General features: G+C 42.8%; 1 protein-coding gene across 1 annotated transcript; it reads right to left on the reverse strand.

Moving 5' to 3' along the window:
* Positions 1–56,983: 56,983 nt before the first annotated feature.
* fes (FES proto-oncogene, tyrosine kinase) lies at positions 56,984–119,649 on the reverse strand. Its single transcript, XM_062067731.1, has 18 exons — positions 119,422–119,649; positions 105,347–105,520; positions 101,913–102,009; positions 101,607–101,790; positions 98,944–99,081; positions 98,710–98,835; positions 98,476–98,598; positions 88,885–89,065; positions 78,546–78,617; positions 75,017–75,205; positions 74,808–74,930; positions 74,641–74,694; positions 74,259–74,377; positions 74,089–74,183; positions 71,706–71,829; positions 68,559–68,716; positions 57,463–57,585; positions 56,984–57,322 (listed from the first exon to the last, which is right to left on the reverse strand). The coding sequence occupies exons 1-18, from the start codon at positions 119,647–119,649 to the stop codon at positions 57,180–57,182; spliced, it is 2,451 nt and encodes an 816-aa protein (XP_061923715.1). The 3' UTR covers positions 56,984–57,179.
* Positions 119,650–121,896: the final 2,247 nt, after the last annotated feature.

Raw genomic sequence — 121,896 nt, forward strand, 5'->3', positions numbered from 1 at the left:
GTAACGGATATTCACTTTTCAAAAGACCCCAATATTTGGACACAATGCAATTTTATTTTGAATCAAATGATTAACTGGAATGCATTACCTTTATTTGTTCAAAACATGTTAACAGTTTTATTTAAAGTAGCATTGGGGTTTATTTTCAAGTCAAATGAGTGTCCTTCCACATATTTGCTGGGTGCGTTTTGGACATGTTGGGCACCCCTGGACTCGGGTTTCACGCGGCGGGACTTGTGGGACTCGAACCTGGGTGTCATTTTTGATAATTTTGTGGACTTTTGCCTGCTTTTCCAACTTTTCTCCCCCACTTCCCTTGTGACTTTGCTGGGGGCGTTTTGGACATGTTGGGCATCCCAGGACTCGGGTGGCCAGCTGCGGGACTTGTGGGACTCGAATCGGGGTGTGATTTACTCTGACATATACATTGACCTGATCACTGACCGTATAGCAACTGGCTCTGCCTTTCAGGTAACAATCTGCACGATTGAGTGCACGGTTATTTGTACATATCTACATACATTCATGCAATTTATTTTTTAACAAATTAACTTTGACATCCCTAGTTTCTATACACTATCATTTTATTGTACATGGTGCATTTAGTTTGGTCATTTGGGCAGTTGGTTTAGTTAGTCCACCCCTCCCTGGTGAGAATGTTGACAGGATGCGGGATAAGGAAGTGAGGGAGTTGTCTGTTGCTCTTTAAACAAAAAGTCACGGGAGTCCACTCACATGTCCATTGCCAGTTTGTAACTACACGTGCGTTTGTGTTGCATTTTGTAATCAAAATATTTATCTCTAGCCGGAAATGCAAGTCAAAGTATTCATCCCATGCAGTCACATTAAGAACATTCCAGATGGTATCTGTTTTACGCTCACCTTCTTCAACTTCTTTCATAAGACGTCAGGTGCCACTGACGAGATCAGATCTCCCAGAAGGGTGTGTACTCATTTTGTGCTGTTATTCATTGCTGCTCTTGAGTTCAACAGGCGGTGAAGATGGCGAGTGCCCGTCTTTTGTGTTCCACCTTGAAAGCCTCTAAGAGTGTCCTGTGGTATTTGGAACCAGGATGCTGCAAGATGCGCTTCAACGATTTCAGTTTGTTCAGCAAATCCCTCAGGACCAATTCAGAGCGAGTGACTTCGGAGGACAAGAAAAGTTCTAAAGGCAGAGGTGTCAAACTCGTTTCCATTGAAGGCCATATCGCACTTATGGCTCCCCTTGGAGGGCCAATTGTAACAGCGAATAATACTTGAATTTGCCTATGCATTTGACTATTATGTATTTATTTTTATGTGCACTGTAAAAAAACCCAACACATATTACAGTAAAAAAAAACTGGCAACTCAGTCTCCAGAATGTTACTGTAAAATTTACAGTGATTTTTTTACAACATAATACTGTAAATCAGGGGTGTCAAACTAATTTTAATTGGGGGCCATATCGTAGTTATGACTGGCTTCAGAGTGCCACATACAACAGTGAATCATATTTGACTTTGCCTATGCATTTGACTATTACATATATTTTTTACATCCACTGCAAAAAAGAAAGAAAGACATATGTAAATTTAGAAAATGGCAAAAGAGTCACCAGAATTTTACTGTAAAATTTACAGTGTTTTTTTAACAAAATCCATACATCCATGTTCTACCGCTTGTCCCTTTCGGGGTCACGGGGGGTGCTGGAGCCCATCCCAGCTGCAGATAGACAACATTCACTTTAACATTCACACATTAAGGCCAATTTAGTGTTGCCAATCAACCTATCCCCAGGTGCATGTCTTTGGAGGTGGGAGGAAGCCGGGGTACCTTTTTTCCATTTAGAGTAATGCACCGTAAAAAAAAAAGCAACACAGCAATATACTGTAAATGTTAGCATACAATCTATTCTCATTTTTAAAGTCTAAAATTCAATAGATAACCTGCTTTGAAATCATAAGTGAAGCAGATATATAAGTATTTATTTTTATTTGGACAAAAAATGTTTGGCAAGTGTGATGATATAACATTTGTTGCAATATTGGATACTATTGAAATTTAAAAGATATGCAATTTCATACAGTACGCATTTTTTTCCGTCAAAATGGAAAAAAATAATTTATTTAGTAAGAAAAAATGAAGTACCGTTATTTACGCATATTGTTTCCAAGCGTTCGCAGACGCAAAGGGCTAGACCTGGCCCCCTGCCTTGAGTTTGACACTTCTGCTCTAAGGTCTTTACTTTTATCTACTCTCACGCCATTCCTGGCATGACTGCAGCAGCGTGACATTAACTTCACCTGTTCAAAGAGGTATCTGCCACGAGGGAATACCACGGCTGCAGCATACTTGCTCTTAGAAGTGTCTGTGTGATGAGCCTGGGTCGCTTTGAGAATAATCTTAATGTGCATCTCAACACATCGCCTCTCTGGCAGTCAACAAGATTTAATGTCATTTAACATTGGACAAAAGTACACCTTGACAATTCACCCTTTAGGACGTGTAATAGAATTAGTCACCTTTTGCAGTTTCAACATCCTACACTGTTTTAGGAAGGCTTTTTACTAGGCCAGTCAAAAATAACAAGTTAACTCATGTGATTATTAAAACATAAAAATACAAATTGCATTAAAGGCCTACTGAAATGATTTTTTTTTTTATTTAAACGGGGATAGCAGATCCATTCTATGTGTCATACTTGATCATTTTGCGATATTGCCATATTTTTGCTGAAAGGATTTAGTATAGAACAACGACGATAAAGTTTGCAACTTTTGGTCTCTGATAAAAAAAAAAAAGCCTTGCCCCTACCGGAAGTAGCGTGGCGTAGTCAGTTGTTCGCCTCCTCATATTTTCCTAATGTTTTCATAGCAGCTAGAGCGATTCAGACCGAGAAAGCAACGATTACCCCATTAATTTGAGCGAGGATGAAAGATTTGTGGATGAGGAACGTTAGAGTGACAGACTAGAATGCAGTGCAAGACATATCTTTTTTCGCTCTGACCGTAACTTAGGTACAAGCTGGCTCATTTGATTCCACACTCTCTCCTTTTTCTATTGTGGATCACGGATTTGTATTTTAAACCACCTCGGACACTATATCCTCTTGAAAATGAGAGTCGAGAACGCGAAATGGACATTCACAGTGACTTTTATCTCCATGACAATACATCAGCGAAGCTCTTTAGCTACTGAGCTAACGTGATAGCATCTGGCTCAAATGCAGATAGAAACAAAATAAATAAATCCCTGACTGGAAGGATAGACAGAAGATCAACAATACTATTAAACCATGTACATGTAACTACACGGTTAATAATTCTCAGCCTGGCAAAGCTTAACAATGCTGTTGCTAACGACGCTGAAGCTAACTTAGCAACTTAGCAACCAGACCTCACAGAGCTATGATAAAAACATTAGCGCTCCACCTACGCCAGCCAGCTCTCATCTGCTCATCAACACCCGTGCTCACCTGCGTTCCAGCGATCGACGGCGCGACGAAGGACTTCACCCGATTACAGATGCGGTTGGCGGCTAGCGTCGGCTAGCGCGTGTGCTATCCAAGTAAGTCCTCCTTTTGTGTTGCTACAGCCAGCCGCAAATACACCGATCCCACCTACAACTTTCTTCTTTGCAGTCTCCATTGTTCATTAAACAAATTGCAAAAGATTCACCAACACAGATGTCCAGAATACTGTGGAATTATGAAATTAAAACAGAGCTATTTTGTATTGGCTTCAATGGGCTACCGATACTCCTGTTTCACTGGCTACGTCACGCGCTTACGTCATCATCCAAAGGCGTTTTCAACCGGAAGTTTAGCGGGAAATTTAAAATTGCACTTTATAAGTTAACCCGGCCGTATTGGCATGTGTTGCAATGTTAAGATTTCATCATTGATATATAAACTATCAGACTGCGTGAAGATGAATACATTTCACTTTAGAATAAAAGCAGACAGTACTTTAGATAAAACTTTTTTGAGCATATAAATATAGTGCATTCAAGTAAAACATTTAAAAATTGTTCCTGTGTGACATTTTGACACTAAAATTGCATTTGTGTCACAATATCGGGGTCTTTTTTTAAGTTAATTTAAATTATGCAAGCGAGTTATAACATGTAATTAACAATGCTTAATCCAAATACAAGAGTGTGATTAATCGGATAAACAATTTAATCATTTGACGAAACTACTTTTTACTACCATGAATTGAATACGTGGACACCGACTTAAACAAGTTGAAAAACGTATTCGGGTGTTACCATTTAGTGGTCAATTGTACGGAATATGTACTGAACTGTGCAATCTACTAATACAAGTTTCAGTCAATCAATCAATCAAAAACTCAATGTTGGATTGTATCTCTGAGAAATATATTCCAATCATCCAGAGGGCCGAGGTCACTAACATGTTAGGTCAACGCTTTTGTCAATCGTATGCCTACTGACTAATATACCAGAAAAAGATGCACATGGAAAAAAAAAAGATGTAAATGAACAACATTATTTTATGTTCGGGGTTGAAAAAAGTGAAATGAATATTAGCAGTTTTGTGCCAAAAGTAGGACAAGTTGAAAAAACGGTACTTTCGTTTTCTGATTTTTTGGTATGGAAGCTTTGGTTTGGTACACTAGCATATGAAATTCCCTAAATACATATTAAAAGTGAGGAAGGAGAAGTGTGCATTCGGCGTTGTGATGCACCGCCACATGCCAGGAAAGTCCAGGGTTTTTGTGGCCCTAAACAAGATTTTGATTGTGGCCCCCTTTCGGTCTTAAATATTGTTGTGTAATATGCTAGGGGTTATAGAGAGGACTGCAGTCTATTGAGTATTGTAAAACCGTAGGCATATCCCAATCAACTTTTTTAACCTCTGATCCTTTGTCAACTTTTTGGCATCAGATCTGATCTGATTTCGAGTCTCGATCCAATACTTTGACAATAGATCGTAGACCTGAAAATATTTTATAACAAGTGTTGTGTCTAAAGTACCTTAAAACGTGTGTTGTATTACAGACAGTGCATCCGAAAAGTATCCACAGCTGAACCGTAAGACACCAGAGGAAGGAGAGAAATACGAGCATGTTTACTGGACTGCTCATAACGTACACAGACACAAAACCATCCACAGTCCTTACAGCGCCTAGAGCAGTGTTACTTAACCATAGGGCCAGGGTCTATTTTGGGGGAAAAGGTTTGGCTACAATATAAAAAATATTAAACAGTACGGACGTTTTGGAAATACCACCTTAAATCTGTCATGATGACGGCATTGGAAGCGATGCTAAATGAGCAATTATGGGCTTTTGAATGGAGGCAGTTGCGATGCTGATTTCCAATTTCGAAAAAAGTGCAGTTCCCCTTTAAGCGGCAACGAAAGTGACAGACACAACAGAAGTCACTGTGGGCCAAGTTTTGCCAAAGGACCAGTGGCTGAGGTGGAATGTTGAAAAAGTTTTGATGACCAATGTTGGAAAATTAGGTGAAAATAAAGTGTTGCAACTTATGACTTTCTAGTCTGCTGTCACTTCTGTCGTTGCTTAATGTTGTGTTGTGGCGTTTGTAATTGTTGTGACTATTCTTAGCCACCAGTACTCTCAGCACACAGTAAAATATGTTGTTCATTAAATATATCATAAGAATCAAGTTTATCAATTAAAGTTAGCTAAATTTTTGGATGTAAACAATTACAGACAAAATAAATATTTTAAAATAATATCTATAACTCATGTAAGGTAATTTAAAAACATTTAATAATCATATTTAAGTGTGCCTCACCTAAAGATAATGTTTTTCTGACGAAACTTCTGCTCCAACTACACAATCTTTTCTTTTTTTTTTTTCAATATTGGTCACCATTTAAGATTGTTAGGACATGTCCTTTGTAGGTCCACCACAGATTTTCAACTGGAGTCAAGTGTGGGCTCTGGCTTGGGGTGTGTGCACTGAACAAATAGGTTTTTTTCACATGAGAAAAAAGCTGCTGTTTTTATAGAGGTGTGTTCACTTTCTATATTCACTGTGCATACTATTCACTAACAGAAACAAAGTTTGTACAAGCAGTGCACACAACTCCTACCAGTATGTTAACGCTTACACAACATGACAGCTGCCCTGGCAAAGACCAACAAATGCGCCATTAAAAGGACAGTTATGGTATAGTAAAATGGTTTCATATTGTTGCATTATATTAAACAACAAAAAGGAGAACGTGAGGCATGAAAACAAGTCAGGCTAAAAGCTGAAGAAATGATAGAAAATCCCCGTCAAATAGCTCAGCTGGCCTGGAGTCTTTGCACATGTGACAGTAGGACTGCATGGAGGTTTTAGATGCTATCTTGTATCCACATTCCAAAAACCACATGGTTTGGTGTGGTCTGCACTGACTGAGCAATGGTGCCTTAAGAGATATTAGTCGCCCTTGTCAGTCAGCGCCACTGAAAGACATGCCAGTGAAATTGTGCTATTTTCAAAAACAAAAGCTTTTTGCTTGGTTTCCGCCTTCACTTGCATGTTCAGCGACTACACAAAGCATCACGTGACGTCGTGTCATGTTTGCAAGGAGGTAGCATTCGGAACCTCTGAAGTTGCACATTTGCCAAAAATTTGGGACAATAGGATGATGACTACAGAAGTGAACCAAAATCATCAAAAACCTGACAGAGCATGTAGCTTGCTAACTTGGCGAAGCAATTTAATCGTAATCACTGCTAGTCTGCACCATAGTGAAGCAGAATGAGTGAATGACACCAGCTAAGAATGTTGAAATACGATTTAAATGTGGGCCTCCTTGTAGAGAGCACCATCAGTGGGCTAAAAATAGTTTTTGTCGTGCAGATTCTGATTCTGTTTTGCAGAATAGGTGGTACAGATTATGGATGTGTGCTGTTTGTTCAACAACATTGCAAAACCCCACATGTTGGAGAGCTTGAAAGCATGAATGTGAATGGAAATGAGTGTTTCTATGGTTAAGGCGCTTAGTACAAGCAACATCCTCATTTAAATTGGGCAGTCTGCACCACTTTTGAACTTGTTATTATTGTACAAAAAAGTCTCAGTAGCAATGTTATACTTTACACACACTATCTAGCAGGTGTTACTTGGACCTTAGTAGATCAGGCACCTACTGTCGACAGTAGCTCCATCATGTCACACAAATATTATTTAACTGAGCCTCAGAATATGATTTCAATAATGTGGCATTGTTTTCCAGTTTATGACACATCTCAAGTGTGACAATCAGCCTTTTCATACCAAGCCATTAAAGAATGGAATGGTCTCCCAGACAATCTAAAGAACGACTCTAGTTTTCACAGCTTCTCACAAGCAGTCAAAGACTGGCTTTTTGACCACCAGTCCTGCTCACATTAGCAATACCAGGTAGGTAGTTAACCATCAGATGATACCCTGGCGAGAGCAGTCTGATTACCATTCCAATAGTGTAACATCGCAAACTTTTTTACGAATGCAATACCAATGGGGTATATGGCTATTGAATGATACCCTTATGGGTATCATCTGATGGCTACTGCACTGTATGTGGACTTTGATAAAAACTGCTGCACTTTATATACTTCTGCACTTTAAATGAAGCTGCTAAAATACTGTAACTTGACCGCCCACTGATTTGTAATTCACATACCCTTTATGTATTGTACTTGTATTTTAAATTGTTTATCATTATGTATATTTAATATTGTTGTGTATTTTCAATCCTGTGTAATTTAATTTAGGATGTTAGATGCACCATAAAAGGACTGCAGATGGAAATGAGCATGGTGCTAAATCTGGTGCAGCCATTTTCTTGATTTAACTGCAGATTGTCCTTCAAATAAAAAAATACAAACAAACAAATGTGGCACCTTGCTAGTTGTTCGAATCCCTACCCAATATGAAAATGATCAGAAAAGTGCCGCTCAATAAATGACAGAGGAGTCTTTTAACTTGTTCTGGGCAATCCAACAAGAGTGACTAAGCACCTATAATGAGAATGTCATAAGACGTTGGAGTGAGCATTGCAGCCAGATGCCAGAGAGATAGGAGCACGTTAGTCGTCTGCTGCCTGCTGACAGCACACGGCTGCACTCGCCCAGGACGATGTGACACGCTGATAACCTCAGTCAGCATCAGGAGAGCTTTATTGTGTCACGTGGTCCGTCAAGTGACTGGAAGAGAGTGAAGAGACATCACACACACACACACACACACACACACACACACACACACACACACACACACACACACACACACACACACACACACACACACACACACACACACACACACACACACACACACACACACACACACACACACACACACACACACACACACACCATTGTCAGGACCAAACCCAGGTGACACTTCTCTGCTCTTTTTTTCCTCGCTGCTAAACTATCAAGAAAATACCTTTGTGACACATGGTGTTGTTCATTTTTGTACAGGTCTTGCTAGTCTTGTGTTGTGTGCCTGAATTGTTAAAAAACATTTTCAGTGTAAATAAAGTGTTATTTATCACCAATTTGATACTTGTGTAAATTATTACTAGCCCTAGTGTGTGAATGTGAGTGTGAATGTTGTCTGTCTATCTATGTTGGCCCTGTGATGAGGTGGCCAACACAGATATGCAGCTGAGATAGGCTCCAGCACCCCCCGCGACCCCAAAAGGGACAAGCGGTAGAAAATGGATGGATGGACATGGCAAACATAGACAAACCACCATTCACCATTCACACTGAAATTCCCACCTATGGATAATTTAGAGAAGGGATGTCAAACATGCGGCCCGCGGGCCGGATCAGGCCCGTGAGCAGGTTCAAAATTGAGCTGCATTTTTAAATGAAAGAAACTGCTGTTCTAAATGTGTCCACTGCATGTCGCAATAGCAATTCTGTTGAGCAAGCAAATAGTTTATACGGAGGCGAACAAGTATACCAAAACGGGGCTGCGACTCCTCCCCCTGGACCCAACGTAAGACAAACAGGAGTAAAATAAACAATTGGTAAGCCCACTTAAAGGCCTACTGAAATGAATTGTTTTTATTTAAACGGGGATAGCAAAACCATTCTATGTGTCATACTTGATCATTTTGCGATATTGCCATATTTTTGCTGAAAGGATTTAGTAGAGAACATCGACGATAAAGTTCGCAACTTTTGGTCGCTGATAAAAAAGCCTTTCCTGTACCGGAAATAGCGTGACGTCGCAGGTTGAAAGGCTCCTCACATTTCCCCATAGTTTACACCAGTAGCGAGAGCGATTCGGACCGAGAAAGCGACGATTACCCCATTAATTTGAGCCAGGATGAAAGGTTTGTGAATGAAGAACGTGAGAGTGATGGACTAGAGTGCAGTGCAGGACGTATCTTTTTTCGCTCTGACCGTAACTTAGGGGGAGCCCGAGAGGGGGGGAGGATGAGCACCCCAGTCGGACGGACTTAACGTTAACAGACCTAGGCAACGGACAAACGACTATGAGCGCGCAGTGTACATGCGGTAAAGTCTGCAAGAACATCCATGGCTTAAAGATCCACCAAGCGAGGAAGAAGTGCCTGATGGGAGCAGAAGCAACACAACGCACAGGTGTTACACCTGGTGAGACGCAGGAGGTGCCAGGCCCGGAGTCACCCCATAGTGCCCAGAACCTCCATGTGTTGCAAACTGCTCCCTCGAGCATCAAGTCTGAACGGAGGCGGATCAAGTGGCCTGCAGCTAGCATGACCTCACTCTGGAAGCAACTCGATGACGATGTCGACCAAATTCTGGAGGCAACGGCGAAGGGAGAAGCCGGTGGGAAGCTGCAAGCTATGACAACAATCATTGTCAGCATTGCAGCTGAACGGTTCGGCGAGGAGGAGAAGAGAAGCTCCGGAACCACGTATTCAAAGAACCACAGAGCTATAAGGATCCATAACATTAGGCAGGAGATGAAAGCGCTGAAGTTCCAGTACAAGGCGGCAGGACATGAGGAACGCACTGGCCTGGCCCAGCTGATGTGCATCCTTCGTAAAAAGATCAGAATTCTCCGTCGGGCAGAGTGGCATCGGAGGCGGCGACGCGAGAGGTCACGTAAACGTGCTGCTTTCATCGCTAACCCCTTCAAGTTCACGAAGGATTTGCTGGGACAGAAGCGCAGTGGCAAACTGGCCTCCTCGCAGGAAGACATAGATCAACATCTGAAGCAGACGTACAGTGACCCCGCAAGAGAGCAGGAGTTGGGAGAGTGTAACAACCTCATAGACCCCCCTGAACCAGAATTGCAGTTTGATATGTCGGAGCTGCAGCTAAAGGAAGGCAGGGAGGTTGTCCGCAGAGCGAGGGCAAGCTCTGCACCGGGACCGAGCGGCACTTCATACAAAGTGTATAAGAACTGTCCCAAACTCCTGCAGCGACTGTGGAAAATCCTGCGAGTCTTCTGGAGAAGGGGGAGGATCCCTGAGCAATGGCGAGTGGCGGAAGGGGTATGGATCCCAAAGGAGGAAAACTCCACTCAGCTGGACCAGTTCCGCATCATCTCCCTGCTGTGCGTTGAGGCAAAGGTTTTCTTCAGCGCTGTTTCCAAACGACTGTGTACCTACCTGGCAAAGAACACCTACATCGATACATCTGTCCAGAAAGGCGGCATTTCAGGAATGTCAGGATGTATGGAGCATACCGGTGTGGTGACGCAGCTCATTCGGGAGGCTCGAGAGAACAAGGGCAACCTATCAGTACTGTGGCTTGACCTGGCAAACGCATTCGGCTCCATTCCGCACAAGCTCGTTCAACTCACTCTGATGAAACATCATGTACCCAGCAGGTGTAGAGACCTCATTGCTGATTACTACAGCAATTTCAGGATGAGGGTCTCTTCCGGACCAACAACATCCAGTTGGCACAAAGTGGAGATTGGTATTATCACAGGGTGTACTATCTCTGTGACACTGTTCTCACTAGCCATGAACATGCTCACCAAGTCTGCTGAGCCAGAGTGCAGAGGGCCCCGCACAAATTCCGGACAAAGGCAACCACCCATCAGGGAATTCATGGATGACCTCACAGTCATGACAGAATCAGTTCCAGGCTGCCGTTGGATTCTGAAGGGACTTGAAAAGTTGGTGGAGTGGGCCCGGATGCGTTTCAAACCCGCCAAATCCAGATCAATGGTGCTGAAGAAGGGGAAGGTGGAGGACAAGTTCCGGTTCAACATCACAGGCACGGCCATTCCAACAATCTCAGAGAAGCCAGTCAAGAGCTTGGGCAAGGTTTTTGACTGCTCTTTGAGAGACACAACCTCCATCCAGTCGACATGCGCTGAGTTGGATGGCTGGCTGAAATCCGTGGACAAGTCAGGCTTACCTGGGAAGTTTAAAGCCTGGATTTACCAGCATGGCATTCTTCCCAGGATCCTGTGGCCCCTCCTCATCTACTCGTTCCCCATCTCGACAGTTGAGATCCTAGAACGGAGGGTCAGCAACCACCTCCGGAGATGGCTGGGACTACCTAAGAGCCTGAGTAGCATTGCACTCTACGGGAACAGCAACAAACTGCAGTTGCCTTTCAAATCCTTGGAGGAGGAATTTAAGGTAACTAGAGCCAGAGAAGTGGTACAGTACAGGGACTCAAGTGATCCGAAGGTGGCCAAAGCAGGGATCCAAGTGAGGACTGGCAGGAAATGGAGGGCAGAGGAAGCAGTTCAAGAGGCAGATGCAAGGCTGCGACACAGGAGCCTGGTTGGAGCAGTCACACGGGGTCGAGCTGGGCTAGGATTCTTTCCAACTCCCCAACTGAACACTAGGGGGAAAGAAGGCCGACGTCTTGTTCAGGATGAGGTGAGAGCGGCAGTGGAGGAGACAAGAACCTGCAAGGCTGTTGGAATGAAGCAACAGGGAGCTTGGACAAGATGGGACAATGCGGTTGAGAGGAGAGTGACCTGGGCTGAGATTTGGAAAGCCGAGCCGCAACGCATCAAATTTCTCATCCAGGCAGTGTATGATGTGCTCCCAAGCCCTTCAAACCTGCACACATGGGGCATAGCAGAGACACCAGCATGCCCACTGTGCTCCAAGCGAGGAACCCTGGAACATATCCTCAGTTGCTGCACAAGGGCACTTGGAGATGGAAGGTACAGGTGGAGGCATGACCAAGTCCTTAAGACCATCGCTGAAGCCATTAGCACAGGACTGGCATTGGCAAAACAGTTCCACCCCTCCAAGAAAACCATCGCCTTTGTCAGAGCTGGGGACACGCCAACTCCTGCTAGTAGAACATCAGCAGGCATCCTGACGTCTGCAAAAGACTGGCCGTTGTTGGTGGACCTTGAAAACCAGCTGAAGTTCCCCAGCCACATCGCAGTCACCACCCTGCGACCAGACATTGTCCTTGTGTCTGAGTCCACCAAACAAGCTGTGCTGCTGGAGCTGACAGTCCCGTGGGAAGATCGCCTGGAAGAAGCCTTCGAGAGGAAGCTCTCCAAGTATGCGGGACTGGTCAGCGACTGTCAACAGGCTGGTTGGAGAGCAAGGTGTTTCCCTGTGGAGGTTGGATGCAGAGGATTTGCAGCCCGTTCCTTGGTCAGAGCCTTCAGCAGTTTGGGTATCGATGGAGAGAGAAAGAGGAGAGCCATCCGCAGTACCACCGAAGCGGCGGAAAGGGCCTCGAGATGGTTGTGGCTCAAAAGAGGAGATCCTTGGAGTCATGGTAGCTAGCGAGCCATCTGGACACAAGCCGGGGGATTTGATCACCCCCGGTTGGGTCGCTTGGAGGAGGGCGTATGACCAGTTGAGAGACCCGAAACGCCCGGTGAATCCAAGAGGTCACTGAGGATGTGTCCAGACTAAGCATCAGTAGATGTATGTACACAGGTACAAGGGCTCATTGGATTCCACACTCTCTCCTTTTTCTATTGTGGATCACGGATTTGTATTTTAAACCACCTCGGATACTATATCCTCTTGAAAATGAGAGTCGAGAACGCGAAATGGACATTCACAGTGACTTTTATCTCCACGACAATACATCGGTGAAGCACTTTAGCTACGGAGCTAACGTGATAGCATCGTGCTTAAATGCAGATAGAAACAAAAGAAATAAGCCCCTGACTGGAAGGTTAGACAGCAGATCAACACTACTACTATCAGGAGACACCGAACCAAACACTGGACCTGTAACTGCATGGTTAATGCTGTGCCGCCTGTCGAAGCCTAGCAATGCTGTTGCTAACGACGCCATTGAAGCAAACTTAGCTACGGGACCTCGTCAGAGCTATGATAAAAACATTAGCTCTCCACCTACGCCAGCCCTCATCTGCTCATCAACACCCGTGCTCACCTGCGTTCGAGCGATCGACAGCGCGACGAAGGACTTCACCCGATCATCGATGCGGTCGGCGGCTACCGTCGGATAGCGCGTCTGCTATCCTCAAAGTCCTCCTGGTTGTGTTGCTGCAGCCAGCCGCTAATACACCGATCCCACCTACAGCTTTCGTCTTTGCGGTCTCCATTGTTCATTAAACAAATTGCAAAAGATTCACCAACACAGATGTCCAGAATATTGTGGAATTTTGCGATGAAAACAGAGCTGTTTGTATTGAGAAACAATGTGTCCGAATACTTCCGTTTCAACCATCGACGTCCCGCGCAAACGTCATCATACGTAGACGTTTTCAACCGGATGTTTTGCGGGAAATTTACAATTGCACTTTATAAGTTAACCCGGCCGTATTGGCATGTGTTGCAATGTTAAGATTTCATCATTGATGTATAAACTATCAGACTGCGTGGTCGGTAGTAGTGATTGTGATTATAGTGGTTTCAGTAGGCCTTTAAAATGCTGCATGACACTCAGCATATTGATGTAGTTCTGTGAAAATGATTGTCTTCTCTGCAAATTTAAAGAAAATGAACCGTGGAAATGACAAATAGAAGCATTTTTATTTATGTTTAATTTAACGTTTTGTTCAATCCAAGATGGGCTTTGGCTGAAAGTTTAACTGCTTTGTAGATACACTGAGATGAAGTCTAAGTTCATTGTGTTCTTCATGGTGTTTTTGAAACTGCACCAATTTTTTCCTTGGAATTTTTAACTAACTTGAAGTGTTTTGTCAATATGGGGTGAGTTTTTCCTTGCCCGTATGTGGGCTCTGTACCGAGGATGTCGTTGTGGCTTTTGCAGCCCTTTGAGACACTTGTGATTTAGGGCTATATAAATAAACATTGATTGATTGATTGATTGAATAAGATTATTTGTGATATGTACATTTTCACAATGTAATTGTTCTATTTTGGGCCGAAATAAACCAAAGAAAACAATCTGAAGTTGTCGTAGTTGTATTTTGAAGTTAGTATGCCATTATTTTACTTGGCCACGTGGGAATAGATTTTCCTCCATGTGGACCTTGAGCAAAAATTAGTTTGACACCCTTTATTTAGAGTCTATTAATTGTACCATGATTTTGGGTTGTTTCAGAAAAATGTAGTACCTGGTGAAAACCATGCTAAAGCATGTTGAGAACTTCATTATTTGGCATTACCTTGTTTGCTGCAGCTGGTCAGGTCTATTTTTAGCAACTTTATGTAGCCAGATTATACCAAAGTATATAAACTAAATTTCAGAACCCCTCATTGTACAAACCAATTGACCACAGACCGTAGACTTCATGAGAGCCAACAAACATAATAAAACGTCACTGTACAATAAAATTATGCTTTGATGTTTGACCTTGTTTTACTGTACAAACATGTGGGATTGATGGCAAATTTTTTCTCACCAGTCACCACCAAACAAAAACCGCGCATGCTCAGTAAAGTAGCGTTAGATTTAGCACCCACTTGCAGAAATGTAGATCGGCGACTATAAATGCAGAAGCCCATTCAGTGTAGAGCAATGGTGGCTTGGAATTAACTTTGTCAATTTTTAATCATGGGAATGAATTTAGCAACTGTTTGTAAAGATTAAAGGGGAATTGCACTTTATGTACAATCCTTATGTAAGACAAGAAACATATGTTTTTTTTTTTTTAATGCATTCTAACTAGTAACTAAACACGATTAAAAGTCCGCTTACAATGGAGCCTATAAAGAAAAAAAAACGTCCAAACACTTCCATTAAGGTTTTAGAGTACAGTTTCTAATGTGGGAAGAGGCACATTCATAATACAATGTAATATTTACGTATTTTGATCAAATAAAACATTTGGCGTCTCATTAATTTCAAAAACGCATCACATTGTTTCCTTTTTCTTTAACATCATCACTGATTATTACTCTCGGCAGACTTCATTAAGGCCAACAAACATAATAAAATATCACTTACTGTACAAGTTCTGCTCTCACTTGGATGCTGACTGATAGAATGTTCATATAATCCCATATAGATGAGGAGTGACTCATTATCCTTGCGAAGAAAAAATGGGGGGGAACCAAGAGCAGACCCAACAACTTTTCGTGTCTTACTCGCCATATACTGTATGGGTTTAAACTGGATGCCAAAGTTGATGAACTCATCGGATTATGTCTTAATCCTTCTACTATCAATGTGAGAAGCACTATTAATGACCTAGAATTCACTTTCACAAGCTCCGAGGCGAGAAAGCAGCTCACCAGCCGATGATGTCAACATAGCAGCACAATCTGTTAGCTCTCTCTAATCACGGCGCTGCTAAAACAAGTGTGTCTGCATTAGCGGTTATAATAACAATATCACTACTACTTGATTCATATTCAAGTCACAAAATGTAATGGGAGTATTGTTGGCACTTTTTGGATGTTTTTTAGAGGGATTTATGGGCGGAAAAGAGGAACTCTCATTGAGTCCATTATAAGCAGACTTTTATTTACGAGTTAGAATGCATAAAAAAATCGTCTGTCGTCTTGTCTCTCATAATGACTGTGAACGATGGGTATATTTTTTTTAAAGTGCAGTTCCTCTTTAAGACTATATATTCACACAAGGATAATAATATTTTTTTTCTATTTGGTCTATTTTTGTTTCTGAAAGGATTGGTGCAAACAATTGGTAATTTATATACAGTTACCGTATATTTTAATGGCCATTTCATGATCCTATACTAGCAACGGTTGTAATGTATGTTATTTATGTGGAGCTGTTGTCTACTCTTTATCGTTTACAGTCATTCAAGTGTGAAAAGAAATGTCTGTATGGTAAAATAATTTAATAATCCATAAGACTTGTTTGGCTACTCATCTGTCGCATCAACAGGAGATTCCATATATGTATATATATATACAGTATATATAAATATTTAATATTTTTCTTATATTATATATAAATTAATGATATATACTCCTCTTTGAGCTGCCACCTTATCGTGGTAGAGGATTTTGCGTGTCTCAATGATCCTGGGAGCTATGTAGTCTTGGGCTTCTATATCTCTGGTATGGTCTCCCAAGACAAACAGGTCCGAGTTGAGGGACCAGACGAAGTGCAGCTCGAAGATTTCTATGTAAAAATACAAACAGAGACCCGGATCTACCTCGCCCAGACGCAGGTCATCGGGGCCCCACTCTGGAGCCAGGCCTAAAGGTGGGGCTCGATGGCGAGCGCCTGGTGGGCCTGTCGCCACTTTGCCGAAGAGGCAATGGGCTCACTACTTATAGGAAGGGGCTTAGAAGTTGAGTGCAACATGAACTGGGTGGCAACTAAAGGCAGGGCCCTTTGTGGTCCGATCCTCGGCTACAGAAGATAGCTCTGGGGACAAGGACCGTCATCTTGCTGGGGGGAAGAAGCCTGAGCTGGTCCACAAGGTGGAGAAATTTGGGTTGGATCTAGTTAAACTCACTTTGTCGCATAGCAAGGGCTCTGGAACCAGGCCTTTAGAGAGGGGCTGGGCTCTCTTTCACTCTGGCGTTGCAAGCAGTGAGAGGCGACAAGCGCGGGCGTCAATACTTGTGGCCCCACGGCCAAGAGCCTGTACTTTGGCGTTTAACCCAGTATATGAGAGGGTATCTTCGGGTGAGGGCACGGGTCCTGACTGTTGTTTGCACTCACACATCAATCAGTAGTTCAGAGTACCCACCTTTTTTGGATAGGGAGTGATGGAGAGTGCTCTCCCAGATGATTCCCTTGTTCTGCCGGGGGATTTCAAAGCTCGTATTGGCAATGACAATAAAACCTGGAGAGGCTTGATTGGGAGGAAAGGCTGCCTGGATCTGAGCCAGAGAAATGTTTTGTCATTGGACTTTTATGCTCGTCACAGACTGTTCATAATCAACGTTGTGTTTAAACATAAGGGTGTCCATATGTGCACTGGCACCAGGACATTTAGGCCGGAGTTGGATGATCGGCTTTGTGGTTGTGTCATCGGATTTGCGGCTTCAAGTTTTGGACACTCAGGTGAAGAGAGGGGCGGAGCTTTCTACCGATCACCACTTGGTGGTGAGTTAGCTCCGATGGTGGGGTAGGATGCCGTCAGAGAGTTTTAGTTCTGGAAGAATTTGTTACTAGTAACGACAGAGCCGCTGGACATTGAATCTGAGTGGACCATATTCCTTTCCTCTAGCTGATCGAAGCTGTGGCTGCAAGGTGGTTGATGCCTGTTGTGGTGGTAATCCCAGAATCCGCTGGTGGGGGATGCTGTCAAGCTGAAGAAGAAGTCCTATAGGGTTTAGCTCGTGGGACTCTGAAGGTAGCGGACAGACCAAGCGTCGCACGGCTTTGGCGCTTGCAGAGGCAAAAACACGGATGTGGGAGGAGTTCGGGGAAGCCATGGAAAACGATTTCCGGACGACTTCGAAGCATTCTTGACCACCATCTTCCGCCTGGGGAAGGAGAAGCACTGTATTGTCAACACTGTGTCTGGTGGGGATGGTTGGGATGTTGTGGATTGGTGGAGGGAACATTTCGAAGACCTCCTCAATCCCACCAACACGTCTTCCTATGAAGAAGCAGTGCCTGAGGAATCTGTGGTGGGCTCTCCTATTTATGGGGCTGAGGTTGCAGAGGCAATTAAAAAGCTCCTCAGTGGCAGGAACCCAGGGCTGGATGAGATCTGCCCGTAGTACCAGTAGAGTGGAAAAATAAGTTAACTTTATATGCTTAATTGTGTTTCATTGTATCCGTTAAACCAGTGGTCCCCAACCTTTTTGTAGCTGTGGACCGGTCAATGCTTGAAAATGTGTCCCACGGACCAGGTGGGGGGGGGGGGGGGGGGGGGGGGTTATATATATATTTTTTTGTTTGGTTTTTTTGTCATAAAGAAATACAATCATGTGTGCTTACGGACTGTATCCCTGCAGAGTTTATTTATCTATATTGATATATAATGTATATATTGTGTTTTTTATGTTGATTTAATAATTTTTATTTTCTTTTTTCTTTTTTTTCTTTTGCGGCCCGGTACCAATCAGTCCACGGACCGGTACCGGGCCACGGCCCGGTGGTTGGGGACCAGTGCGTTAAACCATATCCAACTGTACTTATGATGCACAAAGTACTGTATGTGAAAATACTGTCTAAACATTACAAAATGCCACAAATTAATTCAGCCATTTTGAATATTCCACTCCGAATATCTTTGGTAATTTCCGTGAATTCTACTTTACTGTAGTAACGCTTCTGCACTCTGAACAATTTGCACTCATGTTTCAACGACAGCTAACACTAACTATCCAAGTTGCAATTATTAGCTAACAAGACCCAAAGCTAATGCGCGTACGTACATGTGTTACCTACATACGTAATTACGTCAATATGTCCTATAACCGGAAGAGGGAAGGAAAAACTGTGTAAAATACATTGGAAAGTGTCACGACTTGGTCTCTGGCGTGGTTTGTTCTCCCGTGGTGCAAATGAATTGGACCGGACATGGCGTGCAGGTGAGGACATGTTTAATATTTAAACTAAAAAAAGCTCAAAAAAGGTATAAACAAAAAGCGCTCACAGCGGAGGTAATAACTTGACTATGAAAACAAAAGGCGCGCACAAAGGCGGAAGTACAAAACTTGGCTATAAACACAGAACTTGCACAAAGGCAGAAACTATGAACAATGAAACAAAAACACTAACTGGGGCATTAATAAACAAAAACTTACTTGGCATGGAAAGATCAGCATGGACTATGGAAGCATGGGTAAAAGTTATCAAGTGAAGAGAAGGTGATGTTGCCAGGAAGACAGCCTGGCAACTGGGAGCTTAAATAGTGACATGATTAGTGACAGCAGGTGCGTGACTCAAAATGTGAAAACGTGAGACAGGTGCGTGACATGAGGATGTGAACCAGGTGAAACTAATGGTTACTATGGTGACAAAGCAAGGGAGTGAAAACAAGAACTAAAAAGTGTCCAAAAACCAAGCAAAACATGGCCAAACAAACACATGATCAACACAGACATGACAGAAAGTTAGCGCCTCTAGTCATTTGTGTAAATGTTGCCAACAGCCGCTTTAAAGGCCTACTGAAACCCTATACTACCGACCACGCAGTATGATAGCTTATATATCAATGATGAAATCTTAACATTGCAACACATGCCAATACGGCCGGGTTAACTTATAAAGTGCAATTTTAAATTTCCCGGGAAATATCCGTCTGAAAACGTCTCGGTATGATGACGTTTGCGCGAAACGTCACGAATTGTAGCAGACATTTTGGAACAGCACGGTGGCCAGCTTAAGTCGTCTGTGGAGAGCTAATGTTTTTAGCATAGCTCTGTTGAGGTCCCGTAGCTAAGTTAGCTTCAATGACGTCGTTAGCAACAGCATTGCTAGGCTTCGCCAGGCGGGACAGCATTAACCGTGTGGTTACAGGTCCAGGGTTTGGTTCAGTGTCTCCTGATAGTAGAAGTAATAGTAGTATTGTTGATCTTCTGTCTATCCTTCCAGTGTTTCTATCTGCAGTTAAGCACGATGCTATCACGTTAGCTCCGTAGCTAAAGTGTTTCGCCGATGTATTGTCGTGGAGATAAAAGTCACTGTGAATGTCCATTTCGCGTTCTCGACTCTCATTTTCAAGAGGATATAGTATCCGAGGTGGTTTAAAATACAAATCCGTGATCCACAATAGAAAAAGGAGAAAGTGTGGAATCCAATGAGCCCTTGTACCTAAGTTACGGTCAGAGCGAAAAAAGATACATCCTGGCGTCCTGCACTGCACTCTAATCCTTCACTCTCACTTTCCTCATCCACAAATCTTTCATCCTCGCTCAAATTAATGGGGTAATCGTCGCTTTCTCGGTCCGAATGGCTCTCGCTGCTGGTGGGAATGATTGTAAACAATGTGCAGATGTGAGGCGCTCCACAACCTGTGACGTCACGCTACTTCCGGTACAGGCAAGGCTTTTTTATCAGCGACCAAAAGTTGCGAACTTTATCGTCGATGTTCTCCACTAAATCCTTTCAGGAAAAATATGGCAATATTGCGAAATGATCAAGTATGACACATAGAATGGACCTGCTATCCCCGTTTAAATAAGAACATTTCATTTCAGTAGGCCTTTAAGTGTTGCTTACGGACATCCACTAAAACATATTAATTAGATTCAAATTATTTGTTTTAAATTAAGTTAATCAATCTCTCTAATTACAAATGTGAGTAGAAAGAAGGAAATAATTTGTTGCAGTGCAATATTGCAGGTGTACAGGAATGTGCAGTCATGGGTCCATCAGGTGACAGTCACAGAACACCGCCCACATGCAGGAGAGGGTGTCAATTATATAAAGAAGTTTGAGCAACCTTGAGACGGGAGCTTGAAAAAAAGAAGAAACTTAACAGTCAAGTGTGATGAATGATGAATGACAAAATCGTCACACCCTCCACGCTGCAAGCAATTCTTTACTTGGAAAATAAGTTGAATTTACTTGAAGAATTCCCAGGTGGAAAGTGGAGAGGACTTTCATAAAGTCAAGAGTTAAACATGAATTAAAAAAATATTACACAAAAACTACAGATTTACATGACAATTGGTTGAGTGGTGGGGAATGTACTGAATCTTGGCTGACAGGGGCAGACACACCCACATTATCATTTCAGATGATTCTAATTGTATTTAAAAAACAAAATTCATGAACATTTTATTCTTACTTTTTAAATATTGTTTGTGTAATGTTAAAGTACAATAAACGTGTTTAAACCAGAAGATATTAGATTTGTAGATAGTGACTTTGCTGTCAAAGCATGATGATATGACATTACCTTATGAAATAGCTAAATAAAATCACATTATCTACTTACAGTATTTCTAAATAATTGTTAAAATTTTAAATATTCGGATTCGATCTAACTGCTGCCAGTGATTGTTCCAGTGATAGAAACAAGTCACTGCCAGATGACTTTTAAAAATTCAATGGCTCTTTATGAGTATCGGCACAGAAACACCTGTTTTTTCACAAGGTGTGCATCATGCGTGAGTGTGACTGGGGGCAGACGAGTAGGCTGACGTGGGCTGACGCGATAACCAGGAAACGCAGGTGGAGAATAACTGATTCACATCCACATCGTGATGTTGATCTAAACCGATTAGAAATCGATTTATAATTTTCGAGTATCGATTTAAGAAAATAAAATATCTTTTTTCTTTGTAAGAATACATTTTTAAATGTAAAAAATAAACAACTATTATTAATATTATTGTTTATTTATTTATTTATTTTTGATACTCTTGCTTTTTAATTAACTTTGGGTTTTAATTTTTTTAGTATTGTATTTAATGAAAGAAATGTATTTGTATGACTGCTCAATTGCTTAGTAAATGTCTATCCCAAGTATTATAAAGCTGGGATTGGGTTGGAGTTGGGGTTGCTCTATTTTCTTTTATTAAATTGACAAACATTTTGTAATTTTTATATATATAGTACAATTAAAAAAAAAATTTTTTAGGCCAATGCTGCTGCATTAGTCGTACGTCAGCAACCAAGAGGAGCTTTTCAATTTCCTTTATTTAACCAGGTAAAGACTCATTAAGATTACAATCTCTTTTTCAAGAGCGACCTGACAAAGAGGGCAGCACAAACAAAGTTACAATAACAATTACCACAAGACAATACAACAGAACAACAGCAGTCATACCACAAAAGGTCAAAAACAATTTAAAACAATGAAGTATTAATTCAATTTAAAATAAGTATATTGCCCAAGAGAACTGGTTCCTCAATCTTTTAAAAGGGACTTAAGCTCCTCCAAAGTGATCAATTCTGGTAGCCTCAGATCTTTCTGGATGTCATTCCATGACCAGGGAGCAGCATAACTGGAGGTTGTTGTTTTTTTTACCAAGTTCTGTGTTGGCTCTAGGAACCAACATGTGGAGGACATCCTGTGAGTGTAGACTGTAATGACTGGAGTCTCTACACACAAAGGAACACAGATAGGATATAAAAACTATCCATCAAGCTTTTGTAACCTGTAACCTGGTTTGAAAAGGTTTTTATTAGAATTTGTAAGCCAAATAATATATTATGAGAATCGTGTTAAAGCGAAAATCAATTCTGAATCGAATCTAAAGGTGCTCAAAGATTTCCACCTAAAATGGAGACAATGTAAATAATAGAAAGAGCGCACACTCAGCTCATCAGCATTAAAGCCACACACAAGTGTCTAAATCCTACAATCAAGGCTGCATTTTGGGCAGCACACTTTCAATACACGGGTGAAGGACCTCAGTGACTTATTTTAAATTGTTGAAAAATACTTTAATTAGGTCTAGGCCAATAAGATATCAATATACTGTATATTGCGATAGACCAGACCTGGGCATTCTGCGGCCCACGGGCCGCGTCCGGCCCTTTGTGCGTCCCTGTCCGGCCCGCGTGAGGCCAATTATAAATTACAAAATAAATTCTAAAAAGTATCTATGTCGAGTGTGCAATACAACGGTGCTGCTTTTGTTTTGAAAATCGTTATTTGTATTACTTCCGTGTGGACGTATGCGTGTGCGTGATTGTGAGTGAATGTGAACAGCTGCAATCATTAATTACAAAATAAAGTTGAAAAAACATCTATGTCGTGCGCGCAATACAACTGTGCTGCTTTTATTTTGAAAAATATTATTTATGGGCGTGTGTCCGTGTGTAACCTGCAAGTGAAGGTGCACATGCAGCGACAAGTGATGCACGGTTTACACCCGAGATGCTAAAAAGAGAAAAGTTGATGAAGAATGGCGTGTTTCCAACAAGACATGGACTGCCATGCAACGTTCCCTCTAAGGTGCGTGCCTGCGCAATTGCGCACTGCTCAAGCGTCTGCTGCGCGCAGCAAATATATGCCGCGCACCAAATCAAATCCCATCTGAATTCTAAACAAAATAAACATATTTATTCTATGTAATTTTGCAATGCAACTTTGAGTGACAGTGACAACAAGCGGCCCTAATGGTGTTCGTCAACACCGTTCAATTGAACGCCGTTCAATTATTGTAACGTCTATCGAGATGTTTCGAGGCCAGGAATTATATCGATCACTTTATTGAGCAAAACTGTTTATATTCGGCCATAACCACACCAAAAACATAAGTAAAACACTTCAATCTCGAAAAACTAGTCATTTTCTGCCGTACAAACCAGGCCAAAACCAACTTGTCATCTGTCACCAACACGCATAGCACTAAACCACTGGTGCGTTTATGGCCACACAAAAAGTCGGACAACTCAAACACCACACAAAGTTACACTATGACTCCTCAGTCATACGTGTGCTTATTTTACTGTCATTTATTATTAATGTTAATTTATTTATATTAGTCATGGAATGCTGTTACACACACTATGTTGAAGTATTACTATTATTATTAATTATTATTATTATTATTATTATTATTATTTATCTTACGGTATATATCAAAAATAATATTAAGCAAAATTTAATTGAAATATTGTCGATGTGGCCCTCAAGCAGTGCTCGGGTTGCTCATGCGGCCCCCGGTAAAAATTAATTGCCCACCCCTGCGATAGACACAACATCGATATCAATAAAAAAATGTGTTTAATCAAATATTCAATATATATTTACATTTTTTGGTTGGAAAAAAACAGAAATAACGAAGGAAGATTTCTTTCATGAAGTCACTCGCGCTTTGGGAACTCAGAAAACAGGAAGTGTCACTGAGCAATGGGAGGGACACGCTAACAGCCAATCACGTAACAGTATCAACTACCAAGTGTTACACCTTTCCTGCTGTTCGGCTCCCAGTCGCAGACTGTAGTCGAGGAGCGCAGGGGAGATGTTCCCTCCAGGGCCGATGTTTTCGTCGGGGTAACACCCTTCACTCTACCCAACAATGGGTCTGCTAAGCTCCGCTTACGGGTCGGAATGACATCCAATGTCACCCAACACACTGCCATTCTTAAAGGAACACACACAGACAAACACACACATACGCTGCTCTCATAACACTTGTGTGGTTGCGCCGTCTTTCTGTCTCGCTGTAGAATATCTGCATGGAGTGAGAAGAGAAACTGTGATATCTTGATACATCAACTTAAATAACAGAAAGCTGTTTTTAGTTTTGTTGTTTTTAAGGCAGACGGTGCGGCAACATCCTGACACTTCCAATGTGTTGGTTTACCTAGTAGCTTCCCAAATTACTCTGTGTAGTGTTCAATATTTTATTACCTGAGCCACGCTTATCCTACCTGGCTACCAGATAGTATCACATTCGTTGTCCATTTGATGGCGCACGCTCAGCTGCGACAGCACTGACCATACCCTGTGTCTCGTGTCTTATGTACCCTGTGTCTAGTGTTTTATGTACGTTTTATCTGCGTGCTTTGCGTGTAACTGTCACACTGTTTGTAGGCAAAAGTCAGACAGATCAGCTATGACAAGCTACAAGGTGATCGCCACCTTTCTCACAATCTTATCGCTGATTTGTGATAGCCTCACACTACAGCCCGACACCGACAACAGTTGGCCTCACCTACAGCCGAGATGAACTCCTGCTACATCGAAACTCGCTGTGGAGTAACACCAAGCCTTCTGTGGTCCTACCTTCGGAGCTTCGGCTGAGGAAAAGGGGAAGGCGGGGAGGCATCCGGAGCCGGGTAAGGAGACGTCCCTTTAAACCTCCTCTCCCCACCATCATCATGTCCAACGTACGATCACTCCGTAACAAGATGGATCTACTACATGCAAGGTGCCGTTTTGAAAGGGCCTTCAGAGACATCTATATCATCGCTCTCTGTGAGACCTGGCTAGACGAGTCGGTTCCCGACTCTGAGGTGAGCCTGGACAATTTCGCCATCGTCAGGTCCGACAGGACAAAGCACTCGGGGAAGACGCAAGGCGGTGGGGTCTGCCTCTACATCAACAACAGGTGGTGTAACAACATCAAAGTGCACCATTGCACCATAAAGTGTGCACACCCAACCTGGAGTTGTTGACCCTGTCTCTTCGTCCCTTTTATTTCCCCGGGGAATTCCCCACTGTTGTGGTCAGCTGTATCTATGTAGCCCTCAGTGCTACTAACATCAACACAGCAGCGGAACTTTATTTGGGGGATTTTAACGGATGCAGACTGGACAATGTATTACCATCATTCCAACAGTATGTGGACATTCCAACAAGAAGGGGAAACATCTTGGACTTATGCTACGGGAACATCACTGATGCCTTCCGTGCCCGTTCACACCCTCTGCTCGGAGCTGCTGACCACAACGTCATCTGTTTACTTCGTCATACAAACAGGAACTAAAGCGCCACAAACCACACTGCAGCAGTGCCCCCCGGTGGACGGAGGACACCATCACTCAACTCCAAGGCTCCCTAGTTTGTAACGACTGGGCCATTTTTGATGGTAGTATGAATGACAGGGACTCTGGCATTACAGACTACATCAAATTCTGCATCAGCTCCACAATACCAACCAAAACAATAAAGATTTATCCCAACTCCAAACCATGGATTACCCCACAATTAAAACACAATCTGAGGGAAAAACATGAATCCTTCAGGCACCAGGACTGGGACAGTCTCAAGGAAACAAATAGGAACTTAAAAAACGAGGTACTTAAGGCAAAACTGAAGTACAAAAACAAACTGGAAACCAAATTCAGCAGCATGAACACCAAGCAGGCCTTTCAGAAGGTGAAAACCCCGACAGGATGCGAATCAAAAACATCATGCACCTCTCTAAAGACCTAAACTCATTTTTCACCCGTTTTGATAAATTGGACTTCTCACCAGAGTGTCAGGACCTGCTGAGAGCCCTCCCACCACCAGACCCAGAGGAACCGGCCCCCTTCACAGAGGAGGAGGTACGGCGCCAGCTGAGCTGCTGCAAGCCAGGCAAGGCACCAGGGCGTGATGGCATTACAGCCAGGGTGATCAGGGACTGTGCTATGGAGCTCTCCCCTATCCTACACTCACTCTTCTGTCAATGCTACCGGACTGCAACAATATCCACACTGTGGAAAACTGCAACGATCATCCCAGTACCGAAGAAACCCAGACCCACAGAACTCAACCATTACCGCCCCATAGACCTCACATCCATAAGTATGAAGTACCTGGAGAAAATGCTGCTCTACATCATCCTTACAGTTGTCACACCACACACGGACCCCCTCCAATTAGCCTACAAGTCTAGGAGGGGCACAGAGGATGCTGTGGCCTGCCTGCTGCATCTCCTCCTCCAGCATCTGGACTCCCCAGGCAATTTCGCACGGATCCTCTTTGTGGACTTCAGCTTTGCCTTCAACTACCTACAGAAGCATCTACTGATCCGGGAAACTACACCATCTCAACATCCCCCCTCAGCTGATCCACCTCACCCACAACTTCCTTACCGACCGACTGCAGGTAGAAAGGGTGGCCTCAACCACATCCCCGGTGCTTACCATCAACACCGGGGTCCCACAGGGTTGTGTGTTGAGCCCTTTCCTGTACACACGCTACACTAATGACTGCCGCAACATCTCACCCACCACAACATACTTAAAATACTCAGATGACGTAGCCATTGTTGCCCTCCTCTCCAACAGTCAATCCATCCTGGACTATCATAACACAGTCAAATATTTCACAGAGTCATGCACAGCCAGTTATCTTGAAATCAATGTCAACAAAACAAAATAAATATGGTTCAACCCCCCATGACCCCAGCACCCCATCATCATAAACAGACAAACAGTTGAAACAGTTGACACTTTCAAATAATGGGAGTAACCTTGGACAATAAACTCACCTTTAAACAGCACACCACGGACATTCAAAAAGAAGTGAACAAAGACTATCAGCCATCCCTAAACTTAAAGGACTATACGTGTTGCACCTCACCTCCTGTTATTACTGTACCAAAGCACTGTTCAACCCATCCTTCTGTACTGTTCCACATGTTTCTTCACTATGCTTTCTGTAACCAACCGGACCAAACTCAAACGCATTACAAAAACAGCAGCTAAAATCATCGGCCTACCTACACCCAACATCTTAGATCCAAACCACAGGTCCACAGGCAAACACAATAGTACAGGATATCACTCACCCACTACACCAATTAATTATCCCACTACCATCAGGACGCAGGTACAGAACCATCAAATTCCGGAGGGCTTGCCTCAGGAAAAGCCTAATCCCTGCAGTTATAGCCGCCCTAAACAGCAGGCCCGGCCGACCTGTCTGACAAGCCTGTAAATGTGTTGGTGCTATCACTGTCATGTATGGTGTCTTTTTGCTATATTTTTCCCGTGATGTGTAATGTTTATTGTTTAAATGTATGATCAGTGAAAATTAATTTCCCCACAGGGACCAATAAATCAAAATCTAAAATCTGAGATGCTCTCTCCATTGATAAATAGCACCATTGGTAACTTTGAATTTGTTTACTGTGTTCATTGGCAGGCTTAAATAAGTCATAAAAAGTATAAATATTTATCGATATCGATGAATATAAAAAAACGTATATCGTAACATAGTTTTCGACTATATCGCCCAGCCCTAAGTCTAATATCTGAGCTTTAACTGCCGCCCGCTAACTCACATAGTGCCCCCAGTGTGTTTCAGTCTTTTCAGAGGAATTGATCTTTTTGCCATTTGATTCTCAAAGTTCCCCCACCAACAATTGTCCCATCCCGCCATTATCCTTGGTGTATCACACTTTTTAAATGTATGCTGACTTTTACAGCAGTTAGTGCATGACTGCACTTCTTCACAAGGTAATTAATTCATTGTCAGCGAGTAATAACAGATTCAGCACTTCTCTGCTGAGTGTCATTGTCGCGAATGGCAAAAACAGAGTCATCTTTAATAGGAAAACGTTATTTTCACACAATAACTCGTATGGAGAATGCCATGTTGTCATTCCTTGTGGGATTAAAGCCTAATTTGGCATGACGATTTAAAATCTCTTATCAGTGAAATACGAAAGGGATTATCCTTGTCTATGGCGCTGGTGCATGCAGACAAAGGCTGGAACATGCGTGTTATTTCAGAAACAAACTCGATGCTCCTTCAGAACATGTCAGACAGCAGAGTCTGCAGGTGTGTATTCTCAGTAAGGTGGGTTAATAAGTCTGTGTGCAACCTGCTGACAAAAGCACACACACCCATGTCGAGACAGCTCAAGCTGTCGCTAAATTTGCTGGAAAAACAGGTCACTTTTCTACATTCTTGCCATAAAAGGCAAAAAAATGTTGTTGTCGCCGTCAAGCCATTGGAATTTTCTTATGTACTATTTACCTCCCACAGCACTTTCTTTTTTGTTGAGCAGTATGTGATTCCTTAGGGCAGGATTGTCTAAAGTGCATCCCGGGTGCCATTTGGGGCTTTAATGTAGTGTTTCTTAACCAAAGGGACAATTACTGGGCTGCCAGTGTCCCTTACAGGGCCGCCAAAAAATATCTGTTTCTCAGTCAGGGCCCCAGCAGTAATCAGTTGTAATATACTTTTCCACCACTTGTGGCAATAATGACAATCTCAAACAAACAGAAGAAGTCTGGAGCTAAAGTCATAGAGAAGTTTCTTAAGCGAAAACATTATATAATTTTGTTATGTATATTTGTTCCTCCTCGCAAAATGTTTGCAGAACCAGCATGCAAAATGTCTTGTTCTGAAACAGTGCAGAGATGCCAAACTTTTGGCACCATGTTTGTTTACAATAAGCTCTATTTGATAATCCTTCATATGTTCAGAAGTTACTGACGCTATATTTTGGGGCTAAATATTAAAAACTTCTATCAGTTTGGTGCAGTTCAGTTTTATTCCACTGCAGCCTACAATAATAAAAACAGTTTCTATAATAAAGGTTTATATCAAAATAACATTATTATTATAAAATATAAAATTACAATATCAATTGACTCATCTGTTTAATATTTTGAATGTTATTATGGTCCATTAAGAATGAAGTTTGTAAATAAGTAGTTGTAGTTGATAAATAAATGGAAAGCCATTTTTGTTTATTTGTATCATTATTCTTTATTTCAGTGTTAATTTTGTTGACTAAAAATGTTCGTCTTCGTTATCGTCAACGACCTAGTTTCCCACATCATGACAACATGACTGAAAAATACTGAAAATTGCCAACAATTCATGTTTACAACTTTGTGTATGTAAATAATGTAACTCTGAATTATAGCTGTTCTCATTATATTCTTAAAGGCAAACTGCACTTTTTTTTAAAAAATTTGCCTATATTTTACAATAATCATGAGAGACAAGAAAACACATGTCTTTTCTTAATTTTTACAATTTTAAAGATAATTAAAAAAACGTCTTACTCCTACTCCTTAAAAGTGAGCTTAGATGACGTTATGATGTCTGTTTTCAGTGAAGTAAGTTTGCCACTATGCAAATGAAACAAACCATTTTGTATATTTGATAGGGTGTGTAGCTAGTCTTAGACATTTTCAGTTTGATTCAAACAAGCTTATTATTGAACTTTCATGGGTATATTACTGTCATATGAACATTTTTGACATCATTGTTCATAACTTAATAACAAATGACAAAAAAAAAAAAAAAAATCTTAGAGCTTTACAAAAGCTCCCCCACCCTGTGCTTGGGACCCTTGTACAACATTCCAACTTATACCTTCACTTCCACGCCCGTGACTGGAAGCTACTACTATGCAGGCTTCTTTTAATGTTGGTTATAAATAGAACATACAATTCAATTTTAGATATTTGAGGACTCCGTTTGAACTATTGCAATGGCGGTACCAGCTACAGTATGGGCCACATGAGCGGCATTCTCCTATAGGGGGCCCCTCATGGATGAGGAGTAAAAAAGATGGGGCATCAAGCACAGGGTGCCATTGAAGCTATAAAACCTCCACTAGATGGGTGGGGTTAAAAAAAGTTAATAAATAAAACTTTAAAATAAAATGTACTGAACTGACCATCGATTTTGTAATCGTATCAGCTGATCTGAGGCCGTATGTTTTGGACACTCGGGTGAAGAGAGGGGCTGAACTGTCAACTGATCACCATCTGGTGGTGAGTTGGGTCAGATGGCGGGGGAAACCTCTGGACAGACCTGGCAAACCCAAGCGTGTAGTGCGGGTGAACTGGGAACGTTTGGAGGAGTCCTCTGTCCGGAAGGACTTCAACTCCCACCTCCGGTGGGACTTCTCTGTTATCCCTGTGGAGGTTGGGGACATTGAACAGGAATGGGCAATGCTCAAAGCCTCTATTGCTAAAGCTGCAGCTGCGAGCTGTGGCCAGAAGGTCTTAGGTGCCTCAAGGGGCGGTAACCCTCGAACACCCTGGTGGACAGAGGTGGTCAGGGAAGCCGTCCGACTGAAGAAGGAGTCCTATCGGGGTATGTTATCCCGGGGGACTCCGGAGGCAGTTGCAAGGTACCGACAGGCCCGAAGGGCAGCGGCCGTGGCTGTGGACGAGGCTAAGCAGAGGGTGTGGGAGCATTTCGGGGAATCCATGGAAAAGGACTATCGGGCGGCACCAAAGCTGTTCTGGAAGACCATACGGCACCTCAGGAGGGGGAAGCAGGGAACCATCCAAGCTGTGTATGGCAAGGATGGGACTTTGCTGACTTCAAGTGAGGAAGTCGTAGGGCGTTGGAAAGAGCACTTTGAGGAACTCCTGAACCCAATTACATCAGACACACCCTCCCTGATAGGAGCAGGGCCTGAGGATGATGGGGGCTCGGCGTCGATCTCTCGGAGTGAAGTCACTGAGGTAGTTAGACAACTCCACAGTGGCAAAGCTCCGGTGGTTGACGAGATCCGTCCAGAAATGCTGAAGGCTCTGGGTGTTGAGGGGATGTCTTGGTTGATACGCCTTTTCAACATTGCGTGGAAGTCTGGGACAGTGCCGAGGGACTGGCAGACTGGGGTGGTGGTTCCCCTTTTCAAAAAGGGGGACCAGAGGGTGTGTGCTAATTACAGGGGTATCACACTACTCAGCCTCCCTGGGAAAGTTTACGCCAAGGTACTGGAAAGGAGGGTCCGGCCGATAGTTGAACCTCAGATTCAAGAGGAGCAATGTGGATTATGTCCTGGTTGTGGAACAACTGACCAGCTCTTTACTCTTGCGGGAATCCCGGAGAAGGCCTGGGAGTATGCCTATCCAGTCTACATGTGCTTTGTGGATTTGGAGAAGGCGTATGACCGCGTCCCCCGGGAGATCTTGTGGGAGGTGCTGAGGGAGTACGGAGTGAGGGGAACCCTGCTGAGGGCCATCCAATCTCTGTACAACCAAAGCGAGAGATGTGTCCGGGTGCTTGGATGTAAGTCGGAGCCGTTTCCAGTGGGGGTTGGTCTCCGCCAGGGCTGCGCTCTGTCACCTATCCTGTTTGTGATTTTCATGGACAGGATTTCTAGGCGGAATCGTGGCCATGGCGGAGAGGGTATACGTCTTGGGGGGCTAAAGGTTGCGTCACTGCTCTTTGTAGATGATGTGGTCCTGATGGCACCTTCGGTTCGTGACCTTCAGCTCTCACTGGATCGGTTCGCAGCCGAGTGTTCAGCGGCTGGAATTAGGATCAGCATCTCCAAATCTGAGGCCATGGTTCTCAGCAGGAAACCGATGGATTGTACAGTCCAGGTAGGGGACGAGACTCTGTCCCAGGTGGAGGAGTTTAAGTATCTTGGGGTCTTGTTCACGAGTGAGGGAAAGATGGAGAAGGAAATCAGCCGGAGAATCGGAGCAGCTGGGGCAGTATTGCAGTCTCTCTGCCGCACTGTTGTGACGAAACGAGAGCTGAGCCAGAAGGCAAAGCTCTCGGTCTACCGAGCTATCTACATTCCTACTCTCACCTATGGTCATGAAGTGTGGGTCATGACCGAAAGAATAAGATCGCGGATACAAGCGGCCGAAATTAGTTTCCTCAGAAGGGTGGCTGGCATCTCCCTTAGAGATAGGGTGACAAGCTCAGTCACCCGAGAGAGACTCGGAGTAGAGCCGCTGCTCCTTCGCTTGGAAAGGAGCCAGCTTAGGTGGTTCGGGCATCTGGTGCGGATGCCTCACGAGCGTCTCCCTAGGGAGGTCCTCGTTGCACGTCCCACTGGGAGGAGGCCCCGCGGCAGGCCAAGGACCAGATGGGGGGATTACATCTCCTCTCTGGCCTGGGAACGCTTCGGGATTCCCCAGGAGGAAGTCGCTAATGTTGCTCTGGAGAGGGAAGTTTGGGGGTCTTTGCTGGAGCTGTTGTCCCCGCGACCCGATTCCGGATAAGCGGTTGAAGATGGATGGATGGATGGATGAACTGACCATATATGGTACTGTAGCCATATTTAATTCACACACGTCTAAATAAGTTTCAAGTTAAAATGCTTCCACAGTCGTACTCAATAACCTCAGAAAAACTTGGCTCTCCAAGTACCACCATAATGACCAATATTAAAATACAGTAGTTTAGTAGGCCAAAGTATTCATAAAAACAAGGTAGAGGTTTTATTTAACAAGTATATTTAATATTTTGGCCACTGTAACATTACACACAGTTTGAACAGTACCACTGTGTTTCAATATTTAGTTAAGTGATTTTTTGACGTACCACTAGATGGATACCGTATACCTCTAGTGTCAGAGCGAGTGTGGCCCGAGGATCTCCTAAAGCAGGGGTGTCCAAACTTTTTCCACTGAGGGCCGCACACTGAAAAATCAAAGCAAGCGGGGGCCATTTTGATATTTTTTATTTTAAAAACCAATACAATATATGTATTAAAAATATTAATTTAGGCCTCCACTCAATCTTGATACCGGGGACTCCAAAGGGTTTAGGTTAAAATTTTTTTTTTAAATGTCATTATTTATTATTAGTATTATTATTATTATTATTATTATTATTCAAAGTTTAAATATATAGGATCCGGTATGACTGGAAGGCACTCTCGACCGACCCTGGCCTAAAAACCAGGTATACGGAGGAGGGTACGAGCCGCTTTCAGCAGTTGGACGAAAGTGCAGAGCCAAGCAATGAATACAGGCGATTCATTGCTGCCAACGAGGAGGCAACAATAGTGCGTGTGCCTGTGCTAGAGAAAACCAGAAGCTCCCTGTGGTCTAAACACCCAGAGGTCGTAGCGGCACGGGGCAGGGTGGAAGAAGCACGACTTGGATCTGCTCGTGAGCCAACTGCGGAGAGACGTGGGATACTGAATGAGGCCAAACAGCTTGTCTTCAGTACCTACGGTAAGATCAAGGGAGAAGAACCGATGGAGAGGGTACAGAGAGTCCAGGATGCACATGGAGAGAGGCAATATGGAGAAGCATGGATGGTCATCAATGAGATGACAGGAAGGAAGAGGACCAAGGAGGGACAGGTTGAGGGACACAGCCCTGAGAAGAGGGTGGCGACGTAGTACAACCATTTCCAAAAACTGCTGGGAACACCATCAGATGGCGGGGAGGAAGAGATACCATCATTCCTCCATGACCTCAACATCCAGGACGGTCCCTTCCCGATTACTGAGTTTGCTAAGGCGAAAAGCACGCTGAGAGAGGGTAAGAGTGCTGGGCCGGATGGCACGCACCCGGAGGTCGTAAAGAAGTGTGGTCTCAATAACATCATCCTTCAGTTCTGCAATCTTGTCCTGCTAGGCAACAAGCTACCTGACATGTGGTCTCTTTCCAACATCATCCCAATGACCTAATCTGGAGACCTTTCGAAGCCAGACAACTACTGGGGCATCAGTCTGACCTGTATCACTGCAAAGGTCTACAATCGAATGATACTGAACCGCATCTGGCATGCCATCGACCCTCATCTGAGGGAAAACCAAAATGGCTTACGAGAGGAGAGGACCACACTAGCCCAGATCCTGGCCCTGAGGAGACTAATCGAGGAGGTGAAGAAGAACAACCTGACGGCTGTATTGTGCTTTATGGACTTCAAAAAGGCACTTGACTCAATACACAGAGGCACAATGATGAAGATCCTGAAGCCCTACGGTGTCCCTCCCAACTTGCTCTGGGCAATAGAGGAAATGTACGTAGGAACACGGGCCAAGGTGGTGTCCCCAGATGGCGACAGTGAGGAGTTTGACATTGTGGCCGGGGTAATGCAAGGAGACACCCTAGCCCCCTTCCTTTTTGTCATAGTCATGGACAGTGTTGGGACTAACGCGTTACAAAGTAACGCGTTACTGTAACGCCGTTAGTTTCGCCGGTAACTAGTAATCTAACGCGTTATTTTTTTATATTCAGTAACTCAGTTACCGTTACTACATGATGCGTTACTGCGTTACTTTACGTTATTTTTTATCTAGTATCGGCTAGAAACAGAAGCGCTGCGGTGTCTTTCTTCTGAATCTTCCTCTGTCACACGCCGGAGAGAAAAAAAGAGTCGTGTGTGTGTGTGTCTGGGTGTGGCTGTGGGTGTGGGAAGGAGGGGGGGGGGGGGGGGGGGGGCGTGTCTTCGGTTCGGCACACACGTGATCCGCGGTTTGATATATGAAACAAAAAAAAAAGGTGTCCGCACGTTCAGTCCACACACAGCGTGGTCATGGCGAGTGGAGTAACGGAGGAGCTTGAACGCCCCGCGCCATTTAATCGGTGTGTTTGTAGGTGCAGACTCAGTTGTGCAAAACAAGGCTTTCAAACACATGCTGAACGTGCTTGAGCCACGTTACGACATCCCGTCGCGCAACCACTTCAGCGATAAGATTTTGCCAGATCTTTATGAGCAGGAGAAGAAAAAAGTTGTGGATGATGAACTATCCCAAGCATCATCTGTTGCGCTCATGACAGAAGGGTGGACGTCCTGGGAAACTATGTGACGATAAGCGCTCACTTCATCACAGCAGACTGGCAGATGAGAATACACGCCCCCTCTACGAGAGTCACCTCGTGCAGGTACTGACACAAGCAGTGGAGGAATGGAGGATAAAAATATCCAAGTCACGTGATAATGCCAAAAATCAAATAATTGCAGTGAATGAGTCAGGACTGGGACCACAGGTAGTGCAAGTAGTGAATTTGGCATCACATCTCAGTCAATAGGATGGAGCGCCTCCTTGGGAGGATCAGGAAGGAGGTTACCTACTTCCACCAAAGCACAACAGCTGCTCATGTGCTTAAGACAAAGCAAGAAAGGCTAAAGCTGCCTACTCATAAAGCTCATACATGATGTCCCAACGAGGTGGAACTCCCCTTATGATATGTTGGAGCAGCAGGCAGCTATATACTCTACATTGACCCACAACACCCTGCAGACAAATGTCAAAGACATCATCAACCTGTCTGATGATGTGAGAGTGGCAGAGGAGGTCCTCCAGGTGCTTCAACCCCTCAAAAGTGTTACATCTCTACTGAGCACTGAAACTTCACAATCTGTGTCAATGATCCTGCCACTGAAAACAAGGATTCTACATTCCATGACTCCAAGTGTGGAAGACAGCAGCATCACTCCAGATGTCAGGCTTTATTTCACTATCTATGTTTCAAGGAAGATGATGTGCCTTCTTATGTTGCACTTTCAGTTGTTTTTTATTAATGGTCATTGGTCCAAGTTTAAAGAAAGGAGAAATGCCTTTTTATGTTGCACTGTTTTTCATTAATTATGTTAAAAGGAAAATAAAAATGCATGTCAAGTTGATCAACAGATTGTATTATTCTCCAGTGCAATAACAGTACTGAAATGAAGGCTAAAAGGGCATTAATGGGAGCTTTAAAAAAAAAAAGAAGTAACTAAATAGTTACTTTTCACAGTAACGCATTACTTTTTGGTGTAAGTAACTGAGTTAGTAACTGAGTTACTTTTGAAATTAAGTAACTAGTAATTCTAACTAGTTACTGGTTTTCAGTAACTAACCCAACACTGGTCGTGGACTACGCGCTCAGGAAGGCCATCAATGGACGTGAGCAGGATTTTGGCCTTACCATTACACCAAGGAGGTCAAGAAGACACCCTGCAGTAGTCTTGACAGACCTTGACTACGCGGATGACATCAGCCTGCTCTCCAACCACATGGAGCAAGCACAGGAGCTCTTGAGCAGAGTGGAGTCAGAGTGCACCAAGGTTGGCCTTCGGCTGAATGCCAAGAAAACTGAGGTGATCACCTATAACATCCAAGCGGAACACTCACCACTCACAACAACAGGAGCCACTGTTCTGAAGGAAGTCAATGACTTCAAGTACGTGGGCTCACGGGTCAACTCAACAGAGCAGGATCTAAAAGTGAGGAAGGCACTTGCATGGAGGGCCCTGAACGGCATGGCCACTGTGTGGAACAACAATCTCCCCCGACAAATAAAACTCAGCTTCTTCTACGTGACTGTGGAATCTGTTCTCTAATATGGCAGTGAATGCTGAACCCTGAAGCCAGCCCTGCAGAAGTCTCTCGACGGGTGCTACACCAGAATGCTACGTGTAGTGCTCAACATCAGCAAGAATACACATGTTACCAACGAGAATCTGTATGCCGGAATACACAGGGTGAGTGACAAAATAGCAGCCAGGAGAATGAGACTAGCAGGACACTGCCAAAGACACCGGGATCTGCCAGTCAGCAAACTGGTACTGTGGGAGCCAACACATGGGCACCAGTCACGAGGACGTCCCACTGTAACATACGTGGACGTACTCATGATGCGGGAGCACAAAGCACCAACGAGCTGGCCAGATGTATGGAGAACCGGGATGACTGGAGACAACGATGGAAGGCTCGTCTGAGGACGACCTATAGAGAGAGAGACAGAGAGAGAGAGAGAGAGAGAGAGAGAGAGAGAGAGAGAGAGAGAGAGAGAGAGAGAGAGAGAGAGAGAGAGAGAGAGAGAGAAGAGTAGCCCTATTTTATCTAAATATAGACACACGTTTAAATAAGTTTCAAGTTAAAATGCTTCCACAGTCGTTCTCAAAAACCTCAGAAAAACTTGGTACAAGTACCATCATAATGACCAATATTAAAATACAGTTGCTAAGTAGGCCAAAGTATTCATTAAAAACAAGGTAGAGGTTTTATTTAACAAGTATATTTAATATTTTGGCCACTGTAACATTACACACAGTTTGAACAGTAACACTGTGTTTGAATATTTAATTAAGTGATTTTTTGACGTAGCACGAGATGGATTCCGCTTACCACTAGTGTCAGAGCGAGTGTGGCCCGAGGATCTCCTAAAGGATTGGTCAAAAGCCCCTCACGTGACTACAGGGCGCCATTTTGCTGCCAACTTTGAAATTGAGTTAGCCATACTCACTCTATATGACTAGTGGTAAGGTGGTGGTCTTGTATCACAGTCTAAGAATCACTGCTGTAGAAAGTATTACACAGAAACTGCATAATGTGAACAAGCAATGTCCTTTAATCCAGTGGTCCCCAACCTTTTTGTAGCTGGGGACAGATCAACCCAGGGGGGGGGGGGGTATTTTTTATATTTTTATTTTTTTTCATAAAGAAATACAATCATGTGTGCTTACGGACTGTATCCCTAAAGACTGTATTGATCTATATTGACATACACATACACAATATGTATATATTTTGTTTTTTATGTTGATTTAATTTAAAAAATATATATATATATAGATATATATATATATATTATTATTTTTTTAAATTTCTTGCGCGGCCCGGTGGTTGGGGACCACTGCTTTAATCCACACAGCATCAGATTTTAGGTGAAATCATGACCTCAACAAGAAGTTATAACCATAAATCTTCTAAAATAAACTTGCAAAGTTGAAAGCAACATGTTATGACATGTAGCAACAACAACTTTACATCTCAGCCAAATAACAATCGGTCCTCAGATGCCTGTCTTTCTTTTTTTTCCCACAGAGTGGAAAGATAAAAGATAAAAATAACTCAAATGATCAGACAAGGAGCTATATTTAGTAACTAAAGAGTGAGTTAAAAATAGACCTCACATAAGTGATGCATTGTACATTAGTATAGGGTGAAACTACATTGTATTAGTTGTTTATGCCAGAGATTCATGATATATTAAAAAGTGTAATTATCTTTTAGGTCAGTATGGTAAAATATCACTAAGCAATTGCTGCTGTACATTTCTCAGGCAAAGATGAATTTTGGTTCAAATGAATTCCCTGCAGAGGGAAAACCTTCTACTGGTTAAAGAATCACTTTGAAAAAGATGTCTGTTTAATGAATAAACACGACACAGACACGATCAGAAGCCAAACATTAAAAAAGTAATTTGTTGTTTTTTTATTCATCATTTTAGTGTGTGAAAAACTCTGTAAAAATATTTTTTGAATCAACACAGGTGCTAACGTAATTAAAGGTGTCCTAGCTAAAATATAGGATGCACGGTTCAACAACAGAGAAGCTAATTTATTTACAAACTAGTGCCAACCGAGAGAAGATCTTATTCTAAAGCCCACATTGTCTTTAATGCTTCATGATAATATAAGTGATTCTGACATCGGACTTGTTTGTCAAAACATGTCCGAGTTCATAGAAAGGCAGTGGTTGCTGTGTAATTGCTCAATTTCTATAAGAACAAAGTAATGTTGCCTATGTAACGCTATAGTAGCATCACTGACAAATAATTAAGAGCCAGTCATTAATCATCAAGGTAGGTCACAGTTGTGACAAGCGAAGCAAACACACGTGTGGAGCTCGCAGCTCAGCTCATCACTCACTCAAACAAATAACAACCTTGGGAAATAGAAAGACAACATGAGAAACCAAACGTAAGCTAAAATACAATAAAGCATCTTTGAAAAAGTTGCCATTCTAATAGTTGTTAGTTGCCATTTTTGCCTAACATAAATGAAAAGAAAATAATATTAAGGTACATTATTAGACAAGAACAAAAACAACAGGGGAGCAACATGGGGCATTCTGAATAGTCTTTTTTTTAAAATGGGGCTAAGAATGCCATCCATCCATTTTCTACCGTTTGTCCCGTTCGGGGTCGAGGGGGGTGCAGGAGCCTATCTCATCTGCATTTGGAGGGCGGGGTACACCCTGGACAAGTCGCCACCTCATCACAGGGCCAACACAGATAGAGAGACAACATTCACACTCACATTCACACACTAGGGCCAATTTAGTGTTGCCAATCAACCTATCCCCAGGTGCATGTTTTTGGCGGTGGGAGGAAGCCGGAGTACCCGGAGGAAACCCACGCAGTCACGGGAAGAACATGCAAACTCCACACAGAAAGATCCAGATTGAACCCAAGACTACTCAGGACCTTCGTATTGTGAGGCACATGCACTAACCCTTGTCCACCGTGCTGCTAAGAATGATTACCCTCAATACTTTATAGACGGAAACATAAAAGATGATAATATGAATGAAGTAGTGGTACACTTTAATAACTACTTTGTAAAGATAGGGACCGATTTAAGACAATGGATTCCAAAAACCGGGTCAGTTGAGGACCTAAATGACACAATAGACAGACACCCCAACTAAATTTTCCTCAAAAATTGTGACAAAAGAGGAAAAAATCTTAAAATTTTAATACATATAAATCCAAGACCTCAAAAGACTGTCACAGGTTAGATATAAAAGCAATGAAAAAGGGTTAATGAAGGAATTTCAGAACCTTTAAAGGCCTACTGAAATGAAATTTTCTTATTTAAACGGGAATAGCAGATCCATTCTATGTGTCATACCTGATCATTTCGCGATATTGCCATACTTTTGCTGAAAGGATTTAGTAGAGAACATCGACGATAAAGTTTTGGTCGCTGATAAAAAAGTCTTGTCTGTACCGGAAGTAGCGTGACGTCACAGGTTGAAGGGCTCCTCACATTTGCACATTGTTTACACCAGCAGCGAGAGCGATTCGTACGATTTCCCCACGCACACTTGCTTGCTTAGGCGGTCCATCGTAGTCGAAGGTGACGTAGCTTCCATTTTGTTGCTCTGGTCGGTGGCTATCGTTGCTGACGACGATGCCACTCCATATGACTATGAAGTCCGATCCTGGAACCACACGTCCTGCCACAGTGGGGACATGTCAGGCCTGGATCAGGGGGCTGGGATGGTTCTGGAACTGCATGGTGGTGTCTTCGCCTCCGCTGATCCCTCCGGTGTTGGTTCCGACACTCCTCCAGATACATGACCCCGTCATGGCATAGCGAGCGCCACAGCGATCGATTGGCTGCAGCTGTCTCAAGTTCGTAGGGTTTGATGTTGCACCTCTTCAATATCCCTTTCAGTTGGTCTTTGCACCGCAGCTTTTGTCCTCCGGGCTTTCTGCTGGCTGAAAGGAGCTGACCATAAAGCATCTGACGAGACAAACGGTGTCCTGGCATCCGGATGGTGTGACCAACCCACCGGAGTTGTCGCTGTGCCAGGGTGGCCTCTATGCTCATGGACTCAGTGCGCTGTCAGATGTCCGTATGAGGAACTCGATCCTGCCATGTGATGCCAAGAATGCGTTGGAGACATCTGATGTTAAATGCATCAAGGCAGCGGATGTGTCTGCGGTATATTGTCCAGGCTTCTGACCCATACAGCAGAGTTGAAACACACACCGCCCTGTAGACAGACACTTTCGTTGAGGTTCGAAGGTGGTTGTGTTCAAACACCCGGGAGCGCAGTCTTCCAAAGGCAGAGGAGGCTGAGTTGATACGAGCCTGGATGTCATCATCGATCTGGCATGTTGGGGTCAGAGTACTGCCGAGGTAGCAAAATTGCTCAACGAGTTTGAGGGGTGTGCCGCTGATGGTAAAGACAGGGGGTGTAGGGGATGGGGACCTCTCCTGGATGAGAACCTCTGTTTTCTGGATGTTGATCACCAGACCTAGTGAGCGGTAGACTGATGACATGGTGTCTAGTGCATGCTGCATGGTATCAGGAGTGTGGGCGAGGAGTGTGCAGTTGTCTGCATATTGCAGCTCCTGGATGTTGGAGACTGACATCTTCATCTTTGCCTGTAGGCGCCGGATGTTGAATAGGCTCCCATCCAGGCGAAACTTGATGGAGACACCACTATCCTTTGTGATGGACTGGCGGAATAGGAGTGTGGCTGCTGCCAGGAAAAGATTGAAGATCGCTGGGGCCAGTACACACCCCTGCTTCACCCCTACTTTCACTGGGAAAGAGGGGGACTGTTCACTGCCTACAAGTACACAGGCCTGCATACCATCGTGAAACTGTTTTAGGATGCTGAGAAACTTCCTGAGGATGCTCCAGAGCAAATCACGGTCAACTGTGTCAAAGGCCTTGGTGAGGTCAATAAAGGTAATGTAGAGGTCCTTGTTTTGTTCCCTGCATTTCTCCTGGATTTGACGGGCAGCGAAGATCATGTCTAGTGTACTTCGGTTCTTTCTGAAGCCACACTGTGTCTCTGGGAGGATGCCCTCTGTTAGAAATGAAAGGCGAGAAAGCATAATTTTCGCAAGTACCTTGCCGGCCACTGAGAGAAGGGAGATGCCACGACTGTTTCCACAAGATGATTTATCTCCTTTCTTCTTGTAGATGGTGACAATGTTGCTGTCTTTCCATTCTTGAGGCAGGGCCTCCCTGTGCCAGATGGCTAGTATGAAATGAAACAGCTTCCGCTTCAGTAGATAGCCTCCCTTCTTCAGTATCTCAGCCGGAATTCCGTCAGGGCCAGGGCTCTTGTTGTTTTTGAGGCTCCTGATTGCAGTAAGGACCTCACTGAACATGGGGGGATCATCAAGGAAGGGAGAAGGCGGGAGATCTGGGAGTGCATTGAGCACTGATGGATCAGAGGGGTTTATTTTATTGAGCAGTGAGTCGAAGTGCTCAGCCCAACGCTCAAGAATTTGTTGTTTATCCTTGAATAACACGTGTCCATCTGCGGATCTTACTGGAGCGATGCTTCGCTTTTGTGGGCCATAGATGGATTTTGCAGCAGCGTAGAATGCGTAGGTATTATTAGCATCTGCATATACCTGGATCTCCTGGGCTTTTTTGAGCCACCACTCATTTTCCATGAACCGCAGTTGTTTCTGTGTCTCAGCTCTGGTTGTTTTATAATGGTGGAGGAGTGATGGAGAGTGAGGGTTGGAGAGCAGGGCAGCATGGGCTTTGCGCTTGGCGTCCAGCAGCTCCTGTATTTCAACCGAGCTGTTGTCGACCCAGTCTTGATGGTGCTTCTGAGTAAAGCCGATGGTTTCAGAGGCAGCTTGATGTAATGTTGACCTCAGTTTTGCCCACTCACTGTCCATGTCACAGGTGGTACCGTAATCCTCCAAGGTGGAAAGCCCCGCAGCTAGCTTGCTGCGGTAGTGAGATGTACACTCTGGAGAATCCAGGGCCCTGCAGGTCAGTCGCTTTCTTGGCTGCTGTTTCTTGTGCGGGGGTCGGATTTTCATCCTCAGCTTGGATCTGATCAGCCGGTGGTCAGTCCAGCATTCAGCCCCACGTAAGGCCCTGGTTACGCAGACGTCTTGTCGATCTTGTTGTCGTGTAATTATATAGTCCAGCAGGTGCCAATGTTTGGACCGTGGGTGCATCCAAGATGTTATGTATTTCTTTTTTAACTGAAAAATTGTGTTAGTGATGAGAAGTTGGTGCTCAGAGCACAGAGAGAGGAGTCGAATGCCGTTGTTGTTTATTTTCCCAGATCCATGAGTCCCGATTATTTTAGTCCAGAGCTGGGCATCTGTGCCAACTCGGGCATTGAAGTCACCCATGAGGACAAGCTTATCGGACTTAGGGACTCTGGATAGGGCAGCCGCAAGAGACTCGTAGAAGGCATCTTTGATGTTACTATCAGCATCCAGGGTAGGGGCATACGCACTGAGTAGCGTAGCAAACCGGCCTTTCACCAGGGGGATACGCCAGGTCATGAGCCGCTCACTGATGCCTTGGGGGGACTCTGGGATGTTATTGAGTAATTTGCTTTTTACAGCAAAGCCAACTCCATGGAGCCTACGTTGGCCTTCCGGGAGACCCTTCCAGAAGAAGGTGTAGCCTTCACCGACTTCTGTCAGGGAGTCTTCACCCGACAACCGAGTTTTGCTGAGTGCTGCGATGTCGACATTGTATCTCTTGAGCTCATGTGCAATGAGCGCCGTCCGTCTATGAGGTCTCTCCGTCCCATCCTGCGTGTCGAGGAGGGTGCGGACATTCCAGGTAGCCAGGTGTATAGTCATATGCTTTCCTTTGTTATGTTTTCGACCGCAGTAGGGGATGCCTTGGTGGCTGCGGTTTGCCACCCAGGTGTGAGGAACAGACAATTTTTGGGTCACCTTTTCCAGACCCTTCCCCAATTTGGGGTGAGCAGTGCGGACCCTAAATAGGGCTGCTCAGTCACATGGGCAGCTGCCGAAGGAAGATCATGTTCCTGACCCTAATCTTCACAACGACCATCACACCCATGCCGCCTCTGTGCAGGATTCAAGCTAGGAGCTCCCAGTCACATCTTTGACCTGCCCCCGTCGCTTTATCCTGTCGCCAGAGGACTTTTCGGAAGAAGCTGAAGCCTGCGCAAAGAGTGTATTTGTGTGAGGGATGGTGCGCGCAGTTCCTTCCCCCACAATCTTGGCCACACCCACCATATTCCAGTGGCACGAGAAAAACTCGAGACGACCTTCAGGTGAGTGCAGTTGCAGGGGACTGCCAGAGATCCGGTCTGCTGGAAACCTGCCCATGTGTGTGTCCCCGGAGCACAGATTTTTCATTTGGGGTTTACTCCCGTAGCCATACTGCCTCCCGGTTTTACCCACATGGCTGTGGGGTGCCTTCAGCACATTACTTTTCTGTCAGGGTGTGCTCCCTTAGCCTTTGCCTAAATAAGCTGACCCACAAGGCAATGGGGCTATTTACCCATAGTTGGGGCAGGGTTGACGGGCGTCAGGGCGTGTTCCACACAAAGGTGGGCCTGTACGCCACGTCTCTGGGGCCCACTGCTGCTCCGAGATCCCCTTCAGTTTAGTTCGGGGTCTGCAAAGACCCTTATCCGTGTGTGGCCACGAGGAGGCACTGAAGGAGTCTTGGTGGTGGAGAGGCTTTGTACCAGCAGGAGGAGACTTACACACTCGGCTCCTCTTTTCACCCCCCGAAGGGGGCTAGCTGGCGGCGGTAGCTGTAAGCAGAGAGTAGCAAGCAGAAAGCAACATGCACTATCTACAGACATCTCTCTACTTCTACTGCACTAGACGCGTCACACACACCCTGTGTGGATACATACGCACACACACACACACACACACACACACACACACACACACACACACACACACCCACACACACACAAACACATATACTTACACACACACACACACACCCACACACACACACACACACACACACACGTACACACATTTACATACATATACATATATATATATATATATATATATATATATATATATATATATATATATATATATATATATATATATATATATATATATATATATATATATATATATTTATTTATTTATTTATTCATATATTTATATTATTATATATATTTATAGCTGTAAAAAAAGTGTGTTTGGGTCCCTTTTTTCAGGAACACTAATACAAAAAAATCACAAAAAGTGTCTGACTGAATGCTAAAACATTATGACAGACCACCTCAAAAAAACAGAATGGATTTTTTTATTTTTTTTACTGAAACAAAACACAACAAACAGGATAAAAACACCTACAATCTGATATAATATCACTTTTCTGCAGAACTTTGCCTCCACGTCTGTTCCTAAAGTCCGGGTTTCAGGCTGGCCGCTTTGGAAGCACTGTGTGGAAACAATCCCAGCCCACACTGCTTGGTTCCCTAATAACTCGTTTATCACTCAAAAAGCACAGATTCCAAACAAACTAAATACTTTCTATAGTTCAAGACTTACTATCATTTGAAAAAAAGCACTGCAAATCATAATGGCGGCTACAGTTTCGATGTTGAAGGTCTAAAAACATTATCTGGAGAGGCCCTGCCGGCCTGTTGGCCGTAATTTGCCCAAATCTGCAATAGACGGTAAACAGTGTGTGCAGAAGCAGTATTTATGGATTTAAGAAAAGTGTTTGACACAATTAATCATTTTGTCTTAATAAACAAATTAAAACAATATGGCATCAGAGGCCTAGTCTTAAACTGGGTAAAAAGCTACTTAACTCATGAAGTAATACATGAAGCTACCTCAACACTGAAAAAATACATCTTGTGGCGTACACCAGGGATCTACAATGGGACCAAAACTGTTCAATCTCTAGATGAACAGCATTTGTAAATTAACACGACTTCAAATTAGTATTATTTGCAGACGACACAACAGTGTTTTGTTCAAACAAGAACACACAGAAGCTAATACAAATAATAACAGAAGAAAATACACCATTGCTTCTTCCCATTCATTTTCGGACATGCTGAAAAGAAAAAAAAAGAAAATATGTGAGGTATCATATTGAAACTGTATACATACTGTATGCACCTCCAAAACCCTCAAATCTAGACTCCAAAAATCCCAGAACAAGCTAGTCAGGTTACTTCTACACCTCCACCCCGGATCACACCTCACTCCTACCCACTTCTCCAAAGTGGGCTGGCTCAAGGTGGAGGACAGAGTAAAACAACTTGCACTGTCTATAAAATTTGCTACACCTCCCTGATACAGAAGTACATGTCAAACTACTTCCGTAACGTAAATGACCGCCATAACTACAACACCAGGGGGAGCTCCACAAACCACGTCAAACCCAGATTCCGATCTAACAAAGGTCTTAACTCATTCTCCTTCTATGCCACATCAATATAGAATGCACTCCCAACCAGGGCCGGCCCGTGGCATAGGCCGTATAGGCAAATGCTAAGGGCGCCGTCCATTAGGGGGCGCCACGCCAGTGCCACAAATGTTGGAGGAAAAAAAAAAAAAAAAAAAAAAAGTTGGTACTATTATTTCTAAATACATAAAATAATCCCACGTTAATTAAAATGCAAAGTAAAGCCTATTTAATAGAAATATTATTTGTTACAACATTACGTCCCCCCTCCCCCGGCACGGTGCGCCCTCTCCCTTCCCGTATCATGACTCTTTTTGGACGTCACCACATAAAAAAAATCAACACAAGATGTCAAAACGGCCAAAACTGTCAGGTGCCCAGGGGAGAAAAGAAGGGGAGAAACGAGAAAAAGACAGAGGTAGCAGGTAGGTAACGTTAGCCTACATGAAATGATTTGTCTGTTACAGAATGTGATAGTAACCTGTCTTTTTAGCATTAAGCTAATGTTACATGATTCGGCAATTGCTAATCAATAAATAGCTAGTTCTGTTTTAACGTCGGGTTAATATTGTGGAGGGGGCTAAATTGTTATGGAAAATAATAATGTAACGTTAGGTAATTACAGTACTCCCTGGTGTACAGTAATTTGTAAGTCATTCTAGTTAATGCAATATTAAAACGCACAAATAGAGAACTCTGTAGGATCCCCTTTTTTTGTAATATAGTTGTTAAAGTCATACTGGTTTGATATCTTGTTTTGTGCAGTGCCTTATTTATATTGTATTTTTAATTTATTTTATGCAACTTGTTGACACGTTTTATTTTGTGTTTATGTATGTAAAAAATATTGTATTTCATATATTCATTTTTTATTTTTTGTATTCATTTATTTATCTATATTTTTTTTAATCTTGTTAACTATTCTGATTGTTAATTTGCTTTCTTTAAGTAAAAAAAAAAGGTCAAAGACAAAGCTATACGGTTTCTTGTGAGTATATACACTTCACTGCCGATGTGGGGGGGCGCCACCTAAAATCTTGCCTAGGGCGCCAGATTGGTTAGGGCCGGGCCTGCTCCCAACAGGTGTAAAAGAAAGTGCATCTCTATCCTCCTTCAAAACCTCACTAAAAGAACACCTCCAGGCAACTACAACCCTAGACAAACACCCTCCCCCCACCACATCCAACCTCCCCGGATTGTAAATAATCAAATGTAAATAATCAAATGTATATACTTGTTCGTATGCTTTCTGAGCTCACTATGTTTACTGCTCGCTGTACATATCCTACGAAGTCAGACCTACACTGTTTGAATATTCATTTCTCAGATGATATTATTGTTGATGACTGAAGTGCTGATATCAACCAAACCTAACCCCCCCCCCCCCCCCGCGCCGCAACCCCCTGGATTGTAAATATTGTAAATAATTCAATGTATATACTCTGATGATTAACTTGTGTGATGACTGTATTATGCTGATAGTATATATTTATACCATGAATTGATTAACGTGGACTCCGACTTAAACAAGTTGAATAACGTATTGGGGTGTTACCATTTAGTGGTCAATTGTACGGAATATGTACTGTACTGTGCAATCTACTAATAAAAGTTTCAATCAAAACATGTTCAAAATGAACTTCGACCAACCAACTTTCGTGACTTCTGCAGTGCTTTGTTGTAAACTTTTGGATGTGCCTGGAGGAGCCTCTTGGCCATGGCCATGTTTGCACTGGAGACTAAGTGTAAATGTGTGGAGAGACTGGAGGAGATGCAGACGAAGAGACAGGGCTGCAGTGCTAGCGTTGCACGTCCTGAAGGTCGATCTTTACGGAGCTGAATTAGCATGTATCGGACAATTCCGTCTCCCGAGACAGTGTCATGCTCATTCACACGGACCGGACATTGGCCAGGGGCTAGTGGGCAGCATAGGACGGTTGGTTGCTTTGTTAGGTCTGTTCCTGTCTCTGGCCGTGCAAATCCCCACCCAAGCAGACGATGGCTTGGAGCACTGCAGAGGCCACCGTGGTGTATGTGGCTGTTAAAATTGTGTTGTTGTATGCTTGGTGCAATTCTATGTGCGCAATATGTATTATTTCATGCTCTTTATTTTTTTTTCGTTGTGTTTTACTTTTGTAGCTGTATGTGGAAATGGTGCCACCGAAGTGTTGTTTGTGTTCTTTAATGTTTCTCTTGATTCCATGTGTTTTTACTATATTTTTGTGGACTTTTTGTATCTGCATTCCAACCACATAATTTTCCCATTGTGGTATAAATAAAGTCTATCCTATCCTATTAATATATATATTATATTGTATACAGTATATTATATAATACTATTGCAAGTTGCACTCATGCATATGTTGCAGGTCCCAGGTAGCCAGGACAAGCAGTCAGATAATAATGTCCTGTTATACAGGAGGAAAAATCACACAGAACGTTTCAGATGTTTACAGACTGGTCGCTCTCATCAGAATTTATTAACAGAAATTACAAATCCACAATTCACTTCATTTCCCATATATTTTGTCAGTTTGTATTATCATGTCAATGTATTTTACTTTATCTTCACCTCTATGTTCATCAAAACACTCAATAAACTATCATTAAACAGTTACTGTATCACTGGAGTAATAATTACCATAACAATACTGTATGTCTTTACCATATATTTTTTACATATCCACATCACTCCAAAACATACAATATAATGCCCAATTAGACATTATTTCACTGTCGTATCTTTCTCAGGAATATTCACCTTTAACTTAATGCACAATTTAGCAACATTCATTTAAATACTTTACTTTTCTTCATATTCTTCTTCTTATAATAGCAGCTTTAAGTTACTGTACTTGAAATGTTCATTGACCATTCCTGAGAGCTTAACTTATATAACCATGTCTAAACACAACAAAATAGCATGTAAAACCTCTTTCAGAACACACACATTACACAAATATACATTATAAAATCAATAAGAAAATGGGAGCTCTAATTTGGGAGTCTGAATTAGGATCAGAAGTTCCTATACAAACATTGCGCACTGACGTCGCCATTTTGTATTGATTACTGCAGCTGTGCACTGGATTCATTCACAAACACAAACTACAACTCACAAACACTTCAGAGTTAGGCTCCACCATCAGAATGTGTACTTAAACTTATAAAGATCACATGGATATTATTTAGTGAGTTGATTCACCAAAACTAACCTGTTATACAGGAGGAAAAATCACACAGAACGTTTCAGATGTTTACAGACTGGTCGCTCTCATCAGAATGACGAGAAGCTTCCGGTCTGCAGGTGATCGCATTCAATTGGGAAGAAACGCCCTACTGCCCCCTACTGACCAATGCGAATAGTAATAAATGTGGAATGACAGCTCCAAAAACGAATTCAAACCATAAAATAAAATAAATAAATCAACACAAAAATGTGACACATTATGCATGGGTGGGTCACACGCTCTCCGACAAAGAAAATGACTCCTGGCATTCAAAACAAAATACTCTTTTGAATATACTTTTTTTCAAATCAAAACTTGTATGTTAGCATGCAAAGGAAGGGACAATGTATGGCATCATGACAGTGTATGGCAGTGTTGGGTATAGTGTGGGATAGGGTGTGTAATGTGGTGTTGGGCCTGACTGTATTCCCCATGCTGGCAATGTCTGTGGCCCACAAAGTCCAATATTGTTGACTGACCCAATTGACTGGTAAGATGGCTGACCAAGAGACTCGTAAGTCAGTGTCCTGGGTGGTCTCCTGTCTCGCACTGGTCTCCTGACTGAACCACACTGAGGGGAAGAAGGACTGTCCTGGTTGGTGTCATACCTGGCTTGGCAATGTTCATTTTCAGCATTCTGTTCATATTCGTGTTCACTGGATTGTTCTCGCTCCATCAGTTCAGGTTCCTCTGCTGTGAAGCTAGGAGGCTGTCTGTGCTCTCCTGCTTGTGTGGTCAGCCTTGCTTGTTCATGTAAGGATGGAGAAGTAACATGGTTTCTTTGAGGCACATGAGTGGTTGTTATATTTGACCTTTGTGACTCGGCTGGCCTTGATACTCTGAGCCAGTACTGTGGTCTTGGGCCATCTTCATCAGAGTCAGATGAAGCACTGCTTTGGAATGTCTCTCTCTCTGCATTCCTTTCAACCTGACTCCTATTCCTTTGTCTCTCTTTAGTCGGTGCTTGGTTCTTTGACTGTTCAGCCACACTCACAGGTAAGTCATTTACAAGGTGGAGGAGATTCCTATGTAGAGTACAGACTTTGCCACCACCTGTCTCTGGAGACACTTTGTAAACAGGGCTGTCATTTATTTGTTCCTTAACAATGTTTACCGTTTGTTCCCAGTAGGACCTGAGCTTTCCTGGGCCTCCTCTCTCACTCATGTTGCGAACTAAAACCCTGTCACCAGGCTGTAGAACAATCCCCTTCACATGAAGGTCATATCGTCTCTTGCCTCGTGCACTGGACTGCTGACTGTTCTCAGATGCAATGCGGTAGGCCTCTTTCATTCTCACAGCCCATTTGTCGGCGTACCCTTGGGGTGTTTCACCCTCCTCTTCAGAGGACAGACCAAAGAGCAGATCAACAGGGAGGCGGGGGTGGCGCCCAAACATGAGGTAGTGGGGTGAGAAACCTGTGGCCTCGTGTCTAGTGCAGTTGTATGCGTGCACCACCTGTGGTAAATGATCCTTCCAGTTGCTCTTCTTCTCCTCTTGCAGTGTTCTCAACATCTGAAGCAACGTCCGATTGAATCTCTCGGCAGGGTTTCCCTGTGGATGGTACGGGGTTGTCCTGGAGTGTCCCACCCCAGACAGTTGCTGAAGGGTCTAAACAGGGAGTTCTCGAACTCTCTGCCTTGATCATGGTGCAGTTTGGATAAAAAAACAAATCGAGGGATGAAGTCATTAAATATTTTCTCTGCAGCTGTTCTGCCTGACTTGTTTCGTGTTGGATATGCTTGGGCAAATCTGGTGAAGTGGTCTATGACTACTAAGATGTATTCGTATCCACCCTTGCTTTGCTCCAAGTGCATGCAATCGATAGACACAAGCTCAAGAGGTGCACTGGTCGTGATACTGCCCATTAGTGCTCTATCATGGACCACAGGTTTCTTTTTCTTGATACAGGGGCACTGTTTTGTGACATAAACCTCAATGTCCTTTTTCATGAAGGGCCAATAGAAACGATCTCTTGCCAGCCCAATGACTCTCTGTGATCCTAGATGAGCCATGACATCATGGAGATGCTTCAATACAAGGGGCCGATATTCAGAAGGTAAGACAAGCTGCTGTCGTCCCCCTGCACTCCTGTACAGAAGGCCACATTCCATATTAAGTTTACCCCACTCATGCATGAGTCTTTTCACAGGGCCACCTGCTTTCTTCCTGTCCTCATTTGTCAGTGCTGTCTTTGTCTGTTTCAGCTTGATTATCTCACTGATGGCTGCATCCTGCCTCTGAGATCTGATTAGTTCACTTTGGCTGATGGTCGGTACTGGGGACTTAACTTGAGACTCTGAACTTTGGGCCAGGTTAAGAGAAGCAACATAGGCGATGTCATACATTTTTGCAGCCTCACTTCCTTCCCAAGTAGCACGTATTGCATCTCTGTCGAGCTCTTCAGTACACTCCTCAACATAACTGTTTATGTCCAGTGGGAGACGAGACAGTGTGTCAGCATCCACATTGACTTTTCTTGGCCTATACTTTAGGTTGAATCTGAAGTCAGCAAGCTCTCCAACCCATCTGTAGCCTGTGGCGTTCAGCTTTGCAGTACTCATCACGTATGTTAGTGGATTATTGTCTGTATACACTGTGAAGGATGGGGCGTAAAACAGATAATCCCTGAATTTTTGACATACTGCCCACTTTAAGGCTAAGAACTCCAGCTTTCCAGAGTGAAAGTTATAGTTCTTTTCAGCGGGGGTCAATGTCCTTGAACCATATGCGATGACTTTCAGCTTTCCACTCTGTCGCTGGTACAAGACTGCACCGAGTCCCTGCTGACAGGCGTCTGTGTGTAGCGTAAAGGGCAGTTCAAAATCAGGGTACGCTAGTGTAGGTGGGTGTGACAGGACATTAATGAGCTGCTCGAGGATGGTCTGGTGACAATCAGTCCACTGTATGGGGGTCTTTGAAGGCAACTGTGCTCCTTTACCTTTCTTTATCTTCCCCTGTGTTGCATCAGGATTTCCTTTCACTTGTAGCAGCCCATATATTGGCTTAGCGATGCGGGAGAAATCTTGAATGTACATCCTATAGTAACTCAGAAAACCTAACAGTTTACGGACATCCCCCACTGTAGTGGGTCTTTTCTCCCTCAGTGACATTACAGCCTCAATGTCTTTTGGGTCTATTCTCACCCCATTAGCTGACACTAACCTCCCCACATACCTGACCTCTGGCTTGAACAACTCACATTTTGTGGGTCGCAGCTTGACTCCATGACGTTGCAGGGCTCTCAGGACATGACGCACTGCATCGACATGATCAGCAAAGGACTTGGAGTAGCAGAGGATGTCGTCAAGGTAAGGAATACAGCAGTCATCACGCAAGGCGACAAGCATCTCCTCCATGCTGCGTTGGAAAGCAACAGGGGCATTGCTGAGACCAAACGGTATTCTCACCCACTCATATAGACCCCAAGGCGATATGAAGGCTGTCATGTGGCGGGATCCTTCAGCTATGTAGCCCTGATTATAGGCTTTGCCTTGGTCAAGAATGGTGAACCAGCTGTGGCCGCCCAGGGTGTCCAAGAGATCCTGGATGCGAGGCAGTGGGTGGCGATCTGGCACTGTTTTCTGGTTCAACTGCCTGTAATCAATACACAGTCTTAGAGATCCATCACGTTTTCTGACACAGACAACAGGTGCTGCAAAGGGTGATTTTGACTTGACAATCCAGCCTTTTGCAAGCAGCTCTTGGATGTACTGTTTGACCTCTTGATAGAGTGGTTTGGGAATGGATGAATATGTTTTTTGGACTGGAATGTCATCTTTCAGACTGATGGTCATATGGAGGCTTGGGATGTCCCCAATGTCACCATCATTGCGAGCAAAAGCTCCTGATTCCTCCATCAACATTTGTTTCACCTCCTCTTGTTGATCATCTGTCAGATGACTGACATCCACTGGTGGGTGCCACAGGTCTGCAGTGGGTGGGACCTGATTAGAATTGGGGGGAGGTGAGGAGTCAACAGTATTAACATGAATACTCTTATGGTCACTGTGGGGACTGTCTGTCTCTATGACTTTGTCAATGGGCTCAATGCTGCCTAGGACTGTGAAGCTTGGCAAGGTCACATCCATTTGGGAGTGGTTTGACACTGGCACTTTAATGAAACACCTGTCTGTCAGGTGAATCTTCATTAAGCCTGCTCCAATGCTCAATGACTCCAGCTGTACACTGTCAAGGTTGGGTTCAAACAACACAAATGACTCTGAGGGGTTAATATTGGCTGGAACCCTGCACTTAACGTGAACTACCTGACCTGAACAAATTGTGACCTCTTTGAAACCCACTTTTACAGCAGCATGTTCCTCTTTTGGGGAGTTCTGAGTCCGAATAAAACTCACTATGGCTCCAGCACTAACATCATCAATATCCATGGCACCCGCAAGGAGGTTAGACAGAATGGACATGAGTTTAGGCCGGCCTTCATTACTCTTAATGAGTTCTTGGATTACATTAAAACCAACTAATGGTCTGTCTAGTTTCAGGCAACTCACTAGGAAGGGTACACGGATGGATAAGTCTGGATCATCATTGCCTTGCAGGTTTACCACCACTTCAACCCATCCGTTGTAAGGCACTTCATCCCCCGTGACTGCCGAAACATTCAGCTCATTGTCCAGTAGCTCACAGAGAGGTCGAATATCTTGGCTAGGCAGATACTTGTTCTTCCACTTGCGGTTAATTAGGCTCACATTGGCTCCTGTGTCCAGCAGGACAGTGACAGCGTAACCACCCATACTACATTTCAGCAGGGATTTGCGGCCAATGAGTGGGGCCACTAGCTTGCATGGCTGTGATGTATTGTGAGATTGTATTGTGTTGGCATCACTGATCTTAGCTGGCTTTTGTTTTGGGCCTGTTTGGGGTTGGGACATGGGTGCAGGAGCGGTCAAAGGTTGTCCCTCTGTCTTGACCGCACTCCGTTTCCCGACGGTTTCTGTTTCTTCAAGCACCCAACTGCACGATGGCCTTCTTCTCTGCATGCGAAGCAGTGGTTGCAATTTGGATTGGACTGGGTGACACATTGTGTGCAGCCATAGGGTCTCTGTGTCTTTCTCTCAGTTCTGGGCTTTTCAGGGTCACAGTCAGAGGTTGGTGCACAGCGCTGATCTGGTGCATGAGCCTGTGTGACCAGCTGTTTCAGGGTCTCCATTGCTTGGGTCAATGCTTCCACCTGGGAGCTAAGTCTCTGTATTATGTCATCTTTATTGACAGTGTTGACTTTTACCTCACTCTTAACTTTCTCCTCAGGTTCAGCCTGGGTGCTATGAGGCCTGACTTACTTTACGGGCAGAGCTGCGACCAAATCTGCGCTTTCTCTCACTTTCCTCTGTGGTGGTCTTTATCACCTGTCGCAGCAAAGCTTCATCGGATACTGTTGGGTCAGCAAGGAGAGGCTTGAGCTCACGCCTGACATCATCATACTTCTCTCCTATTCCCTGACATATTGTGTTCAAGAATATGCACTGTATTGTGGAGGTATCATACTTAACTAGTGAGCTTGTTTGTTTAGTAGTGAACATAATCTTTTGTTTGAGGCCAATCATTATATACAAGAATTGCTGTGGTGTCTCATTTTCATGTTGCTTGGCACACATCAAGTCCTGAAAGAGCTCTGTGCATCCCTTTTCACCTAGGTGTGACTGGAGGAAGCTTTTGAGTTCTGTGACAGTAAGTTCGTCTGTGTTTGTCAACATATCTCTGAAGTTGCCAGGTTTGATTGTACGGAGCACCCCTCTAATGACCTCACCCTCAGTGTGTTGCTCTCTGAGACCTTCATCTATTTGTTTGCATAAGCTGTTGTAGCTTAGATCAGATGTAGTGTCACTTATTTGGCCCCCGTGTATCCTGAACTCTTTTCGCTGGAGATAATCAAACCTATCTGGGGTTTGGTGTGGTGTGGGTTCGATATCACTATGGTGACGTGGCTGGCTGCCACCTTGTGCTGGGGTTCTTTGAGTCATTAGGGGGTCATTTGCATCATGGTTGTTCAGGTGTGGGTCAGTTGCAGTTGTCAGGCCAGAAGATGTGGTGGGAGTCACACATTCCTGTAACTTCCTGCCTAGTTCTTCATACATGGCTTGTAGTTGCTTCATATCTGGTGTGGTTGTGTGGGTGTGTGTACTGGGGTTAGTGTGCGGATATGTAGTATCACCTGAGTGTGTGTGTGGTGCACTTGAACAAGATGGCTCATCATTTGAAACAAAAACAGGCAATTCAAAACAATCACGTTTTTTGATAACCTTCAATATTACATCATTCAATATCATCAAACGACCAATACCCTCATCATTAGAATTAAACAGATCATCAGATTGCATAAAGGAAAGGATATGGTCGATGCAGCTTTCTTCATCGGTTGAGCTCAGCTCGTCTGTGCCTGGATGATCAATTCCGATGGACATCGCAACCTCATAGGCTTCGGTGCCTGAGAGATGGTATAGTTGCTTTTTGATGCTCCATAAGAGTTCTTTGCGTCCTTCAGACATGGCCTTAGCTGCAGTGATGACACCTTGCTCCTGTTGTCACTCTGCAGCCACTTCACCTCGCCTCTGTAGTCGCACTGAGTCACTGTAGTTGCACTGCAGTCACTGTAGTTGCACTGCAGTCTCTCTAGTCGCACTGCAGTCTCTCTAGTCACACTGCAGTTGCTGTAGTTTCTTTGGCTCTATGGTCGCACGTCACCTCTGTACTGAAGTCGCACTGCAGTCACGCCACCTCTGCACTGTAGTTGTCCTGCAGTCGCGCCACCTCTTCTCTGTAGCCGCACTGTAGACACACCACCTCTGCTCTGTAGCCGCACCGCAGACACGTCACCTCACTTCAGTAACGTGCAGTCACTCTGGTCTTCGGGTTCATATATATCACTGGATCAGCAATCGTCAAACCATCAATGGCGTTGCCGATCCCGGACGAGCCCCCAAATATCTGTTGCAGGTCCCAGGTAGCCATGACAAGCAGTCAGATAATAATGTCCTGTTATACAGGAGGAAAAATCACACAGAACGTTTCAGATGTTTACAGACTGGTCGCTCTCATCAGAATTTATTAACAGAAATTACAAATCCACAATTCACTTCATTTCCCATATATTTTGTCACTTTGTATTATCATGTCAATGTATTTTACTTTATCTTCACCTCTATGTTCATCAAAACACTCAATAAACTATCATTAAACAGTTACTGTATCACTGGAGTAATAATTACCATAACAATACTGTATGCCTTTACCATATATTTTTTACATATCCACATCACTCCAAAACATACAATATAGTGCCCAATTAGACATTATTTCACTGTCTTATCTTTCTCAGGAATATTCACCTTTAACTTAATGCACAATTTAGCAACATTCATTTAAATACTTTACTTTTCTTCATATTCTTCTTCTTGTAATAGCAGCTTTAAGTTACTGTACTTGAAATGTTCATTGACCATTCCTGAGAGCTTAACTTATATAACCATTTTGTATTGATTACTGCAGCTGTGCACTGGATTCATTCACAAATACAAACTACAACTCACAAACACTTCAGAGTTAGGCTCCACCATCAGAATGTGTACTTAAACTTATAAAGATCACATGGATATTATTCAGTGAGTTGATTCACCAAAACTAACCTGTTATACAGGAGGAAAAATCACACAGAACGTTTCAGATGTTTACAGACTGGTCGCTCTCATCAGAATGACGAGAAGCTTCCGGTCTGCAGGTGATCGCATTCAATTGGGAAGAAACGCCCTACTGCCCCCTACTGACCAATGCGAATAGTAATACATGTGGAATGACAGCTCCAAAAACGAATTCAAACCATAAAATAAAATAAATAAATCAACACAAAAATGTGACACATTATGGGTGGGTCACACATACAGTTTTTCGAATCAAAATAAATAATGCTGCTGCAGTGTCTTTTTTTAAAGTAATATTTAATTGCTGATATATGTGTTTTAATTTGTATACAGTAAAAGATACAAGCAAACAATGGCTCCTATTATGTAACATTCTTATAGATGGCATTAAGCTCAGCCCTCAGTGTTTTAAAAGAGGGTCTATTTTTGGATTCCTGCTGCCAGCAGCTGCTCATAAGCCTGGAAACTTCCATTGGACAGTCCCGTGGAGCCGCCATGCGATATCCTAAAACACATCACCACAATACGTCACTGACATGACATGTGTATAATAAGTTAAGTACAGTTTTAACAAAGTTGCCTGAATTCAGACATTTACTGATTATGTCTGATTGTATATATCACATTGCATGTGTGTTTATTGACCTTTTTCGACCTCATCTCTTGTCTGCTGGTTGCTCATGTTGGCGTAAGGTTGGATTCCCAAGGAGAAGACCTCCCACAGCAGCACACCAAAGCTCCACACGTCACTCTCTGTGGTGTAACGACCTAAAAAAGCCGGCAGGGGGCAGTGTTGATAAAGGCACACAAACAAAGGCTGGAATTGCTCATGTTGCCAGCACATTCAAACAGTGGTGTGCAGTCAGGGCCAGCAAGGCCTTCTCTGCTGGCCTAACATAACCAGAAATCATGATCATAATTAAAGATACAATTGTTTTTTTATTTACTTTCCCTAAATATCTAAAAGTACTCATATCTCTGCACTCTTCATGCCATATTATGCTCGTTCCAGTGCTGTTGTTTTTAGTTTTAGTTTGTATCCAATCAGAATTCAGCTAGCTTATGCTGCCATGCTGTACCAAATCTGCCCGGGGCCTTCAGAATCATCAATGCGGGCGTCCGTGCACTGTAAATCAGAATCAGAAATACTTTATTAATCCCCGAGGGGAAATTACAATTTTCAGCACAATCCCATTCAAGATCAGACAAACATTACAGGGAGACAGAACAGGATCGCTGACGGGTCTGCCAACTTCCGGCGCCCCTTACAAAAACGGTGAGATACAAGTAAACAATGGGGGGGTGAGAAGAAAAAAATAAAATTGGTCTAAGCCTGGGCCCATGGAGAGGGGGTCCAGACTGAGGCCAAGGGGGGAAAAAACTCATAGCCATAGCACACATCCCTCGGGGACATACAGTTGATAGACAGTTGCCAAAGCCAATCAGATCAAGAGTTGTTGTCAGTAAGGCCTTCTAGATAAGTGTTTTTCAACCACTGTGCCGCGGCACACTGGAGTACCGTGAGATATTTTTTGGTGTGCTGTGGGAGATTATGTAATTTCACCTAATCGGGTTAAGAATATTTTTTGCAAACCAGTAATTATAATCCACAAATGTGCCGTTGTTGAGTGTCTGTGCTGTCTAAAGCTCGGGAGAGTAACCGTGTAATACTCTTCCATATCAGTAGGTGGCAGCAGGTAGCTAATTGATTTGTGGATGTTGGGAACGACAATGGTTTGCAGGTAAAAAGGTATCTAACGCTTAAACCAAAAATAAACAAAAGGCAAGTGCCGATAAGAAAAGGCATTGAAGCTTAGGGAAGGCTATGCAAAACGAAGCTAAAACTGAACTGGCTGCAAAGTAAACAAAAACAGAATGCTGGACGACAGCAAAGACTTACAGCGTGTGGAGCAGACGGCGTCCACAAAGTGCATCCGTACATGACAATCAACACCAAAATAGGAGCGCAAGACAAGAACTAAAACACTACACACAGGAAAGCAGCAAAAAACTCAAAATAAGTCACGGCGTGATGTGACAGGTCGTGACAGTACACCTACTTTGAGACAAGAGCTATAGTGATGCATGGTTGGTTATGGTTTGAATTCATATCCAACAATTGCCAGATTGATTGATTGATTGATTGACATTTGTATTAGTAGATTGCAAAGGAAGATAATACATTATATGAAACAGTACAGTTTACACAGTACAGTACATATTCTGTACAATCGACCACTAAATGGTAACACCCAAATAAGTTTTTCAACTTGTTTAAGTCGGGGTCCACATTAATCAATTCATGGTGAGAACGACTTTTTACTGTTAATATCGGCTGCAGAGATTTATTTTTTGAATGTTTTTTGCTGGTGGTGTGCCTCGGGATTTTTTCAATGAAAAAAATGTGCCTTGGCTCAGAAAAGGTTGAAAAAGACTGTTCTAGATGGCCTCACGTTGAACGTGACATTTACACAGCCTGTGATTGGATACTTACGGGACTGTTAGCGGATGAATTTGAGAACAAATAGAGTTGAGAGACAGTTGCGATAGCCAGTCAGATCACAAGTTGTTGACAGTAGCTGTTCTGTTACAACTAAAAGTTGTAAACTCTTGTTGTTAAAGTGTGTCGTGCTTGTCATTTAATTAACATTGTTACATGTGTATTTGTCGCCATCATGTGGTCAGGGCAGTTAATATATTTGAGAAGTGCGTACTTTGAATCAAACTTTATTGACCGGAAGTTGCATAAACCAAGCAGATACATTTACGGTATATTTTTTAATTGCTGATGCGTTTTAATAGATTTTTAAATGCGCCAGAAAATAACCCTTTTGTATACTGTTGATGTGATTCAATACACAGTATGGTGGAATTGTGTTCCTGTATAGCATTTCTCCAGCAATGATCATGTGGTGACATCAATGATGGTATTTTGAGAGGTAATCACTGAAGTCGGACATCACTGAAGGCGTAGGTGGGAAACCCACGGCCCGCCACTGCATCCATATGTGTGTTGAGGGAAAATAAGTCTCCTATGATCATTGTCATTGTTTTATAAACACAAATCCATCCATCCATTTTCTACCGCTTGTCCCTCTCAGGGTTGCGGGGTGCTGGAGCCTATCTCAGCTGCACTCGGGCGTAAGGCGGGGTATACCCTGCACAATTCACCACCTCATCGCAGGGCCAACACAGATAGGCAACATTCACACACTAGGGCCAATTTAGTGTTGCCAATCAACCTATCCCCAGGTGCATGTCTTTGGAGGTGGGAGGAAGCCGGAGTAACCGAAGGGAACCCACGCAGTCACGGGGAGAACATGCAAACTCCACACAGAAAGCCAAGGTAGACAAAAATAAATGATAGGTTTTTTTTGTGTTTTTTATTAATCCATTTAATCTAATCTAGAACCAATCAATTATTGATTGGTTGACAGTCCATTGCTTTATTTAACTTATTTTTATGTTATTTTAATTTATTTTGTATATATGTTGTACAGTTTTTATACAGTTTGTAACTTGCTCAAAGTTATAGTTTTTAAACCAAAATATATACAAGTTACGACTAGTGGTTAAGCATAACAAATATTTTCTAAGTGTCTATATTTTTCACAAATAATAATTATTTTATTTTATTTTAAATATCTGCGATGAGGGGGCGACTTGTCCAGGGTGTACCCCGCCTTCCGCCTGATTGTAGCTGAGATAGGCTCCAGCGACCCCCCGCAACCCCAAAAAGGAACAAGCAGTAAAACAGGGATGGATGGATTTTAAATATTTTTTTTCTACACCATTTATACAGTTTGCAACTTGCTCAAAGTTACGGTTACCATTTTTTGTGTTGATAGTTTTCACAATTACTAATTATTTTGATTCTATTGATTTTTTTAATCTTATTTTATTTTTATTATTTCTTTATTTTTCTGTATGTTTTTAATATATTTTGTACAGTATTTATACAGTTGAAACTTGCTCACAGTTACTGTTACCATTAATGGTTTAACGAACATATACATTTTTAAAGTATCTATATTTTTCAGAATTACGAATAAATCAATGTCAATCAATCAATGTTTATTTATATAGCCCTAAATCACAAGTGTCTCAAAGGGCTGTACAAGCCACAACGACATCCTCGGTACAGAGTCCACATACGAGCAAGGAAAACTCACCCCAGTGGGACGTCAATGTGAATGACTATGAGAAACCTTGGAGAGGACCCCTCCCCCGCCCCCCCTCTAGGGGAGACCGAAAGCAATGGATGTCGAGCACAATATTATAATTTATGATATGTTGAATATTGCTGAATAAAAATTGCTCATTTGGGCAATCTGTCTGGTGTCCAGGATTGTCTCGTCCACACATACATGCAGGGAGCGCTTGCAAATACACAAAAGCCGTCCAAAAAAGCCGTCCAAAAGAAGCAACTAACAGTTTGCAGTCATGTTGTTGTTATGATAGAATATACATTTATGAATAGCTAATGCTAGATATCCAAATCTATATAATTAGCTAACAACAAACAAAGCTAAAGTGTGTGTCTTATTTACGGGCTTAGTTTGCGTCATCACGTCCTAAAAGCCGAGATAAAATGCTTAAAACACGTTGGAAAGTTGTCACCCTCAAGGCATCTACGTAAAGGTTGCAAATCCATCCATCCATCCATCCATCTTCTTCCGTTTATCTGAGGTTGGATCACGGGGGCAGCAGCCTAAGCAGGGAAACCCAGACTTCCCTATCCCCAGCCACTTAGCCCAGCTCCTCGCGGGGGATCCCGAGGCGTTCCCAGGCCAGCCGGGAGAGATAGTCTTCCCAACGTGTCCTGGATCTTCCCCGTGGCCTCCTCCCGGTCTGACGTGCCCGAAACACCTCCCTAGGGAGGCGTTCGGGTGGCATCCCGACCAGATGCCAGAACCACCTCATCTGGCTCCTCTCGATGTGGAGGAGCAGCGGCTTTACTTTGAGCTCCTCCCGGATGACAGAGCTTCTCACCCTATTTCAAAGGGAGAGCCCCGCCACCCGCCGGAGGAAACTCATTTCGGCCGCTTGTACCCGTGAGCTTGTCCTTTCGGTCATGACCCAAAGCTCATGACCATAGGTGAGGATGGGAACGTAGATCGACCGGTAAATTGAGATCTTTGCCTTCCGGCTGAGCTCCTTCTTCACCACAACGGGTCGATACAGCGTCCGCATTACTGAAGACGCCGCACCGATCCGCCTGTCGATCTCACAATCCACTCTTCCCTCACTCGTGAACAAGACTCTGAGGTACTTGAACTCCTCCACTTGGGGCAAGATCTCCTCCCCAACCCAGAGATGGCACTCCACCCTTTTCCGGGCAAGAACAATGCACTCTGACCTGGAGGTGCTGATTCCCATCCCAGTCGCTTCACACTCGGCTGCGAACCGATCCAGTGAGAGCTGAAGATCTTGGTCAGATGAAGCCATCAGGACCACATCATCTGCAAATAGCAGAGACCTAATCCTGCAGTCACCAAACCAGATACCCTCAACGCCCTGACTGCGCCTAGAAATTCTGTCCATAAAAGTAATGAACAGAATCGGTGACAAAGGGCAGCCTTGGCGGAGTCCAACCCTCACTGGAAACGGGTCCGACCTACTGCCGGCAATGCAGACCAAGCTCTAACACTGGTTATACAGGGAGCGGACCGCCACAATAAGACAGTCCGTTACCCCATACTTTCTGAGCACTCCCCACAGGACTTGGAATGCCTTCTCCAAGTCCACAAAGCACATGTAGACTGGTTGGGCAAACTCCCATGCACCCTCAAGGACCCTGCCAAGAGTATAGAGCTGGTCCACAGTTCCACGACCAGTACGAAAACCACACTGTTCCTCCTGAATCCGAGGTTCGACTATCCGGCGTAGCCTCCTCTCCAGTACACCTGAATAGACCTTACCAGGAAGGCTGAGGAGTGTGATCTCACGATAGTTGGAACACACCCTCCGGTTCCCCTTCTTAAAGAGAGGAACCACCACCCCGGTCTGCCAATCCAGAGGTACCGCCCCCGATGTCTACGCGATGTTGCAGAGTCTTGTCAACCAAGACAGCCCCACAGCATCCAGAGCCTTAAGGAACTCCGAGCGGATCTCATCCACCCCTGGGGCCTTGCCACAGAGGAGCTTTTTAACTACCTCAGCAACCTCTGCCCCAGAAATAGGAGAGCCCGCCACAGATTCCCCAGGCACTGCTTCCTCATAGGAAGACATGCTTGTAGGATTGAGGAGGTCTTCAAAGTATTCCCTCCACCGATCCACAACATCCGCAGTCGAGGTCAGCAAAACACCACCCCACCATACACGGTGTTGACATTGCACTGCTTCCCCTTCCTGAGGCGGCGGATGGTGGTCCAGAATCGCTTCGAAGCCATCCGGAAGTCGTTTTCCATGGCTTCCCCGAAATCCTCCCATGTCCGAGTTTTTGCCTCCGCGACCGCTGAAGCCGTACACCGCTTGGCCTGTCGGTACCTGTCTGCTGCCTCCGGAGTCCTATGAGTCAAAATAGAACTCTTTCTTCAGCTTGACAGCATCCCACACCGCTGGTGCGGGTTCTAGGATTACCGCCACGACAGGCACCAACCACATTGCGGCCACAGCTCCAATCGGCCGCCTCGACAATAGAGGTACGGAACATCATCCACTCGGACTCAATGTCCAGCGCCTCCCTCGTGACATGTTCAAAGTTCTTCCGGAGGTGGGAATTGAAACTCTCTCTGACAGGAGACTCTGCCAGGCGTTCCCAGCAAACCTTCACAATGCGTTTGGGCCTGCCAGGTCTGTCCGGCACCTTCCCCCACCATCGCAGCCAACTCACCACCAGGTGGTGATCGGTAGAAAGCTCCGCCCCTCCTTCACCCGAGTGTCCAAAACATGAGACCACAAATCCGATGACACAACTACAAAGTCGATCATGGAACTGCGGCCTAGGGTGTCCTAGTGCCAAGTGCACATATGGACACCCTTATGTTTGAACATGGTGTTTGTTATGGACAATCTGTGATGAGCACAAAAGTCCAATAACAAAACACCTCTCGGGTTCAGATCCGGGTGGCCATTCTTCCCAATCACGCCTCTCCAGGTTTCACTGTCGTTGCCAACATGAGCGTTGAAGTCCCCCAGTAGAATGAGGGAATCACTTGGGGGAGCACTCTCCAGTACCACCTTGAGTGAATCCAAAAAGGGTGGGTACTCTGAGCTGCCACTTGGCGCGTAATCGCAAACAACAGTCAGGACCCATCCCCCCACCCGAAGGCGGAGGGAAGCTACCCTCTCGTCCACTGGGTTGAACTCCAACGTGCAGGCTTTGAGCCGGGGGGCAACAAGAATTGCCACCCCAGCCCGTTGCCTCTCAATGCCGGCAACGCCAGAGTGGAAGAGAGTCCAGCCCCTCTCAAGAGAACTGGTTCCAGAGCCCTTGCTGTGCGTCCAAGTGAGTCCGACTATATCTAGCCGGAACTTCTCCACCTCACGCACTAGCTCAGGCTCCTTTCCCCCCAGCGAGGTGACGTTCCACGTCCTAAGAGCTAGCTTATGTAGCCGAGGATCGGACCGCCAAGTGCCCTGCCTTCGGCTGCTGCCCAGCTCACACTGCACCCGACCTCTATGGCCTCTGCTATGGGTGGTGAGCCCATTGGAGGGGGGACCCACGTTGCCTCTTCGAGCTGAGCCCGGCCGGGCCCCATGGGGACAGGCCCGGTCACCAGGCGCGCTCCATCGTGCCCCACCTGGCTCCATCGTGCCCCACCTGGCTCCAGAGGGGGGCCCCGGTGACCCGCCTCCGGGCGAGGGAAATCTGGGTCCTTTGTTTGTGTTGTTCATAGATGTCTTCGAGCTGCTCTTTGTCTGATCCCTCACCTAGGACCAGTTTGTCTTGGGAGACCCCACCAGGGGGCATAGAAGCCCCCGGACAACATAGCTCCTAGGATCATTGGGACACGTAAACTCCTCTACCACGTTAAGGTGGCAGCTCAGAGAGGAGAAGGTTGCAAACAGCCCATCAAAAGTTTTTTTCTTATGGCATTTAATATCCTAACTTGTCCGTCAAAATGATAAAATACTATGAGTTGTTCTAACGATGTCACATTTTATAGTTTGGAGAATGTTAAACTATTATAATTATTTGACACGCGAGTTGAAGCCCAGCTGACCATAGTAGCAACTTACTTTGAGTGCAGTTCTCTCTCAATTTTGGGTAACAATGTCAGCCATAATTAGAAATAGATTGTGTTACCTGCTTAATGTTGTAATGCCATAGTACAAATACAATTATTACTATGTTTGAGTACAGCTCTATACAGGCAAAGCACTACACAGGAAATACATGGCGGGCCAAAAGTTTCCATACAAAGGAAAATGTGTTACGTATATTGTTATGTTTTAAATCGAAATCATCCAACCATCCTTCTTTACTCCTTCCTTCCGTCCTGCCTTCCCTCATTCCTTCCTTCCTTCCTTCCCTCCTTTTTTTCCTAAACATTCAACGATTTATCCATCCTTCCCTCTTAAACAGCCATCCTTCCTTCCATCCATCCAACCTTCCTTCTATCTTCCAAAACATACATACATACATATACAAACGTACATCCAATCATCTATTAATTCATTCATCCATCAATCCTTCCTTCCTTCCTTTCAGAACATCCATCCACCCTTCTTTCTTTTCTGCCATTCCTTCTATCCAATCATCTATTAAGTCATCCTCCAATCTATCCAACCCTCCATCCAGCCAATCACATGTTTATTTATCTTTTGATCCATTCATGCATCTTTCCAAAACTGCCATCCATCCATCAATCCTTCCTTCCATTCAAAACATCCATCCTTTCTTCTATTTGTCCATCCATCCATTTATCTTTCCATCCATCCAACCACGCTCACTCGTATTCACCTTAATTACAATTTAGAGTCTCCAATTAAAGATACCTTGATTGCAGTAACGTGCAGTCAGGGGAGGCAGGTGAGGCGGGGCCTCACGTGCCACCATGGAAAGAAAAAAAAATGTAAAAAGAAAAAAAATATATTAAATTGTTATATGTATCCAGTGATTATAGTATAAATTTATTTTCCATTTAACTTCACCAGTTTTAGATTATTTTTATACAAAATCGCTGAATTTTCACATTTGCTGTTCAAATACTGAGAAGAGACTTGCGGTGAGTCACCAGCCAGTTGAGCCTCACCATGGATTGCCAATGACTCTAACTGCTGGCCTGCTGTGCAGTGAGACCGTATTGCTATACGAATTATATTATACATTTCCATAGTTTAGTTAGCTGAGGTATATAATGTACAGTGTATTTTGTCAACAACTGTATGTGTGTAACGTATTTCTTGTGCTGAGCAATCATAAAACGGCTGCGAAAACGCACTGGGTGAGGCTCGCAGTAATCCCGCCTCCTGGAGGTAGGCAAGGCAAGCCAAGGCAACTTTATTTGTATAGCGCTTTTCATACACAAGGCAGACTCAAAGTGCTTCACAGACAACAAAGTGAAATGAAAGAAAATAAAAGCAAAATTAAAATGCAGACAATAAAAATAAAAACAGTGCAGACATTAAAAGTTAAAAGATTAAAAGATTTAGCTGAAAGCTAAGGTGAACATAAAAGTCTTCAGTCTAGTTTTAAAAGTAGTGAGAGTTGGGGAGAGTCTGACATCTTCAGGAAGTTTATTCCAGCTATTTGTTGCATAGTGACTGAATGATGCTCTCCCTTGATTTGAGTTTACTCTTGGAACCGCTAACAGATTGGTCTCAGAAGATCTTAGTGATCTAGAGGGCTTATATAGTGGGAGCATATCAGTGATATACTTGGGCCCTAGACCATGTAGTGATTTATATGTGAGCAGGAGGATTTTGAAATCAATTCTCTGATGTACAGGGAGCCAATGTAAGGATTTAAGAATTGGTGTAATATGCTCACATTTTTTGGTCTTTGTTAGAACTCTAGCAGCAGCGTTCTGAACAAGCTGTAGCTGCCTGACAGTTTTTTTGGGAAGACCTGCAAGTAGACCATTACAATAGTCTAGCCTACTGGTAATAAAGGCATGTACAAGTTTTTCAAAGTCTTGAGCTGACATGAGCCCTCTAAGTCTTTTTACATTTTTGAGGTGATAGTAGGCCGATTTTGTTACTGATTTGATGTGACTGTCGAAATGTAAATCAGAATCTAAAATAACCCCAAGATTTCTGGCTTTATTTGAGGTAGAGGGCGCTAGTGATCCCAGGGATCATTCTTGCAACTACTTGGCTGCAGAATAAGTGACAACAAGCAGCAACAGTTAGCAAGTCAAGTGCAGCCGCAGCGATCGTTTATTTTTTTCCTCTCGCCTGGACTTTTACCATGGAGGATTACATATCTAAAATAAAACAGTTTTCTAAACTGGACTTTCAATCGAAGCAGGAGGTAATAATTAAAGGAAGATCTCCATCGAGACAGAGAGACTTTTAAAACTGAAGAAAGATAAGGAAGACTTCTATAAACAAGTTATCAATGCTTTTGTTCAGAAGGAGCGTCACATGGACTTCATTTATAAGTAAGGGTAATACCATAATAACGTTTTTTTTTTTATTAAATGTGCTTTTTTGTGTGCTACAGTTTGTATGTGTTAAGTTAAAGTTAAGTTAAAGTAGCAATGATTGTCACACACACTAGGTGTGGTGAAATTTGTCCTCTGCATTTGACCCATCCCCTTGTTCACCCCCTGGGAGGTGAGGGGAGCAGTGGGCAGCAGCGGCGCTGCGCCTGGGAATCATTTTTGGTGATTTAACCCCCAATTCCAACCCTTGATGCTGAGTGCCAAGCAGGGAAGAATACTGGTATGAGCTTTTAAACATAACCCGTTAACTGCTGCCAATCAAATAGTGAATAAGATACTCTTTAGGGTTCATATGTTTGTAAATCTGACTGTGATGAAGTCAGTGACTCACCAGCCATTAACCTCACAGCACGTCACTGCTTGATTGTTTTTGGACTGCAAAGAGAACCAGAGTACTCGGAGCAAAACATGCAAACTTTAATTTCACATATCATACTTAACTATATCAAAATACTCATAAAGTGAAACATTGGAGGTCAAATACACCTCTCTTGGTTTGAATTTGGCGATAAGTTTTCTCCACAGTAAACAATGGACATTGAAATAATATGTTCCATGGTCAACCTGCCACCATCATAAAACCTTCTGTGCTTAACGTAAGGAATAAAATGAATGCAATGCAAAGTTGAGCATGCAAATGCACCTCAAGCATCAAACTACAGTCGAAGATGCTCTTCATTGTAACATAAGTGTAAAAACAAGTAGGCCACTTTTAACAGTCAATCGTAAAATCAACCTGCAATTGCTAACACAACATGGCTGCTCCAAGTAGATAATGTGGGTCACCATGGCAACAATAGTGATTATTCTTTTTGCAAGCCAGTGCCATCACATGCAAGGTAGATTAATTGTAGGCCCTATTCTTACATAGTGTGGCTTTAAAGTGTTTTTCTCTGCGTGTCTTTAGTTTAGCTGCTGTGTATTTGCAGCGTGTCTACAGTCACAAACAAGACTTACGTAACCCCGACTGTGCAGAGCAAGATGTCAAACGAGATTATGGCGCAATAGGTGCTGGTAAGGTCTCTAAATACTGACTGCATGTGACGCTTGCAGGTCAATAACAAGCAGTGACGTATGATTGTAGTGAGTACAGATAGAGGCAGCAGGGTAAAAGTAGACGTTATTTACCGTAGTTGAGTGCTTCAGGTGCCGTCCATTTGATGGGTATCTGTCTGAGGCCGCCCTCCGCAGAGTAAACTCCATCATCCTGCTGTCGAGACATCCCAAAATCACTTATCTTCACGACGTGATGCTCAGCCACCAGGCAGTTTCTGGCAGCCAAATCTCTGCAAAAAAATATCACGCAAGGCAGAAGCAAGCTGTGAACACACAACAGTGAGGACTCAGAAGTTGTACACGTACTTTAGTGCATACAAAGTAGTACATTAGTACACACAAAGTAGTGCATTTGTACATGCAAAGTAGTACATTATTACCTGAAAAGTAGTACAATAGTACACACCAGTGGTGGGTCGTCAGGACCAGCAACATAACCGGAAATCATGATAATAATTGAAGATAAAAGTATTTTTTTATTTACTTTCCCTAAATATCTAAACATATTCATATTCTCTTCATGTCATATTATGTTCCTTCCAGTGCTGTTGTTTTTAGGTTAGAGTTTTTATTCAATCAGAATTCAGCTAGCTTATCTTGCCATGCTGTCCCGAATCTGCCCGGGGCCTTCAGAATCAACAATGCAGGCGTCAGTGCACTGTAAGTGAACGGGCACATACAGTTGATAGATAATTGCGATAGCCAATCAGATCACGAGTTGTTGTCAGTAAGGCCTTCTAGCTGGCTTCATGTGACATTTACGCGTCCTGTGATTGGATACTCACTGGTTTGAGCCGCAGCGGTGCTATGCAGATCAGCAGAGCCACACCCAAGACCGCTAGCTAATGAATTTGAGAACACATACAGTTTATAGAGAGTTGCAATAGCCAATCAGATCACAAGTTGTTGACAGTAGCCTATCTAGGTAGCCTGATGTTAACGAGACTGTGATTGGATACTCACTTGTCATTCCAAAGTGAGAATCCAATCACAAGTTGCAATTTCAATTTACTAAAGCAGGAAGTGTTGCGCCGTAGCCATACCGCTAGCAGAGAAATCACCGATACTCACTTTTTTAACCCACAAAGAAGGAGAACAAAACGTTGATTAGGTGGAAGATATATATTTGCGAGGCCATTTTCAAGAAGGATATTTAAAAAGAAACTACATCTTGTGAGATGATGTCAGCCAATCCCGGAAGCTAGCTCAGCTGATGGGGAAATGCTCGCCACTTACACTCGAATCAACCGACTACAAGCAGTACCACTGGCTTATACGGCATCGAATCGGTTCTACAAATTGTGAGTTCAAGTATTTTATTTCTTTATTATTTCACGTTTAATATGTTTTTTGAAATTTAAAATTTTGACAGTACCACATAAGATATGTTTTAATTGCTGATGCGGGTTTATTGATATGTAAATGCGCCAGAAAATAACCTGTTTTGTACACTGTTGAGGTGTTTCAATACTCAGTTGTGCGGAATTTTTTTCCTGTATAGTATTTCTCCAGCAATGGTCATGTGGTTACATAAATGATGGTATTTTGAGAGGTAATCATTGAAGTCGGACATCACTGAAGGCCTATGTGGGAAACGCATGGCCCGCCACTGGTACATACAAAGTAGTGCATTAGTACATACAAAGTAGGACATTAGTACATGAAAAGTAGTATAATAGTACATGAAAAGTAGTACAATAGCACATACAAAGTAGAAAATTAGTACACACAAAGTGTTACATGCAAAGGTACTTTGCATGCAGTGTTAAAGAAGGTCTTATCACGTCCAAGATACTTCTATTTCATTTCTTATGCAAGCCGTGACTGGTGAGAAACATTTAAAAAGGATTTAGGGAGCATGCGCAGACTTGAAAAAAGTCAACAGACGGTCTTTTACATCTGATGTAACACACTTGTAACACATTTGCAGGGTCAATCAGTTCAAATCAGTCACCTTAATAGTAAGGAGCGTTTGTTGTTTAATGCTGCATGGCTCCCTCTACCGTTGTGATAACCCTCCATTTTCTACAGCTTGTCCCTTTCGGTTTCGCGGGGAGTGCTGGAGCCTATCTCAGCTGCATTCGGGCGGAAGGCGGGGTACACCCTGGACAAGTCGCCACCTCATCGCAGGGTCAACACAGATACACAGACAACATTCACACACACATTCACACACTAGGGCCCATTTAGTGTTGCCATGTTGTGATATCAAACTTTAAAATAGTGCTCGTAAAAAAAAAATAGTATAGTGTATATTGCAATATATTTTCATGATTTGGAATATTTTTTGGTTTAGGGTGTTTTTTTAAATCAAGATTTGAAGTATTTACAGTTCCAAACATTCGAGTTGAAATGGTGAAAGTCATGCTTTATCCAGCATGTGAATTGTGCCAGTGGGATCATATGAAGTTTGTTTATGTAACTTTGATAGGCATGTTCAAAATTACAAACAGTAGTACTTCAACTTACAAGTTTAATTGTTTCTGTGATGGAACGCTTAACTCAAAACGCTTGTATTTCAAATCAACGTCTCACATTGAAATTAATAGAAAACAATTTGGTTGGTGCTCGGCTCCCAAAACACAGCACAATTTTAACATCTAACTATTGAAAACTAACTTTTAGATAGCAGCATGAGAGTGGACTCTCCTCGTTGCTTCTGCGTCAAACACACCATCAGCATAGTTTCCATATTTTTGTGGATAAATGTCTGTTGTTTAGATAATATTTTAACATTCTTAGCTGCCATTAGACTCATTCTGCTTCTGTATGGTGCAGACGAGCAGTGACATGCTCAAATTGCCACACTCTGTCGTGTTTTTGATAATTCATTTCTTTCATTCAATGAATCCTGTCCTTCACACCCACGTTTACCCTTACCATCCTTTTACAAAACAAAGTTATGTCCATCTCTAGGTTATAAGCTAATGCTAGCGAGTAAGACGGGATGTTTTGGGCAGATATTATGTGGTTCACTGTGACATTTGCTATGCTAACTAATGTCGGGGATGTTTGTAACTCAGATTTTTGCCTGCAACTTAAAGCATAACAATTATCCGAGAGACAGCTCTTACCTCAAAAAACTCTTAAGTTGAGGTACTTATGTGTACTGTTATGAATACTAAAGCGACAAACGATGGACGACAGTGAATAGAAGAAAATTAAGCAACCAATAAGCTAAGGCAGCACCTTTGTATGTCCAAGCTTGTTTGTGTATACCTGTGAATGCACTTCTTTTTCTCCAGGTACTCCATGCCGGCTGCAACATTTTCTGCCATTCTGACCAACGTCTTAGGGGTCAGACCTTGACCTTTGTGCCGCAAGAAGGAGAGGAAATCTCCACCTTGTCAAATTTGAACACAGAGAGGACAAAATGGGAAAACAATGAAGGTGAAAAACATGATGGAGTTTTGAAGGAAAAAAGCCCAGAAGAGAAAGCCGTGTGACATGTACAATAAATGCTTCGATTATAGCCAAGGTGTTTAGTTGTGTCAACTGCAGGAAGCACTGGTGTTAATTGGAAGCAAGCGATATATAGAGAAAAGCTATTATTTTCGATAAGTCATTAGAATAACCTATTTGTTTAGCTTTAATAATGACACGGCGTGCAGAAAAAAAGTGTAGCTGTCTTTGACCACATGTTCATTTATCCAAAAGTACATTGTACAAGATGGCAACAACAGAACAAGTGCTGTAGATGTGCTTAGAAAGCAAACTGCTCAGCCAGAATTCATGTTGAGGATGAGTGTAAATCCTAACAGCATTATTTGTACACCACACAACAGTTCAAAGCACAGGAATAAGTAGATAAAGCTGATGGATGCTGATTATCCATGATACTTCTGCTATCATGTGGACTTTGTAAAAAAATGCACCCGAATGTTGCCAATGGCCAAAGTTTTTATGCCAAAGTTTTTTGACTTGACATTATTAAGTGGCGACAGTCATCATTGTCTTTTGCAGACCACGTGTAACGTACTGCAGCAAACTTACTTTGTAGCTGTATGTAGAAATGGCTCTAATAAGGTGGCAGATGTTTGCATCAGTTGTTTAAATTTATTTTATGTGTTTTACCGTATTTTGTGTAGACTTTTTGTATATGCACTGCAACTACATAATTTCCCCATTGTTGGACGAATAAAGTCTATCCTATCCTATCCTAAACTTCATATACTGATGCTAAAGAGCCGCACGATACAATGCGCCGCAGGACTTAATTCTTATTCACAGTGGACTTGTGGTCGCTGGTTCAAGCCAACGGCTCGACTTAGCAGATGAGCATTGTTACTCACACACCTTGCCACTATAGGACATTGAGTGTTTAACTTAAGTTTTTAAAGAGCGTAAAAACAGCTTGGATTCAGACATTTTTTTTGTTTATTTCAAATGTCTCAAAAAACTTCAGTCTTAAGCAAAGATATCAAACTAACCATTTATTGTATTTAAATGTGGACCATTTTGAAGGTATTTAAAGCAGACTGTCACAAGTTTGAATTAGAAAAACAACAAATCTTATGCACATTTTACGAATTGAAAACGTTGATGTAATTTGCTCACAAGGCCTTCAAAGGGTTAAGATAAAAATATAAAAACATTACATATTTTTGTTTCGGGCTGAAGTTGAATGAGAGATTTGAGTAACAGAAGTAAAAGAAAAAAAAGTTAATCCAAAATGTTATTATGCCTTTTAAAAAATTATTTGACTTTCGAATAATTGCTAGTGTATGGAAAACCTGTGAAAGTATTAGACATTGACATTTAAAAAATGTAACATGAAAAAACCCTCTGAAGAACAATCATGTAAAATGGAGTAACAACAAAAATATGGCCAAAATACAGCAAAAATTAAAAAAAAAAGAACAAAAAAGTAATCTTTTGTCCCCTGAGGGTGGAATTGTAGCATTTACAGTATACTATACTGTACAGTGCTGTGCAAACATTGTAGGCCATTAATAAATGTGTTTTAGCAATTTGTATAATAGCAATTTATCTACTCCGGCTTCCTCACACCTCCAAAGACATGCACCTGGGGATGGGTTGATTGGCAACACTAAATGGTCCTTAAGGGACGGCGTGGCGAAGTTGGTAGAGTGGCTGTGCCAGCAATCGGAGTGTTGCTGGTTACTGGGGTTCAATTCCCACCTTCTACCTTCCTAGTCACGTCCGTTGTGTCCTTGAGCAAGACCCTTTGCCTCTGATGGCTGCTGGTTAGCGCCTTGCATGGCAGCTCCCGCCATCAGTGTGTGAATGTGTGTGTGAATGGGTGAATGTGGAAATACTGTCAAAGCGCTTTGAGTACCTTGAAGGTAGAAAAGCGCTATACAAGTATAACCCATTTATCATTATCATTTAATGTGTGAATGTGAGTGTGAATGTTGTCTGTCTATCTGTGTTGGCCCTGCGATGAGGTGGCAACTTGTCCAGAGTGTACGCCGCCTTCCGCCCGAATGCAGCTGAGATAGGCTCCAGCACCCTCGCGAACCCAAACGGGACACGCGGTAGAAAATGGATGGATGGATGTTTCGTTATGCCATGGCTGCTGTTGAAAGCGCAGTTTTTGCACTATTTCCTAGTAAATTGCACCACGTCAATGTATGCATACCTTCAACCAGTTCCATTATAATATAGATGGGTTGTTTCTGTGTACAAACGCCAATCAGCTTTACAATGTTGGGATGGTCGTACTGTTTGAGGATCCTGCAGACAAAAACAGAGCAACAGTATGATGAGTATTGAGTGTGAAATTGTGTCATCATGCAGTCTTTTACTAACCGGGCCTCCATCAGGAACTTGTTCTTCTGCTCCAATGCCAAGCTGTCCTTACAGGCCTTCACTGCTACAGGAGTGTTATCACAGCGCAAAGTTCCGCTGTACACCTCCCCAAAGTTACCCTGCGCGGGCAAAACACCAGTACTCACTTGGAAACGCATCAATATTAATAGTTAGTACAGTCTGTTTTATACCGGACAGACACCTGCAGATTTTGAAGTGTTTGCAATAGCTGGGGTCAAAGTTCACACCAGCTACATTTAGGATTTTATTTTATTATATGCCTGTATCTTGCACGTACATGCACCAAAACAACATCAGGCCTCATTAAGCGAAAATGAAAATGTAATGCACAAAAAATATGGTCAATGTTCAGCTTACCCACCCGCCCAATGATGTTTCCTAGTATAACATCATCGTGTTCCAGGACCCATTTGTCCTAGAATAAATGAGCAAAAAGCAAGAGAGCCATTAAGCAGTTAAGGGGTAGTATTTTTATCTTAATGGACGAGCTAAGTGAGTGATGATACAGAGGCAAAAACGATGCAACACCTTAAGCACAGGTTTCTTCAGCTGTATATTATACTTCTTGGTGATGTGCTGCTGTGAGGACAGCAGATGATGGATCAGCTGCGGGACGCTGCAGAAGCTCTCCCCGTCCAAGCGGTACTGATTCTTCATCACATCCAAAAGCATTCACAGAGAGAGTGAGCTCAATACCTGAGAGGACATTCGTCATCCCATGCTAGGAGGTCACTTACGGCCGTGTTGTGGATGAGGAAATGCTTGCAGGATCCTTCCCAGAGGACAGAGAGCACATAGCCGTGTTTTTCTAGACTTTGTCTCACGAGGAAATCACCATCACATTGAAGCAGCTGCTCGACCTCCAGCCTGGGAATGGCGCCGTGGTACCAGGCCTGCTGCTCCAGTGGACGATCCACTGACTTGAGCTGGTGCACACAGGAGAGAGTAGTCTGTAGAGATGATGTCAATCATAGAATAAACAAAAAAAAGGGATTTTGAACTCTGCAATTAAAGATGTTTGGCAGCAAAGTGTGTCATGTTTACTTGCACTAAACTTATTGGGCACCCTTGTCATATTATTTTATAGCATTTTAAACTCAGCTTTTGTCTGAACTCAAATAAAAATAAGCATGCACTTGCAGGAGCGTTGAATATAGTGTAAGTGGGGATGTTGTACTGGGGCCACAAGCACAGGGGGGCCTTTGGGTTTCTGCAAAGTTTTTTTTTTCTGCCATTTTAATAAATAGGTTAATATGAAATAAATATAGCTAAATATAGCTTCAATCAAATTAGGAATATCTAACTGGTTTGTTCGTTAACAGTTACTTTCACCTGGAGAGATAGAGGTAAACATTACTTCGAACACTTTGCTGAACGCAGATGTCCTACCGTCATCAAAGCTCACCATTCACACACAACACCAACATTTTGGAACAAGGATGAAGTGATAGAAGAAAGATATAAAAAAAAAAAATCTATCTGTTGCAGCATAGGAGAAAGTTATGTACATATTTAAAGTTTGCATCTCATTGCACGTTACCGTGGTGCGTTCAAAGACCGTTGATTAAAGTTAGAAACAGAGACATCACTTGGTGTTAAAGACAGAGGGAGAAAAAGCTGGTTTTAAACCAAATCTCATGCAAAAATTTTATTTTTTGTGCATGTAAACATACCAAGTGTGTGTATATGCAGGCCTCGAATTTAATTTTTTTAAGGTCAAGGCAAGTGTTGCCTTAAAGGTTAGAAGGGCACCAAGGCAAACATTATTTTCTTTCCAGGCAGGGGCTCCAAAGCATGCATGCATACATATACCGTTTTTTTAAAATTCATTATTAGTATAAACTTGTCAGCTTTTTGTAATTTCATGATGCTTTTATATCTATTTTTACCTTTTGATAGAGGGAAGTATTTTTATTTTACATTTATTTTTAAAGTTATCCATTATGAGTTTGAGCAGAAATATGTCATATAGAAATTAACTACACACAATAAAACATTAACAAAATGATATGTCAAATGGTTTTTAAAGTAATACATCTGTGACATGAAAAAAACGAGTAATGTAAAAAAAAAATCTAAATAAAACACAAAGCAGTTTGGCTAATGGAGACAAAGTCTAATAAATAAGCTTTGTTCTTCTCTAACACCCCCTTGTGGTTCAGTACAACAGTTTGGCCAACAACAAAAAAACCAGGAGTGACAGCGTGTTTCTTCACCTTGTTAATTCTTAGTCACAGCAGCTGATAGACGCTGTATTGACAAAATGAAAGCAACATCATACAGTTTTTCTCCTTTGCTGTATACTTTTAGTGTGGGGATAAGTGTCTTCAATATTGTCCACACCTGTCTCCATCTAAACACACGGCGGGAAGCGAGGGGAAATGGCTGTAGTTGGTGCTGCAAGGAATTCTGGGAAAGTGTTATGTTGTTTTTATGTTGCGTTGCGGTGCAAATATTCTCCCGAAAGTTAATTGGCATTGTTGTTTAGTGTGGTCTCACTATATGGCACCGGCTTATGACAGTGTTGGCGTTGTTTATATGGTCACTCTTAGTGTGACATGTATGGCTGTTGACTAACAATACTCCGAGGGGTACCCCGTAGCAATGTTGGCGTTAATGGTTTGCCATGATTGATAAGTCAAACGACGTTAGTGCGCATGCGCCTGGCTAGTGTCGCCTGAAACGCAGTAACAAATGACGGACCTGGATTTGTTAATTTACGCGAATTATCATTATGCCGTGGACAAATAGATGTTTTGTCCATTAACAAGTAAAAAGTCAAGGGTGGACACGACAAGTTATTACCGCGAATGATGGTACATTTTTTAGGGCACTACGGCAAATGAGAGGGCGGTCGCGGCAATTGCCTGCTGTGGTTAAATTTGAGCCCTGTATATGGGTCAGCGACATTTGGGTTTAGAGTGGGAGGGTGGGATGGGGGCCTTTTAGGAGTCTTGTGCATGGGGGCCCAGAATTTGGTGCTACGCCCCTGATCATAATGTTGTCAAAGCTCACCTTTAAACATTCACACACAACACCAGCATTTTGGAACAATGTTAAGGTGATTGAAAAAATTTAAAAAATAAAATATAATACATCTATATATGGCAGCATAGGAGAAAGTTAGTTACAAGATTCCCTTTTGCATCTCATTGCACATCACTGTGTTGCGTTCAAGTACCCTCGATTCCAGTTTGAAACAGATACTTCACTTGGTTTTAAAGACAGGGGGAGACTTAACCCCAAGTACATGCACTAATAATAATAATATTATCATAATAATAATGATGTATTATTATGATTTATATCATCAACTGATGACAACAGCTCGTCTCTACTTCACACTCTGAAGTAAAGAAAAACTTAACATATTAAAATTGTATTTAAGTGACTTGACAATGATTATCAAAATGCAGATTCTCGCCACTTTAATATTAATCCCATATTTAAAAGAAGAAAATCCTAATTGAGGTTTGTACATGTGTTTTAAAAAAGATGGTTTTGATTAAAATCATCGTTTTTGGTGCGGATGGGGCAGCAACATTGGATTTAGTGTAGAATGGAGGGCCCTATGGTAGTCTTTTGTACGGGAGCCCAGAATTTGGTGCAACACCTCTGTGCACAGGGCTTGTGTTGTTGAATTTATTTTCATTGCACCAAGGTCAATGTTGTCAACAAATCAAATAATCCAACCTAACCCTCTGCTGCCTTTAGGAGCTTTAGAAAGTGAAAGTGGCATTGCTGGCATTTTTTTAAACCACCAAAAGATGATGAACTGTTTATTATATGGTTTAACAAAATAGAGACTGATGCAACATTAATACACACTGGATACTTCATTAGGTACACTTGCCCCATCTAAAGAGATGTTCTGCTTTTACAAAAGATAATGAGGCTGGGTTTTGATTGGCACTGTGAGTACGGTGCGGACTGCAGATCACACCCACAATAACAAATTGTTAAAATAATATTGAACCTCTGACTGTCTGTCAAAAGTGAGCGTTATTATTTTTAGAAAAGTAGAATTGCTGATATAGCTAGTGATGTTTTTTTGGGGGGTGAGGGAGGTTTGACAACGGTCACATGGGCAATTAACCATGGTGGCATTCTCTAAGGAGCGCTGGTAAAAAAAACATGTATGTTAAAACGACCAAATGGGTGCCATTAATACTAGAACGGCCAGTGAATACAGCTGCTGTGTTAGAACTCATTAGATTGTGCACCTGATGTATATTAAACTTCTTCGTGATAAAGTGTTTGACTTACTTCACTTTTGGGATTAAACAGGTTGTTTTTGAACCCGTTCTCGAAGAGCTTGGATGGCATTTGGTTGTTGTCCTGAAAAGCAGATGCAGAGAAAAACATGCAGGTCACTCTGAACATCTTCAAGTATGGAAGTTCATTGTTTATTAAGCCCTTTAGACAAAGGCAACATAGAATGTGCTTACATATTTTTACTAGTGCTGTCAAATTATTAATTTTTTAATCAGATTAATCACTCCTTTGAAATTGGATTATTCACGATCAATCACAGTAAATGGTTATTTATTATTTATAAATGGTTACATAATTGTAATTTATCTTAAAGATGATCCAAATGTTTTGAAACAAATGCAATTGTATTGTCATTCTTTTTTTTTCTCGTAAATGTGTGGATTAAAAAAATATTTGAAAACATTTTTAATCGATTTTGAATCGGAAACATATAACTATTGTGAATTGAATGTTATTTCGTATACCATCAGATGCAGGGGCGCCGAAAAGGGGGGGGGGGGGGGGTAAAGGAGACGGATTCTAGGGGCCCATGATGGAGGGGGGGCCCAGAGAGGCCCCTAATGATGATGAAATTATAATGTTGCCGCTGTGTTGGGGGCCCTGTAAAGATTCTTTTCATGGGGCCCAAAATCCCTAGCGGTGCCCCTGATCAGATGGCCAACTAAGTGCGATGTAGCCATGCCCTCGTCTCTGGTCCTAAGTGGAAGAGACTGGATTCTGAGGGCGGGCTGTATAGGGGGCAGCCAGTGATGAAGTGCTCTTCAGTCTGCTCAGGCTCGCCACACTCGCATGCCGCACTGTCTTCTTTATAGATGACTTGGAACATCCAAATCCAGTGCGCAGGCGGTTCAGCAGGGTCCATAGATGACGTGGCAAGTCTTGTCCTTTTAGGATGTTTTGTTGGATGCGGGAGCGCCCAGCCGTCTCCCATGACTGCTTCCAGGAAGCTGCCAACCAGGCATCTCTGGACAGGTCCTCAGGGATCGACTGTAGCATCTCTTGTGCTGCCTTGTTGCAAGGATGGTGAGACTTCAGTCTGCATGGTGGAGCCAGTGTTGTTGTGGCTTTGTGCAGGATGTGCCACTCGTACTTTTGGCCTTTCCTTGCTGAGGAGAGGGTAGCTGCATCCTGTTGGAGACTGGCTGGGGCGATTCTCACCATGACTGGCTGGTGGGACACAGGAGTGGGTTTCAGGCAACCAGTTATTATCTGTGGGGGCGTTGTTGATGACAGTATCAACCTTGTTTACATGTGGACTTCTGCTCCAGACGGGGGCGCAGTATTCAGCTACAGGTAGGACCAAGACTTGCGTTGATATGCGTAGGGTCTGGGGGGAAGCTCCCCTAGTCGAACCTGCCAGGAGGCGGATACTCTTGCTGTTGTCTTGGTTTTTACTTCATCCAGATGGTGCTTGTAGGAGAGTGTCCGGTGTAAGCGCACACCGAGGTACTTAGGTACTTAGTGGAACTCCAGACGGTTCTTGCCGACATGCACATCCAGTTCCCTTCTTGCTCCCTGGTTGTAGAGGTGGAAAGTTGCTGACATTTTTGCCCATGCTGAGTTGCAGGTGCCACTTCTGGACGTAGTCAGCCAGGATGCCCATATTTCGTTTGAGGCCATCTTACATCGCCTTCCATGTTGGGAAACGGAGCATGATGGCTAAGTCGTCCACATAGCCAAACCTGTCGGATGTTATGTTAAGCAGGTCATGAATATACAATAGATGTTAAACAGCATTGGTGAGAGGACAAAACCATGCGGAACACCGTTCTTCAGCCTTCTGAGCCTACTAGTCTGGCCATCGCTGGTTTGTAGGCTGAAGCTACGGTTACTTAGGGTCTCCATAATAAACCGTGAGCCGATTTGGGATTGTTCTCAACAATTTTAGATGAAGTCGTCTTGCTACACAGTGTCATAAGCGGCTGTCAGTTCCAGGAACCCTACTCTAGCTTTGTTGTTATACTGGAAGCTGTCCTCGATGTCCTGGATGAGTAGTGTGACTTGGTCCACTGTTGACCTGCCTCAACAGAAGCCAGCTTGTTCCAGTGGAAGTTGTGGGTCCGCCACTTGCTCGATGCGGCAGTGGATCAGCCTCTCTAGGATCTTATATGGGACACAAAGCAGGGAGATGGGCCTATAGGACTTTGGCTCTTCAGTGGGTTTGTTAGGCTTTGGCAAGGCTATGACTGAAGCACGGCGCCAGATCTTTGGGAGCTTTGACCTCCGGAAACATGATGAAAAGAACGAGAATAGCCAATGAGATGTTCTTTCACTTTGGTGTATGATCAACTCTGGGTGGGTATTGTCTCTACCTGGTAATTCATCTGCATTTATATATACTGTATGATTAATGCAATATTTTTGTGGTAATCACTTGAGGTAATGCATTACATTTGACAGCCCTAAATTTTACTTATTTTACTAAGACTAGGACAATTGATGGGTATTGTGATGTATGATACATTTCTCTGGACAGTCAAAACATTAAAAGCAGAGCTTCTGAAGTCATTATCACAAAAGAGAAATGCCAAATAATTTGTACATAAACCATTGAACTCTTGATAAGTTGATAGATACTGTATATAATAGAGTTACTATCCGGTCTACTGTGCATACAGTATTTGTGATTCCACTTGTTCCAACAAGGGTTTATTATATAAACCCTTTTATTGAGGGCCACATCGCAGTTATGGCTGCCCTCAGAGGGCCGCATGTAAGAGTGAATAATATATAAATCTCTACATGCCCCTAAAGCTGACCAACACGCCGGATTGTAGTCAGCTGGAGGCGTATCTTAATGAAATTAAACAATGGATGTCCGCTAACTTTTTGCAACTCAACGCTAAGAAAACGGAAATGATGATTATCGGTCCTGCTCAACACCGACATCTATTTAATAATACCACCTTAACATTTGACAACCAAACAATTAAACAAGGCGACTCGGTAAAGAATCTGGGTATTATCTTCGACCCAACTCTCTCGTTTGAGTCACACATTAAGAGTGTTACTAAAACGGCCTTCTTTCATCTCCGTAATATCGCTAAAATTCGTTCCATTTTGTCCACAAGCGATGCTGAGATCATTATCCATGCGTTCGTTACATCTCGTCTCGATTACTGTAACGTTTTATTTTCGGGCCTCCCTATGTCTATCATTAAAAGATTACAGATGGTACAAAATGCGACTGCTAGACTTTTGACAAAAACAAGAAAGTTTGATCATATTACGCCTATACTGGCTCACTTGCACTGGCTTCCTGTGCACCTAAGATGCGACTTTAAGGTTTTACTACTTACGTATAAAATACTACACGGTCAAGCTCCTGCCTATCTTGCCGATTGTATTGTACCATATGTCCCGGCAAGAAATCTGCGTTCAAAGAACTCCGGCTTATTAGTGATTCCCAGAGCCCAAAAAAAGTCTGCGGGCTATAGAGCGTTTTCTATTCAGGCTCCAATACTATGGAATGCCCTCCCGGTAAAAGTTAGAGATGCTACCTCAGTAGAAGCATTTAAGTCTCATCTTAAAACTCATTTGTATACTTTAGCCTTTAAATAGACTCCCTTTTTAGACCAGTTGATCTGCCGTTTCTTTTCTTTTCTTTTCTTTTCTACTCTGCTCCCAACCCGGGGTGGACCGCTAGCCTGTGCATCGGATGGGGACATCTCTACGCTGCTGACCCGTCTCATCTCGGGATGGTTCCTGCTGGCCCCACTATGGACTGGACTTTCGCTGATGTGTTGGACTTTCACAATATTATGTCAGACCCACTCGACATCCATTGCTTTCGGTCTCCCCTAGAGGGGGGGGGGGGGGGGGGATGGGGTGGTTTACCCACATATGCGGTCCTCTCCAAGGTTTCTCATAGTCATTCACATTGACGTCCCACTGGGGTGAGTTTTCCTTGCCCGTATGTGGGCTCTATACCGAGGATGTCGTTGTGGCTTGTACAGCCTTTTGAGACACCTGTGATTTAGGGCTATATAAATAAACATTGATTGATTGATTGAAATAAAAATATAAATATGAATTGCCTAATTAAACTATTATATATTATTATACATATTTTTTATGTACACTGTAAAAAGAAAATCTGTAGATTTTACGGTAAAAAACTGACAGTTCAATTGCCAAATTGTTACGGTTGTCAGGACGTGGATTTTTACGCAGCATGCTGCGAGATTTGTTCTCCCGGGATGCAAGCGGGCTAGACCGGACACCGGTAGAAGGTAGGAACATGGTTTAATCTTGACTATAAAAAGAGGTGATAACAAAAAGGCGCACAAGGGCGAAGGCACAAACTTGGCGCAGGGAACAAAACTAACACTTTGACGTAAACTATGAAAAACAAACAACACTTACTGTGGCTTGAAAAGAGCAGCATGAACTATGAACAAGAACTATGGCATGGACAGAGCAAACACAGAGTAATGTCGCCAGGCAGACTAACTGCCAAAGACAGGCTTAAATAATATCATGATTAGAACAGATGCGTGCATAAGGTAGGTGAAACGAATGAGTAGTCATGGAAACCAAAACAAACAAGAGTGCACAAAAACAGGAACTAATGTCGTCCAAAAACCAACAGACCATAACCAAACACAACATGATCTAGACCACAGATCATGACAACGGTAAAATGTACAATGTTGTTTACAATTAATACATGGAAATGGAAAAACAGTACCACTGTTTGTACTGTAAAATCTATAGTTGTTTTACTGTGTATTACTGTCAATGGAAAACAAAACCACAATTTTTGTTTTCTTATTTTTATGGTAAAATTCTGACGACAGTTTTTTTCAGAAAAAATAAATATTACAGTGTACAATTTGATGGATAACTTGCTTAAAAATCATAAGTCAAGCAGATTTTAAAGTATTTATTTTTATTTTAAAAAATTGTTTTTGTAATGTTTGATAATATAATATGTGTTTCAATATTAGGTAACTTTTAAAAGATATACAATTTCAGGCTTTCACGGGCCACATAAAATGATGTGGTGGGCCAGACATGGCCCCCGGGCCTTGAGTTTGACACATGTGGTTTTTATGATGGCTTAATAGCGCCCGCTGTTAGACAAGGACCAGGCTGGCACTACAACTGCCAGTTCATAAACTCAATTTTTGAGATGAGTATTGGGGATCGTTAACGCTCAATACAATTCAATCAATCAATCACTAGGTTGAATTCAATGAATGGGTAATTAGCTACGATGCTAACGTAACTTTAATATATTAAAAACATAATATGTAGAGTTTGGGATGCTTATCAACATCTCCAGTGTATTTAGCAGAATTGGTTATATTGAAAGTACAGTAGTACAAATGAGTATTGAGACCATACTGTAAAGAACTAAAAGCTGCACTAAAGTGCTAATGTTCTTAAGTAGTTATTTTTTACGAGTGGATATCAAAATCCTCACGCAAGCCGCCTATAAAAGCTGCCATATATTATTCAGATGATGTGTCATATTTGTTGAAAACACTGGTTAAATTAATACACAAAGCTAACAAAATCAATCAATCAATCAATGTTTATTTATATAGCCCTAAATCACAAGTGTCTCAAAGGGCTCCACAAGCCACAACGACATCCTCGGTACAGAGCCCACATACGGGCAAGGAAAAACTCACCCCAGTGGGACGTCGGTGAATGACTATGAGAAACCTTGGAGAGGACCGCATATGTGGGTAACCCCCACCCCCCTCTAGGGGAGACCGAAAGCAATGGATGTCGAGTGGGTCTGACATAATATTGTGAAAGTCCAGTCCACAGTGGATCCAACACATCAGCGAGAGTCCAGTCCATAGTGGGGCCAGCAGGAAACCATCCCGAGCGGAGACGGGTCAGCAGCGCAGAGATGTCCCCAACCGATGCACAGGCTAGTGGTCCACCCGGGGTCCCGACTCTGGACAGCCAGCACTTCATCCATGGCCACCGGACCTATGCAACTCCCCCTCCCAAGGGACAGGGTAGAAGAGGAGAGAAGAAAAGAAATGGCAGATCAACTGGTCTAAAAAGGGGGGTCTATTTAAAGGCTAGAGTATACAAATGAGTTTTAAGATGGGACTTAAATGCTTCTACTGAGGTAGCATCTCTAACTGTTACCGGGAGGGCATTCCAGGGTACTGGAGCCCGACTAGAAAACGCTCTATAGCCCGCAGACTTTTTTTTGGCTCTGGGAATCACTAATAAGCCGGAGTTCTTTGAACGCAGATTTCTTGTCGGGACATATGGTACAATACAATTGGCGAGATAGGCTGGAGCTAAACCTTTTAGTATTTTATACGTAAGTAGTAAAACCTTAAAGTCGCATCTTAAGTGCACAGGAAGCCAGTGCAAGTGAGCCAGTATAGGCGTAATATGATCAAACTTTCTTGTTTTTGTCAAAAGTCTAGCAGCCGCATTTTGTACCAACTGTAATCTTTTAATGCTAGACATAGGGTGACCCGAAAATAATACGTTACAGTAATCGAGACGAGACGTAACGAACGCATGAATAATGATCTCAGCGTCGCTAGTGGACAAGATGGAACAAATTTTAGCGATATTACGGAGATGAAAGAAGGCCGTTTTAGTAACACTCTTAATGTGTGACTCAAACGAGAGAGTTGGGTCGAAGATAATACCCAGATTCTTTACACAGTTGCCTTGTGTAATTGTTTGGTTGTCAAATGTTAAGGTGGTATTATTAAGTAGATGTCGGTGTCTAGCAGGACCGATAATCAGCATTTCCGTTTTCTTAGCGTTGAGTTGCAAAAAGTTAGCGGACATCCATTGTTTACTTTCATTAAGACACGCCTCCAGCTGACTACAATCCGGCGTGTTGGTCAGCTTTAGGGGCATGTAGAGTTGGGTGTCATCAGCATAACAGTGAAAGCTAACACCGTATTTGCGTATGATGTCACCCAGCGGCAGCATGTAAATACTAAAGAGTGCAGGGCCAAGAACCGAACCCTGGGGAACTCCGCACGTTACCTTGACATAGTCCGAGGTCATATTGTTATGGGAGACGCACTGCATCCTGTCAGTAAGATAAGAGTTAAACCAAGACAAGGCTAAGTCTGACATACCAATACATGTTTTGATACGCTCTAATAAAATATTATGATCGACGGTATCGAAAGCGGCGCTAATATCAAGAAGCAGCAACATAGATGACGCATCAGAATCCATCGTTAGCAATAGATCATTAGTCATTTTTGCGAGGGCTGTCTCCGTAGAGTGATTTGCCCTGAAACCGGATTAAAAAGGTTCACAGAGATTGTTAGTCACTAAGTGTTCATTTAGCTGTTGTGCAACAATTTTTTCGAGGAAAGAGGTGATTATGTGTGTAGTCCTATCTCAGGAACACTTTTAAACGTTTGCACAATGACATCCAAGTGTAAGAAAAGTCAGACTAGAGTGACAACAGTCCACATTTATGTCATGTACATATACGAGGGTCGTCAACATTTTCACTTCCGATCCGATACTGGAGTCTTAAGTATTGGTCGATACCGATTTTTAAGACGATACGATAGCAGCATGAATTATTGTACATACTTCTGTTATTTTGTGGTGCGGAATGTTCAAAAAGGTTTGATCATGTGAAATTACTTAGAAAACAAAGATAGGTATTAAAAACATAAAATTTATGACAAATGTGTGCTGTCTTTTAATTGGAATGAAGTGGATACCAACACCTACTATGGTGGCCATACTAGTTCATGATGTTAAGCTCATGACACAGTAAGTTGAATGACGTGGACACGTTTGTTACTAGATACTTTCTAATACGTGTCTGCCTCAGACAATTTGTACACGTATGTAATATGCAACTATAAATATTTGATACTTCCCTGCCTTCTGCCAAAGTGCAGTTGGGCTAGGCTACTCATCTGTCCATCAGTTGGGGACGTCTCTGCGCTGCTGACCTGTCTCAACTCAAGATGATCTCCTGCTGGCCCCACTGTGGACTGGACTCTAACACGATTATGTTAGATCCACTATGGACTGGACTCTCACACTATTATGTTAGATCCACTATGGACTGGACTCTCACACTATTATGTTAGATCCACTATGGACTGGACTCTCACACTATTAAGCTAGATCCACTCCACGTCCATTGCACCGGTCGCCCAGGGGGGGTCCCCACATCTGCGGTCCCCTCCAAGGTTTCTCATTGTCATCCCATTAGGTTGAGTTTTTTCTTGCCCTGATGTGGGATCTGAGCCGAGGATGTCGTGGCTTGTGCAGCCCTTTGAGACACTCGTGATTTAGGGCTAAATAAGTAAACTTTGATTGATTGATTGATACAGCCCGCCGCGACCACGACAGGGGCAAGCGGTACAAAAATGGATGGATGTTTATATTGACAAATGTGCTGTTTTAGACAGAAATATTGTTATGGACACTTTTTAGTGAAGTGAATTATTTTTGTATAGCACTTTTCTCTAGTGACTCAAAGCGCTTTACACAGTGAAACGCATTATCTAAGTTACATTTAAACCAGTGTGGGTGGCACTGGGAGAAGGTGGGTAAAGTATCTTGCCCAAGGACACAAGGGCAGTGACTAGGATGGCAGAAGCGGGGATCGAACCTGGAACCTTGCTGGCATAGCCGCTCTATCAACCGAGCCACGTGTGCAGCTTGTGTGCTATTATTTGCTCAGCTGCTGTGTAGCTATTAGCTCCTAGTAACCTACAGTGTAGCCTACCATGTTTAAAATGAGAAAAGACCAAACGTGTGATTATTGGAGGACAGAGGCTGGACAGATGTAAACTGGCTGTCCAGCTTTGCACAAATAAACGTGCTGCAGGACTGCTTGTATTGGCGCTTATAGTGGACACTTTAAATCCAAGTTGATGCTTTTTGCTTATACCAAACCGATCTTCGTTATGAATATGGGATCGGAACAGCCCTAACATTTACACTTTAAAGTATTGTAAATCACATGAACAAAATGGACCAACTTTTTGATAATAATGACCATTTGTAAGATGACTTGTGTGTTGAGCAGTTTAAGTTGTTTTTTTTGTGTAGGTTTACTGCAAACTGCTACAAGTTCATAAACTTTGCAACATAATTTACAACGTGGCTCAAATATTTATGTGCGCCTGTATAAATTTACGTCATACAATTTTATTCTGTTCATCGAAATGATGGATTTAGGAGTTTTGTGATGGGTTTGATGGGTTCCTCAAAACTCAGCCAGTAAAGAGTCATAAATACCTAAAAACTTCTGTCAAAGATGAGATAATCAAATATGATTTACTGCCAGTTGAAAGAGAGTGGAGATATTTCAAGAGTGGGAGAAGCATCCATAAAAAGTCAACTTAATTTGTACAACTTTAAGTGCTTTCATTAGCTACAGCGAGATCAGACTTAGACACGTCAGCACCTGGAAGCGGCCAACATAATCACAATCTAATCTATTTAGATCAGGGGTGTCCAAACTTTTACATATACATACAATATATATATATATATATATATATATATATATATATATATATATATATATACATATATATATATATATATATATATATATATATGTATATATATATATATATATATATATATATATATATATATATATGTGTTTGTATAATATAATGGATTGATAATCAATAATTGTGTATAATTGAATATTAAGATTATGTGAAAGTTCAACTCCTTGTTTACTTCCTTGACGACCTCTTTAAGGCTTTGTAATCAATCAGAAATATCAAGCAGCTAAAAGTTCTAACATGGATACGTTTGGAGAGAGTGTTTTGCATTGTTTCCATTATGCCTTGCAAAGGATTTAAATGGGTGTAATTTCGATTTTTTTTTTCATGTTGATCGGTTTTTTTCGTCATAATATTCACAAAGAACAGTGAACAGGTTGTGTTATGTGTGACCATGTGTGTTGACTTTTTGTGCTGGTTGAATTTTTTTCTGCACAATGACGAGAAAAGGTTGTTTGGATTGGGCCAAAGAAGTAAATGCTGTGCTTGATATGTCAAGAAAATACACATCTTGGTCACCCACTCCGAGTTCCTTACATTGTCCACAAGATGGCGGCAAATTTTCCCCTGCCGGACTCCTGTGAATTTAAATTTAATATGAAAACACCTTGCACGGCCAGGTTCCAAATTGAAATGTTACTTGTGCCGTCGTCTCACGGGCCAAATCAAATGCGGTGGGCCGTTGTTTGGACGCCCCTAATTTAGATGAGAAATCCTCACAGTTTTAAACAAACTTGTCTAACTTTTTGACTGTCACAGGCATAAATGCACAGAGCTTGTTCAGAAAATACACAAGAGTTGAAGAGAGAACGTCTACCAGAACGTACGTTGTGTTTAGTGTCGGTGTTCTGCAACGGCACAGCAGGTGGAGGTTCTTTGGAGCCCAGCTGCTCCAACTTTGTCTTCAAAATGAGCCTCTGGACCTCCAGCCTGGCCCTCCTGCCTTGGGACAGAGCAACCTGCTGGCGATACTCCTCCAGAGCATGTCTCTTGCTGAGTTGGTAGATTCTGCGCACAATAATTTATAGTATCTGTTGATGTTTGGCTGATAAGAAGGCAGAGAAAATAAATGTGAAGAGAGAGGAGAGTTTGTTCTACAGGGAAAATGATTATGAAGGGGGAAAAAATCCATCTAGCATTGCCATGACCTCAGTCAGCATTGGGGATGGATACCTTCCACATTTGAATCAATACGGTACCAATTCTTAGTTCCTAGGAATTGATACCAGTACTCAACTGTACAAACTCTGTGGTTCCTGTGTGTGTGTTCATGTGTTAAAACAAACCCCAAAACCAGTGAAGTTGACACGTTGTGTAAATCGCAAATACAAACTAAATACAATGATTTGCAAATCCTTTTCAACCTATAATCAATTGAATATACTGCAAAGACAATATACTTAACGTTGAAACTGGAAAACTTTAGTTATTTTTTGGAAATATTAGCTCATTTGGAATTAGATGCCTGCAACTTGTTTAAAAAAAGACTGAGAAAGTTGAGGAATGCTCATCAAACGCTTATTTGGAACATCCCACAGGTGAACAGGCTAATTGGGAAAAGGTGGGTGCCATGATTGGGTATAAAAGCAGCTTCTATGAAATGCTCAGTCATTCACAAACAAGGATGGGGCGAGGGTCATCACTTTGTGAACAAATGTGTGTGCAAATTGTCCAACAGTTTAATAACAACATTTCTCAACTAGCTATTGCAAGGAGGTTAGGAATTTCACCATCTCACGTAAGCGATGATATTACGGACTTTCGATCCCCCAGGCGGTACTGCGTCAAAAAGCAACATCAGTGTGTAAAGGATATCACCACATGGGCTCAGGAACACTTCAGAAAACCACTGTCAGTAACTACAGTTCGTCACTACATCTGTAAGTGCAAGTTAAAACTCTACTATGCAAAGCGAAAGCCATTTATCAACAACACCCAGAAACGCTGCCGGTTTCGCTGGGCCCAAGCTCATCTAAGATGGACTGATGCAAAGTGGAAAAGTGTTCTGTGGTCTGACGAGTCCACATTTCAAATTGTTTTTGAAAACTGTGGACGTTGTGTCCACCGTACCAAAGAGGAAAATAACCATCCGGATTGTTATAGGCGCAAAGTTCAAAAGCCAGCATCTGTGATGGTATGGGGGTGTATTAGTGCCCAAGGCATGGGTAACTTACACATCTGTGAAGGCACCATTAATGCTGAAAGTTACATACAGGTTTTGGAGCAACATATGTTGCCATCCAAGCAACGTTATCATGGACGCCCCTGCTTATTACAGCAAGACAATGCCAAGTCACGTGTTACGACAACGTGGCTTCATAGTAAAAGAGTGTGGGTACTATACTGGCCTGCCTGTAGTCCAGACCTGTCCCCCATTTGAGTTGAGTTGAGTTTGAGTTTATTTCGAACATGCAAGCATACAACATGATACATCACAATTTCCAGTTTCTCTTTTCAACATGTTAGAAAATGAGTAGGAAGAAGCAGATCTTATTTAATCCTACCCCATTTCTTTTACATAACAGTTGCTAAAACTTTTGTTCACTTCCTGTTCTCAATTTATTCAAAATATACTCCATAAGTAATCACAATAAAAATAAATAAATAAATAATAATTGGTGAAGTAAGTTATATTTCATATGATGAGATGAGAAAGATTATTTTGAGAATGAATGAATGGATGGATGAAATTAAAATGTGTGGCGCATTATGAAGCGGAAAATACCACAACAAAGACCCTAGACTGTTGAACAACTTAAGCAACTCAAGCAAGAGGGGTGGGGTGGCAATGTTTATTCCCCCTCGGCTCAGAGCCTGTACGTTGGAGTTTAACCCGGTAGACGAGAGGGTAACTTTACTCCACCGTCGGGTGGGGAGACGGGTCCTGACTGTTGTTTGTGCTTATGCACCAAACAGCAGTTCAAAGTACCCACCCTTTTTGGATTTCCTCGAGGGAGTACCTCGGGTGATTTCCTTGTTCTCCTGGGTGACTTCAACGCTCACATTGGTAATGACAGTCAAACCTCGAGAGGTTTGTTTGGAAAAGAACGCCCGCCCGGATTTGAACCCGAGTGGTGTTTTGTTATTGCACTTTAGTGCTCGTCACCATGTTCAAACATAAGGATGTCCATATGTGCAGTTGGCACCAGGACACCCTAGGCCGCAGTTTGATGATCGACTTTGTCCTTGTGTCATCGAATTTGCGGTCTCATGTTTTGGACACTCGAGTGAAGAGAAAGACGAAATTTCTACCGATCACCACCTGGTGGTGAGTTTGCTCTGATGGTAGGGGAGGATGCTGGTCCGACCTGGCAGGCCCAAATGCATTGTGCGGGTCTGCTGGGAATGTCTGGAAGAGTCTCCCGTCAGAGAGAGGCGCTAGACATTGGGTCCGAGTGGACCATGTTCCGTACCTCTGTTGATGAGGCGGCCGATTGGAGCTGTGGCAGCAAGGTGGCTGGTGCCTGTGGTGGCGGTAATCCCATTACCTGCTGGTGGACACCAGAGGTGAGGGATGCCGTCAAGCTGAAGAAGGAGTTATATCGGGTACTTTTGGCTCATGGGACCCCGGCGGCAGCGGACAGGTACCAACAGGCCAAGCGGCTTTGGTGGTCGCAGAAGCAAAAACTCGGACATGTGAGGAGTTCGGCGAAGCCATGGAAAACGACTTCCGGATGGCTTCGAAGCGATTCTGGACCACCATCCGCTGCCTCAAGATGGAGAAATAGTGCACTGTCAGCATCGTATATGGTGGGGATGGTGTTCTGCTGACCTCGACTCAGAACGTTGTGAATCGGTGGATGGAATACGTCGAAGTCCTCCTCAATCCCACCTACACGTCTTCCTGTGAGGAAACAGTACCTGGGGAATCTGTGGTGGGCTCTCCTACTTCTGGGGCTGAGGTTGCCGAGGTAGTTAAAAAACTCCTCATGAAAGTTCTAGAAGCTGTGGGGCTGTCTTGGTTGACAAGACTCTGCAGCATTGCGTGGACATCGAGGTTGGTGCCTCAGAAATTGGAAGACCGGGGTGGTGGTTCCTCTCTTTAGGAAGGGGAACCGGAGGGTGTGTTCTAACTATTGTGGGATCACACTCTTCAGCCCCAATAAGGTCTATTCAGGTGTACTGGAGAGGAGGCTAGTCGAACCTCGGATTCAGGAGGAGGAGTGTGGTTTTCATCCTGGCCGTGGAACTGTGGACCAGCTCTATATTCTCTGTAAGGTTCTTGAGAGTGCATGGGAGTTTGCTCAACCAGTCTACATGTGCTTTGTGGACTTGGAGAAGGCCTTCAACCGTGTCCCTTGGGAAGTCCTGTGGGAAGTATGATAGGTGTCAGAACTTGGTCCGCATTGCCGGCAGTAAGTCGGTTCCCTTTCCAGTGAGGGTTGGACTCCACCGGGGCTTCCCTTTGTCACCAATTGTGTTTTGTAACTTTTATGGTCAGAATTTCTAGGCGCAGTCAGGGCATTGAGGGGATCCGGTTTGGTGGCTGTCGGATTAGGTTTCTGCTTTTTGCAGATGATGTGGTCCTGATGGCTTCATCTGGCCAGGATTTTCAGCTCTCCCTGGCTCGGTTTGCAGCCGAGTGTGAAGCAACTGGGATGAGAATCACAACCTCCAATCAGCACCTCCAACTCTGAGTCCATGGTTCTCGCCCGGAAAGGGGTGGAATGCCATCTACGGGTTGGGGAGGAGATCTTGCCCCAAGTGGAGGAGTTCAAGTACCTCGGAGTCTTGTTCACTCAATGTTTCAATCAATCAATGTTTATTTATATATTTATATAGTCCTAATCACAAGTGTCTCAAAGGGCTGTACAAGCCACAACGACATCCTCGGTACAGAGCCCACATAAGGGCAAGGAAAAACTCACCCCAGTGGGACGTCAATGTGAATGACTATAAGAAACCTTGGAGAGGACCGCATATGTGGGTAACCCCCCTCCACCCCCCCCCACCCCCCCCCCCACCCCCCCCCCCCCCCCACCCCCTCCAGGGGAGACTGAAAGTAGTGGATGTCGAGTGGGTTTTTTGACATAGTATTGTGAAAGTCCAGTCCATAGTGGATCTAACATATTAGTGAAAGTCCAGTCCATAGTGGGGCCAGCAGGAAACCATCCCGAGCGGAGACGGGTCAGCAGCGCAGAGATGTCCCCAACCGATGCACAGGCGAGCAGTCCACCCCAGGTCCCGACTCTGGACAGCCAGCACTTCTCCATGGCCACCGGACCTGTGTGTCTCCCTCTCCACAAAGGAGAGGGGGGCCGAGGAGAAAAGAGAAGAAACGGCAGATCAACTGGTCTAAACAGGGGGTCTATTTAAAGGCTAGAGTATACAAATGAGTTTTAAGATGGGACTTAAATGCTTCTACTTAGGTAGCATCTCTAACTGTTACCGGGAGGGCATTCCATAGTACTGCAGCCCGAATAGAAAACACTCTATAGCCCACAGACTCTTTTTTTTGGCTCTGGGAATCACTAATAAGCTGGAGTTCTTTGAACGCAGATTTCTTGCCGGGACATATGGTACAATACAATCGGCAAGATAGGCTGGAGCTAAACCGTGTAATATTTTATACGTAAGTAGTAAAACCTTAAAGTCACATCTTAAGTGCACAGGAAGCCAGTGCAGGTGAGCCAGTATAGGCGTAATATGATCAAACTTTCTTGTTCTTGTCAAAAGTCTAGCGGCCGCATTTTGAACCAACTGTAATCTTTTAATGCTAGACATAGGGAGACCCGAAAATAATACGTTACAGTAATCGAGACGAGACGTAACGAACGCATGAATAATGATCTCTGCGTCACTAGTGGACAAAATGGAACGAATTTTAGCGATATTACGGAGATGAAAGAAGGCCGTTTTAATAACACTTTTAATGTGTGACTCAAACGAGAGAGTTGGGTCGAAGATAATATCCAGATTATTTACCGAGTCGCCTTGTGTAATTGTTTGGTTGTCAAATGTTAAGGTGGTATTATTTATTTGCTGAGGGCAAAAATGGAGTGTTTTCTTTTATGTTTCAAGTGGATGACATACAAATAGGATGAATTGAGACATTATGTCACGGTTGCACATGATAGCTGGTGGCGTCACCCCAAGATACAGAGACCGACAGAGAGAGGTAGGTGAAGTGCAAAAAATGAAGGTATTTTAATGAATAGTAGGCAGGCCAAAATCCAAAGGCACACCCTCAACATTAGTGGCAATAGACAAGAAACCAGTCTCGCAAGAACAAACGACACTGACAGATAAGCACTCCTAAATAGTGATCTGAGGCTAGTGAGTCCCCTGATCATCAATCAAAGGCATGTGTGGAGAACATGGCTCTGAACCAATAGTATATTCACTGCAAGACATAACCAGGAAGTAGAACACAAATAACACCAAACACAGAAAAACCACACAAATACCCCAAAAGTGTCAGGCAGATCATGACACATGGTTTCCATTAGTGTGAAGGCTACAATTTGAGAAAATGCAATATTTGGCCATGAGGAATTTGTATTTCATTATCGCACATTATTTTATGGTTGCATGGTTGGTTTACACAACATTAAATCCCACTTATTAAACAACTATTATTCACTGCTATTCAGCCTGCCTTAGGCGCCTTTCCCCAATATTTTATTACCCACCTAGCCGGTAGTCCTGTGAGATAACTGACCAACCAACAAGCAGAGTGAACAAGACATACACTTTGTCCACTCTCATTTGCTATGGTAAGCAAACAAATAGCCCACACAAGGGAAGCCAAGAGACAGCACAACACAGACGTCAATATGTTCAATCGACAAGTGGAATCCATAAAGAGGCAACCTTTCTGGCTGCAGCTTCACCGGCTAAACATTCTTGCAGGTCTCCCGGAGGATTGACTGCCTGAAGCTCTGCTGCTGCTGGTTATATTTCTACCATCATAAACGTGTCTCAGCCTGAAGCTTCTGGAAATATGCTATTTCCCTCCTGTGTGGACTAGTACCTACCACACTTATGTTCTAGGATTTTGCGCAAAACAACACAATTAGCTACATATAGAAAACTGACATATGAGATGACTTAAAAAGGTTTGTTTATTAATGTTTTTTTTTTTAAATAAGGCAAAATGAAGCATTAAAGAAATAAAGAAATACAACGTTTTTGATTCTGTTGCAGCATTTTGAAGACAATTTATTCATGCTTAAATAATTTGCTCAGTTACAAAGTTTGTGCATGTTTGGCATTCTGCCCTGCATGAGGGGCAGGATTGGCAGTTGGCCAGTAGATGGCGCTGTTTTGCTTTTGTTGGCACAACAAGTATTTTATATGTACAAACCTAATACAGAACAATGATTTACTTGCAACATTACTAAATCGTAATAAATTCATCATTTCACTTCAGCTTATGGATTTGTCCCTTGCCACACTGCATATTTAAAAAATAATAATAAAGCATATTCTGCATATTTTCATCCTAAATTACATGTCAAATTATGCCTTATTTATTATGTATTATAAGTATTACAATGCAGTATTAGTCTTAATTTCTATTATTATGTTGTGGTGATGGATAAAGATTTTTACCAAGCCAGACTGAACAATGCTAACAGGCGCTACTGTATCTTCATCGCAACAATCTCACGTTGACCAACTTTTGGCAAAACAACTTTTTGAGTAACTTAATTTTGAACTCCTACCTCATCAATAACACATCTCCACATTGGTAAGGCTTTTACGTGAAATGTCAAAAGGACCTGCACTCGATGGGACTCGACGCGCCAATTATTGCTTTCAGCAGTTGTCCGCTAAGTGTTAATTGGAGATGAACTCTGTTGATGCGCTTCATCTTCGACATCAATAACAGCTCCACACATTGGTGAGTGAGCCTTGTGAGCGATGTGGAAAGACAATGTGTAACTCGCAATGCTAACAACATGGAATGCTAACAACGCAGCTGACGGTCGTAGCTACATCTATCCGTCAAGTTAACCAGGATTTTGCAGAACAATTTACACACGTGGTTTCAGCGAGTGAAGTCCACTTTCTAACTTAGAGGAATTACTTAGGATTTGACAAAGTATTTCCACGTTGTGGCCATGTTGTAGTGGCCAGGTCGCCATAAGTCGCCATAGCAATGGCGCTTGGAGAATCCACCAGTGTACAGGTAAGTATTGTAATTTACAGTAGAAAACGAGTCTAAAGGTGACATATGGGTGTTATTTCATCGTTAGAGGTCTCTAGTTATGTTGGAAAAAAAACATATTTACTATAGAAGGGCATAAACGTTTTAATGCTTTGACTATGAAACCATTTGATTTATTTATAATAATCCTACTTCCATGAAATGTGTTTACCACGGTCAGGCCGAGAAGTAATACAATGACTGATCTGTGCCTAGCGACAAGTGCTGATAAAAAAAAACAAAAAACGATTGAAGCAATTCTGTTGATTTCTGGTACTGCATCTACTAGACATTTACATTTTCTAATGTACCGTGAAGGATTTGTGTTACCCGGGAAATTTATAGATTGTATAATTACAAGAGAAATTATGTTTTAAAAAGCTCATCTGGCAGTAGGGGGTAGTCGGCCATGTGTTTGCTATCCCTCCCATGCGGGCCTACAAAGCTGTACCATGTTGTTGTAGTGTGATCCACAACACTGCTTCCTGACACCACAACATGAGATGTTCCCATCAGAAGTGGACTTTGCTACTTGAGTGTGGTAAAGGTCCTGCTCGGCCTGTAGTCCACTCACCTTTCTTTTCTTTCTTTAGATTATTTTGAACATGAACACACTTACAGCATAATACATCACACAATTGCATATCATTTCTCTTTACATCATGTCCGAAAAGGAGTACGAAGAAGCAAAGCTTATTTTAATTCTACCCCTTTCCCACTTCAGAGCGTTTACAAATACATATGTTAATTCAATGACTACTTTATGTAGAACAATTACATCAGTGAATAATTAATACAGCAGGTCTTGTAATAGACAATTAAGTCAGTCATGATAAAAATACTGAGATGAAAAATATCTTAATTTCAATAAAATTGAAGGTATTTCTCATAATTCTTCTTTGTAATTTGTAAGCACTATTAATTTGAACAACCTTTTAAACTGGATAATATCAGTACATTGTTTAACTTTGCTTAATCCATTCAATAGTTTAATTCTACATACTGATATGCTAAAGGTTTTTAGTGTTGTACGAGCATACAAATGTTTTGAATTCGTTTTTCCTCTAAGGTTATATTTCTCTTTAGTTGAAAATAATTGTTGTACATTCCTGGGTAGCAGGTTATAGTTTGCTTTGTACATCATTTTAGCTGTTTGCAATTTTACCAAATCATTGAACTTCAATATTTTTGCTTCAATAAATAAAGGGTTTGATTGTTCTCTAAATCCAACATTATGTATCAGTCAAACTGATCTTTTTTGTAACACGGTTAATGAATGAAGCGCACATTTGTAGTGGTTTCCTCATATTTTTACACAATAACTCAGATATGGTAATACTAGCGAGCAATAGAGAATATGAAGTGATTTTTGGCCTAGGACGTATTTTGCTTTGTTCATTATTGAAATGTTTTTTGCCACCTTATTTTGTATATTGTTATATGAGATTTCCAGTTCATTTCATCATCTATTAATACTCCCCAAAATCTAGTTTATTTTACCCTTTCAATGTCTACTCCGTCTATGTGTATTCTTGTATGATGCTCTTTTCATGAATTGATTTACGTGGACCCCGACTCCGCCATAACCACAACACCAGGGGGAGCTCCACAAACCACGTTAAACACAGATTCCGATCTAACAAAGGTCTTAACTCATTCTCCTTCTATGCCACATCAATGTGGAATGCACTCCCAACTGGTGTAAAAGAAAGTGCATCTCTATCCTCCTTTAAAACCTCACTAAAAGAACACCTCCAAGCAACTACAACCCTAGACTAACACCCTCCCCCCTCCACACCCCACCTCCCTGGATTGTAAATAATCAAATGTAAATAATCAAATGTATATACTTGTTCGTATGCTTTCTGAGCTCGCTATGTTCACTGCTCGCTGTACATATCCTACCAAGTCAGACCTACACTGTTTCAATGTCCATTTTTCAGATGATGCAATTGTTGACTGAAGTGCTGATATCAACCAAACCTAACACCCACACACCACCACATCCCACCCCCCGGATTGTAAATAATGTCAATAATTCAATGTATATACTCTGATGATTAACTTGTGTGATGACTGTATTATGCTGATAGTATATATTTGTACCATGAATTGATTTACGTGGACCCCAACTTAAACAAGTTGAAAAACTTATTGGGGTGTTACCATTTAGTGGTCAATTGTACGGAATATGTACTGTACTGTGCAATCTACTAATAAAAGTTTCAATCAATCAATCAAATAATCAATCAATATCTACTGTTACCTCTGGCCCTTCTTGCCTCCTCCTCCCTCCATTTCCAAATCCAGCTCCAACTGTTCTGCTGCAACCTGCTGGGAGCCCAGAGATCGGGTCAGGACCAGCAGTTCCTCCTCTATTGAAGTCAGCCTGGGCAAGGGAGATGGAGACACATATTGGACATGAGGGGAGCGAAATGGGAAGTCCAGAAAAACAAAAAGTGTTCCAAGGTGGAACATGTGATGTGTTGTTAGTTCTCACTTGTGCTGGATCGTCTCCAGTGTTAAGTTATTTAACTCCACATCTTGGGAGTTTAGTTTCTCGGTGTCTGCGTTCTCCAAAAGACTGCAATCAAATTCTGCACAAGCAGGAATCTCCCCCACAGACCTGTACACACACACACACACACACACACACAGTTCACATGATTATGGCTGTAGCCAGGCTGGTTTCCGTGCCTGCAGGATCATATCATCGGAAGAGAAGCCTTGCTACCTGTTCTGTTGGATGAAGCTCTCATACTCTGTGAGCGGATCGATGGATGTAATAGCAGTGGACATCTCTCTGTGGATGTGCACTACTTCATGATGAACCAGAGAGGAAATATCAAAATACTCCTGCAGGATCTCCTTTCTGGCTCAGACGTTCATGTGGAAATGAAAATTAGACTTATACTTCAATGGATGCAAGAATAATGATATACAGTATGTGAATAGACAGACAATTGTCTGTATGTCAAAGAAAATATATATTTCATGTGCATATTACACTGTGTGTCTATGAGAATGGAAAGACGGTGACACTGTGTATATTAGAATAGATATGTATACATTTGTGATATGTGTGAAGAGAGTTACAATTTGTGCATGAATAATAGCTTTACATAATTGCATATGCATGAAACGACAAATGTTGACAATATGTGTGTGTTTGACTAGACACACAGATGGATGTTGACATGATGTGTTTATAAATAGATATTTGCAGTGTGTGGTTGTATGAACAGGCAAATTATAAAAATCGACATATACAATACATTACCACAATGTGTTATGGACATGTATGTGAATGGACAAACAGACAGATGAATACATGCTTGGCGTATGAAAATAGATGTTTTTGCTGTGTGTTTATATGAATGAAAACAATAACAATAGACATATTAACACAAGGTGTGTATGTGAATGGAAAAACAGACACATGTTCATATGTTTAGTGTATGAAAATAGATTATTTCACTGTGTGTGTATGTGAATGAAAACAATAGGAATAGAAATATTACGCAATGCGTGTATGTGAATTAACAGACTGATGTTTACATGCTGTGCATATGAAAATAAATATTTGCACTGTGTGGGTGTATAAATGGACAAGCAATAAGAATAGACAGATATATGGTATATTAACACAGTGTGTGTGTATATGAATGAACAAACATGTACTTTGTGTGTATGAGAATAGATTTATATTTGTGTAATATGTGTGAATAGAACAACAATTTGTGTATGAAGAATATACGTCCACGTTTGTACATGCATGAAACAACACATGTAGACATTATATATGTATGTGAATGGACAAACAGACGGATGTTCCATGATATGTGCATGAAAATAAATAGTTCCAGTATCTGGGTGTATGAATAGACAAATGATAAAAAATAGACATATACAATACATTAACACAATCTGTTATGGGCATGTACAGGTATGTGAATGGACAAACGTATGTTTACATGATGTGCGTATGAAAATAGATGTTTTTGCTGTGTGTGTGTGTGTGTGTGTGTGTGTGTGTGTGTGTGTGTGTGTGTGTGTGTGTGTGTGTGTGTGTGTGTGTGTGTGTGTGTGTGTGTGTGTGTGTGTGTGTGTGTACATATGAATGAAAACAATACGAATAGACATGTTAACACAATGTATGTATATGAATGGACAAACAGATGTTTCCATGCTGTGCGTATGAAAATAGATATTTGCGCTGTGTGTGTGTGTATGAATGGACAAACAATAGGAATACACGTATTTACACAATCTGTGTATGTGAATGAAAAAACAGACATGTTTACATGCTGTGCCTATGAAAATAGATATTTGCTATTTGTGGTTATATGAATGGACAAATAAAAACAATAGCCAGATATACTGTATGTTACCAAATTATGTGTATGTGAAACGAAAGACATACTGTATGTTGACGTTTACATTTTGGGTTTTTACAAATAGACTGACAGCAATTCAATAAAGAATATACAGTATGTGTGAAATAACAAAGTAAAAGCTTGCTGAGTGTAGTAATGCACTTTAAAATACACAATCACACATGTTATTGTAATATATCGTACATTTATCTTAGTGATTGCAAAATGTAAGTGTATGAATAAGCTTGTCTAATAATACTTAATTTCCATTGTGTGTCTGCTACTATTGGCTTATGAGGCAAACATTGTCTGTGCGCCATACATTTTGCCTGGCAACAAAATATGTGAAAATGTGCGACATTATTCGCTGGCTATCAATATTAGTTATTAGTGTAATAAATGACATATACATACATACATACATACATACATATATATATATATATATACATATATATATCCATCCATCCATCCATTTTCTACCGCTTATTCCCTTCGGGGTCGCGGGGGGCGCTGGAGCCTATCTCAGCTACAATCGGGCGGAAGGCGGGGTACACCCTGGACAAGTCGCCACCTCATCGCAGGGCCAACACAGATAGACAGACAACATTCACACTCACATTCACACACTAGGGCCAATTTTAGTGTTGCCAATCAACCTATCCCCAGGTGCATGTCTTTGGAGGTGGGAGGAAGCCGGAGTACCCGGAGGGAACCCACGCAGTCACGGGCAAACATATATATATATATATATATATATATATATATATATATATATATATATATATATATATATATATATATATATATATATATATATATATATATATATATATATATATATATATATATATATATATATATATATATATATATATATATATATATATGTTCTCTTTAAAAAGCACATTACACATCTTTATTAAGTGGTTGGAGTGCCACGGTCTCACTATTTCCCTTCTGAAAACTCCACTGAGACAAGTGAAATTGAAAGCAGACAAAATATGAAATGTGATCTTACAGGATGAGCACCACCTCCTGCTGCAGAGCCTGCAGGGCATTAAGCATGGCGGGCAGGATGTGAGCCTGGTGCTGCTCCTGGTAGACTTGTGCCGCACGGACAGACAGCACATACTCATTGTGCGCCGCGTGGAGCCTGAGCGTTGCCTTGACACAACGTTCCTTTGCTCGGTCACGCTCCTTGTCTGTGTGCACGCACAGGAAGAGAACATTCAGATACATAGTAGGTCAGATGAACATTTAGATGAACTGTTTAGTCACACACTGTAAATGTCAAGAGAAATTAGGCAAAATAGGACTTGTGTACCTTTACAGGTTTCTTGGAACTTCCTCTTTGCGTGGGCAAAATCTCTCGCTGCCTGCCTGTAGCTGCCCTTCAGCCTCTCTACCTCTATTTGCGTTACCTGGGACATACAACAGCTATTTAGATGCTGCCAGAGAATTATTAATGGGGAATTACACTCTTTTGGAATTTTTGCCCATTATCCACAATGCTTATGAGAGACTAAAACACATATTTCCCTCCCATGTGTGTTCTAAATAGTGACAAATTGCGAGTACAAAGCAAATATGAAATACAAACACTAGGCCTATAAAGCGACCTTTTAAAAACATCCAAAAACCACCATCAAGACTTCATTAACTGTACTGTATTTTTCAGACTATAGGGCACACTTAAAGTACCAGTAGAATGGACAAACAAGTTGACTTTATATCATTAATTGTGTTTCATCGTATCCATTAAACCATATCCAATTGTATTTATAATCCGCAAAGTATGTGAAAATACCGTCTAAACATCAACCAACCAATCAATCAATCAAAGTTTATTTATATAGCGCTTAATCACAAGTGTCTCAAAGGGCTGCACAAGCCACAACGACATCCTCGGCTCAGCTCCCACATCAGGGCAAGAAAAATTTAAGCCCAATAAACATCACTAATATGCCACAAAAATTAGTCAGCCGTTTTGAATGTTCCGCTCCAAACATCGTTTGCAGTTTCTATAGATTTCACAGTCGGATGATGGGAGCGTTTGTGCACTCTGACCATGTTATCAGATCAGTCATACCTGAAATATGCAAACATTGGAAAGAGATGTGGCATTTATCATTTGCAATCCTTATGTAAGACAAGAACACATATGCTTGTTTTTTTTACGCACTCGAAATCTTAAATAAATAGCTAACAATTGAGTCAACAGATTAAGGGGTCCTCTTTTGCTCCCATAAAACCCTCTAAAAACCGCCAACAATATTTTATTTATGTGTCATTCATCTGTGCGCTGCACCGAGCGCAGCTCCGAGACCGCGCCCCAGACCAGCGGCAGCGAACAGCTGCAATCAATCACCGGCAATCAGCACACCTGGGACTGATGAGTGCGAGCTGAATAAAGACCAGTGGACCCAAGGATCCTTGCCGGAACATAGCCTTCTGTTGATGTCCCATAAGCGATCGTTAGCTCTTTGCTCTCCGTGCTTTCTTCCCCGTGCTTGATTTGTCCCCTGTCTTCTCCCTTGTGCCCGCAGTGTTTTCCTTCCGTTGCCTTGGATTTGAGCTGTGCGTCTCACTTCCTCGGACCCCACCCCTGGATCTCGACTGCCTCCCTTGATCCTCCACACTCCGCTCTGGACACGGACCTCTTGACGCCTCTATCTGCCCCACGGACCTCGCTTGGATCACAGACCCCTTTTGCCTATAGCCCCTTTTGGATTTGTCTGCTTCCTCATCCAACAATTATGGTAATACTCAACAGCTAATTATTCATACACATAGTCTTCCACCATACATCCCTTTTGGATCTAGTTCACACACGCCATTCCTTTGTCGTTTAGTTAAATTATATTGTTCATTATTTATTATATTATATTGTTTGTACATATAATAAATACATAGAGCAAAATTGCCCTCTTGTCACAACTCCTTCCTCCAACCATAACACTTTGGTATGACTTTTTGAACTCACAATTGTTGTAAGCGCTTACACTGAGAAACTACTTATCTGGCATCGTGACAGTGCCTTGCTCAAAGTTGGTAAATTTTGAAAATCCACACGCTACCAACAGGTTTCTACAAAAGAAACACATCAAAAAAACACTGCAACAAAAATGGAAAGATGTGTTCTTGTCTCATTGTGGATGATGGCCAAAATTCCAAGAAGAAAGAGCAGTTTCCATTTAATGTAACCCATGTTGAGTGCATTAGTGCATTCTGTCTTTTATATTTAAAACAGAGGGAAAGCGTGAGCACACTTTTTTATTTTTTTTTTACATTAGGTCTTCTATTCCAGAGATAAAGTGTACAGGAGTGTAACAGAGTAGAAACCTGCCATTACATGGAGGGTGCGTGTGTGTGATATGACAGGATGTGGACTATGAAATATGATGTATGAGGAAATAGTCTGATAGCATCTCTGACATGCTTGCTCACTTGCAACCACCTTGTCAAATCTCATCGAGGATGTTCAGGCAAAGCAAAAGTGTGTTTAAGAACACATGTTTGTGTGTGCGTGTGTGTGTGTGTGTGTTCTTGTGTTTCTCCCCTTCTTGAGACATCAACAAGGAAAAGTACCTTCCATATGAGGACCGGTGAACAAGTCAGGACATAAATCATGGTCCCAATACAGAAAACTATTGCATCTAATAGAGAATGTCTCATTTGCACCCCTCGTGGTGAAATCTATCAAAATTAGGGTGGTCCCAAAAAGGAGGGATTTTTCAAATTGACTGTGTGTCGGTGTTAAAAGTGCTCCCCCTCTGGTCAACATATGTAATAAAAAGTGTGTGTAAAAAAATGTAAACGCGCCCCCTTTGGCCAAAATTAATTTAAAAAATAAAGTAAATATGTATATAGAGACATACTGTAATAACTTGAAGTAAATAATGAAGATTACAAACCGATTACAAACAAAAAAATTCCTCCCAAAGAAAACTAAAAAACTTAAAGCAGTCTTTTTCTCACAATGTGTCAAATATTTTCTTATAAAATTTGGTAACAATTTCTCATATTCTTTCTGTTTCTGTAATATTGCAATATTTGGTCATCAAATTATTACTTTTTTATGTAAAATTATTACTTTTTAATGCAAAATGGTGACATTTGTCATATACAATTCTGACTGTTATCACAATATTGCCAATTTTTTGTTGTTGTTCTTGTAAAATAGTGACATTTTTTGAGTACAATTATGACTTGTGTCATAATTTTGCCAAGCAAAATTCCGATTATTATTATGGCATAGCCAACATTTTTAAAGTTTTCTTATAAAATTGTAACTTTTGTCTAGTAAAATTACGACTATTTTCATAAAGTTGCCAAAATTTCAAGCTTTTCTTGTAAAAATGCGACTGTTAATGAGTAAAATTTGTCATAACATTGCACAAATGTTCAGTTTTTCTTGTAAAATTTTGACTTGAGTTGAGGAAAGTTACGACTTTTATTATAATACTGCCAAAATGTTTTTTTTGTGAAATTCCAACAAATTTTTCACAACAAGCTTTTTTTATATTTGCATAGTATGTATATATTATTAATGTTGTAAATACAAATCTTTATATATCTAGAAAGGGTGGTCCAAAAGAGGTAGGCATTTTTCAGAGGTCTCACGAAGGTCAGAAATACAAGAAAAAGGTGTGTGTGTGTGTGTGTGTGTGTGTGTGTGTGTGTGTGTGTGTGTGTGTGTGTGTGTGTGTGTGTGTGTGTGTGTGTGTGTGTGTGTGTGTGTGTGTGTTAGTCACACACTTTGCTGAGCTCCTGCCTCAAGAGGCTCCACTGCTCCGTGTAGGTTTTGCGGAGCTGCTGTTTGTCTCGGATGAGCAGTGTCAGTTTGCTGACGGGTCCGCTCAGCAGGTCCTCAGAACATCTCCTCATCAGTTGGCTTAGAAGGTCCGTCTGAGAGACCAGAACCCCCCAGGACTGAGGGCAAAGGAAACGGGAAGAGGGTGTGACCACATTGCTTCTGCAATCAGGGTTTTGTACGCATGAGGAAAATGTCCCATGTAATTATAGTAAAACTTGATGGCGTCTTCCCTTATTTGCATATTCATGTCCTCCTAGAACGGGGGTCAGCAACCTGCGGCTCTCGAGCCGCATGCGGCTCTTTAGTGCCGCCCAAGTGGCTCCCTGGAGCATTTTTAAAAAAGGATTGAAAATGGAAAAAGATTGGAGGAAAATCATTTTTTGTTTTAGTATGTTGTATACAATTTAGTTTTGCATGTCTCATGACACATTATCTGTTTTGTGATATTGGCTGCATTTCAGATAGTTGTTTGTGTGCCGTGTTGTTCCAGACCACAGCAAACATTACCTAGCTTGCCAAAGATTGTAATAAATCTATTAAAAGAAGACAGCCGGCCGTTTCCTTTAACTTGGACGCACGCATCTATACCTTTGGCCATTAAAAGCCAGTCATTTCCAGGAGTTATCTTACCTTCTGAGTAGCCTCTGATATACTAATGGTTTCTAATATTGTAAAAATGTGTAGAATAAATATAACATTTCAACATTTCTGTCAACGAAGATTTGCTTCAGCCTGCGACACATACTGTAGTCATTTTGATAGTAGGCTATTATAGCTAATATAGACACTTACGCCATGTGTGGCCTTCTTTATAAGACTTATATACGGCTTTTAATTTTTTGCGGCTCCAGACAGATTTGTTTTGCCGACCCCTGTCCTAGAAGATACGTTGACACCGTCAGAGGCATATTCTAATATCTTTATTATCGTGGTTGTAGTTTGCAGTGGTGTACAACTGCACTGCATCATACTGAAAGTTTTCTCCAATATTTACCTCCTGTCATACACAGTAGTTCACAAAAGTGAGTACACTTTTCACATTTAAGCAAAAAAAAAAAAATCACATTATATTTCTTCAAGGAATAATGTTTAAAAATAAAACTTAGATCAACTTTAGAGCAGTCAGTGCACAGCTTGTATGGCGGTATCAACAAAAAATACGTCCACGCATAGACGATATTGTTGGAACAAAAGCGAGTAACGGGAACATTGTTTTTTGCATACAGCCAATAACATTAGGGACGTCACGATCGATGTTTTTGGCCTCAGATCCGATCCGATTTCGAGTCTCAATCCTATTTTTTAACAACAGCTTATAGAACTGAAAATGTTTCACAGAATGTAACACGTTTTAAGACGCTTGTCTTATTAAATGTAGAATGTGCTAGTATTGATGCAAATCAGATGATGTATTAAATACATACATTTTTAAAACCAACCAAACCAAAGGCTGAGGAGTGTGATCCCACAATAGTTGGAACACACCCTCTGGTTCCCCTTCTTAAAGAGAGGAACCACCACCCCGGTCTGCCAATCCAGAGGTACTGCCCCCGATGTCCATGCGATGCTGCAGAGTCTTGTCAACCAAGACAGCCCCACAGCATCCAGAGCCTTAAGGAACTCCGGGCGGCTCTCATCCACCCCCGGGGCCTTGCCACCGAGGAGCTTTTTAACTACCTCAGCAACCTCAGCCCCAAAAATAGGAGAGCCCACCACAGATTCCCCAGGCACTGCTTCCTCATAGGAAGACGTGTCGGTGGGATTGAGGAGGACTTCGACGTATTCCATCCACCGATCCCCAACATCCGCAGTCGAGGTCAGCAGAACACCATCCGCACCATACACGGTGTTGACAGTGCACTGCTTCCCCTTCCTGAGGCGGCGGATGGTGGTCCAGAATCGCTTCGAAGCCGTCCGGAAGTCGTTTACCATGGCCTCGCCGAACTCCTCCCATGTCCGAGTTTTTGCCTCTGCGACCGCTGAAGCCGCACACCGCTTGGCCTGTCGTACCTGTCTGCTGCCTCCGGAGTCCCATGAGCCAAAAGAACCCGATAGGACTCCTTCTTCAGCTTGACGGCATCCCTCACTGCCGGTGTCCACCAACGGGTTCTAGAATTACCGCCACGACAGGCACCAACTACCTTGCGGCCACAGCTCCAATCAGCCGCCTCAACAATAGAGGTGCACCTCCCTCGTGACATGTTCAAAGTTCTTCCGGAGGTGGGAATTGAAACTCTCTCTGACAGGAGACTCTGCCAGACGTTCCCAGCAGACCCTCACAATGCGTTTGGGCCTGCCAGGTCTGTCCGGCATCCTCCCCCACCATCGCAGCCAACTCACCACCAGGTGGTGATCGGTAGAAAGCTCCGCCCCTCTCTTCACCCGAGTGTCCAAAACATTAGGCCGCAAATCCGATGACACAACTACAAAGTCGATCATGGAACTGCGGCCTAGGGTGTCCTGGTGCCAAGTGCACATATGGACATCCTTATGCTTGAACATGGTGTTCGTTATGGACAATCCGTGACGAGCACAAAAGTCCAATAACAAAACACCATTCTATAGATTTCACAGTCGGATGATGGGAACGTTTGTGCACTCTGACCATGTTATCAGATCAGTCATACCTGGCTCCGGAGGGGGGCCCCGGTGACCCGCGTCCGGGCGAGGGAAATCTGAATCCTTGTTGTTTCCTTTCCATAGAAGTCTTTGTCAACACATGCGTGAGCAAATTGTTGAACAGTTTAAGAAAACCTTTCTCAACCAGCTATTGCAAGGAATTTAGGGATTTCACCATCTACGGTCCGTAATATCATCAAAGGGTTCAGAGAATCTGGAGAAATCACTGCACGTAAGCAGCTAAGCCCGTGACCTTCGATCCCTCAGGCTGTACTGCATCAACAAGCGACATCAGTGTGTAAAGGATATCACCACATGGGCTCAGGAACACTTCAGAAACTCACTATCAGTAACTACAGTTGGTCGCTACATCTGTAAGTGCAAGTTAAAACTCTCCTATGCAAGGCGAAAACCGTTTATCAACAACACCCAGAAACGCAGTCGGCTTCGCTGGGCCTGAGCTCATCTAAGATGGACTGATACAAAGTGGAAAGTGTTCTGTGGTCTGACGAGTCCACATTTCAAATTGTTTTTGGAAACTGTGGACGTCGTGTCCTCCGGACCAAAGAGGAAAAAAAACATTCGGATTGTTATAGGCGCAAAGTTGAAAAGCCAGCATCTGTGATGGTATGGTGGTGTATTAGTGCCCAAGACATGGGTAACTTACACATCTGTGAAGGCGCCATTAATGCTGAAAGGTACATACAGGTTTTGGAGCAACATATGTTGCCATCCAAGCAACGTTACCATGGACGCCCCTGCTTATTTCAGCAAGACAATGTCAAGCCACGTGTTACATCAACGTGGCTTCATAGTAAAAGAGTGCGGATACTAGACTGGCCTGCCTGTAGTCCAGACCTGTCTCTCATTGAAAATGTGTGGCGCATTATGAAGCCTAAAAACCACAACGGAGACCCCCGGACTGTTGAACAACTTAAGCTGTACATCAAGCAAGAATGGGAAAGAGTTCCACCTGAAAAGCTTCAAAAATGTGTCTCCTCAGTTCCCAAACGTTTACTGAGTATTGTTAAAAGGAAAGGCCATGTAACACAGTGGTAAACATGCCCAAGTGCCAACTTTTTTGTAACATGTTGCTGCCATTAAATACTAAGTTAATGATTATTTGCAAAAAATAACAAAGTTTACCATTTCAAACATTAAATATCTTGTCTTTGCAGTCTATTCAATTGAATATAAGTTGAAAAGGATTTGCAAATCATTGTATTCCGTTTATATTTACATCTAACACAATTTCCCAACTCATATGGAAACGGGGTTTGTATATATACTGATACTATACTAAGTATCGATAGTATCGACATCTGGATCGATCACCCCTACTTTACATTGAAGCTTGAGCACTTATAGTCTTCTGTCGTCCTGTTCGGTGTGTGTGTGTGTGTGTGTGTGTGTGTGTGTGTGTGTGTGTGTGTGTGTGTGTGTGTGTGTGTGTGTGTGTGTGTGTGTGTGTGTGTGTGTGTGTGTGTGTGTGTGTGTGTGTGTGTGTGTGTGTGTGTGTGTGTGTGTGTGTGCGTGTGTGTGTGTGTGTGTGTGTGTGTGTGATATGCTTAGCCATTCATTTTCCTCGAGTCCTCCGGCGAGGAAGCTACTTGGCAGAAACATAGTTTTTTTTCCGCCATTGTGGTGAGTTTTGGTATCTTAGAAGCGGCTTCACACTGTGGATAGACAATGCGTTCGTTGCAGCTCGCTCACAAATTCAAGCCAGTGTTCTGGCGAGACACTATTTTAATGCAACTCCTGCATGTGTTTAACAAGGAATATGGAAATGTATTTGCTTCTCCCGAAGTGTGCATCCCTTTTGAAGGAATCTTTCACACGAGTGCAACCTTTAGCCATGTAAATACTGGAACACAGCTGTGGTAAAGATCAGCTTGGCTGGGCTCAGCCGAACACAGATAAGTTAAAAGAAGAGAAATATTGGGTTCGGGAAATCTCAAAGTCATAGTGATGGTAGTGTAATGGTCTGGGGCTGCAAGAGTGCTGCTGGCAATGGGGAGCTGTGGTTTATTGAGGGGCATGATGCCCTCCTTTTGGAAAACCTGGGCTGCCTGGCAGTTCTTAACATGAAACACCTCCAAGAGGACATGTGCCTTACTGAGGAAGATGAAGGTGAAGATTATGGAGTGGTCAAGTGTGTCTCCAGACCTGAACCCAATAGGGGTCTCCTCAAGTAGAAAGAAGGTTGTGAGCACAGTGTCTAACAACCACCGGTGATGTCATCATGGAGGACTGGAAGAGGATTACCGTAACAAGCAGTGCAGTTTGGGTGACTTTCGTGTCCAAGAGGAATAAGTCAGTACTAGATAACAATGGAGCTCACACTAAATATGTGGACACAATATGTCCTCTGGGAGGTGTACTCACTTGTGTTGACAAATATTTACACTATCATAGTAGTGTGTTGACTTTTCAGTGGCTAGTAATTCTATAAACTGGACACTACCTTATATTCAAGTTTCAGTTTTGTCCCTTAAAAAGATATACAGTAGCTGCAAGGACATGCGGTCAGCGTAGGTAGTTGAGGTGGAGCATAAAATAATATTAATTGTCTATTACAGTGATTCTCAAACTTTGGTATGTGTACCACTAGTGGAAATGGTACTGCAATCACGGTCAAAATTCTGTAGTCCCCTCCCACTCTCCATGACTGAGCTTGCTAGATACACAGTCGAATCTAAATTCTACTCCAAGGAACTTCAAATGGCAATCAACGAGTCCTACGCTGTAGGTTTCTCTTGTTTATGCATCTTGCAAGATGGTTTACTAAGTAATTATGCCACGTTTTACTGATGTCGATTAGCTAAATGTATTTGTAAAGTTACACAGCAATATTTTCATCGGGAGTCGGGACAGATTGTTGGCATTACCCTGCTAAAATGTATAGTTTGAATGCACGGACCACCATCGGAATAATTATATATATATTAATATATAATATATTGTACATCGCATATGCCTACTTTGATGGCAAGCCAAGGCCAACACTAAAATGACTGCCACATTTCGTTCAGCATAACTCCATGTTGCATCCAACCTGACACATTGCATTCTCTTCCATGTACGCACATCACCATCTTTCAGTGCAGAGTGCAGTTCTCTTTTGTGTGTGCTTCCTCGCAGGTCTCACCTGCTGCAAATACGGTGCTTCCTGCGCAGACGGCCCCTCAAACGCCTGGGCAGGCGTGCTGGAGGCGTGGGCAGCCCGATGACGTACGTCAGGGACCTCCACGTGTGGGGGTGAAGCAGGTGATCTGAGTTGTCGGCCCTCCGGCGCCCTCCCCTGGCCCAGGTGAGACGTACTGTATGCCAGTAAGGATACAAGGGAGTACACACCGGGCGATGGTTGATCCGGGCTGCGAGCAGTCAATGATCCACCAGAACCTGGTTCGACCCGGGGCTTTGAGGCAGGCAACACGGGTGAAAATTAAATGTGTTCATGGGGATGTGCACGAGTACCCTGTGGTGCTAGTAGACATTTGGTGTAATAAAAAAAAATTGGGCGGGGTTTCATGACTTAGTAAAACAGTGCGCAGGGGTGCGTTCACGGCCGGTAGGGAAACAGGATCTATAAGTTAAAGTTAAAGTACCAATGATTGTCACACACACACTAGGTGTGGTGAAATTTGTCCTCTGCATTTGACCCATCCCTTGATCACCCCCTGGGAGGTGAGGGGAGCAGTGGGCAGCAGCAGTGCCACGCCCAGGAATCATTTTTGGTGATTTAACCCCCAATTCCAACTCTTGATGCTGAGTGCCAAGCAGGGAGGTAATGGGTCCCATTTTTTATAGTCTTTGGTATGACTCGGCCGGGGTTTGACCTCACAACCTACCGATCTCAGGGCGGACACTCTAACCACTAGGCCACTGAGTAGGTATATATGCGCTGTTCTCAGTGGCGACGCGAGATCATCCGGCGCTGTCGAGGGGGAACCGGCGGGGGCTTCACGGGAAGCCCCCCCGGCCCTCCAATGGCACCCCGTGGAGGATTCCCCCTTGAGAAGTCGCGGGATGACACTCTGCGCTCTGCCTGGAACCAAGTGATATCAATTGACGGTCAGCGGGTGCGCACGGGAATAGCGTGGGTATTCCCGCACTTTGCATTAATTAGGGACAGATTATACAGAGTGAGTCGTGACACTCAGACAGGAGAAGAAATCACCCAGTTGTTGGTGCCGAAACGCCGTAGGGAAATGATTTTCCAGGCGGCGCACGTCAACCCCATGGCTGGCCACATGGGGTATGATAAGACACTCAATCGGGTAATGGTCCGATTCTATCGGCCGGGAATCCGGGCAGGCAGCACACCAGCGGTGCACGTCTGCCCGGATGCCGGCTGGTCAATTCGGTGGCCACCCCCAAGGCGCCCTTGCACCCATGACCACTCATGGAGGTCCCATTCGAAAGGATTGGCATGGGCCTCATCGGACCATTCCACTGGAGCACACGGGGATATTGTTTTGTGCTAGTCCTGGTGGATTACGCAACTCGTTATCCAGAAGCAGTGCCACTGCGCTCCATCTCTGCAAAGAGTGTAGCGCAAGCGCTGTTTCAGGTCATCTCCTGAGTCTGAATCCCGAAAAAGATACAGACTGACCAGGGCATGTCCTTTATGTCACGCACGATAAAGGAACTATACGGATTATTGGGAATTAAGGCGATCCGAACCAGCGTATACCACCCGCAAACTGACGGGCTGGTGGAGCGGCTGAATAAGACGATGAAAACCATGATCCATAAGTCTACTCAGTGGCCTAGTGGTTAGAGTGTCCGCCCTGAGATCGGTAGGTTGTGAGTTCAAACCCCGGCCGAGTCATACCAAAGACTATAAAAATGGGGCCCATTACCTCCCTGCTTAGCACTCAGCATCAAGGGTTGGAATTGGGGGTTAAATCACCAAAAATGATTCCCGGGCGCGGCACCGCTGCTGCCCACTGCTCCCCTCACCTCCCAGGGGGTGATCAAGGGGATGGGTAAAATGCAGAGGACAAATTTCACCACACCTTGTGTGTGTGTGACAATCATTGGTACTTTAACTTAACTTTAACTTTTAACTTTACGCACAAGGACAAACCAAATTGGGATACATGGTTGGAGCCCCTACTGTTTGCAATGCGGGAAGTACCCCAGGCCTCCACAGGGTTTTCCCCTTTTGAATTATTATACGGCAGGAAGTCGCGCTGGGTTTTGCACATAATTCAAGAAAACTGGGAGGAGGGTCCAGGCCACAGCCAAAATGAAATTCAATACGTCATGGACCTCCGAGCAAAACTCCACACGGTGGGGCACTTGTCACGTGAGAATTTGCTCCAGGCCCAGGAACGTCAGCAGCGCTTGTATAACATAGGGACACAGCTAAGGAAATTTTCACCGGGAGAAAAAGTGCTTGTGTTACTTCCAACGTCCAGCTCGAAATTACTCGCCAGGTGGCAAAGACCCTTTGTGGTCACACGGCAAGTGAGTGATGTGGATTATGAGGTCCGGCGCTCGGACCGGGGCGGAGACACTCAAATTTACCATCTTAACCTCTTGAAGGCATGGAAGGAGGCGGAGCCTGTTTCCATAGTGACGGTGGTCGAGGAGGAGGAGGAGTTTGGGCCAGAGATACCGTGCTCTGCCCCGCGCTCTGCCCCGCCCTCTCCCCTCCTCTGTGATAAACACAAACACTGGATCTATAACAGTCCTTTATAAATAATAACATAGAAATGGCCAACTCTTTAATTTTCGGACAAGATAAAAGCCTGGATAATTTTTAACACATATCCTTATGATAACCACAAATATAAAGTGTTTGTCTTACGTGTAGTAATCATTTGTGGACGGACAAAGGCTCAGCATTAAAGTGTGTGCGCTACCGTGGTGGGAATCCAATTTTGGCAGGGGCCCCCCAAAAAATATTTAGTAGCAATAACAATGATGGATGGCCAACTAGTTAGTCAACTAGTTAGCCTTGCGAACATGACACCACATGATTGTGTGAGCGATGAGGGTGTGACGATCTGTCACTTCATTTCTGTTTGTTTTCCTTGTTTTTGTATTTACTTCCCGTCAGTGCTTTTATTTTGTTCCATTTCCTGTTTGTCTCTGAGCACTGATCACTCACCTGCCGTTGATTGGCAGCCGGTCCACACCTGCTGCCAATCAGCGTGTCCTATATATGCCTTGTCTTGAGCACTGCTCAATGCTCGAAGATCACTCTATGTTTGGAAACGTTGGTATGCAAGACTGCTTCATTTTCTGTTATATGAGATTAAAACTCAATTTACCTGCATCTTGGGATCACAAGAACGGCGGCCATGCGAGTTCCTAACAGGATCTTTGAGCCTGACTGTTGTGGCCTCGCAGGAACCCCTGTCGGCGAGGCACAGCTGACGTTCTGGACCGCACAGTTCATGGAGGACTTGAAAGCCAGGTTTGTGTGGTCCCAGCCCACAGCACTCTCGGACCTTCTTCCTCCGCCTCAACCGCCGGTTCTGGCTCTCCAACTGGCCAGGCCACCGCCACCTACGTCCCTCCCGGCTCAGCCGCCGGTTCTGGATCTCCGACCAGTTCGCCCACCGCCGCCTTCGCTCCTCCCGGCTCGGCCACCGGTTCCGGATCTCCGGCCGCCGGTTCCGGATCTCCAACCGGCGCGGCCACCGCAGCCAACTTCCCCGTCGCCTGCTGTGCAACCTCTTGCACCCGCTCGACGGAAATCGCCTGTGCCGGCACGTCGGCCACCGGTTCCCACACAGCGTCACACGCCGGTCGCGGCGCCACGACGCCCAACACCGGCTGAACCCCCAGCACCTGTTCCTGCTCCAAGGCGGCTTCCAGAAGCTGCACCACGGCTGCTCTCCCTGCCAGCACCCGCTCGTCCTGCCAGTCCGGCGAAAGCTCCAGTGGAGCCCACCGTGATGTCCTTCCTGGCCTCCTGCTGGGACTCGCCGAGGGACGTATGGTTTTCCCTCCTCCTGGCCCACTCCCGCCCTTCCCTGGCTCATACATGCCAACCCTCCCAAATTTTCCGTGAGACTCCCGAATTTCAGTCCCTCTCCCGAAAATCTCCCGGAATAACCTTTCTCCCGATTTCCAGCCGGACCTCAGTGAGGACAGCCTGTCGTCACGTCCGCTTTTCCTCCTTATAAACAGCGTGCCAGCCCAGTCACGTTATAACATCTACGGCTTTTGGAGCTCAGTGTGCAACTGCACACACAACAAGAAGGAGACTATTATATATGTCTCCATTATCCATAGGTTAATCTATAACTCATAAAGGCACAGAGCTCTTTCTCAGCGCGTGTTTATTCCAGCCGGCACGTTAATACACTGACACACAACATCCGGATTTCCATGCATTGCTTCAAAACTACGGCAAGTAGTAATGTTCAAAAACATAACAGAGACGAAGCAGAAGAACGAAGAAGAGACAGTCATGGCGACGACGAGTAAGAAGAAGAAGTACGCTTGCAAGTTCTAAAATGATTGGAAACAAGAATTTCAGTTCATCCACGACAGCTCGAAGGGGAAGGGGTATGCTAGGGAGAGATGGACGATTCTAGACTCTGGTGCATTTGATAGATAGATAGATAGATAGATAGATAGTACTTTATTGATTCCTTCAGGAGAGTTCCCTGATGAAGGCACTTTTGTGCGTGCCACACAGCAATGCATCATCAGAGTGGGTGTTCAGCATGGTTAGAAAGATAGTGACAGAGAATAGAACGAGGATGGACAATTCAACCCTAAACTCACTCCTTTCCTGCAAATTAAATTTCACAGGTGCTGCCCATACCTATGCTCTTTCAAAGGCTGTGCTACTGACTGCAAAGCATTGCACTTCAAATACAACAATGAGTAGAGGAGTGTTATGTGTGTGCATATGTGTAAATAAATGAACACTGAAATTCAAGTATTTATATATATATATATATATATATATATATATATATATATATATATATATATATATATATATATATATATATACCTGTATATATAAGAAATACTTAAATTTTAGTGAATTCTAGCTATAAATATACTCCTCCCCCCTAATAGGAGAACATACCAGCCTTGTGTGCTTATAGAGGACACGTAGATGTTAACTGGCTGTCCAACTTTGCACAAGTAAACACGCTGCAGGATTGCTTGTAGTAAAACTAATGTTGGAAAGTTTAGATGCAAGCCAATATAATCTGTGATATATGTGATATTAATATCAGGTTGTGGCACTCCGAATGGGTTTAAAAGGTCAGTATGACTGTATTACATTTGGGAAGCCAAATCAAACGGCTCAAAGGGCCAAATTTGGCCCCCGGCCCCACATTGGGAACCCCTGGTCTAGAGAGAGGATATTATAACAACTGTTGGTGTGTCAGCATTGTCACAGTCAATCAATACATGAATGTGTGGTGTTGATACCAAGAATAGCATCCTTATATGACCAATACTTGAGTGATTGGTTTCTACTTTTGCTAAATCATTTGTTCAGTGTTTTTGTTTTGTTTACAAACGTTGAATAATTTCCAGGACACAAGAGGACTTTGAGGGCAAACAAATATTCAAAATGAGTTATAGAGAACGACTCAGGTGGTAGAGTGGTTGTCTCCAAACCTGAAGGTTGCGGGCTTGAGCCTCAGACCTGAGACCCTGTCTAAGTATCCTTGAGCAAGATACTGAACCCCCAGCTGATCCTGATGCTGCATCATCATTAGATGAATGTGAAAATAGTGTCAAAGCGCTTTGAGCACCTAGAAGGTAGAAAAGTCCTATACAAGTCAAATCTGTTTACCATTTAGTGAGTAATTGTTGCTTTAGTTTAGTTATTGTGTAACTTTGACTTCCTTCTCCTCAAATGTAATAAAAGAAAAAAGGGAACTAGATTAAAGGCCTACTGAGATGAAATTTTCTTATTTAAACGGGGATAGCAGATCCATTCTATGTGTCATACTTGATCATTTCGCGATATTGCCATATTTTTGCTGAAAGGATTTAGTAGAGAACATTGACGATAAAGTTCGCAACTTTTGGTCGCTGATAAAAAAAGCCTTGCCTGTACCGGAAGTAGCGTGACGTCGCAGGTTGAAGGGCTCCTCAAATTTCCTCATTGTTTACACCAGCAGCGAGAGCGATTCGGACCGAGAAAGCGACGATTACCCCATTAATTTGAGCGAGGATGAAAGATTCGTGGATGAGGAACGTGAGAGTGAAGGACTAGAGTGCAGTGCAGGACGTATCTTTTTTCGCTCTGACCGTAACTTAGGTACAAGCTGGCTCATTGGATTCCACACTTTCTCCTTTTTCTATTGTGGATCACGGATTTGTATTTTAAACCACCTCGGATTCTATATCCTCTTGACAATGAGAGTCGAGAACGCGAAATGGACATTCACAGTGACTTTTATCTCTACGACAATACATCGGCGAAGCACTTTAGCTACGGAGCTAACGTGATAGCATCGTGCTTAAATGCAGATATAAACAAAAGAAATAAGCCCCTGACCGGAAGGATAGACAGAAGATCAACAATACTACCAAACTCTGGACCTGTAACCACACGGTTAATGCTGTACCGCCTGGCAAAGCCTAGCAATGCTGTTGCTAACGACGCCATTGAAGCTAACTTAGCTACGGGACCTCGACAGAGCTATGCTAAAAACATTAGCTCTCCACCTACGCCAGCCCTCATCTGCTCATCAACACCCGTGCTCACCTGCGTTCCAGCGATCGACGGCGCGACAAAGGACTTCACCCGATCATCGATGCGGTCGGCGGCTAGCGTCGGATAGCGCGTCTGCTATCCAACTCAAAGTCCTCCTGGTTGTGTTGCTGCAGCCAGCCGCTAATACACAGATCCCACCTACAGCTTTCTTCTTTGCAGTCTCCATTGTTCATTAAACAAATTGCAAAAGATTCACCAACAGAGATGTCCAGAATACTGTGCAATTTTGCGATGAAAACAGAGCTGTTTGTATTGGGATACAATGTGTCCGAATACTTCCGTTTCAACCATCGACGTCACGCGCAAACGTCATCATACATAGACGTTTTCAACCGGAAGTTTCCCGGGAAATTTAAAATTGCACTTTATAAGTTAACCCGGCCGTATTGGCATGTGTTGCAATGTTAAGATTGTATCATTGATATATAAACTATCAGACTGTGTGGTCGTTAGTAGTGGGTTTCAGTAGGCCTTTAAATATTGCATATCTGTCAAAAGCACTCACCATAAATAAATGGAAAAACTTACATTTAATACATGTGATTGGTATTGGGATCGGACGATTTCACTCAAGGATGATCGGTATCGGAATCGGCTGTATAAAACACTGATCGGAGCATCCCTAGTATTTGATAACATTTTTATGACAGTGAATTACTCCCTTATTTTTTTTATCATCACCTTAATGAGCTACCTGTGTTAGCATGATTAGAGCAGTGTTTTTCAACCACTGTGCCGCGGCACACTAGTGTACCGTGAGATATTGTTTGGTGGTCCGTGGGAAATTATGTAATTTCACCTAATCGGGTCAAAAATATTTTTTGCAAACCAGTAATTATTGTCTGTGCTGTCAAGAGCTCGGCAGCGTAACCGTGTAATACTCTTCCATATCAGTAGGTGGCAGCAGGTAGCTAATTGCTTTGTAGATGTCAGGAACATGGTTTGTCGTGATCCCAATTTGCGGATGACAGCAGGAGGCAGTGTGCAGGTAAAAAGGTATCTAATGCTTAAACCAAAAATAAACAAAAGGCATTGAAGCTTAGGGAAGGCTATGCAAAACAAAACTAAAACTGAACTGGCTGCAAAGTAAACAAAAACAGAATGCTGGACGACAGCAAAGACTTACAGCACATGGAGCAGACGGCGTCCACAAAGTACATCCGTACATGAAATGACAATCAACAACAAAATATGAGCGCAAGACAAGAACTAAAACACTACACACAAGAAAACACCAAAAAAACTCTAAATAAGTGGCGGCGTGATAAATGCTTGGTTATGGTTTGAATTCATTTCCAACAATTGCGAGAACGACTTTTTACTGTCAATATCAGCTGCTGAGTTTCATTGTTTTATATTTTCTGCTGGTGGTGTGCCTCCGCATTTTTTCAATGAAAAAAATGTGCTTCGGCTCAGAAAAAGGTTGAAAAATACTGGACAAATGTATAAATCATTTAAGGTTAAAAAAATAAAAACGACAAAACTCCAAAGGCATCAATGCCTCACCTGCAGTAGCTTACTATAATGAAAAATGGTAAGTATTTCTACACTACTATAAACGACAAGCAGTAAACTTCCATTGAGTTACTTGTGTCTTTCTCTAATTTAAATAACTTCAATTTTTTTCTGTGAAGTGATGTTGTTCCTCTCTCTGATGAGAACTGTGTTGTGTGGGCTGACCTTGTTGACCCGGCTGATATGGTCCAGTCCTGGTCCTGGTTCATGGGTGCGCTCCTGCTTGTCCACCAGGAGAGTCATGTGGTGCAGCTGCACTGCAAAGTCCCTCTCGCTCTTCGCCCTCTGGCCCATCCACTTCTTCATGACCTCCATCAGGTGAAGCTCAGAGTCCAGCAGCTTGAGCACGGCCGCATGAGCACGTGGGCAACGCAGGTCCTCCCCGAAGCCCATCTGGGACCACAACGAAGCAAAACTCAAGCAAAGAATTTGTCCCAACTGGAGCAGCGTGTTGTCGTCACCAGTGAAACAAAAGTGGTGTGTTGTGGCGGCAGCTGCACTGACATGAGAGATAAGTTAGTTCCCTGCTTGATGTTCACACCAGGCAGCACTTCCTCATTTAACTTGTTTTGTAACTATCACTTTCATTTACGGACTTACATACATCAACAGTCATTACTGCTTTGCCAATCGTACAATATCTTGTTAACAGTGGAATTAGCAGTAAGTCAAATGTTTCTGTGGAATAAATGTTAGAGTTCTTTGATTGTGAAGTACAAGCACATACACCACAGAAAAGAACTGTCAAAATATAAGATGAATAGACTAGATTTTAGGGACAAAAAGTACTAAAAACTAGTGAAATTAACTAGCTGCATGGATAGATAGTTTTACCTGATAAGATGTCCTAAATTAAGATTTGTATATCTAGAAATTAGCAGGACTTTTAAGAGAGTAATAAGCTATATTTAACTTGCACTTCTTAAATTAAGCATCCTTGAATCTTTAAACAAGATGTTCTATGTGGGCGGGAAACAAAAATATTTTACTCGAATAGTTATTTTCTCAATTTTAATAATTTTAAACTAGGAGAGACAAAATATAATTATTCATGCTAAAAGTAAGATTAATCAATGACTAAAAATAAGTAAATAGCTCTTAAAATGAGGGAAATTTCTAGAAATTATTTTCTTTTTATCTTGGCAACCGGCAAATAATTGGATAAAGTTAAATCACACAAACATGTGCAACACTTGTATGCAGTGGGTAACCTCTTGGTCATTTTCTATAAAAGATACCTCTACCAGAAAGTTTTTCTTTTAGTTTTTTGGGTTTTTTTTTGTATTAGTAAGTTACCAGCATAACTCAAAACATTATAGGTAAATGTTGCATGAACATTTTAGGAAATGTCCAATATGGGTTAAAAGGGAACTGCACTTCTGGGGAAATGTTGGCTATTATGCTATGCATGTCTTTAAATAAACACTAGCAATAGGTGGTTAACAATGCAGGAAGTAACGATTTTAACTATTCTGCCTGTAAAGCGCTCTAAAAAAAAAACACCCAAAAACCTTCGTCAACATTTTATATACAAGACCCAAAACCAGTTGGCACATTGTGTAAATCGTAAATGAAAACAGAATACAATGATTTGCAAATCCTTTTCAACTTGTATTCAATTGAATAAAGTAATTTTTTGCAAATATTAGCTCATTTGGATTTTGATGCCTGCAACATGTTTCAAAAAACTGGCACAAGTGGCAAAAAAGACTGAGAAAGTTGAGTAATGCTCATCAAACACTTATTTGGAACATCCCACAGGTGAACAGGCTAATTATGAACGGTGGGTGCCATGATTGGGTATAAAAGCAGCTTCCATGAAATGCTCAGTCATTCACAAACAAAGATGGGGTGAGGGTCACCACTTTGTGAACAAATGTGTGCGCAAATTGTTGAACAGTTTAAGAACATTTCTCAACAAACTATTGCAAGGAATTTAGAGATTTCACCATCAACAGTCCTTAATATCATCAAAAGGTTCAGAGAATCTGGAGAAATCACTGCAAGGCCGAAAACTAATATTGAATGCCCGTGACCTTCGATCTCTCAGGTGGTACTGCATCAAAAAACGATATCAGTGTGTAAAGGATATCACCACATGGGCTCAGGAACACTTCAGAAAACCACTGTCAGTAACTACAGTTCGTCACTACATCTGTAAGTGCAAGTTAAAAGTCTACTATGCAAAGCGAAAGCCATTTATCAACAACACCCAGAAAAGCTGCCGGCTTCGCTGGGCCCGAGCTCATCTAAGATTGACTGATGCAAAGTGGAAAAGTGTTCTGTGGTCTGACGAGTCCACATTTCAAATTGTTTTTGGAAACTGTGGACGTAGTGTCCTTCGAACCAAAGAGGAAAATAACCATCTGTACTGTTATAGGCGCAAAGTTGAAATGCCAGCATCTGTGATGGTACGGAGGTGTATTAGTACCCAAGACATGGGTAACTTACACATCTGTGAAGGCGCCATTAATGCTGAAAGGTACATACAGGTTTTGGAGCAACATATGTTGCCATCCAAGCAACGTTACCATGGACGCCCCTGCTTATTTCAGCAAGACAATGCCAAGCCACGTGTTACATCAATGTGGCTTCATAGTAAAAGAGTGCGGGTACTAGACTGGCCTGCCTGTAGTCCAG

Source organism: Entelurus aequoreus, linkage group LG02, assembly GCF_033978785.1.
Source record: "Entelurus aequoreus isolate RoL-2023_Sb linkage group LG02, RoL_Eaeq_v1.1, whole genome shotgun sequence".
Lineage (NCBI taxonomy): Eukaryota > Metazoa > Chordata > Actinopteri > Syngnathiformes > Syngnathidae > Entelurus > Entelurus aequoreus.

Bases quoted from the DNA above. Each gene is read 5' to 3' on its own strand.
- fes (XM_062067731.1), bottom strand. From the start codon at position 119,649: ATGGGCTTCGGGGAGGACCTGCGTTGCCCACGTGCTCATGCGGCCGTG. The intron at 78,618-88,884 runs GTACGTTCTGGT...TCTGCTTTTCAG, and splicing joins ACACCGACACTAAACACAAC to GACAACAACCAAATGCCATC. The intron at 75,206-78,545 runs GTAAGTCAAACA...TGTGTGCACCAG, and splicing joins TGTTTAATCCCAAAAGTGAA to CTCAAGTCAGTGGATCGTCC.